This window comes from Hyperoodon ampullatus (genome assembly GCF_949752795.1).
Source record: "Hyperoodon ampullatus genome assembly, chromosome: 10".
NCBI classification, from domain to species: domain Eukaryota; kingdom Metazoa; phylum Chordata; class Mammalia; order Artiodactyla; family Ziphiidae; genus Hyperoodon; species Hyperoodon ampullatus.
The window spans coordinates 48,394,205-48,538,383 of NC_136923.1; the positions used below are offsets into that span (position 1 = coordinate 48,394,205).

At 42.3% G+C, this 144,179-nt stretch overlaps 3 protein-coding genes across 4 annotated transcripts; 1 reads left to right on the plus strand and 2 right to left on the minus strand.

Moving 5' to 3' along the window:
• Positions 1-36,702: 36,702 nt before the first annotated feature.
• KIAA1143 lies at positions 36,703-41,019 on the minus strand. 2 transcript variants are annotated; one of them, XM_079712344.1, is made up of 3 exons: positions 40,888-41,019; positions 37,839-37,983; positions 36,703-36,950 (listed from the first exon to the last, which is right to left on the minus strand). In XM_079712344.1, the coding sequence occupies exons 1-3, from the start codon at positions 40,993-40,995 to the stop codon at positions 36,733-36,735; spliced, it is 471 nt and encodes a 156-aa protein (XP_079568470.1). In that variant the 5' UTR covers positions 40,996-41,019; the 3' UTR covers positions 36,703-36,732. The 2 variants fall into 2 exon arrangements, with proteins under 2 accessions (XP_079568470.1, XP_079568469.1); XM_079712343.1 differs by lacking the exon at positions 40,888-41,019 and adding an exon at positions 40,649-40,879.
• A 236-nt stretch (positions 41,020-41,255) lies between these two features.
• KIF15 (kinesin family member 15) lies at positions 41,256-118,706 on the plus strand (the record flags this gene model as incomplete). The annotated part of the gene is made up of 35 exons (XM_079713478.1): positions 41,256-41,274; positions 47,422-47,464; positions 47,950-48,133; positions 51,127-51,203; positions 55,162-55,199; positions 65,053-65,150; positions 66,484-66,663; positions 78,605-78,814; positions 80,493-80,618; positions 80,785-80,907; positions 82,864-82,987; positions 83,528-83,604; positions 83,831-84,040; positions 84,938-85,115; positions 87,103-87,244; positions 88,056-88,197; positions 95,378-95,575; positions 96,773-96,880; positions 97,413-97,518; positions 98,655-98,820; positions 101,257-101,407; positions 101,569-101,654; positions 102,631-102,700; positions 103,088-103,174; positions 103,775-103,879; positions 104,697-104,819; positions 106,629-106,775; positions 107,658-107,759; positions 108,045-108,209; positions 109,742-109,851; positions 112,595-112,664; positions 113,703-113,740; positions 117,787-117,952; positions 118,191-118,322; positions 118,656-118,706. The coding sequence occupies 35 exons, from the start codon at positions 41,256-41,258 to the stop codon at positions 118,704-118,706; spliced, it is 4,152 nt and encodes a 1,383-aa protein (XP_079569604.1).
• Positions 93,419-94,322, minus strand: LOC307059823 (protein LTO1 homolog; the record flags this gene model as incomplete). Its single annotated transcript, XM_079714057.1, has 2 exons — positions 93,419-93,940; positions 94,302-94,322. The coding sequence occupies 2 exons, from the start codon at positions 94,320-94,322 to the stop codon at positions 93,419-93,421; spliced, it is 543 nt and encodes a 180-aa protein (XP_079570183.1).
• Positions 118,707-144,179: the final 25,473 nt, after the last annotated feature.

A 144,179-nucleotide genomic window follows, 5' to 3' on the forward strand; every position in this document is an offset into this window, starting at 1 on the left:
TCCCCCATCACTGCTGCTGGAAGTTACACCAAATCTACCTGAAGCTTGAGACTAAGAAACAGAGGCCTTGCAGAGGCCTTGGCTGTTGAGAGGACAGGAAACAGGTCAGGGAGGGGAGATGTAAAGTCATAACTCAGGTCCCAAAAGGTAGAATCTGTTTAGACGAGAGTCCAAGGAACCACTGTGCTGAGGAAGGAGCCAGGTGCTTCTATGACCCCTGAGGCCAGAAGAAGCCATGAGGGTATGTCTCAGGAAGTAAGAGTCTCTGGCAGGGTCTGGACTGAGGCAAGAGCAGGATGGATGAGCCCTGGTCCCAGAGAGCTATGGGTGCTGGAGTGGCTTCCAGTGCCCTGGGTGGTCTGGAGCACCTGTCCTTCCTTCCAGCCTGCTGGGCACCACTGGGCCTTTGGAGCAATGGGTGCCCACTGTCGTGAGCTGTGTTCACAGGAGACCTGGTCCCAAAGCTGGCCTTGCCTCCTTCAAGAGCCAGTGACCCTCCCAGGATGGACCAGCTCTGTGTTGAACAGTGTTTACTGCCCCTTCAGGTGACACTCCCTGAGCCCGAGGAAGTCACAGTCAGGAACACATCAGGGTTTCTTCTTTGCCATCAGGGAGTTGAGTGAGAATACGATGCACGCGAGTGAGGACAAGCCCCGTGAGCCTGACAGAGGAGGAGCCCCGGCAGTGGCTCTAGCCTTGGGAACACCACCGGCAGGGCTGAGCAGAGCTCCCATTTGGAGCCTGGTGGACCATCGCTGGCCGTGAGAGGTGGGGAGACAGGCTGGCCCTAGAAGAGTGTGAGAAAAGGACCAGGGGTTGCTGGGGCAGGGGTGGGGCTTACCTTCTGGCCTTCTCATAAGCCATTCTTGGTTCCCCCGTGGGTCCTGGACCTTTAGGTGTATTAGCCCAGATGCACTGGGCTCATTTCTTTCTTATTAACCCAGTGTCAAAGTGGCCAGCTCGTACTGAGTACTGAGTGCCAGGCAGCCCTGAGGGTCCTTTGAGGACCTGCTTTGCCTCTGACTTGTTGGGTCATCTCTGGGAAGCCACAGACTCCTCACCAGCCCAGCCAGCTTCCCAGTCAATTTCCTCACCTGCCCAGCCAGCGTCACAGGGTGGTGAGCTTCAAGGAGACGGGGCCAGGACGAGGCTGTGAACTGTCAGACATGTCGCATTGCTGTGATCATTAGTCAGGCTGAGCTCCCTGTCCAAGAAGAGAAGGTGTGCTCTTTGGGAGGGATGCTTTTGTGACTGTATGGGGCCCACATCCCCTCCTGGAGATGACTCTTCAGCATATGCCTCTTTTTTTTTTTTTTTTTTGGCTGTGCTGGGTCTTCATTGCTGCGTGCGGGCTTTCTCTAGTTGCGGCAAGTGGGGTCTACTCTTCGTTACGGTGAGCGAGCTTCTCATTGCGGTGGCTTCTCGTTGCGGAGCACGGGTTCTAGGCGCACGGGCTTCAGTAGTTGTGGCACTCAGGCTCAGTAGTTGTGGCTCGCGGGCTCTAGAGCGCAGGCTCAGTAGCAGTAGTTGTGGCACACGGGCTTAGTTGCTCTGCGGCATATGGGATCTTCCTGGACCAGGTCTCAAACCTGTGTCCCCTGCATTGGCAGGTGGATTCTTAACCACTGTGCCACCAGGGAAGTCCCTCCTCTTGGCAGGTTTGAGGGCAGGGATTATGCCTAGCCAGCACTGTGTCCTCACAGAGACCTGCACCAATGCACCAGGTTAGGAAGGCTGTAGGCATCGTTGGATTCAGCTGTGGCCCTGCAAAAACTCATAGCCTCGTTAGGAAGATAAAATGGACAGATGGGAAAGAGAAAGCTAATTCACAAAAAAATGTGAAGTCATTTGTCAAAGCAGTGGGGATGGATAGCCGAGGTGGTTGAGGAGACAGGAGGGAGGCAGTCACTGGGAGCTTGGGGAGGGGGCAGACCAAGACTCCCTGAGGCAGGTGCGACCTGAGCCAGTCCCAGATGATGGATGGCTGGGTGGCTGGGTGGCTGGGCAGTTGTGGTGAGTAGAAGGACAAGTATTGACTGCTCCAGGCCATGAGGAAGACGAGAGAAAAGAAACAGGCAAGAAATCTTTTTTAGGGAGCATGAATATGACCAGAAAGTTCAGGGAAGCCGAGAAGGGGGTTAGGGAATGGGAGATAAGACCACAGTGAGGACTCAGGCTGGACTGAGGTAGACCCTGGCCACCTCTACCCTCCAAACTGTTCTTTGCTCTTCGAGAATGTGTTCAAAAACAGTCTGACCAGGTATCACTCTTTCCCGGTGTTGGGCTTGAGTCTTCCCTCCCTGGCTCTCCCAGTCCCAAAGGGAGGAAACTGGACTGCTCCACTAAGGAGCTTCCTTGGCGTTATTTTTTGTTTTTTTTTAAATAAATTTATTTTATTTATTTATTTTTGGTTGCATTGGGTCTCCATTGCTGCGCAGGGGCTTTCTCTAGTTGTGGTGAGCGGGGGCTACTCTTCATTGCGGTGCACGGGCTTCTCATTGCGGTGGCTTCTCTTGTTGTGGAGCAGGGGCTCTAGGCGCGTGGGCTTCAGTAGTTGTGGCGCACGGGCTTAGTTGCTCCGCGGCATGTGGGATCTTCCCGGACCAGGGCTCAAACCCATGTTCCCTGCATTGGCAGGTGGATTCTTAACCACTGCGCCACCAGAGAAGCCCTTCCTTGGCGTTTTGACGCTCCCCTGCTTCTGCAGCCCTCCTGGAAGCAAAGGCCGAGTTCCCTCTCCTGGACCTCCTTGAGTGGGTCTTCTTTCCTTTTCTATTTCCTGTAGATGTGGGGTGAAAAGGGGCAGAGTGTGTCCATCCCCACCGATTTGGAGGGTCGGCCACTCTGTTCTCTCTTCCCACCTAGACTAAGCTTGTAGGCTGTGAGGCTGGGGATCCACACCTCTGTGCACCACCTCCCTGCCCCACTGCCAATCCCAGTGCCTGGCTTTGCCCACAGCAGGCCCTTGACCCTGCCTACCTCGTAGCTCCCTGCTCCCCTGCCCTACCTGATTGCATGGACCCCTCAGTTCCCTCTCAGGAGTTTTCGTCCTGCCTCTCTCTTGCTGGCAAGGGGGATGTGCTCAAGCTCCTTGACTCCTAGGACCCCACAGTCTACATCCAAGCCCTTCTCTGACCTTCACTTGCTGCTTTGGCCAGTTCCCAAGACATCCCGTGTGTCCCCTCCTGTTTTGGCAGTCTTTATTTTTATTTTTATTTTTTTTGCGGTACGCGGGCCTCTCACTGCTGTGGCCTCCCCCATTGCGGAGCGCAGGCTCAGCGGCCATGGCTCACGGACCCAGGTGCTCCGCGGCATGTGGGATCTTCCCGGACCGGGGCACGAACCCGCGTCCCCTGCATTGGCAGGCGGACTCTCAACCACTGCACCACCAGGGAAGCCCTGGCAGTCTTTACATCTGCAGGCATGGCCCGCCCTGGGCACAACATTTCTGGTGACAGAGCCATCTCTGCCTCTTCCCCAGAATGCAAGCTTTCCTTTACTGCCCTTTTTTTTTTTTTTCTTCCTCTGCCCATACTCTGAAACCATGGTGCGTGTATAGAAAAATTATGAATTTAAATACTCTACTCCCTCACTCCTGATGTTTCAGGAAGCTCACTGGTGTAACACTTGTATCCTCTCTCTGACCCCACACTCACTCTTGCCCTAGGACAAAAAGGGATTGGATTTGATTGATGACTTTGGAAAAGAAGTGGACTGTGTGAAAGCCAGCCCTCCTCCTTCCTCACCCTTAGGGTCCAGTTTTTCCACAGAGACCATGTGTCTGCCCTGTTCCTCTTTGCTGCAGGTGTTACAGGGGCAAACCCATGGTAGCCCAGCACTGTGTCCCTGGGTGCTTAATGCTGTCTAATCCTGGGATTCGGTGTTAGTAACCTCACTTGCCAGCAACTATAAGCCACATTCAACAATATCAGCTTTTCAGTAATAAAGATAATATATTGGTTTTTGCATATCTTATTTGTCAATTGAGCAGAGAATTTTACTAATAGCTAACACTTACCTAGCTAACACTTTATGGACATTAAATTTTTTAATTCTAAAAACATCATGAAATAGGTACTAGCATTAACCTATTCTACAGATAGGAAAACTGAGGCACAGAGAGGTCAAGTAACTGCTTGTGACAGAGGCAGGATTTCACCTCAGCAGTCAGGCCCCAGAGATCACACTTGGCCCCAGTGCTACGTTGATTCTTTACTTTTATTTATTTATTTATTTATTTAGGCCATGCCCCATGGCTTGCAGGATCTTAGTTCCCCAAATCCAGGCCCTCAACAATGAAAGCACGGACTCCTAACCACTGGACCACCAAGGAATTCCCCCATGTTACTTTAAAGAGAGAAGTCATTTATTGGATTTCCTCAAATCCCAATATAGTCTCTTTTACCTGTCTAGAATATAAAGCTGATTCTCTTTTTCTTTTTGCTATATATTATTTGTTTTTATCTTCTATGCCTTGCTCAGATAGTGAGACTAAAGTTGAAAAGGAGGATTTGACTCTAGAGCAAACTGAAAGGAGAATTCTTCGCTAAGACTCCAGAGCGAGATTCCAGAGGTTTGTGCATTGGGGAAGCCAGAGAAGAGGGGAGCAGGACAGCAGGGCATTCTGAACAGCCTGCCGACAAGTAAGTGAGGAGAGACTTGTTAATGAACTTTTTTCAATGGCAATTTTTAATTCAAAGGGAATTCAATTCAGGAATATATTGATTTAATGTATGTAGAATCTTTATATGACTGATGCTACAGATAGACTTGTGGTTAAATGGGTGCCTTTACTCTGTTCTTTTCACCTCTTTTCAAGTACCTCTCTTGTGAATGAGTGTGTGTTTTCGTTTTATTCTGAAAAAGTAGAAGGCCCATGAAAGGCCAGTTATTGATATATCTTTATCCCAGAGGGAGTGTTATTCTACTTCCTTGCATGGTGCATTTCCAATCTTGTTCCCTTTTTATCAGGGGGTATATGAAAGTTAAAAAAAAAACCAAAACACTTCTTGCCCCCAGCAAAAATCTCTCCACGTGTACTGAGTGTGGCAAACCCTTCAGCCAGAGCTCCACTCTCATGGTCCACCAGAGAATGCACACGGGAGAAGTCATGTGGGTGCGGGGAGTGTGGGAAGGCCTTCACGCACAGCTCCCACCTGAGCCTGAACCAGAGGGTGCACACTGGAGTGAAGCCCTGCGTGTGCCCTGAGTGCCGCAAGGCCTTCAGCTGAAGCCCTTGCCTCCTGGTGCACCCGCAGAGCCACACGGGCAAGAAGACCTATTGCCGCACCCAGTGCAGGAAGGCCTTCGGCCAGAGCTCCCATCTCGTCTGCCACCAGACTACTCACGCCCAGAAGAAACACCAGGCCGGCCTCCCTGGTCAGAGCCCAGTGTTGAGGTCAAGGTTCATAATCAGGAGCTATTTTTAGCAGATGGAATGTACTACTCCCTTGCTGAGATGGCCCATTCTTTTTTTTTTTTTTTTAAATAAATTTATTTATTTTATTGGCTGCCTCGGGTCTTTGTTGCTACGCACGGGCTTTTCTCTAGTTGCGGCGAGCGAGGGCTACTCTTCGTTGCGGTGCACGGGCTTCTCATTGGGTGGCTTCTTGTTGCAGAGCACCAGCTCTAGGCAAGTGGGCTTCAGTAGTTGTGGCACGTGGTCTCAGGAGTTGTGGGCTCGCGGGCTCTAGAGCACAGGCTCAGTAGTTTTAGCGCACGGGCTTAGTTGCTCCCTGGCATGTGGTATCTTCCCCGACCAGGGCTTGAACCCACATCCCCTGCATTGGCAGGCCGATTCTTAACCACTGCGCCACCACGGAAGCCCGAGATGGCCCATTCTGACTCCCACTTAGCACTCTTTCCAACCCTAACGCCCCCATCTACAGTTTTCCCCAGGCATCAGGTGGTCACTGTGTTCCGGGTGAAGGCAGTCTTTCATGCGACATCAGGCACGCCACTGGGCTTGGAGGGAAACCAGGCCGCGGCCGCCTTCTATGAAGCCCCTATAGAGAGGCTCCTTCCAATTCCTAGAGAGGCAAGCGAGGGCTGCGCTTCGGGGTCGCTGATGACGCACTACCGACCGCGCTGCTGTTCTTCCGGTCCGGGCGGGTGAGCCTGCGCCCTGGGTTTCCGTGTACCTCCGGGACCGTGGTCGCCGCCCCGCTGGGAGCCGCCGGACATCACGGTGAGCGGGCGGGGCCCAAGGGAGGGGAAGGCAGCGGCTCCGGGTGCGTCTCGGCTGTGGCGGCGGCCCAGGTTTATGTAGCAAGCCCTCCCGGGCCTCGTTCTCCCCGGATTGCTGCCTGCACGGCGGCTCCGAACTCCCGGCGGCCCGGCCCGGCTTGCAGCTTCAACACTGCACTCACCAGGGCCTGGCACAGAGGACGCGCCTAAGAAGATGGTGGAGTGAATAAATAAATGAATGAATGAATGATGATTGAGTGATGGATAAATGATCAAGACCTAGGACCCGTGTTCGTAAATGAAATCCTGGGGCCAGAGTTCTCGGTCTGGATACCAGCTACTTCCCCCAACCAGTCCTGCAGCTCAAATTTTTTAAGGGACCGACTTAACAGCAGAAGGCAAATAGTGTAAAGCGCACCAGCTAGGGAGTCTCAAGACCTGGGTTATAATTACCCATGATAGAGCCGATTTTTTGATCTTTATAAAGTTGGACTGTCACTGCCTTCTTTTCTCTCTAAAGCTCAGTTGATAGCATGTACGTGATAGCACGTATGGAAATGTTAACGTCTAACAACAAAAATATACTATCCATTACTTGCCAAATATTATACAGGGTTTAGAGGCGGGGCTACAGCGTGAGTGACCTCGGAGCCCGCCAAATGGGAAGACGCTGCCACTGTAGTGCTGGAAGATATATATGTGAACAGATTTTTGTGGTAATGTTTTAAAACACATTTATTTGGCACTTAACGTGTACCAGGCACTGTTTTAAGCAGTTGTGCTAATTTATTTAGCCTTCACAGCAACGTATTATCTAGTTTTTAGTGAGGAAATTGAGGTACGAGAGAATAGGTAACTTATCCGAGGACACATTGCTACTGAATGACCCAAGGCTGCAGAAGAGATAGATCCAGTGTGCTGCTGCAGGCCTAGAAGAATACGTTACTTGGAGCCAACAGGCAAATCAAGAAGGGCTTCAGAGAAGAGTACATTTAAGTGTGGTCTTATTGAAGGAATTGTAGTTTCAAATTCTTGGAAAACCCCACCTGGCTTCCCCAGAATCCTTCTAGAGGGATAGGGAAGTGGCAGCAGGGAGAAAGCTTACAAGGCATGAGGAGGAAGCCAGATCCCTCTTAGTTTAGCAAGATGAGGATGGAGATATATATGTCCGTTCACCATAATACCCGTTTCCCCCAAATCTGGATTCAGATAGATCCTTTCAGATCTTAAAATCACCAACAGATTATTCCACATTATGTATTTGTGGAAGCACCTATACATCCTATTCTGGGCAACTTAGAGGCCAGGGGGACAGCAGACTGTGGCTCATGGGCTAAATTTTGGTCAACCACCTGTTTTTGTTAAAAAAAACTTATTGAAACACAACCAAGATCACTTGTTTACATATTGTCTAGTTCTGTTTTCAAACTGCAAAGGCAAGGTTTGCTAACTTTTGGCGTAGACAAACAGCTCAGATGATCCACGACTGGAGGACAGTGGTTGTCACCAACCTGTCCTTCTCAAACATAATAATGCCTCACCCCTGTTGAGTGCCTGATACGTGGCAGATATCTTTATAAATGCTTTACGTGAATTAATTAACTCATTTAGGGAATTCTCTGGTGGTCCAGTGGTTAGGACTCTGAGCTTTCACTGCTGAGGGCCTGGGTTCAATCTCTGGGGTCGGGGAACTAAGATCTCACAAGCTGTGCGGCACAGCCAAAAAAAAAAAAAAAAATTTAGTCAGGGGTTTCACAGAACGTTGGAGCTGGAAGGACTCGTGGATATTATGTAATTTGTCACCTTTTTCAGATAAATAGCCTGCTCATGTGGGCTATGGCAGAGCAAAGTTTCCTGAGTCGCAGCCCAGTCCACTTTGCCACTTTGATCTTATTTTGAAAGGGAAACCAATACCATATCCATTAGGTGTGGCATTAAAAAGAAAGTTTTTTGGGGGGGAGGGTGCTTAAACCCCTGAGTGAGATCTCTCATTTTTAAATGTTTTACTGACTATAAAAGTAATTCATGTTTATTGCAGGAAAAATGAAATATGTAAAAGGATATAAAAGACAAAATAAAGTAACCCATTAAATGACCTAGAGATCAGTTGTTGACATTTTAGTGGGTTTTCCTCTGTCCTTTTTCTTTTTTTTTTTTTGCGGTATGCGGGCCTTTCACTGTTGTGGCCTCTCCCGTTGCGGAGCACAGGCTCCGGACGCGCAGGCTCAGCGGCCATGGCTCACAGGCCCAGCGGCCATGGCTCACAGGCCCAGCTGCTCCACGGCATGTGGGATCTTCCCGGACCAGGGCCCGAACCTGTGTCCCTTGCATCGGCAGAAAGACTCTCAACCACTGCACCACCAGGGAAGCCCTCCTCTGTCCTTTTTTGTGTGTGTGTTTTGTATATATCTGTGTAGTAATAATAGTTTCTGTTTATTGAATGCTTACTTTAGTACTGGTATATATGGGCATATGTTTTGTTTTAGTGTTTTGTAGTCTCCTGTTTTAACATATTGTATTTTCTCATGAATATTCTTTGAAAACATAACTCTTAATAGTTTCATAATCTATCATATTGATATGCCATCAATGTTTACTTGCCTGTATTTTTTACAGTTATAGTAACAATGGGATCTTTGTACATACATCTCTGTGCTTATCTCTGATTATATTTTTTTCACTTGTTTTCTCTGATTACAGAGTTATTTACTTATTTCTACAGGAAAACTTTCAAACATTGCAAAAAGAAAGGCCTTAAAATAAAAATTTACCATAATCTTATTCCTCAAGATGATCATGGCTAACAAATTGATAGATATTCTGAGAGATTTAAGTTTTTTTTAAAAAAGGCAAAATATAGATAATTGAGGAAATTTGGAAAATAGAAGAGAAAATCATTCATAATTTATATCACCATGGTGGTAATTACTTTTCCTTCTTGATCTTATTCATATGTATATTTTAACATACATATATAATGTTAGATTGTATTTGAAATTTTAATATCTTGTGTTTTTTTTTCACATTTGCCTGTAAGTATTTTTCCACATTGTCACATATTTTCATTTTCAATTATCTGATGTCTGTATAATTTCCACCAAGTGGAAGTACCATATTTTGCTAAATTGCTAAGCCTCAGTGTCCATCAACAGAAAAAGTGTGTTTTCCAACAACATTTCAGGGGATTTTTTTTTTTTTACAGGTAACAAAAGAATTCAGTTTGGTTTTTTTTCTCTCGCTCTGGGAGGTTCCTTCTCTATGAAAAAGTTCTAACAGTAGCATTACTAGGTTAATATAGGCATTTTTATTACATACTGATGACTGAGGATCTTCTGAGATCCATTGCAGGTGTTGTATGTAGTACAGATTGAGAATTTTGTTCTGACTTTCTGTACCTACAAAATGGTGATCGTGCTGTCCCAACTGCCACTCAGCCTACAACTTTAAGACCTAATATATTGGGTTGGCCAAAAAGTTCATTCGCGTTTTTCCGTACCATCTTACGAACGAACTTTTTGGCCACCCCAGTATATTGCCAGTTAGCTCTAGAAAGATGGTACCAGTTTACATTCCCACCAGTGGTGTGTGAGAAGCTCTCTTTCCCTGCACCTTTGCCAGTTTTGAGTTTTAGCGTTAAAGAGAGAGTTTCCAACTTGATATAAAAATTGATTTTTCATTCTTTCAGTTCCCATTTCTTTGATTACCAGTGAGGTGAAACTTTGTTTTGGTATGTCTATTGGCCTTTTGTAATTCTTGGTGTATTTGTTGTACTTTGCATTTTTCTATCAGTTCATCTTTTTTCTTTACTCGTTAATAGGAAGTCTTTTATCAGGTCTATCTACTCCTTGATGTATAAATCAAAAATACATTTTTTAACCCTTTACTGGGTTTTGGTTTACTTTGGTATGTGGTGTGAGGTAGGAATCTCACTAAGTGTTTTTTCCAGATACTTAAGCAACAATCCCAACATAAATTTTGAGTAATCAATTTTTTTATGATTAGAAATGCCAATTTTTATCATATATTAAATTAGTTTACTTATTTCTCTTAGGGATTAGGAATCTCTAAAATCAAAAGCCAGAGTTAAACCTCCTTATAAATGTGTAAACTCCCTGTTGAGGTTTCCTAGCTACACTCTTTTGATGATTTTATCTGTTACCCCCAGAATTTCAATTACCTTCTTTATGACAAAAACTCTAAATACAAGTTTTCAGCCCACACCTCTGTCCTCTGTTCCATATATGTATGCCTGATATTTCAAACTGAATGTATCTTTTTCCTCCTCAAACCAGTGTTACTGCTCTCACTAAAGGTCACTGTCATCTCTCAAGCCCCAAACCAGCAAATTGTCATTAACTTCTCCTTCTCCCTCACATCTCGCTCCAGTAGTCATCCTGTCCTGTTGCTTTTGTCTCTTAGTCATCCAAGTCCCCTTATTGGACTGCTGAAACAACCTCCCAAGGGGTCCTCCAGCCTTCACCTTGCCTCCTACCTTCCACCCCTTGTACACACTTTGCTCTGTGGGCAAAAGGATGAGTTGTGTTTGTGTGTGTGTGTTTAATATAAGATCTAATCATGTCACATATTTTTCAAACCTTTTCCAATACTTTTTATGGCTTTTTGCTCACTTTAGGGTAAATTCCTTAAAGTGGTTTGCAGGGTTGTATTTGCTTGCCTCGGGCTTCATGTCTTATTTCTAGTGCCTAATACTTTGGCCTTACTAGATCTCTTTCATTCTTCTGAAGTATGGGGCTTGATTCCTTTTGTATATTCTGTTTCATCTCTCTAGTATCTTCTTTTCCCTCTTCACCTGTCTAATTCTTATTTATCTCTTCTTCAGGGAGGCTTTCTTTCCCAGATTAGATTAGGTCCCCTCTGCTCTGCATTCTACAGGACCCAATATTTCTCCTTTTATAATTCCCTTATTTGTAACTACTGGTGTTAATGTCTTTGTTGAGCTGTGACATAAGCTCTGGGTAGGCAGGGGCATTTCTGACTTTTTCTCCACTGTCTAGCTCTGATGATAGCCAAACCCCACACTACTTCATGAGTCTCCGTAGGATTCTGCAGTGGGTCCACTTTATGTCCCTGCTATGGAAGAGGATCAGGAAATCCCAGATAGGATCCTCTTAAACCTCTAAAACTCAACACCGAGGCACAGACCTTGATGAGAAGTCCCCAGGGCCAGCCTTATTCTATACTTCACCAGACATCCTATTCTTCCATGCCTTCTGAGCTCTTGATTATGGTAAACCATCTCTCTGCCTTCTGTTTTTCTTGAAATAATGCTTCCAATTCTACTTCTCACTTCAGGGTTATACGGAGAGACATTTTTGGATGAATAGTTATGATTTTGACCTTCCAAAAACCAGAAACTCTCTCTACTATTTTTGCAACTCTTTGTAAGTCAAAAATTATTTCACAAAGTGTTTTTGTTTTTTCAACTGCAGCCTACACTCTTATACTGAGCTATGCCTGAAGAAAAGATTTTGAATTGATAAGACATCTTGAAGAAAGGACAATCAGCATATCTCTAGGTTGTATCAAATAGAAATCCCTAATTACTATCCAGCTCCTTGACATATAGGGGAGGTGGGTGGATCAGACTTAATGCATTAGCCTTGCTATGAAGCCGTTTCCCAACACAACGTTTGACCATATTAATTGACTTTTCATATAGATTATTGTATAGTGGAAAGAGTGCACTAATTGACATGGATATTCCTATTCACTTCATAGTTATTTTTATCTTTATAAATAACATTCTGATTTATTTCTCAAGTACTTGAGTGTTTGCTAATATGTCAGTCTGTCTGGCTGCCACTTCTTGGACAGCTGACAAATGGGGTTTGTTAACCTAGAAAGCTGGAAGCCACCCCTGACTCTTGGTGATGCAGGCACATTGCTGTCCTGACAGGTTTTGTGTGAGTTACCAGATAGTATCCTTAGGCAACAGCTCTATCTCATTTTTCTGTTTACTGGGACAGTGATATCCCCTCCTCCACCTTTTTTTCCTCTATGAGCAGGGCTCCCAGTTTTTCAACCTTGAAGTCTTTTACAATCAAAGCAAAGAGAAGATTTGTGGATGTTGAATATGCAAGGAGCTGAAGAGAGAGAGATTGAAAGAGAGATTTGTCCAGGTGAGTAAGCAAGGGATCACCAGTGGAAGAAACAGGAGGGCTTTGGAAATTTTACAAGAGAAACTGAATGAAGCTCAGGAGAGCAAATTACCCTCTCTTTTAAGAATGCTGGGGTGAATGTGAGTGAACATCTATTGAGTGAGCATCTCTTGAGGCCAGCTTTTCCCTGGTACTCACTTGATCTCATTTCCACTATTTTGCACTTTTACATTCTCCCACTCTCCACTCTTTGAATACAAACCATCCATGTTTCTTGTCTTGCCCTAATCTTAGTCTGTTATTGTTTGGTTTTTTCCCTTTATCTCCCTGGTCTCTGATTCTTTCACTTCCTTGGTGTCTGCAGCTACTCATTTTTCATTAATGGTGATCACCTTACCCTGATGCAGATCTCTTTCACCAGTTGTAACTCTGAATTACTTGCCCCACTTGCTCTTTTTTTTGGCTGCATTGGGTCTTTGTTGCTGCACGTGGGCTTTTTCTAGTTGCAGCAGGCAGGGGCTACTCTTCGTTGCAGTGCATGGACTCTAAACGTGCGGGCTTCAGTAGTTGTGGCTTGCAGGCTCAGTAGTTGTGGCACACGGGCTTAGTTGCTATGCGGCATGTGGGATCTTCCCAGACCAGGGTTTGAACTCGTGTCCCCTGCATTGGCAGGCAGATTCTTAACCACTGTGCCACCGGGGAAGTCCTACCCCCACTTGCTCTTATTGGCCATTACTGAGACCTGTCAAAGTTAGGTCCCTATAAGTTCAGGGGCTTGCACTCTGCCTTGCACAAGAGATACTCACTGTGGTGGTTTTTTTCAGGTTGGGTGAACAAGCCTGCTCCAGAGCAGGATGGCTCTGAAATTGATTTGCCAGGGATAGCAACAAAGAGATCCCAAGAGTATGAATACCAGGATTCTACATTTGAAGAAAAATATGTATGTGAGAGCATGAAGGAAAACCCTCCCAGAGAGGTTCCTGGACCATGCCTTTTCCAAGAAGGTTTTGGGGGAATAGCTTTCATCCACAAGGAAGCACCTCCAGAAATGATTAGACAAGAATATAATTTTGAGAGAAGCCTGCTTTTGACCTCAAGCCTTGTTACACATCTCAGGGTTTCTACAGAAGAGAGCCTACATCAGTGGGAGACAAGTAACATATACACCAATGAGATTTCAGACCAAAGTAAATGTCCGATCTTCTCTACACAGAAAAAATCTTGGAAATGTAGTGAATGTGGAAAAACTTTTAATCAGAGTTCATCCTTTACCCAGCATCAGAGAACTCATACAAGACCCTACACATGTGAGGAATGTGGGAAAACTTTTAGTCGTAGCTCATTCCTTGTTCGACATCAAAGAATTCACACCGGAGTGAAACCATATGGATGTGAGCAATGTGGGAAAACATTTCGATGTCGATCATTTCTTACTCAGCATCAGAGAATCCACACTGGAGAGAAACCATATAAATGTAATGACTGTGGGAATTCCTTCCGCAATCATTCACATCTCACTGAACACCAGAGAATTCACACTGGAGAGAAACCTTATAAATGTAGTAGATGTGGGAAGGCATTCAGTCAGAACACACACCTCATTCATCATCAGAGAATTCACACTGGTGAGAAACCTTATTTATGCAATGAATGTGGCTCTTCTTTTCGCAAACACTCAAATCTTACACAACATCAGAGAATTCACACTGGGGAAAAACCCTATAAATGTGATGAATGTGGGAAGACTTTCCATACAAAGGCAAACCTCTCTCAGCATCAGAGAATTCATACTGGAGAGAAACCCTATAAATGTAAGGAATGTGGGAAAGCGTTTTGTCAGAGCCCATCCCTTATTAAACACCAGCGAATTCATACTGGAGAAAAACCCTATAAGTGTAAGGAATGTGGCAAAGCTTTTGCTCAGAGCACCCCACTCACTAAACATCAGAGAATTCATACAGGGGAAAGACCCTACAAATGCAGTGAGTGTGGTAAAGCTTTCATTCAGAGCATTTGCCTTATTCGGCATCAGAGAAGCCACACCGGAGAAAAACCCTATAAATGCAATGAATGTGGGAAGGGCTTTAACCAGAATACCTGCCTCACTCAGCATATGAGAATTCACACTGGAGAGAAGCCCTATAAATGTCAAGAATGTGGGAAAGCCTTTGCTCACAACACGTCTCTTACTGAACATCATAGAACTCACACTGGTGAGAAGCTCTATAAGTGTAGTGAGTGTGAGAAAACCTTCCGCAAGTATGCACACCTTAGTGAACATTACAGGATTCACACTGGTGAGAAGCCTTATGAGTGCTTTGAATGTGGAAAATTCTTCAGACATAGTTCAGTCCTTTTCAGACATCAGAAACTTCACAGTGGTGAATAAACCTGGCATTAAGGTTATGATAGTTTCTCTAGAGACAGTGACTAGGAATCTGGCTAGGGAAGAGGGACAGGAAGAGTTCCTAGAGGAAAGGATAAAGGAGCCTTGGATACTGCACTCAGGAGGGTGTTTTGAGAAATGGAGGTGGGAGCTTGGAGAATGCAGAGCCTACTCCAGGTGGGCATCTGGGAATACAGGGTAGGAAAGAAGTTCCTACTTTTCAGAGAAATCCTTGCTCTTTGCCATTCCTTTGTCTCCATGGCATTCTCATACCTGGAGGTGCCATTTAAGTTAGCACTGTGTTTCCCTTATTACACCCCTGCTTCACCTTCCCAACTTGTCACCTGTGTTCACTGGTCATAGGCTGAGGCGCTTTTCCAAATTGATTGTCGGTGTGAAAGTGGCAGCAACTCTGAGGTAGTGCTGAGTAGCCTGCAGATGCCTGAGGCCACTCTGACCATGCCACCGTGGGGAGGCTGCCCATCTGTGGAAGTGTTCCCGTGAAGGGGAGATAGAAACAAGTGAAAATAGAATCCTTAGTCATTCATCTATTCAGCAAATAAGGGGATATGTGGCAAGAGCTGGGCTGATTGCTACAGAAAAGTTGGTGAAGAAGGCTTTTATCAGGGTGAGGGAGAGCTTCCTGATCCTTTCAAGCTGGAGGGTGACTTGGGGCTAAGAAGGAAGTAAGAGATCAAGAGAGACTTCTCTTGAATGATGTCACTTTGTGGGAAGGAAGTCAGATCTGCTCAGAGGATCACAGAGAGGAAGACCTAACCTCTTTCCCAGAGGAATATTCTCTTACCCAGAAAGAAAATGGTTTGTGCTAGGCTGCTAGTGCTAAGAAGCCTCAGAGCAGGAAGCCTGCCTGTGACTGAGCAAGCTACCCACATATCCCTGTCCTAGACTAGGGCGTACACCTGTCTCTTGTAAGTTTGGCTGGGGCACTAGTGCACAGGGACCAGGCGAGAGGGGCCCACTAGGATTAACAAAATGGGACTTGGTTTGTTAGCTTTTAGAGAGGAGAAAGCATTAGTGATGAAGTGGTCACTGTAGTGGGGATGGCTAGGTTTTGTGTAATGGCATTGGTGGCTCTAACCATGGATTCATTAGATCTCAGATATTTCTGTTTTTATTGGCCCTCTTTTTCCAGGATATTTATCATTCCCTGCGGATTAAGAGTATCTAGGGAAACACCTCTCGTGGGATGAATTTGGAAAGAATTCTAGAGAGAATTACCTCTTTTTCAAATCCCTGAAAATTGAGGTAACATGGTTTGCCATGACTGTGATGGTATTTTATTCTTTTGAGAGAAAGGAAGGGCATGTTTCCCCTTTATTTCCCCATTCTCTTTCATGTTCTTAACTGCTACCCAGAGATTCAGCTCTGGAAGATTAAGTGAGGATAGCCTTTGACTAGTATTTGAAATCGTTTCTATGCTCTGAAGCTTATATAGTTTTAAAAATATGACTATTAAAAAACTAAAGTAAGTTAATTCTGGAATGGTTATTTGGAACTCAGCATCGATTTTTTTTTTTTTCCAGAGCAAGTGTCTTACAAGCATTGGTTTGAGCAGTTAATTACCAATAATGGGAATGTGGCAGAAATAACATACTTTTCCCTCTCCAGCTATAAAGATTATGTTCTCAAACCTGCCATAGGACAATTCATAATTGAGTAAATTAATATGGGCAAAAGTAACCCTATGAAAACTTTACATTTTATGCTCATAGAAAAAAAATATAGTCTACTGAAAGCAAATGTCAATGTATTTTTTTTCTAAATGAAGAAAACCCACTAAACTCATTGCTAGCATGTAGTAAATGTTCAATAAATATTTATTTGTTGAATTAATACATTTTAGTCAAACTTTGCCCACCAAAAACTTTAGGAACTTCCTGATATTTAGAGTACTGTTTATTTGCTACCATCTTTGGAGTCTTGAGTGGAGATTAGAGAGGAAAGGGAGAATTTTCTTGAGGAAGAAATGGGAAAACCTTAGGGGTGAAAGATGCCTAAGTTGCTGTTAGAAAGATTTTCTAAAATGGAATGGAGAAAATGGATTAAATGGAGTTTTTAATCCTCAGGTTAAGAGCGTCCGGTACCATTTTTACTTCCTGGGGAAGCAGGAAGGAAAGGAACGTATCATCTTTACTCTCATCCTATATTCTCACCCTTGCAATATTTGCTCCTGATTTTCTCTCAGTTGCTGGCTCACCATATACCTAGCCACTCCAGCTTGGCCCCAAGTCTAGGAATTGTCCTCTTCCTCAGCCTTCCCTCGTCATATCCAATCAACCACTATATCCTGTTGACATTACCTCCTAAGTCTGGAAGCCATCTCTACTGCTGCTGCTTTATTCCAGCTCCCTGGTTTATTTCCTAGGCGATTTTTGTTTTCCCAACCAGTCTTGCAGTTTCTTGCCCCACTAGGCCATCTTTCACATTTCTTCTGGGTGGTCTTTGCAAGACACAACTGTGGCAGCTCTATTCTCTCTCTGAATAAAGTGCTAGCCTCAGCGGGCATCTGAGGCTCCTCATCTGGCCCAGGCCTCCTTTGCCATTCGCAGAGGACATTCCTTGCATGTTCTGTTCCATAGTGCAAGTTCCTGTGACTCCTCATCATCTCTGGACTCTACTTTGGCACCTTTGCACATACTGTTTCTATGGCCTATTCGCCTTCCTTGCTTCTGCTTGCCTGGGAGGCTCCCATTTGTCACTTATGAATGTGCTCAGGCAACATCTCTTCAAAGCTGTTTCTGACCTCACATTTTTGTATTATTTCTATGTTTTGTAACTTCATCATTTCATGTATCATGTTAGGTTGTAATGGCTAGTTTACAAATCTTTCTCTTTCCACTGAACTGTCAGCTCCATCGGCAGGAGCCATGTGAAATTTATTCGTCTTTGTATCCTCAGTCTCTGGCATTTCGTAGGTACTCAATATTTGTTGAGCTCAACTAAAATCAAGTCAGACATTTCTCCATGCCCACCTGCAGGTCATGACTTAGGTCCACAGTTAGCAGCAGAAAGGAGGTATACATGAGTATACCTGAGCAGAAAGGTGAACACATGAATGTGTCATGAAGCATTTGCCAGAAGCAAGAATTCTGCACCTTCCTCCAAGGTACAGAGTGTGTGGCCCACTCTGATACTTTTTCTTATGAGATCCTACAGAGAGGATCTCATAAGAAAAAGTAATATGTAGCAAAGAATTTGGTTTTGTTACAAATTAGGCATTTAAATGTCCCATCATAGTTTAACAAAGTGCTTTAGATATACTGATGTCAGGGTCAACAGGAAGAGGAAAATCCATGCAGCTGTAGAAGCACAGCTATGTCAACTGGAATATCCATGAAATAAGAGAGACAGGAGCTGAGCAGTGATGCTGGCCTGGCAGGAGAGCAGTTGAGCTGGAAACCCCAACATGGAAGCTTATGGCTTTCCTTGGGCTCTGGAATGATAAAGAATTAGAATGTGTTGCTTATGTTCAGTGTGCCGAAATGTAATTTGTGACTTCAGAAGGACATGGGATGAGGCCACATGAGATCCTCAAAACGACATAAGGGAGAACAGAAAGATGGTTGGACTTGCCCAAGGTCACACATCTAGCCTCAGGTAAAACTGAAACTCCAGTGTCCTTGCTTTCCCCTCAGATTTCTCTTTACTGGTTGTAACTCTGCTCCATGACGCCTCTTTACTTGTGTCTGTTAGGCCCTACTCCTGAGAATGGGAAAGCTCACTTTAGATCAAGAAGCTTTTTGGCCCGCAGAATAAGACCCGCATGTAAGTGGGGGTGAGAAATAAGTTGATTTTACATTTTGACCCCATCTTTCCACATAATGCAGAAGTCTAGTCTTAACCCGGGGTAGCTCTAGTTTCACTCTCTTGCAGCTGCTGTCTAGAGCCGGGCTAGGATCATTTTAGCTTTGTGGAATTTTTTTAATTTTTATTTTATTTTTTTGCGGTACGTGGGCCTCTCACTGTTGTGGCCTCTCCCGTTGCGGAGCACAGGCTTCCGGACGTGCAGGCTCAGTGGCCATGGCTCATGGGCCCAGCCGCCCTGCAGCATGTGGGATCTTTCCGGACCAGGGCATGAACCCCTGTCCCCTGCATCGGCAGGCGGACTCTCAACCACTGTGCCACCAGGGAAGCCCTGTGGAATATTTTTGGTGTCCATTCCTTCAATCCGTTTTCCACCTCTCATTGAAAAATCTCAACCCAAATTGCAGTTAAGCCCCAGATTCCTGTTTCTAACCTGCTCTGCCTAGGGTACCCCACTCCAGGGTTAGTGTCCACCCAGTGGAGCCTGCTGATTTAGAGATTCTTTGAAGCCTAAAAGTTAGGGGGGAAATGAGTAGGCCTAGGCTCTGTGGCATGTGGGATGTTAGGGCTATGGAGGAAGAACCTGCTATCTGATTCAAAAGAAGTGCTGCGACTGTGACATTGGGTAAAAGGAAAGGCAAGCCCAACATTGTTCCCTGGCATGTCAGCTAACAGTTCTACAAAGGGTCCCCTCTAGCTGAAGATAGTGATGGTTTCAGTCTGGCATCTCCACTCCTGTTTTCAGCATCCTAAATGGATTCCATTTTGGGAAAACAGTCCATCTGGAAATTTGAGCAGGTAACTTCTTTGCTGCATCTCATTCATTTATTAATTGTTTACTGAGAGCCTACTCACACTAGGGATATGATGGTAAGCAGAGAGCCCTATTTTCCTGAGCTTGCAGATCAGTGGGAATGCCTGGAAGTAGGTCAGGTGCCATATTGCCCATGCCTTCATCTATGGGATACATTTGTCAGGATAAGCCCTTATGCGCAAATATTCCTTAATGAGGATAAGCAGGATCTAAAGTTTCCCAAAAAAGGGGAAGGGGTGCTACCTGGAAGGCTTGAAACGTCCTGGAAGCCAATTCAGTCAATGAGGGACTGGAGCTGGGATTTGGGGAACATGATAGGACGTACATTTATTGAGCATTTTTCAAGTACCAGAAATTCTTGGTAATTTACACGAATTAGCCTCATTTAATCCTCACAACCCTATGAAATTTGGTATCATTAAGGAGTGCGCACGGAGGGGTAAAGTAACGCCAAAGTTCACACACTGAGAATCTAAGCTCTTGTCTTTTGGCTGATTGTTGAACAAAGATCCGGAAGGGTGTTTGCGGTTCCTCTGAGGAAGCCAATTATCCGGCAGGTGAGAATGTGTATAAGAGTGTTCTATACGCTTTGGGAAAACCTTTAGAAGACCTCCAAAGGACCGTGACCTGCAAAAGAGTTTTTAGGAAGATCAATGTGGTCGAATTGCTGGGTGAATTAACCTGGAGTAAGAACTCCCTGTGGCGTCCCGCAGTCTCACTTGCGGTCAGCCTCCTTATTCTGGGAAGAGGTATACTGATGGATTTGCCACTGTTTCTGAGCCGGGGAGGAAGCCCCCTGCCCTCCTAGGGAGGAGACAGCTGCAGTTACTGGCGTGGCGCGGACTGGTGACGTCGTGGCGGCCCAGAGCGCCCAGGAAGAGCTGCGCGGGCGGCCCAGGAGCGCGCAGTCGACAGAGGGTGGGGAGGTGTGGCCGGCGGCGTCGTGGGGAGCGCGTGGTGAGCGGAGTCGGCCGTATCCGGCTGCGGCTGGTTCCAGGAGAAACCCCGCCGGCCGCAGCGCCTCTTCCTTCCGGCCGAGCAGGGCCCTTTGGGGCGGAGGCCCGGGGACCGGGGCCGGCTCCCCTGAAGAGGGAGGGGCGAAGGCTGTTCAGAGCCCTGGTCTGGGAGTCGGGAGGCCGGGGTTGCATTTGCATGTACTTGAGCCAGCGAACCCCTAAGTTCCGTTTTCTGTGTTCCAGAAGCGAATACTATTCCTCGCTTTGCCACTTCACAGAGTTCTACGGGTTGAACAGGTTATCTCTTTCTTTTCATTAAGTTTATATTCCTCTCTAATAGCAACCGGATAGGTGCTGTACGAAGACATCAATAATAATTTAACAGCAAGTACTATTTATTGAATGCTTATCAGTCAGTATTCTTCTAAATACGTTCCATGTGTTAACTCATTTATGCATCATCACCCTATGAAGTAGTTATTATCAGCTCCATTTAACATTTGTTAAAAATGGAGTACAGAAAGATAGAGTAACTTACCCAATATCACTTAGTTAATAAAGGGTGGAACAGGGATTCAAACCCAGAGACCGCTAGCCCCGAGACCATGCTATATTTGTTTTCAAGTTTGGTAGAGGAAAACGGGATGTAATCAGAGTATGAAACACAGAGTGGAGGGAGCTATAGTAGACGTGTGAAATTTTTCCAGACTGTTGAGGAAGTGCCTTGGAAGCGTGAAGAAAACTTTTCCTCAAGGAAGAAATGTGGTGGTTCATACTTGACCTGAATATTAAAATTGTTTAGAAGAGTAACTTAATCTAATTAGAAGTTTGAAGATAATTAGTTGTTTAGCGTCAAGAGGTGCTAGTGGATTGGGATGGATTAGACTGGAAACCGGGTCACCGCCTTTTGATATGGTGGTCTTTCTATTCAGAGGGGTTCTTAAAACCTTTCCTTTAAGGAGGGGTTCTTAACATCTTCCAACAGACATCCCCTGTCTTTTTTTTTTTTTTTTGCGGTACGTGGGCCTCTCACTGTTGTGGCCTCTCCCGTTGCGGAGCACAGGCTCCAGACGCGCAGGCTCAGCGGCCATGGCTCACGGGCCTAGCCGCTCCACGGCATGTGGGGTCTTCCCGGACTGGGGCACGAACCCGTGTCCCCTGCATTGGCAGGCGGACTCGCAACCACTGCGCCACCAGGGAAGCCCCCCCCGTCTTTTGTTGGAGATTTTGCTTCACACCGAGGCAGTCTTATTTGCCTGAAATTCATAGGCCTCTGATTGTGGGAGACTAAGTGCTGGGGTGTTGCCCTGCTATTGACTCAGCCTATTCTTAACAAGAGGGCATCTCACTGCTGGACAAATAGTAGCTGCTCAGTTAGTACTTTTCACAGAAATTAATAACCAGCTTCAATCAAAGAGGGACTGGAAGGGCTTGATTTGAGGTTCTTGCTCTTTTCTATCTGTTTTTAGAGTCAAAGAATCACAAAATGTTGGTACTAGAGGAAGCTTTAGATATCTAGTTTTTCATTTCACAGATTTAAAAAGTCACAGTTGAAATTGAGTGACTTGCTTCAGGTCATTAAGCAAGTTAGGGGCAGAGCAGAGACTAGAACCCAGACCTCTTGACTGAGTCCACTGCTTGTCTCACTGCCTTCTGTAGCCCCATAGTCTTTGATTTCTGAAGTCAGTGACTTCTCCATTAGGTTTGGAGGGGGGTGCCTTTGGCCTCCAGTCTTATCTCTGGTGGAGGAATTTTTACCCCAGGATGCCTGGTCCTTAAGAGCACCTGCCCTCTTTCTTTGTGCATTGTCACATCTCACTGACTTTTTTTTTTTTTTTGAGGTACACGGGCCTCTCACTGTTGTGGCCTCTCCCATTGCGGAGCACAGGCTCCGGACGCGCAGGCTCAGCAGCCATGGCTCACGGGCCCAGCTGCTCCACGGCATGTGGGATCTTCCCGGACTGGGGCACGAACCCGTGTCCCCTGCATCGGCAGGCGGACTCTCAACCACTGCGCCACCAGGGAAGCCCTCACTGACTTTTTGTCATTGGTGATACATGCCTGCAGGAACAAGGACATTCATTCAGACTTAAAATAGTCATTTGGTTAGGGATGGGCTATTCCTGGATTCCCTTGAATCCAGAGTATGAAGGAAGTAGGCTGACAATTTATGGGTGCTCTTTCTCTTCCCTCTGTGCCTCAAATTCCTGCTCTTCCTCATGAGAAGAGTCCCCAGGAGACAAACCATAGTCACTTGTATTCCTAACAGCTTGTCCCTGGGTAAGTGAAATCTAACTAGAGAGCCCAGGATTGGGCTGCTCAGTAGGCACACCTAAGGTGGGACCCAGCAGTGACCACTATACCTAGACCCTGCAGACTGAAAACACAGAACCACCCAGAAATGGGACCATCTTACTCAAATCAGATTTAGAGTGGCTTATTGTGAAAGAACGCTATGTAGTAATTGGTTAAAGGATAGATCAGAGTGTGCAGTAATTTTTTTTATATAAATTTATTTATTTATTTATTTATGGCTGCGTTGGGTCTTTGTTGCTGCGCGCGGGCTTCTAGTCGCAGTGACTTCTCTTGTTGCAGAGCACCACCTCTAGGCATGTGGGCTCAGTAGTTGTGGCTCATGGTCTCTAGAGCACAGGCTCAGTAGTTGTGGCGCACGGGCTTAGTTGCAGCATGTGGGATCTTCCTGGACCAGGGCTCAACTCCGTGTCCCCTGCATTGGCAGGCGGATTCGTAACCACTGCGCACCAGGGAAGTCTCAGTAATTTCTTATCACATGAACTTAAATTGCAGTCATCTGGTGGAATACGCTAAAACCACTTGCTGAACTGCTAAGTATGATGCTCTAATGGTGTAGCGGTCAGAAACTGATAGTAAATTATTGGAAGACCCATTGCAAAGGTGATTAAGTGTTTCCTCAGAGGGTATGCAATGGGCTTCTGGCCTCGTTTGGAACAAGAGCTTAAGTAATCACAACTGCCATTGTTATTGGCCATCAGAAGGCAGTGTGGAGCCTGGGTATCTGTTAAACTAAGTAAGAATAGTACTGGGTGAACTGGATTTTTAGGTAATGGGAACTTTTTGAATAGATATAATAGACTATTTATGTCCTACAGAATTCAGTCTAGCCTAATATGTACACATAATACATGTACACATATGTGCCCATATGTGCATTGAGAGATCCTAGAAGAAAATTCATCAGAATACCAACTGTTTCTTTTGGGTGGTAGGATTTCAAGTAATTTCATTTTTGGACTAACTATTTTACGGAATGAGCTTTTTTTTTTCCTTGTGTGATTAAGAAAAGGAAACCTTTTTTATTTTGGACAATAAAAATAAAGGAAATAGGGCTTCCCTGGTGGCGCAGTGGTTGGGAGTCTGCCTGCCGATGCAGGGGACACGGGTTCGTGCCCCGGTCCGGGAGGATCCCGCATGCCGCGGGGCGACTGGGCCCGTGAGCCGTGGCCGCTGGGCCTGCGCGTCCGGAGCCTGTGCTCTGCAATGGGAGAGACCACAGCGGTGAGAGGCCCGTGTACGGCAAAAAAAAAATAAATAAATAAATAAAAAATAATAAAATAAAATAAAGGAAATAAAGGCGTGGTTAGAGTTTTGGTTTTATGTTTAGCTATTTAAACCACTTAGAGTTTATTTTTGTATATATATGTCCATACTGGATGTTTATACAGCAGATAAAGATAGATTTACACAAAATAGTCAATATATTAACAACCAGTGTGGTACAAGACTGCCCAATCAAATCAGGCTCTTGACTGTAAACCATTAAAAAATTTTTTATTGGATTACAGTTGATTTACAATGTTGTGTTAGTTTCAGGTGTACAGCAAAGTCATTCAATTATACATATATATGTATTCATTCTTTTTCAGATTCTTTTCTCATACAGGTTATCACAGAATATTGAGTAGAGTTCCCTGTGCTATACAGTTGGTCCTTGTTGGTTATGTATCTTATATATATATAGTAGTGTGTGTATGTAAATCCCAACATCCTGATTTATCCCTCCTCCCCATGTTACCCCTTCGGTAACCATAAGTTTGTTTTCGATATCTGTAAGTCTGTTTCTGTTTTTGTTTGTTTGTTTGTTTGTTTGTGGTACGCAGGCCTCTCACTGTTGTGGCCTCTCCTGTTGCGGAGCACAGGCTCCGGATGTGCAGGCTCAGCAGCCATGGCTCACAGGCCCAGCTGCTCTGCGGCATGTGGGATCTTCCCGGACCGGGGCACGAACCCATGTCCCCTGCATCGGCAGGCGGACCCTCAACCACTGCGCCACCGGGGAAGCCCCTGTTTCTGTTTTTTAAATAAGTTCATTTGTATCATTTTTAAAAATTATATCCACATATGAGTGATATTATAAGATATTTGTCTTTCTTTGTCTGACTTCACGTAGTATGATCATCTCTAGGTCCATTCATGTTGCTGCAAATGACATTATTTTGTCCTCTTTTATGGCTGAGTAATATTCCATTGTATATATGTACCATACCTTCTTTATCCATTCCTCTGTTGATGGACACTTAGGTTGCTTCTTAGCTATTGTAAATAGTGCTACAATGAACACTGGGGTGCATGTATCTCTTCAAATTATAGTTTTCTCCGGATATATGCTCAGGAGTGGGATTACTGGCTCATATAGTAGTTCTATTTTTAGTTTTTTAAGGAAGTCCATACTGTTCTCCATAGTGGTTTTACCAATTTACATTCCCACCAACAGTGTAGATGGTTCCCTTTTCTCCACACCCTCTCCAGCATTTATTGTTTGCAGACTTTTTGATGATGACCATTCTGACCTGTGTGACGTTATATCTCATTGTAGTTTTTTTTTTCTTTTAATTTTTATTTATTTATTTATTTTTGGCTGTGTTGGGTCTTCGTTTCTGTTCGAGGGCTTTCTCTAGTAGTGGCAAGCAGGGGCCACTCCTCATCGCGGTGCACGGGCCTCTCATTGTCGCGGCCTCTCTTGTTGCAGAGCACAAGCTCCAGACGCGCAGGCTCAGTAGTTGTGGCTCATGGGCCCAATTGCTCCGTGGCATGTGGGATCTTCCCAGACCAGGGCTCGAACCCGTGTCCCCTGTGTTGGCAGGGAGATTCTCAACCACTTCGCCACCAGGGAGGCCCCTCATTGTAGTTTTGATTTGCATTTCTCTGATAATTAGTGATGTTGAGCATCTTTTCATGTTCTTTTTGGCCATCTGTATTCCTTCTTTGAAGAAATGTCTGCCCGTTTTTTGATTGGGTTGTTTGTTTCTTTTGACATAGAACTGCATGAGCTGTTTGTATATTTGGAGATTCCAACTGTAAACCATTTGTGCAGGTACTCCAGTGTGTACCAGTTGACTCTCAGCCCCAGTAGATCTGTATGTACCAACATGAAATGATCTCAAAGACACATTCCTTGGTGAAAAAAAAATCACATTGAGTAGCAGCATCTATACAACAATTTTATTTACGTAAAAAGAATCAAATGCTATATGTGTGTTAAAAATATGGAGAAAAAAGACTGAAAGAATATACTCCAAATTATCTCTGGGAAGGGGGTGGTTTCATTTGGGTAGAGTGGGGTGGTGATGGTTATAAAAATTACTGTCTTATCCTGTATACTTTCATATTATCTAAATATTTTAAGGTGAGGATATATCCATGTGTAACTTGTATAATTAGAAAACTAAAATAGAAGGAGGCTCAGGGAATAAGAATGTGTTTGTGTCTCCAGACCATCCAGAGAAGAGGTTGCTCTGATGTGTGGTTCCTGAATATCCATTCTCTGATTCTGTTCACCTTTATTGAGGGCATCAGGTTCAAAGTTTGATGCCGTTAAGATTGTCTAAGTAGTCCACTCTTTCTCCAGTTCTGTGCTTCCTAAGGAGTGTCCTGATGACAACAGTTTGGTTCCCATACAGTTTTTCTATACTGGAGAGAATATATTAACCAGCTGGACATTAAGCATATAAAATTTTCATTGTAAACTAGTGAAGTGACTTTCTGTTTTCTACATCATTCTCCTTGTGAATTTGATTAGTACACATCAGATTTTGAAGCATTTTTTGGCTTCAAGGGTGAGGGCCAGATCCTGGATCATGATGCTATAGTGAAGTTACTGTCCAATGGGGGCTTTGTCCCTAAGGACCACCTCTGTCTTATTTTTATGTAAACAAAACAGTGATATCTTATTTTCTTTCGTTAAGCAGAACTCTAGTTTTCAAACCTAGATCCTTCCCAGTTGTACCTAGGGGCTGAATGTTTTGGAGAAAAAGAGAGGTCCAAAGAGACACCTATCAAGGTGAGAGAATAGGGAAGGATAGGTGAGATGGACCTAGCAAAAGTTACAGCCTGGATCACCTTTGAAATCTTGAAAGAGGAACTCTTCAATTATCACTGGTCTGCCAAGGTACTGATTATAGGCAACCTAAGGAAATATAATTAATTTTCACCCATTTTTGAGGACTAGAAACTGTAGGTGAGTGGTAATTTTCCCCAACACTTAACTTACCCAAGATTAATATACTTATCCCTTTCACACTCTTCTACCATTTATCACTTTGGATGATCCTAAATTACCTGGGTCAGTTTTTAGTATTTGAGCGTTTCAGAATCAATCACAATAGGGAAGTTTGTAGATTTACCAAAACCTGTCACTACTTAATTTCTTTCTCCCAATCACCTATTCTAATCTTTTCCCCAGGTCATTGTGATCTTCTTTCTCCATTATTGAGAAGAGGATAAAAATCAGGACTTCACAATGCAGGTCCTCTCTTCTGCACGGAGTACATTTTCCTTTGTGAATTTTTTTTTCAGGCAAGAAAACCAAGCCTGCTGGCACAGTGTTAAATGACTTGAAAAGACATGGAGGGTCAAAGAGCCTGGTCATCAGGGGTTCACATTAAGGAGAAGTTGAAGATGCATGCTGAATAAGGACTAGAAGGGGAAATCCTGCAGGAATGACTGAGAGGACACCATATGCACACAGACCTTTCACAGGAGAACAGTGTTACTCTAAGGATAATCATCTTTGAGAAAGTACCTTGTAAGTATTCTGAATCTGAGAGACAGTTTCTTTTAAACTGGACCTATTAGATGCCCCTTCATCGTGTTACAAAAAGCATGAGTTCCAGCCAGATTTCACTGCAAGTGAAACATCAGAGACTTAAAAGACAGAAGAAACCTTCCAAGTGTAGTGAATGTGGAAAGTTTTTTACTCAGAGATCATCTCTTACCCAGCATCAGAAGATTCACACGGGAGAGAAACCCTATGTATGTACTGAATGTGGAACTTGTTTCCGTAAACAGTCAAATCTTACTCAACATCTGAGGATTCATACGGGAGAGAAACCTTATAAATGTAATGAATGTGAGAAAGCCTTTCAAACAAAAGCAGTCCTTGTCCAGCATCTGAGAATTCATACTGGGGAGAAACCCTATAAATGCGATGAATGTGGCAAAGCCTTTTGTCAGAGTCCATCCCTTGTTAAGCACCTGAGAATTCATACTGGAGAGAAGCCCTATAGATGCAGCGAGTGTGGCAAAGCCTTCAGTCAGAGCATATGCCTTACTCGTCATCAGAGAAGTCATTCTGGAGATAGACCTTATAAGTGTAATGACTGTGGGAAAGCCTTTAATCAGAGTGCGTGCCTCAGGCAGCATCAGAGAATCCACTCAGGAGAGAAGCCCTACACATGTGCCAAATGTGGTAAAACCTTCACTCAGAACTCTTCCCTTGTTGAACATGAGAGAACTCACACTGGAGAGAAACTTTTTAAGTGTAGTGAGTGTGAAAAAACCTTCCGCAAGCAAGCACACCTTAGTGAACATTACAGAATTCACACTGGAGAGAAAGCTTATGATTGTGCTAACTGTGGGAAGTCCTTCAGGCACAGCTCAGCGCTTGCTCGACATCAGAGGCTTCATGCTGGGGAATAAAACTCGGGATATAAGTAGGGTGGAAAGATTTGTATCAATATGAAAACACTTCTTTTTTTTCTAAATTCTTAGGAGATTAGGACTCAAATCTTCACCTGGGATGAATGTTTTGTATGTTGAGCACAAGGCAATGTGTCCTAAAAATTAAGAAAATAGACTCAGAACTAGATAGTCTTAAGTTTGATGGCTTCTCTGCCACTTAACGGGTGTCTGACCTTACTGCTCTGAGCCTGTTTTTCCCATCCTCCCCAAAGAATAATGAGGATGCTTACTAGGGTTGTCTTGAGAATAAAATGAGTGGTATATAATAACTAACTGCCAGTAATTGGTTTTGAGTGATAGATGTTGCAAAAGTTTATAAATCTGGTTATTGAAAACAAAGGTCAACTTTTTGTTTCTCATAATGTATTTTTTCTTAAGAATATTCTTGTAATTGGGCTGTGATTTCATACTTAATCTACAGAAGGCTATTTAAACTATAACATACAGATTTAAATAGGAGGACACATTTAAGACCAGTTTCTCCTTGAAAAAATTCAGATTTAATCAGAGAAAAAAGAAATGATTGGGATTTGAGTGGACATTTTGGGTACTCTGAAGAGTTTTATGTAGATTTTGATACCTTCCATTGTTGGATCTAATTTCACTTCAAGCTCTGGACTTCTCGTTTCCATGAAAAGGGAAGCCTCACTAACACTAACTGAGTAAAAACTCGTGTTCAGGACTTTTGTGTGTGTTTTGAGGTGGAGTGGGATGAGGAAAAGACACAGGAGAATAGAGAGGGAGCATAAAATAGAGAATCTAAGCCTGTTGATGAGGACGTGGCTTTACTTGTTTTGAAATCTAGGAGCACAACACTAAAGGGGAGCCTCTTAAGGGAAAAGGAGGAGACGTTGGGTTCTTAGGCACCAGCAGGTGGGGCCAACGTGAGAATAGCGTCTTGGGGATAAGTGGGTGGGGGTGCCTCACAACAAAGAATGGCTTCTTAGAGCTCAAAAGAAGCAAAGAAATCAAAGGATACTTTTAAAAAACAATTTATTTATTTTTGGCTGTGTTGGGTGTTTGTGGCAGTGCGTAGGCTTCTCATTGCGGTGGCTTCTTTTGTTGCAGAGCACGGGCTCTAGGCTTGTGGGCTTCAGTAGTTGTGGCACATGGGCTCAGTAGTTGTGGCTCACGGGCTCTAGAGCGCAGGCTCAGTAGTTGTGGCGCATGGGCTTAGTTGCTTCGCAGCATGTGGGATCTTCCCAGACCAGGGCTTGAACCCGTGTCCCCTGCATTGGCAGGTGGATTCTTTTTTTTTTTTTTTTTTGGCTGCATTGGGTCTTTGTTGCTGCATGCAAGCTTTCTCTAGTTGTGGAGAGTGGGGGCTGCTCTTCATTGCAGTGTGCGGACTTCTCATTGCGGTGGCTTCGCTTATTGTGGAGCACGGGCTCTAGGTGCTCAAGCTTCAGTAGTTGCAGCACGCAGGGTCAGTAGTTGTGAAGCTACTGAAGTAGCTACTGAAGCCCGTGCGCCTAGAGCCCGTGCTCCGCAACGAGAATCCTGTGCACTGCACGAAGAGTAGCCCCTGCTCGCTGCAACTAGAGAAAGCCCGCACACAGCAACAGAGATCCAACTGCAGGCAAAAATAAATAAATTTTTTTAAAAAACAAACAAAACCCCCCCCAGTTTTAGGTTCACAGCAAAATTGAATGGAAAGTACATGGAGTTTCCACATATGTACAATCTCCCCATTATCAATGTCCTGCACCAGGGTGATACATTTGTTACAGTCCATGAACCTACACACTATGAACTGAAAATTCATAGTTCAAGTTAGGGTTAACTGTTTTTTTTTTAATTGAAGTATAGTTGATTTACAATGTTGTGTTAGTTTCTGGTGTACAGCAAGGTAATTCAGATATGTATGTATATATATGTATGTATATATATATATGTATGTATATATATCTATATATATATTCTTTTCCATTATGGCTTATCACAGGATATTGAATATAGTTCCCTGTGCTATACAGTAGGACCTTGTCGTTTATGCATTCTATATATAATAGTTTGCATCTGCTAGTCCCAAACTCCCAATCCATCCCTCCCCTGCACACCCCCCTGGCAACCACAAGTCTGTTCTCTATGTCTATGAGTGTTTCTGTTTCATAGATAAGTTCATTTGTGTCATATTTTAGATATCATATATAAGTGATATCATATGGTATTTGTCTTTCTCTTTCTAACTTACTTCACTTACTGTGATAATCTCTAGGTCCATCCATGTAACTGCAAATGGCATTATTTCTTTTTTAATGGCTGAGTAATATTCCACTGTGTGTAAATACCACATCTTTTAAAAATATTTTATTTATTTTTTATACAGCAGGTTCTTATTAGTGTTTTATACATATTAGTGTATATATATCAATCCCAATCTCCCAATTCATCCCATCAACACCACCTCCTCCAGCCACTTTCCCCACTTGGTGTCCACATGTTTGTTCTCTACATCTGTGTTAAATACCACATCTTCTTTATTCATTCATCTGTCATTGGACATTTAGGTTGTTTCCATGTCTTGGCTATTATAAATAGTTTTTCTATGAACACAGGGGTGCATGTATCTTTTTGAATTATAGTTTTCTCTGGAATGGGATTGCTGGATCACACGACAACTCTATTTTTAGTTTTTTGAGAAACCGCCATACTGTTCTCCATCGTGGCTGCGCTAATTTACATTCCCACCAACAGTGTAGGAGGGTTCCCTTTTCTCCAACACATTAGGGTTCTCTTAAGAGTCATGCATCCTATGGGTTTGGATAAATGTATAATGACATGTATCCACCATTATAGTATCATGCAGAATAGTTTCACTGCCCTAAAAATCCTCTGTGCTCCACCTATTCATCTCTACCTCTTCCCAACCCCTGACAACTACTTATCTCTTTATTGTCTCCATAGTTTTGCTTTTTCCAGAATGTCATGTAGTTGGAATTGTACAGTATGCAACATTTTTTAAATTTTTATTTTATTTCTTTATTTTTTGGCTGTGTTGGGTCTTCGTTGCTGCACGCAGGCTTTCTCTAGTTGCGGCGAGCGGGGGCTACTCTTCGTTGCAGTGCGTGGGCTTCTCATTGCAGTGGCTTCTCTTGTTGTGCAGCATGGGCTCTAAGCACGTGGGCTTCAGTGATTGTGGCTTATGGGCTCTAGAGCACAGGCTCAGTAATTGTGGCGCATGGGCTTAGTTGCTCCGCGGCATGTGGGGTCTTCCCGGACCAGGGATCAAACCCGTGTCCCCTGCATTGGCAGGCGGATTCTTATCCACTGTGCCACCAGGGAAGCCCCTATGCAGCCTTTTTGAATTGGTTTTTTTCACTTAGTAATATGCATTTAATTTTCTCCATGGCTTTTCATGGCTTGATAGCTCTTTTTCTTTTTTTTGCTGTACACGGGCCTGTCACTGTTATGGCCTCTCCGTTGCGGAGCACAGGCTCCGGACGTGCAGGCTCAGCGGCCATGGCTCACGGGCCCAGCCGCTCCGCGGCATGTGGGATCTTCCCGGACCAGGGCACGAACCTGTGTCCCCTGCATCGGCAGGCAGACTCTCAACCACTGCGCCACCAGGGAAGCCCTCTTTTTTTTTTCTTAATATGTTTAATTAATTTATGGCTGTGTTGGGTTTTCGTTGCTGCACGCGGGCTTTCATTGCGGTGGCTTTCTTTCTTCGCAGAGCACGGGCTTCGCAGTGCATGGGCTTCAGTAGTTGTGGCTCGCAGGCTTGGTAGTTGTGGCTTGTGGGCTCTAGAGCGCAGGCTCGGTAGTTGTGGTACACGGGCTCAGCTGCTCCGCGGCATGTGGGATCTTCCCCGATCAGGGCTTGAACCTGTGTCCTCTGCATTGGCAGGCGGATTCTTTACCACTTCGCCACCAGGGAAGCCCAATAGCTCATTTCTTTTTAGCGCTAAATAACATTCCATCGTCTTGTTGTACCGCAGTTTATTTATCCATTCACCTACTGAAGGATACCTTGGTTGTTTCCAGACTTTGGCAATTATGGATATAGCTGCAGTAAACATCTGTTTTCAGGTTTTTGTGTGGACCTAAGTTTACAAGTTCTTTGGGTACATACCAGGGGGCGCAATTGCTGGATCACGTTTAGTTTTTTAAGAAAGCGCCAAACTGCCTTCCAAAGTGGTGACCATTTTGCACTCCCACCAGCAATGAATGAGAGTTCCTGTTGCTCCACATTCTTGTTAACATTTGCTGTTGTCAGTGCTCTGGATTTTAGCCATTTTAATACGTGTGTAGTCGTAGCTTATTGTTGTTTTAATTTGTGTTTCCCTGATGACATATGAGGTGGGGCATCTTTTCTATGCATATTTGCCATTTGTATATTTCTTTGGTGAGGTATCTGTTCAGGATGTTTCCCCATCTTTAATTGGGTGTCCAGCTTCCATTGCCCACAGGTTTACAGAGAACCTTCTCTGGGAGGTAGACAGTACTGCCGCAGTTGTACCAGAGACCCAGCTTGACTCGTTGGCTCAGGGAGAGGCAAGGGCAATGGGAAAACTGACTCTGTGCTACCATCTCCTCAGGTGCCCAGGGTAGGATGGGAAAAGTGTAGTGGTGCACAGCTGGATTGGTGTAGGGAGGAGAAGGCTGGGGAGGACTGCGAGTGTCAAGGCAGGACAGATGGTTTGTGTTCTAGGACCCCACACTGCAGATTCAGAGGATCCAGACTTTGGAGAGAATGGAGGCTGTGATGGGATGAGGAGCAAGAGAAGTTATGGCTAGACTTGGGAGAATTTGGGGAAATAGCTACACAAATACAAAGTTCGGGGTCCCATCCTGCAGCTGAGGAACTTGGTCAGCTCTCCCCCAGCAGCTCCTGGGACCAGGACTGTGCTAGCTGTTGCCAGTCTCTAAGGAAACGTTCAAATCAATGATGATATCTCAATGGTCCCTTCTGTCCCAGCTTCTGGGACCACGTATGCCTAAATCACGTTAAACTTGGGGCTGCCATTAGCCTAGAATGATTGTGGGGCAATGGAGGATTCCTAACCTCAGGCCTGGACAGACGCCTTCCGTCTAGCCTTTCTCCTGTCTGAAAGACTTCATGCATAACTTGGGAGAAGCAGTAGGTTGGTGAGAGTAGATGTCAGTCCAAACTGTTTCCATAGCACTGTGACGCTCAGAAAGCAAGAACCTCTGGAGAGACAGGGCCCAGGACTGGGGAAAGGGCCACAGAAGTGGGAGCTTGAAAACTCAGAAGACATGTGTCTTGCTTCCTGACTTGACTGCATTGCCCTGGTTATCTTGAGCCATGCAGTCAGATATGATTGCATCTTGCACTGTTTTGTGTCAAATGTGAAAATACCTTTGACCCTTACAAAGTGGCAGAGACTTCCTCAGGAGTTGCAGGACTCCTAATGAGTGAAAGAAAAAATCCCCTTTACTCCAATAATACCTAAAACTACACTGTCCAATGGAGTGGCCACTAATTACATGTGGCTATTTTGTTCTCTTTTTTCTTTTGGCTTCACCGTGTGGCTTGTGGGATCTTAGTTCCCCGACCAGGGATTGAACCTGGGCCCTCAGCAGTGAAAGCGCTGAGTCCTAACCACTGGACCGCCAGGGAATTTCCTACATGTGGCTATTTAAGCTAGTTAAAATTAACAGAAGGAAAAGTTCAGTTTCTCACTCACTCTAGCCACATTTCCAGTGCTCAATGACCACATGTGGCTAGGGGCAGCAAAGCTGTAAAACATTTCCATTATTGTGGAATATTTTTTTTTAACATCCTTATTGGAGTATAATTGCTTTACATTGTTGTGTTAGTTTCTGCTGTATAACAAAGTGAGTCATATTGTGGAATATTCTATCAGACAGTGCTGGCCTTGATGTTTGGCTTTCCTAGGCAATAAACTTCAAAATATTTTTTGGACACTGATATAGATTTGATGACCTTTTATTTTGACGAGTAAGCACATTAGATTAACCAGCTATTTGTTATAACCATTATTTCATAAAATAAAAACCAGAGATAAGAAACCTATAATCTCAGAATAAAGGACTTCTTCAGAAGAAAGCATAAATGGGCATCTTTGCACTGACACTGACAGATAAGCCCTGGAGCCTGTATTGACATTCCTGTGCCATTGTCAGCTTGTAGGATTTGGGCCTCTTTAGTACTGCACTTGAGCCCTATCCTTGAAAAGGGCATCAGGAAGGCCCTAGGGGATCTTCTCGGCCTTTGGAAAGTGACGTGCCCATCTCAGTGCATCATGTAAGGAGGTCATGATGTCAGTATGACTTATTAGTGGTAATGTTACTTTGATCATTTAGATAAGGTGGCATCTGCCTGGTTTTCCACTGTAAATGACTTGTTTTCCTTTTGTAATCTCTGGTGGAGATATACTTTGAGACTATGCAAATAGTGATTTTTTCAGCCTATTTCTGGCCACTAATTTTGACATCTTTTGATGAACCTTTCCAACACCACTTAGGTATTTGTTTACTATGGCCTCTGTAACAAACTATCACAAACTTGGTGCCTTAAAAGAACAGAAATGTATGCTCTGAGTTCTAGAAGCCAGAAGTTTGAAATCAGTTTCATTAGGCTGAAGTCAGGGTGTTGGCAGGTCTGCACTCCCTCTGAAGACTTTTGGGGAGAATCTTTTTATTCCAGCTTCTGGTGGCTGTGAGCATTCTCTGCCTCTCTTCACATTGTCTTGTCTGTGTCTAATCTCTGTCTGCCTTTCTCTTACAAGGAAATGTGTGATGGCTTTTAGAGCCTCCCCTGATTATCCAGGATTCTCTGAGTGCCTTAATTTAATCACACCTGCAAAAACTTTACCACATAAGGTAACATTCACAGGTTCCAGGGATTAGGACCTATCTCTTAGGAGGCTGCCATTCAGACCACTGCAACTTATTGTGGAATTTTCCAAATGGTGATTTTTTCTTTTCTTAAAAAATTTATTTATTTTTATTTTTGGCTGCATTGGGTCTTTGTTCCTGCGCATGGGCTTCTTTTTGCAGTGGCTTCTCTTGTTGCGGAGCACGGGCTCTAGGCGTGCGGGCTTCAGTAGTTGTGGCTCATAGGCTCTAGAGCACAGGCTTAGTAGTTGTGGCACACTGGCTTAGTTGCTCGGCGGCATGTGGGATCTCCTGGACCAGGGCTCGAACCCGTGTCCCCTGAATTGGCAGGCGGATTCTTAACCACTGTGCCACCAGGGAAGTCCCCCAAATGGTGATTTTTCTATTTCCATCATTCCTCCTACATTTATTAATTGGGACTCTACTGCAAGGAAGACCTATCCCTTATCCTCCACGTGTGTTCTTTTGACATGCCCCCATTATTCTTTGAGGACCGCCTTACTTTTGGGCACAAGATGTTCCAGGCTTGTCCTTTTACTATTCCTGCCTCCGCCCTGGGATCACATTACTGGCCTATTTGTCTAGCCCTGCTCCTATGGTCCATTTCTGAGAAGCAAGGGGATAGTTCGTGAGGGAAAAGGACTAGCCTCTCTTCTCTGGCCCCAAACTCACTCACCTTTCTCTGCAATTAACAGGACCCACTGTTCCTAGAAAGCAGTTTACAGAGGTGAAGCAGTTTTCTTAAGGCTGCTTAGCAGATGTCACCTGCCACCCTACCTTGGTCTTGGGCTTTCATCATGAGATATGCTTCCTGGCTGGTAACACTTACATTTACATTGTTAGAAATATCACCTACAGTAAAGACTTCGTCAGTATGATAAGTTTCAAGATTTAAGATCTTTTAAACAGTCTTTCATGTTACTTGTTTAAATTTTTTGTTTTATCTCCCTTATAATAGGCTTTATCAGTATTTCTCAAATTCGAGTGAGCATCAGAACCACCTGGCAGACTTGTTACAGAGAATGCTGGGCCCTACACCCGAAATTTCTGATTCTCAGGCAAGGCCTTGCAAATTTACATCTTTAGGTTTCCAGGGGTGCTGATGCTGCTTGTCCAGGATCCACACTTTGAGAACCACCGGCCTGTTAAAAAAAAAAAAAATTAAACACTCTTTTATTCTAACTATATTTATTCTGCTCTTAATATGTTAGGTACTGTTATTTACATACACACACATCCCACACACAGGAAATAACAAAATGTTAGTGGCAGTTAATGTCTATAGAGAGTTAGCAGTTCAGGTCAAAAGGGTATTGATGGATAGATATGTTTTATCTTACTGAATGTTTTCTGTATTTTCTAAATTTTCTCTAGTGAACATGTATTATCTTTTTTTTTCTTTTATTGTTTTATTTTTATTTTTTGGCCACACCGTGCAGCCTATGGAATCTTAGTTCCCCAACCAGGGATCGAACCTGTGCCCCCTGCAGTGGAAGCATGAGGTCTTAACCACTGGACAACCAGGGAAGTCCCTGAACTTGTATTATAATAGGAAAAAAAGATGTTATTTAAAAAAATACTCCGTATGTTCTTAAAGAAGACTAAGTCCAAAATATTTATTTACACTTATTCATTTTCATCTTCATTGTCAAAAGAAAGGAGGCTACTATTTTTGATTTGCTTTCGTGAGTTGTTTTTAACTGAATCCTGCTTATTTATTTCATCTTCTTCATTTGTCTTCTTCTTTTTTGAGCTTGCTCTTAAACCGGAATATTTTTCATCTGAGGAACGCTTGACTGGTTTTCGATACATAATTCTTCCATCAGCTGAAGCTGGTTCTTCATCTGCAGCAAAAAACAAAGTTAAAAAACTTTCTTTCTCTTGTTATTTTGACTTTATCAGAGAGTCAAATGGCAAGAAAATCTCATACGGTATTTATGGATGTCCTTGAGTCAATTCAGTCTGGTCTTCTCCACTGCCTCTAGCTATATAGCCACAAGACATGCAGTCACTTAATAAAAACTCATGTACAGGGCTTCCCTGGTGGCGCAGTGGTTGAGAGTCTGCCTGCCGATGCAGGGGACGCGGGTTCGTGCCCTGGTCCGGGAAGATCCCACATGCCGCGGAGCGGCTGGGCCCGTGAGCCATGGCCGCTGAGCCTGCGCATCTGGAGCCTGTGCTCCGCAACGGGAGAGGCCACAACAGTGAGAGGCCCGCGTACCGTAAAAAAAAAAACTCATGTACCAAACAAAGTATAGTGTAATATTGCCAGTCCCCAATTCATTACAATCAGGCTATATTTTTTAAGTATTTCAAAAAGCAATTGTTTGGAACTCCAGCATTTCCTCCTAAAGCAATGTAATAAATACTACAAATAATGAAAAAAATACTATATAGCATACCACACTTCAGGCACTAATTAAATACACCTCTGTTGACTAGTTTGTAAACCTAACCAGATATTTTTTTAAAAAACAGGATGTTTTTACTTAAGTTTGCACTTAATCCTTATAACAGCCCAATAAAGTGGGCACAACTTGTCCCCATTTTACTGATGAGGTAACTGAGGCTGAGAGGTGAAATAACATGTTCAAGGTAACACATCTGGTAAGTGTTAAAGCCAAAGTTTGAACCTAGGACTGTCTCCTTCAAACATACCATACCACTGTATAAAATGATTTCATACCTAACTCGTTAAGTTGGTAGAAAAACCAGCTTACTTTCAGACATACCTGCTCTGGCAGCCTTTATTTCTGTTTTAATTTTCATGACTTCTTCAACTGATAGGTCTCCCTTTTTTAAAACCACCACTTGGGGCTGTTCATCTTCTTTGTCACTGTGATCATCATCTTCACCTGGGAGCTGAAGCTGGATTCTCTAGGAAAAAACACAAACATAACATTTAAGTTGCTGACCTTGAACTAAATACAACCACTGTCTCTGTGAGAAACTGTAATTACTAGAGTGAGAAGGGTAACTTTATTGACTAAATGTGTTTGGCAATGAATTTTCAAGTAACTCTTAAGAATCTAACCTCACCAGAGTAGGGAAGAGGTCCTGCCAGCTATCCTGGGGTACCTGTCCAAGGAAATTGGTTTCCATTTCAGCAGGACCCCAGCTTGCAGTTCCTGATGTCAGGGGCCCTCTGCTTCATGTTGTGCCAGCATTCAGCCTACTCAGGGTAGTGCTGACTACAGGAGTTCTCTCTGCTCTTCATCAACCCTTTTCATTTACATCTCTTCACAAAATGTGACAAAAAATAAACACCACCAAAGTACAGAAAACGGCAAGTAAAAGGTCCTCCTTCACCTACTTCTGCTCATCTTTACCCCCTTCCAGTAGCTTGTTTGGTGGGTATCCTAAGTGTTATTCTAAGTGTATAAAAATACGGAGGTACAGAAAACATTTTGTATACAAACAAGACACAGAACATACTACTATATGACTCGCTTTCGTTTTCCTTTTTCAATTATGAAATTTACCAAACATAAAAAAGTACAGAAAATAACAGAAACCATGCACTGTGCAACAAATGGTAATATTTGGCTAGTTGACTGAGATTTTTAAAAAATGTCAGATATCATATAAGCCCCACTCACCCAAGTTTTATACTCAAAAAAACCTTTGCACAATGCCTAGAGATACATATGGCATCATCTATTTTTAAAAATCACTGCCCAGTATTTAATTATACATATGGTTATCTCATGGTTTATTTGACCAGTTCTTTGTAAGTAAAAATTTTGGTTGTTTCTAGTTTTTTTCTACTATAATAAAATTTTTGCACATTTTTGTTCACTTTTGCAAACTTATACATAGATAAATTCCTCGAATGGAAATGCTAGGTTGAAAGGCATGCACACCCACCAGACATTATGCAAATAGCTTGTCAGTCCACCTCTCACAGAGCCTTCCTTGTCTCCCAAACAGGGCAACAAAGCCCTGCAGGATCTGGCCTCAGTCAATAACCACAGATATAATCTTAAACTATAAACTATAATTATATAGTGATTTCCCATGCAACTCTTTTCTTTTTGTTAACAGATTCCTAGAATGATTATACTGCCAAAATGATTAAGAATGAAGTTGGTTTTGCAAACACAGGAACCTGGGACATCTGTCTATGGAAAAGTCTGTTGATCAAATGTCTTAGCCCGAATGACTGATATTAATTGGAAAGTTCCCCCCCAACCCCCCGAATTCTCCTAAGATAGCATTCTAAGCTGCAATCTTCAAGGTATTAACTAGGCACACACATGATCATCACTAGGACCTGAAGCAAACTATAAAATTAGGTCCATATTCTCCTCATTGCTGAAACCATGTCCCTTTTCTCAAACCTCCTCCTCTTTGCCATAGTCACTGTTTTTGGTCCTGGGCACCAGTCACTCCCTGATCATCTTATCTCTATCCAAACATGCTCCTTGTTGCCTACTGCATAGTCCATATGGCCTCACCTCTATCAGTCCCTCAATCACTTCTAAACACAGTCAGTCCGTGACTCACTATCTCTACACCTTTACCCATGCTGTTCCTTCCATCTCTACCTGCTGACTTACCTATGCTCAAGATTCAATCTAAATGTCCCTTCCTCCATGAAGCCTTGCCTGATGATAACCACAGTCATCTAACCAATGTAACTTGTCACCCACTACTTGGTGCCACAGGCACTGTACTAGGAAAATATAGAGGGATTAAGATACTTAGAGTGTTCGATTTAGTGGTGGAGATACCCAAGAGAGCAAGTAGTTGCCATGCATAATGATGAGTATTGCAGATAAGATGCGGATAGAGTGAAGAGAAGAACAGAGGAGGAGTTACTGTCTGGGGGAGGTTCAAAGGGCTTCACTGAGGTGGTGACCTGTGAAGGCTGAGATGAGGCAGGCAGGAAGGTGTTAAAGAACAGGGCATTTTGGAGATCCATCTCTTTGTCCTTACAGAGCCTGGCCCAGTGCCTGGATTTAGCACATACTCACTGGATTAACTGCACTTAAGCCAATCTTGTGTCCTTCTACTAAGTGACTTGAGGGGTGGGTCTTTTTGCAAGTGCTAAAAACAAAGTGCTAAATAAATTCTCTATTTCTCCACACATGCCCTAAGCATAATAGTCTCTTTCTATTAAAAAAGGTAGGGCAGATTTTGATGTGAATCAGTTCGGGTAGGAGCCTGGGGGGGCTTAGAAGTTGGCTCCCACCGATCCCCGTTTCTAACTATCCAGGTGTGGCTCCTTCCTGAAGCTCCTCTTCTTCTATTGAGATCCAAGATATAAAAGGTTTTTGCTTTCCGTTTTTTTTTTGTTTGTTTGTTTTTTGTTTTTGGTGACAACAAGCACAGAAGTAGATCTAGGGCATTCATTAAGGATGTTCCAGGCTCAAGGCTTAGGATATCAGGTCATTTGATCGAGTGGCCTCAGTTTCTTTACCTGGAAAATGGGACGACGCTACCACCCACACTGCTAACTACAGGTTATGGGATAAGCAAGTGAAAACGAAGAGAGGAAAATGATCTTTCTTAACCGTCTACCAAGGACGAGGCGCTTTACCTGCGTGAAGTCATTTTCAAGAACACAGCAGCACTGTGAAAACGACAAATAGCTTCCTGGGCGAAAGAGGCAGTAGTTTGTTTGAAGATGACCAGCCTGGGGTCCGAGGACACTCGGACTACGGGCCGGGAGCGGGCGCGAGGAGGGACCCATCAGTATCTGGCCTCCAAGTCAAGCCAGAAGCTGGAACTGGCGGAGCGGGCCGCATTTCTGCGGTAACAGGACTGGCCCGGGCTCACCTTGGTTTCTACCGTGGGCCCTTCCTCGTAGCCGATCCGTTCCTTGAAGCGGGCCAGGAACGCCGGCTCGGCTGGCCGCACGTACGACACCTGGTTCCGCTTGCTCATAGCTGCGCTAGGGAAAAACAGGATGCCCCAGCCGCCTGGAGACTGTACAGAGGCGACGGCGCTTACTCGTGACGTCACGTCGGCCCCGCCCCTGACACAGGGCCTGGCAACATGGCAGCCTCCGTGCTGGCGTCAACGTTCGACCTGAGCGCCAAATTTAAATTCGCGGCCATCTTGAGTGGGCGGAATCTCCACGCGCGGCTGGGCTGAGAGTGAGTGCAGTCGCTCCGTCGGTCTCGGGGTCGAGGGGTGAGGGCACCATGGCGTCCGGCTGCAAAAGTAAGTGAGAAGCCCAGGCTTCGTGACCCCGTCTCCGCCCCCAAATACGAGCTTTCCTGCTGGGCGGGAAGGGCAGGAGCGGACTGAGCGGCGGGGGATGTTTGAAATCTCCCTCTGTCTCTCCAAGATAATACACTAATGGAACAGCTCTCTTCCCTTTCGTCTATGTGTTGGGCGCAAGCTACGAGCCTGGCGCAATTCTAAGCTCTGGGGCTGAGCAGAGAACCGGAACCGAGCCCTCATCCAGGCGCTTGGCTCCTAAGCGACCTTCTGGTTCTTCCCTCCCGTTCTCGGTCCTGCCGTTTCGTCGCTGGCCTCTTCCCGAGTCCGGACCCGGTCTGCCTCTCTAGGTATCTTCGCCTGAGGGTCGGCTCCAGCTCTCACTACCTTCTGCGTATTTCCACAATACTGACTTTCCTGAAGGGAAGAACTTATTCTTGTTCCAAGCATGTCTTTCTCTTTTGGAGGGTCCGCTGTGGACTCTCCTTAGGTAAGGGACTTTTAAAGCACAGAATTCAGTAGTGTCTTTATATTCTCACAGTCCTCTTTTTCTTCTCCAGGAGACCCCTTCAATTTCTTCCTTTTTCTCATAGAAGGGAGCCTGTCATTTTTGCTTTTGATAAACCGTTCAATTTTACTAATTTCTTGGTCCTTTGCTGTTCCTGTATACGTGCCTCTTACATCGCCTAACCCTTTAAGGAGTCTTGGTTTTTCAAAGCTGATTTTGAGCTGATTAGATGGATTTGTGTGAATGGTATGAATGGTAACGAGGCGATGCCTATGTTAGAAGATTGAAGAAATGGTGAATTTTTGGTGTTTGAACCTTTCAATAACGTTAATGCTTTTAGCTGTCAGTTGCAATTCTTTCCTGATACGTTTGTTGTTTTACTTACCTTTTAGGTCCATCATACCATTAACACCTCATTATGCTCTCTTTTTCCATCTAAAATGTTCCTTTTCCTCCCCCATTTTCAGTATTCAGGGAATATTAGCACACAAATTGGTACGTTATTGGAGCAAAATGTTGATCGCGCTTTCTGCACAATCACAGTGTTCAGTAAATCTGGACTCAAGCAAGAGAACTGATGTTTGTGATATTAGAACATCTGTTTATTTAATGGAAAGTGACGTATGTATGTGAGTGTGTTAAAGGACTCTGTCCTGTCTGTACACATCAGGAAGTGATGGGAGAGCTTCCCTGGTGACACAGTGGTTAAGAATCCACCTGCCAATACAGGGGACACGGGTTCGATCCCTGGTCCGGAAAGATCCCACATGCTGCAGAGCAGCTAAGCCCGTGCGCCACAACTACTGAGCCTGTTCTCTGGAGCCGGCGAACCACAACTACTGAGCCATGTGCCACAACTACTGAAGCCTGCATGCCTAGAGCCCATGCTCCGCAATAAGAGAAGCCACCGCAATGAGACACAGCTCCCCTTTATGATGGTGGTGATTTCCATGGGGAACTCTCCTGCTCCTTTAAGTTTGTTAGCAAAGTTGAGGTTGATGACACCCCAGGTAAGTGCATTCCCAGCAGGCTAGAGACCAGGAACATGGAGTGGGAACACAGGGAAGGAGAGAGCCCATGCAGTGCTCCCTGCAGCTCTTTTGTGCTCACGAAGGTTATTTCTTGTGACAACACTGGCACCATGGGTTGCTGACTGAAATCAGAGAAATGAGAATGTGAAATAACCCTCATGAAATTGACTGAGTTTAAGAGTCCTTTTCTGAACTTAATCATATTTGGTTAGATGATCCATAGCTATCTGGACTGCAGAGTAAGCAACTAAGTTTGGTTGGTTGGTTGGTTTTTATTGAAGTATAGTCGACTTACAGTGTTTCAGGTGTACAGCAAAGTGATTCAGTTACATATTTTTTTTTATTTATTTTATTTTATTTTCTGATTGTGTCGTCTGCCCACTCTAAATTCTTCTTTTTTTTTTTAACTTTTAATTTTATATTGGAGTATAGCCAATTAACAATGTTGTGATAGTTTCAGGTGCAGAGCAAAGCGACTCAGCCATATATATACATGTATCCATTCTCCCCCAAACTCCCCTCCCATCCAGGCTGCCACATAACATTGAACAGGGTTCCCTGTTCAGGGTTCCCTGTTCCCTACTGCTATACAGTAGGTCCTTGTTGGTTATCCATTTTAAATATAGTAGTGTGTACATGTCAATCCCAAACTCCCTAACTATCCCTTTGCCCCACCCTTCCCTCCTGGTAACCATAAATTCATTCTCTAAGTTTGTGAGTCTGTTTCTGTTTTGTAAATGAGTTCATTTGTATCATTTCTTTTTAGATTCTGCATATAAGTGATATCATTCTCCTTCTCTGTCTGACTTAACTTCACTCAGTATGACAATCTCTAGGTCCATCCATGTTGCTGCAAATGGCATTATTTCATTCTTTTTAATGGCTAATATTCCATTGTATATATGTACCACATCTTCTTTATCCATCTAGTTGCTTCCATGTCTTTGCTATTGTAAGCAGTACTGCAATGAACACTGGGGTGCATGTATCCTTTCGGATCATGTTTTTCTCTGGATATGTGCCCAGGAGTGGGATTGCAGGGTCATATGGTAGCTCTTATTGTTGAATTGTCTATTTCTCCCTTCATTTCTTGTCATGTATTTTGGTGCTTTGTTACTAGGTGAATATATGTTTGTTATTTTTTTTAAGTAATTAATTTTATTTTTGGCTGCGTTGGGTCTTCATCGCTGCACGTGGGCTTTCCCTAGTTACGGCGATCGGGGCCTACTCTTCGTTGCAGTGTGCAGGCTTCTCATTGCGGTGGCTTCTCTTGTTGTGGACAGTGGACTCTAGGTGCGTGGGCTTCAGTAGTTGTGGCTCGCGGGCTCTAGAGCTCAGGCTCAGTAGTTGTGGCGCACGGGCTTAGTTGCTCTGCAGTATGTGGGATCTTCCTGGACCAGGGCTCGAACCCGTGTCCCCTGCGTTGGCAGGTGGATTCTTAACACTGCACCACCAGGGAAGTCCCTGAGTATATGTTTATATCTGTGTTATCTTCCTGGTAGTTTGACCTTTTTATCATTATAAAAAATGTTCTTCTTTATCTCTAGCAACTTTGTGTTTTTTTTTTTGTTTTTTTTTTTTTATGTTTGGCTGTGTTGGGTCTTCATTTCTGCGTGAGGGCTTTCTCCAGTTGTGGCAAGTGGGGGCCACTCTTCATCGCGGTGCGTGGGCCTCTCACTGTCGCGGCCTCTTGTTGCAGAGCACAGGCTCCAGACGCGCAGGCTCAGTAGTTGCGGCTCACGGGCCCAGCCGCTCCGCGGCACGCGGGATCCTCCCGGGCCGGGGCACGAACCCGTGCCCCCTGCATTGGCAGGCGGACTCCCAACCACTGCGCCACCAGGGAAGCCCCTAGTAACTTTGTTTTAAAGTCTGTCTGAAACCTGTATAGCCACTCCTGCTTTCTTATGATTGCTGTTTGCATGAGATAATCTTTTTTCATCCTTTTACTTTCCATATGTTTATATCTTTGAATCTAAAGTGTGTTTCCTTTAGATAGTATATAGTTGGAGCATGTTTTTTCATCTTAGTCTGACAATCTCTGCCTTTTGATTGGGTTGTTTAATCCATTCACATGTTGTTATTGATTTGGTTGTATTCACATCTGCCATTTTACTTTTCATTTTCTATATGTCACATGCTTTTTATGTTTCTCTGTTCCACCTTTACTGCTTTTTTAAAAAATTTTTATTGGATTATAGTTGATTTACAATGTTGTGTTAGTTTCAGGTGTACAGCAAAGTGAATCAGTTATACATATATATAATACATATATCCACTCTTTTTAAAATTCTTTTCCCATGTAGGCCATTACAGAGTATTGAGTAGAGTTCCCTGTGCTATATAATAGGTCCTTATTAGTTATTTATTTTATATATAGTACTGTGTATATGTCAATCCTAATCTCCCAATTTATCCCTCCCCACCTGTTACGCCCTGGTAACCATAAATAATTTGTTTTCTACATCTGTGACTCTATTTCCATTTTGTTACTGCTCTTTTTTTTTTGGAGGGGGGCCATGCGACATGCAGGATCTTAGTTTCCCGACCAGGGATCGAACTCATGCTCCCAGCAGTGGAAGTGTGGAGTCCTAACCACTGGACCACCAGGGAACTCCCTGCTTTCTTTTTTTGAAGTTTTTTTTTTTAATGGTTGCTCTAAGGTTTAACATATACATCTTAACAGTGTCAGCTTCTATTTTTGGCTGCGTTGGGTCTTCGCTGCTGTGGGCTGGCTTTCTCTAGTTGCAGTGAGCAGGGGCTATGTAGCTTTATTCCCTTTCACCCCTTCTTTGGTATTATTGTTAAATAAGTACGTCTATTGTTAAAAACCCAACAATACATTACCATCTTTAGTCATTTCCTTAGGCTGTTACAGCTTTGTTCCTACCCACCTTCTTTGTGCTATTATTGGCAAATATACATATGTTTCTATATGTTGTAGGCCCAACAATACATTATATACATATTATTTTATACAATTGTTTTTTAAGTCAAGTAAGGGGAGGAGAAAATAGGCATTTCTTTTGTTTTTTATAATTACATAATCACTGTTACCTGGTGCTCTTTGATTTTTTTCATGTAGATTTGAATTTTACTGTCTGTGGTCACTACTTTCAGGCTGAAGAACTTCCTTTACTATTTCTTGTAAGGTGGGCCTTCTAACAACAAACTCCCTCTCTAATTCCTCTGGCCTCTGTTGTTCCTGCTGAGAGTCAGCTGTTAATCTGATTGGGGTTCTCTCATAAGTAATGACTCTCAGCATTTTTACTATGATGTATCTGTGGATCTGTTTGTGTTTATCCTTTTTGGAATTTGTTGAACTTCCTGGATGTGTAGATTGCTTTTTAATGAATTTGGGAAGTTTTTGGCCATTATTTCTTTGAATTTTTTCTGTTCTTTCTCTTCTGTTCTTTCTCCTGCTACTCCCCATTTATGTATGTTGGCATGCTTAATGACGTCCCGCATTTCTCTGAGGCTCACTTCGCTTTTCTTCATCCTTTTTTCTCTCTGTTCTTTGACTTTTATAATCTCTATTGATCTATCTCAGAGCTTGCTTGTTCTTTTTTCTGCCAGTTCAAATCTACTTTGAGCCATTCAAGCGAATTTTTATTTCACTTGATACACTTTTCAACTCCAGAGTTTCCATTTGTTTCTTTTTTATAACTTTTCTTTACTGATATTCTCTATTTGATGTGGACATTGTCCTCATACCTTCCTTTAATTCTTAATTTTGATTTCCTTTAGTTCTGTACATGTTTATAATGGCTACTTTGAAGTTTTTTCCTGACAAACCCAGCATGTAGGCACTCTCACAGGCAGTTTCTGATGCCTGCTTTTTTTCTGGTTTATGGATCATACTTCCTTGTTTCTTTGAATTCCTTATAATTTTTTTGTTAGAAACTTGACATCTTAGATAATATGTTACAGCAACTCTGGGTACTGGTCTCCCCATTCTCTAGGATTTATTACTTACAGCAAGAGGAGAATACCGGGATCTTTCCCAAAGCAGACTCTCCCTGAACAGCAAAATTGGGGAAGTTTTAAGCTAAGCGTACATACATATTCATGAAGGGACTTGATTGAACTGAGGAAATTTAGCATAGAGTTGGAGCAAAGGTCGACAAGAGTCCAAGCCTTAGTCGATTGAAGTCTGGAGGGTCACCATCGTAATTCCATCCTCCACCTGACTATGGGCCTTAGTTCCTGCAGAACTCAAAGGTATGTTATTATGTATATCCCTTGAGGAACCTGGACGCTGCCCCAAGGCTGTACTGTGGTTTCTTGACTGCTCCTCCTTGTTTCTGCATTTCCTCCCTCAAGGTCATTAATTATTGAGACCTGTTTGAGGGCAAGCATTGCACCAGGCTTAGACCAAAATGGGTTCTCTTATGTCAAGAAAGCCATTCCTGGTTCTCTTTCTCCGGGGACCCCCTAACCTATCTGCTTACAGTTAGAATGGAGTGGAAGATCTAGGCTTGTCCCCTGTCACGCCCAGGCCAGGGAGCCGGGAGACTGAGGAGTGTCAGCAACTGAAGAATAGGCTAGAAGAATGGGGTTTTCATGTTGTACTTTTAAAAACCTTTAATGACTTCTTATCTTTTTTTCTAGCTGAGTTACGCAGTGTGACAAATTGTCAGTCTAACCAACCAAGGTAAGGAAAAAATCTTGTTGATGAGACCAAAAGAATTAGGGATGTAGTATTCCTAAAACAACCGTTTAGCATAGTAAGTAAGGGTTTCTTGTTTCAGCATTAAGCTTTGTCCTCGGCTACCTGGAAATATGGAAAAATCACATCTCCTCCCCAGCCTCTGTCCCCTCACCTTCCAGGCTAAAAGATAGAATCCGTAACATCCCTTGGGATGACTTATTTTATTATTGCTATTAAAAAGGAAGTCAGAGACAAGCAGAGCTTAGAGCTGCCTTTCAGATGATTTCAAGTAAAGGCTTTTGAAGTTGGCTGATGTGAAGCAAATCAATAAAGGCTGTGGGTTATGGGAGACTCTTGAAAAAAGGTAAACGTAAATGGGTAGATCTCGGACTTTGTTGGGGAAACTCAGAATAGAAACACTAGAGGTAATATGAGGCTTAGATCCTTTTTCTCCAGTAAACTTAGCTGCTATATTTTTTTGTCTTTAGTAATGAAGGTGATGCTATCAAAGTTTTTGTGCGAATTCGCCCACCTACAGAGGGTTCTGGATCAGCTGATGGAGAGCAAAACTTATGCCTATCTGTGCTGTCCTCTACGACTGTCCGGCTGCACTCCAACCCTGAGCCCAAAACCTTCGTATTTGATCATGTGGCAGAAATGGACACCACTCAGGTAATGATGATTTTGGGAACTCAACTTTTCATTTGGAACATATAAGATTCTGTTATTTGGGAGGATTTCACTTCTGGTCTCTTTAGTTTGACAGATCTCAGATAAGGAAGCTCAAACATTCCATAAATATTTAAAATTTAATATTATTAAATATTTTTCTTCCTTCATCAGACTTTGTACTAGAATGACAAGCCTGCTTTATTTTCCCTCTCCAACCTGTGATGGAGGTTGGTGAAGGTGTACTTTTCAGAGCCACTTGGATGATTGATAAGTAAAGTTGAACTACCTAGTTTAAGAAGTGTCTTTTTTTTTTTTTTTTTTTTTTGCGGTACGCGGGCCTGTCACTGTTGTGGCCTCTCCCGTTGCGGAGCACAGGCTCCGGACGCGCAGGCTCAGCAGCCATGGCTCACGGGCCCAGCCGCTCCGCGGCATGTGGGATCTTCCCGGACCGGGGCACGAACCCGCATCCCCTGCATCGGCAGGCGGACTCCCAACCACTGCACCACCAGGGAAGCCCAAGAAGAGTGTCTTGGTTCTGGCTGCCATTACACAAATATCATAGAGTGGGTGGTTTAAACAACAAACATTTATTTCTCACAGTTCTGGAGGTTGGGAATCCAAGATCAAGTGCAAGAGATCCAGCGTCTGGTGAGGACTCACTTCCTGGCTTGTAGACAGCTGTCTTCCACTGTGTCCTCACATGGTGGAGAGAGAGAATTCTCTGTGTCTCTTCTTATAAGGGCACTACAGGCATACCTCACTTTATTGCACTTTGCAGATACTGTGTTTATTTACAATTGAAGGTGTGTGGCAGCTCTGCATTGAACACCTCCATTACCATCATTTTTCCAACAGCACTGCTCACTTCATGTCTCTGTGTCACATTTTGGTCAATATTTCTTGAAATACTTTGTTCTTTTTTGTTATTATTATGGTGATCTGTGATCAGTAATCTTTGATGTTACTATTGTAGTTGTTTTGGCATTTTTTAGCAATAAAGTATTTTTAAATTAAGACATGTACATTGTTTTCTTAGAAATAATGCTATTGCACACTTAATAGACTACAGTATAGTACAAATATAACTTTTATATGCACTGAGAAACCAAAAAATTCATTTGACTTGCTTTATTGCTATATTCACTTTATTGAGCTCATCTGGAAACGAACCCACAATATCTCTGAGGTGTGCCTGTACTGCTATCCTGAGGGCTCCACTCTCACGACTGATTACCTCCCAAAGGCCCCATCTCCAAATACCATTACGTTGGGGATTAGTGTTTCAACATATGAATTTCGGGGAGACCTTCAATCCATAGCAGAGAGTGATTGCTTTAAGATTACTATGGTGTTGGGACTCCCCTGGTGGTCCAGTGGTTAAGACTCCACACTTCCAATGCAGGGGCCACGGGTTCGATCCCTGGTTGGGGAACTAAGATTCCACATGCCACAAGGCGTGGCCAAAAAAAAAAAAATTGCTATGGTGTCAATAACTTTTTCTAATTAAGGACAATTTAGTTAAAATCTAGCTAGCACTATTAAATAGAACTTTCTGCAGTGATGGAAATGTTCTGTAAATGTGCTGTCCATTACATGAGCCTCTAGATACACATGGCTATTTAAGTTTAAATTAATTAAGATTAATTAAAATTTCAAATTCACCTTTTCAAATTATTAATTTCTCAGATGCCCTAACCACATGTGGCTGTTGAGCACTTGAAATATGACTAGTGCATCTGAGGACCTGACTTTTAATTTTTATTTAATTTTAATTAATTTAAGTAATAGCCACACATGGCTAATGGCTATTGCATTGGACATCACACATCTTGATTATTCCCTCATACACATGGATGTTTTTGATGTTTTTGGTGAGACATGTAGATCTTTAGATCTTTTTTCATCTAGGGCATGGCTGGACAATGGAAATAGAAAGTGAGGCATATATATAATTTAGCATTTTCTAGTAGCCACATTTTTGGTCGTGCCGTGCGGCTTGCAGGATCTTAGTTCCCCAACCAGGGATTGACCCTGGGCCCTCAGCAGTGAGAGCGCAGAGTCCTAACCACTGGACCACTAGGGATTTCCCTAGTAGCCACATTTTTTTTTTTTTTTTTTTTGCGGTACGCGGGCCTCTCACTGTTGTGGCCTCTCCAGTTGCGGAGCACAGGCTCCGGACGCGCAGGCTCAGCAGCCATGGCTCATGGGCCTAGCCGCTCCGCGGCATGTGGGATCTTCCTGCACCGGGGCACGAACCCGTGTCCCCTGCATCGACAGGCGGACTCTCAACCACTGCGCCACCAGGCAAGCCTGCCACATTTTTAAGAAGTAAAAAAGAAACAGGTAAAATTAGTTTTAATTCTGTATCTTATTTAACCCAGTATATCTAAAATACCATTTCAACATGTAAGGAACATAAAGCAAGTTATTAATGAGATATTTTTCCATTCTTTTTTTTTTTCATGTTCAATCTTCCAAAACTGGTGTATGTTTTATACTTACAACACATCTCAAGTTGGACTAGCCACCTTTCAGGTGCTCTGTAGCCATATGTGGCTCATGGCTACTATACTAGACGATGCAGATCTACAAATTCTTGCATTGTTGATAAGGCTGCATCTATTTATATATAAAAATGAAAATAATCAGATGTTGATTATTTAGTATAAGCTTGTGGGAAAAGTACTGAAGAACATATAGGGCTATGTATTTTATGGTGATACCAGTATAATATTGCATGCAGTATGCTAAATTCTATATAAACTCTAGATGTGAGGTTTAAATCTATAATTGCATAGGAGATTAATGGACATAATTATGTTTACAGTTTTACCATCTTAGCTATTTTAGCCTTTTTCCTATAGTAGATGTAATTTTCATGTTATTGCAAATGAAAATTTGCACACACATTTTATTATATTTTAGAATGTAGTTTAGGAAAAATGTTTTCATTTTTGTGAAATGTTAACATATTTGGTGCTTAACATTTATAGGAGTCTGTGTTCTCAACTGTGGCCAAAGGCATTGTGGAGTCTTGCATGAGTGGCTATAATGGTACCATCTTTGCATAGTAAGTTGTTCACTGTTTCCTTATACAAGGGTACAATAGTAAGTGCTTCTATTTGTTTCCTATGGCTTCTGTAACAAATGACCACATACTTAGTGGCTTGAAACAACGCAAATTTATTGTCTTACAGTTCTGTAAGTCAGGAGCTTGATGCCGGTCTCTGAGCTAAAATAAAGGTGTCAGCAGGGCTGTGTTCCTTTCTGAAAGCTCTAGAGGAGAATCTAGAATCTAGTTTTCTGACTTCTAGAGACCATGTACATTATTTGGCTTACAGCCCCCTTTCTCCATCTTCCAAGCCAGTGACATGCAACTCTTGCTCTTCCTTAGTCATGTTGCTCTCTGACTGAGGTGGGCATGTTCTTTAATTTTAAGAACTCATGTGATCTGATTGGCCCCACCTGTGTAAGCAAACTCTACCTCCTGGAGAGGATCTACATGTTATCCGGGATTCTTCTGTAAGGAAGATTTGTCTTTTTGGCCCATTAATTAATTCATTCATTTATATGGTATGGACTTACATATATTTATTTCATACTTTGGGTTATAATCTAATGCTACCTTATGTTTATCTTGTTGCTTACATTGTTCTAGCTTGGCCATTGGGAGCTTTTTGAGGTTGGTTTCTGTGTCCCTTTGACATGTCACATGCTTTTGTTTTTTGAGCACTTCCTTTACGATGCTACAGTATGCTCCTGGCTCATCTTATATTTTCCCTGTCTGAGACCTAGAATCAGCCATTTTGGCAAGGAGCCCTGGTTCCTTTTGTTGGAGAATGGTGTTTAAAAACTAAGGGCACTCGGTATGTTTGTTGCTACTGGAGTGTCATTGCTTCTAGGCCTTTTCAGCAGATAGAGCTAGGTAATATATATATGTATACTAAGTCATGTATACAGACATATCTATAATTGTTTCTGTTTCTATCCATTTCTATATACAATAAGGTAAACTTGAGTTCATACTGATGTCTCTGACTCTAATCCAAGGATTTAGAATCCACGTGGGTTCATTCTAGCCTTCCTTTCTTGTTTATCTGTAACTTCCCTTGCTGACAGTGAGAAACCCGGGCTCCCACTGCTACCATCCATTTATTTATTTGTTCATCCCCAGTACACATGTAAAGCAGTTTCAGAATTGTTAGCCTGTATCCCTGTGAAGAACAAATTTACTGTGTACAGTGTTTATGTACAGATCCTTTTTTTTTTCCTTAAGTCCTACAATTTCTAGTCAAAACCTTATTTTGTAAACTTACTTAGGCCAGCCCCTTTTCCACCTATACCTTTCAGTGCAGTATGTCATGAACTTGTAATTCAATTAGATGCATTCCATCCTGGGGTCTCTGACATCGTAGTTGATGTGTTTTGTTTGTTTATTTAGTTTGCGTACTTTAAAGTTCACCCTTTGTGATGTTCAGTTGCATAGTGTTTTGACAAATGCAGAGACCCAAGCATTTAGCACCCCTATTGAAGAGAACAGTTCCTCCACCTTCAAAGTTCCTCCTGTTTGTCCCATTCATAGTCAGCCACTCCTATCCGCCCCCCCACAACCTCTGGATATACTAATAAATTTTCCATTCCTATAGCTTTGCCTTTCCCAGAGTGTCATATGATTGGAATCATACAATATTTAGCCTTTTGGTTCTGGCTTTTTTCATTTAGGATTTGTCTATGTTGTTGCATGCATCAGTAGCTTTTGCTTTTTCTTTCTTTCCTTTTTTTTTTTTTTTTTTTTTTTTGCTGAGTAGTATTTTACTGTGTGGATTTACCACCGTTTTTTTAATTCACTCCCCTGTTAAAGGATATCTTTGTTGCTTCCAGTTTTTAGCAATTATGAATAAAGTTGCTACAAACATTCAAATATTGCGTTTTGTGTGAACATAAGTTTTCAAATCACTTGAGTAAATACGTAGGAATACATTGCTGGGTCATATAGTATAAGAAACTGTCAATCTGTCTTCCAAATATATATTGAAAGTGCATGATGATGGGAATTCCCTGGTGGTCCAGTGGTTAGGACTTGGTGCTTTCACTGCCAAGGGCCTGGGTTCAGTCCCTGGTCGGGGAACTGAGATTCTGCAAGGCTCACAGCGCAGCCAAAAAAAAAAAAAAAAGTGCATGATGATTCTGAGTTTCTAAATGCTGGCAGCCTTAAAATACTGCTCTAGGTTTAATGTTGGAATGTAAGCTGACAACCTTGGCAGTTCTACAAGGTCAGTTTTTTTTACAAGGTGAATCATCTCAGATTTATTTCATAAATAGGAATATAATTTGTAGTACAATTATTTTTTCCTTTTCTTCTAGCAATAGACTTCCTAATTTTATTTAGAACCAGAGGTTTTTAATAGGATGTAGTGAATTATGTAATTAATTTTGAGCAGCTGATGCTTTTTTTGTGTGTGTGCCCTTGGTTCATCTGTAATTGGCTCAAAGTACAAGAAAATAAAAAATAAGAAGTTTAAAGCTTGGATTCATCTTGTGCACAAATTCTTCCTTGAAAATTTGCCTTTGCCTTTCATGCTTACTTTTCAGTTGTGTTCAGCAGGACTAAATATTCTCTCTTGACCTGTGAAGCAGATAACCATTTTCTCATGTCTTCTCAAGAAAAAAAAAAGATTTTTTTTTCCACAGAATATTTTGAGTGGTAAAGTTCAAAAATCAATTTGAAATAAGAGCCATAATTACCAGAGATTATATGTCTTCAGAACTGTTTTCTTTGAAGATCCTTAGGCATACTAATTATAATATTTAATTTGAAAATTGCTTTTGGTAGTCGAGGGCAGAAATGAGAAACATACGGAGAGAAGTGAGCATTGATTTATTGGTTGGGTGAGCATGCTTTCTGGTTTACTTTAGACAGTCTCAATTCGAGTTATTGTTAATAGTGTCCCCTTCACTTTCAAGTAGGACGCTCAACGATATCCATTTCTTATTCTGAGTTAACTGAAGAACTTTTTTTCCCCTACTTCCGAAAGAAAGAGGTAAACAACTAGATTATACTGTTTTCTAGCTCTTGGGAGCATTGAACCAAAAAGTAAACTCAAAATTTTATATTTGTGCCATGAATCCAATGTAAACACATTTAACATCCTAATTGACATCTATATTCAACATAAATTTTTATTTTGTTTTTATTTTTTAAATATTTATTTATATTTATTTTGGCTGCACCAGGTCTTAGTTGTGGCACGTGGGATCTTTAGTTGCGGCATGTGGACTCTTAGTTGTGGAATGCATGCAGGATCTAGTTCCCTGACCTGGGATCAAACCTGGGCCCCCTGCATTGGGAGCATGGAGTCTTACCCACTGGACCACCAGGGAAATCCCTAAATTTAAATTTTTTTAGCTGTTTCTTGGTGTACCTGAGGAGCTATGACACTATACAAAAAAAAAAAAAAAAAAAAATCAAGCCTATAGCATAAGGATGTTTTTAATTGCTTTATTTTTAAATGAAGACATCTTAGTATCTTTTAAAGGCAGAATTTAGGAAGATAATTGCTGCATTATTTAGAATAGCAAAAATTGGGGAAAAAAAGTCTAGTTGGTTCTGATTAAATAAATTATGATACATTCATGGAATACTATGTAGCCATTAAAAATAAAGAGGCAGATCTCTATTTACCAACATAGAAAGATGTGTGAGATAAAAATTTAGGGGAAAAAACAGGTTGCAGAGAAGTATGAATAGCATCATTCCAATTTTGTAAATAAAAATTAAATGAAAACTCTGATGGCCATGTCTGTATAATCCAGAAGCATTTATTAGACAGTTAAGAGTGGTTAAGTTTTAGTGGTAGAATAGGAGAGAAAGAAAATGTATCATTCACTTTTTACCTGATATAATTTTTAAAAAGAAAGACAATTAGTTCTTTGTGGGGAAAATTTATATACTAGTAGACCATATTAAAATAGGGTAGTCTTCTAAATTTCATGTGTGAAAATAATATATGAAACATTCTTTTTTACAGTGGACAGACTGGTTCAGGGAAAACATTTACTATGATGGGTAAGTAAATTAGAGATTAACATTTACTGGCTTAGTCTACTCTTTTTGTGATGACAGAACTTAGTATATTTTTTGGAAAGGAATACTTTCTGGTATATGATGTTGACCTCTTAAAATTAGGGTTATTTCCCAAGCTTCTGTCAGATTGCGACCTCCATTATAGCAAAGTCTGTGTTTTTAGCTATGTTCCCAGCTCAATGCTTAGCACAGAGTATGTGCTCAATGAACAAGTTTTGAAGTGGGTTTAATGAACTTTTATATATTATGTACTGTATAACCACTACCCAGACCAAGATTCCTAGTCCGTAACTACTCCCACTGCTGTCCCCTGACATATGTATTACTCTGACTTCTAATAATTAATGATGTTGAGCATCTTTTCATGTGCCTCTTGACCATCTTTATGTCTTCCTTGGTGAAATGTCTATTTAGGTCTTCTGCCCATTTTTTAACTGGATTGTTTGTTTTTTTCATATTGAGTTCCATGAGCTGTTTGTGTATTTTGGAGATTAATCCTTTGTCTGTTATTTCATTTGCAAATATTATCTCCCATTCTGAGGGTTGTCTTTTTGTCTTGTTGATGGTTTCCTTTGCTGTGCAAAAGCTTTTAAGTTTAATTAAGTCCCATTTGTTTATTTTTGTTTTTATTTCTGTTACTCTAGGAGGTGGGTCAAAAAAGATCTTGCTGTGGTTTATGTCAAAGTGTGTTTTTCCTATGTTTTCCTCTAAAAGTTTTATAGTCTCTGGTCTTACATTTAAGTTTTTAATCCATTTGGAATATATTTTTGTATATGATGTTAGGTAGTGTTCTAATTTCATTCTTTTACATGTAGCTGTCCAGTTTTCCCAGCACCACTTATTGAAGAGGCCGTCTTTTCTCCATTGTATGTTCTTGCCTCCTTTGTCGTAAATTAGGTGCGAATATGTGCGTGAGTTTATCTCTGGGCATTCTGTCCTGTACCGTTGATCTGTATTTCTGTTTTTGTGCCAGTACCATACTGTCTTGATTACTGTAGCTTTGTGGTATAGTTTGAAGTCGGGGAGCCTGATTCCTCCAACTCCATTTTTCTTTCTCAAGATTGCTTTGGCTATTCGGTGTCTTTTGTGTTTCCATACGAATTGTAAGATTTTTTTGTTCTAATTCTGTGAAAAACGCCATTGGTAATTTGATAGGGATTGCATTGAATCTGTAGATTGCTTTGGGCAGTATAGTCATTTTCACAATCTTGATTCTTCCAATCCAAGAACATGGTATGTTTCTCCATCTGTTTATGTCATCTTTGATTTCTTTCATCAGTGTTTTATAGCTTTCTGAGTACAAGTCTTTTGCCTCCTTAGGCAGGTTTATTCCTAGGTATTTTATTCTTTTTGTTGCAATGGTAAATGGGAGTGTTTCCTTAATTTCTCTTTCAGATTTTTCACCATTAGTGTGTAGGAATGCAAGAGATTTCTGTGCATTAATTTTGTATCTTGCAACCTTACCAAATTCATTGATTAGTTCTAGTAGTTTTCTGGTGGCATCTTTAGGATTCTCTATGTATAGTATCATGTCATCTGCAAACAGTGACAGTTTTACTTCTTCTTTTCCAATTTCTATTCCTTTTATTTCTTTTTCTTCTCTCATTGCTGTGGCTAGGACTTCCAAAACTATGTTGAATACGAGTGGTGAGAGTGGACATCCCTGTCTTGTTCCTGATCTTAGTGCACATGCTTCCAGTTTTTCACCACTGAGCATGATGCTTGCTGTGGGTTTGTCATATATGACCTTTATTATGATGAGGTGGGTTCCCTCTATGCCCATTTTCTGGAGAATTTTTATCATAAATGGGTGTTGAATTTTGTCAAAAGCTTTTTCTGCATCTATTGAGATGATTATATGGCTTTTTTTTTTTTTTTTTTTTTGGTGGTACGCGGGCCTCTCACTGCTGTGGCCTCTCCCGTTGCGGAGCACAGGCTCCGGATGCGCAGGCCCAGCGGCCACGGCCCACGGGCCCAGCCACTCCGTGGCATGTGGGATCCTCCCAGAGCGGGGCACGAACCTGCATCCCCTGCATCGGCAGGCGGACTCTCAACCACTTCGCCACCAGGGAAGCCCGATCATATGGTTTTTATTCTTCAGTTTGTTAATATGGTGTATCACATTGTTTTATTTGCGTATATTGAAGAATCCTTGCATCCCTGGGATAAACCCCACTTGATCATGGTGTATGATCCTTTTAATGTGCTATTGGATTCTGTTTGCTAGTATTTTGTTGAGGATTTTTGCATCTATGTTCATCAGTGATATTGGTCTATAATTTTCTTTTTTTGTGATATCTTTTTCTGGTTTTGGTATCAGGGTGATGGTGGCTTTGTAGAATGAATTTGGGAGTGTTTCTCCCTCTGCAATTTTTGGAAGAGTTTGAGAAGGATTGGTGTTAGCTCTTCTCTAAATGTTTGATAGAATTTGCTTGTGAAGCCATCTGGTCCTGGACTTTTGTTTGTTGGAAGGTTTTTAATTCTGGTTTCAATTTCATTACTTGTGATAGGACTGCTTATATTTTCTAATTCTTCCTGGTTCAGTCTTAGAAAATTGTACCTTTCCAAGAATTTGTGCATTTCTTCGTGGTTGTCCATTTTTTTGGCATATGGTTGTTGCAGTAGTCTCTTATCATCCTTTGTATTTCTGCAGTGTCAGTTGTGATTTCTCCCTTTCATTTCTAATTTTATTGATTTGCATCCTCTCCCTTTTTTTCTTGATGAGTCTAAGGATTTATCAATTTTGTTTATCTTCTCAAAGAACCAGCTTTTAGTTTTATTGATTTTTGCTATTGTTTGCTTCATTTCTATTTCATTTATTTCTGCTCTGATCTTTATGTTTTCTTTGTTCTTCTTTCTCTAGTTGTTTTAAGTGTAGTGTTATATTGTTTATTTGAGATTTTTCTTGTTTCTTGAGGTGAGGTTGAATTGCTATAAGCTTTACCCTTAGAACTGCTTTTGCTGCATCCCATAGGTTTGGGGTCATTGTGTTTTCATTGTCATTTGTTTCTATGTATTTTTAAATTTCTTCTCTGATTTCTTCAGTGATCTCTTGGTTATTTAGTGGCACACTGTTTAGCCTCCAGTGTTTTTTTACACTTTTTTTCCTATAATTGATTTCCAGTCTCAGAGCATTGTGGTCAGAAAAGGTGCTTGATATGATTTCAATTTTCTTAAATTTTTCAAGGCTTGGTTTGTGAACCAATATGTGATCTATCCTGGAGAATGTTCCATGTACACCTGAGAAGAAAGTGTATTCTGCCACTTTTGGGTGGAATGTTCTATAAATATCAATTAGATCTATCTAGTCTATTGTGTCATTTAAAGCTTGTGTTTCCTTATTTATTTTCTCCTTATTATTTATTTATTTATTTTTTTTGGGGGGGGTACACGGGCCTCTCACTGTTGCGGCCTCTCCCGTTGTGGAGCACAGGCTCCGGACGCGCAGGCTCAGCGGCCATGGCTCACGGGCCCAGCCGCTCCGCGGCATGTGGGATCTTCCCGGACCGGGTCACGAACCCATGTCCCCTGCATCGGCAGGCGGACTCTCAACCACTGTGCCACCAGGGAAGCCCTCCTTATTTATTTTCTGTTTGGATGATCTGTCCATTGGTGTAAGTGAGGTGTTAAAGTCTCTTACTATTATTGTGTTACTGTCAATTTCTCCTTTCATGGTTGTTAGCATTTGCCTTATGCATTGAGGTGCTCCTCTGCTGGGTGCATAAACATTTTTAATTGTTATATCTTCTTCTTGGATTGATCCTTTGATCATTATGTAGTGTCCCTCCTTATCTCTTGTAACAGTCTTTTTTTTTTTTTTTTTTTTTTTTGCATTACGTGGGCTTCTCACTGCTGTGGCCTCTCCCGCCGCGGAGCACAGGCTGTGGACGCGCAGGCCCAGCAGCCATGGCTCACGGGCCTAGCCGCTCCGCGGCATGTGGGATCCTCCCAGACCGGGGCACGAACCCGTGTCCCCTGCATCGGCAGGCGGACCCCCAACCACTGCGCCACCAGGGAAGCCCAACAGTCTTTATTTTAAACTCTATTTTATCTGATACGAGTATTGCTACTCCAGCTTTCTTTTGATTTCCATTTGCATGGAATATCTTTTTCCATCCCTTCACTTCCAGTCTGAATGTGTTCCTAGGTCTGAAGTGGTTCTCTTGTAGACAGCATATATATGGGTCTTGTTTTGTATCCATTCAGCCAGTCTGTGTCTTTTGGTTGGGGCATTTAATCCATTTACATTCAAGGTTATTATCGATATGGATGTTCCTATTACCAGTTTCTTAATTGTTTTGGGTTTGTTTGTTTGTTTTTAACATCTTTATTGGAGTATAATTGCTTTACAATGGTGTGTTAGTTGGGTTTGGTTTTTTTCTCTTTTTTTTGTGGTACGCGGGCCTCTCACTGTTGTGGCCTCTCCCGTTGCGGGGCACAGGCTCTGGACGTGCAGGCTCAGCGGCCATGGCTCACAGGCCCAGCCGCTCCGCGGCATGTGGGATCTTCCCAGACCGGGGCACGAACCTGTGTCGCCTGCATTGGCAGGCGGACTCTCAACCACTGCGCCACCAGGGAAGCCCCAGTTGGGTTTGTTTTTGTGTGTCTTTTTCTTCTCTTGTGTTTCCCACTTAGAGAAGTTTCTTTAGCATTTGTTGTGAAGCTGGTTTGGTGGTGCTGAATTCTCTTAGTTTTTGTTTGTCTGAAAAGCTTTTGACTTCTCTATCGAATCTGAATGAGATCCTTGCTGGATAGAGTAATCTTGGTTGTAGGTTCTTCCCTTTCATCACTTTAAGTATATCCTGCCACTCCCTTCTGGCCTGCAGAGTCTGCTGAAAAATCAGCTGACAACCTTATGGGGATTCCTTTGCGTGTTATTTTTTTGTTTTTCCCTTGCTGCTTTTAATATTTTTTCTTTGAACTTAATTTTTGTTAGTTTGATTAATATGTGTTTTGGTGTGTTTTTCCTAGGGTTTATCCTGTATGGGACTCTCTGTGCTTCCTGGACTTGGGTGACTATTTCCTTTCCCATGTTCGGGAAGTTTTCCATTATAATCTCTTCAAATATTTTCTCAGACACTTTCTTTTTCTCTTCTTTTTCTGGGACCCCTATAATTCGAATGTTGGTGCGTTTAGTGTTATCCCAGAGGCCTCTGAGATTGTCTTCAATTCTTTTCATTCTTTTTTCTTTATTCTGCTCCTCGGCAGTTATTTCCACCATTTTGTCTTCCAGCTCACTTATTCCTTCTTTTGCCTCTGTTATTCTGTTATTGATTCCTTCTAGTGTATTTTTCATTTCAGTTATTGTGTTGTTCATCTCTGTTTGTTTGTTCTTTAGTTCTAGATCTTTGTTAAACATTTATTTTCTCAATCTGTGCTTCCATTCTATATCTGAGATTCTAGATCATCTTTACTATCATTACTCTGAATTCTTTTTCAGGTAGATTGCCTATTTCATCTTCATTTATTTGGTCTTGTAGGTTTTTTTTACCTTGTTTCTTCATCTGTGACATATTTTTTTGCTGTCTCTTTTTTTTTTTAATGAGTGGGATTGTGTTCCTGTTTTACTGGTTGTTTGGCCTGAGGCTTCCAACACTGGAGTTTGTAGGCTCTTGGGTAGAGCTGGGTCTTGGTGCTGAGATGAGGAACTCTGTGAGACCTCACTCCGATGAATATTCCCTAGGGTCTGAGGTTCTCTGTTAGTCCAGTGGTTCAGATTCGGAGCTCCCACTGCAGGAACTTCAGCCCAACCCTGTGCTCACAAATCAAGATCTCGCAAGCCACATGGGGTGGCAAAAAAAAGAGAACAACAAAGTAAAAAATAAAATTAGACTAGGAAACTAATAGATATATTAGAAAGAATCTAACAATAAAAATATAGATGAGTCAACAACCGGAAGGTACGTCAGTACCACAATAGTAAAAAAAGAGGAGGAGGGAGAAGAAAAAAAAGGAAAGGAGCGGGGGAAGGCCTTGGCTGTGGAGAGCAGGGCCTAAGCAAGGGTGAGGTTTGGGCAGTGGGTGGGGCCGATGCTCAGCACCCACAGGGCTGGAAAAGGCCCTGGGGGCTGTGTGGGGGTGGGGCTTAGGCTCAAGGAACAGAAGGGGCTCAGGCATAGGCCTGGTCTCAGAGGGCGGGGGACCTCACCTGGGAGCCCAGCAGGCTACCTGGGCTTGAGTGGGTGGGGCAAACGCCCTCCTCTCCTCTCCTGCTCCTCCCGTCTGGGGTCTGGGAGGGCCCCTCCCACCTGCCAATCCTGATCTCCCTGTCCTCCCTCCTATACTCCCAGGACCAATTGAGGGTGGGCCTTGGAGGGCAGGGAAGTGGTCTGGGAGCTCAGTAGGCTCCCTGGGCCTGAGTGGGCGGGGAAAACACCCTCTGCTCCTCTCCCGCTCCTCCTCGATGGCCCCTCCCACCTGCCACTCCTGATCTCCCTGGCCTCCCTCCTGTGCCCCCAGGACCCATGCAGCCTGGATGGGGCTTTGTGGGGGGGGGGACTGGCTTGGGAGCTCAGCAGCCTCCCCGACACCAGTGGGCCAGGCAATTGCCCTACGCTCCTCTCCCACTCTTCCCGGAGAGTCCCTCCCACCTCCCTCTCCTGATCTCCGCAGCCTCAGGGGAGCCGATCCTGTCTGGCCTCCACTTCTCCTCCTCCCTTGGTCCCCCTGTGTCCTACCGGTTCACTCTGGGGTTCCTCCCATCTCTTTGGGGTCAGAGTCCCCCACCAGTGGCCGACAGGCGCCCTAGTTGTGGGGAGACACTAACTCTGCGTCTTCCCACATTGCCATCTTAAAGGAGCTCCACATTTTCTATTCTGCTGTTGCTAGAGAGTTTTAGAGCACATGAATAGTACTGTTATGGACATTTTTTTCTTGTGTGTGTCTTTTATAGTGCATATCTATTGAACTTCTGGGCGTGGACTTGCTGGGTTATAGTATATGTATGTTCAGCTTTAGTAAAAATGTCATGATGGAGATGCGTAGACATAGAATTTCCCAGTGCTCCACATCCATGTCCACACTTGGTATTGTCCGTTTTAAAATTTTTAGTTGTTCTGGAGTATGTATAGTACTATCTCGTGTTTTTATTTGCACTTGTTTGATGTCCATTGACTACTAAGCACCTTTTATACGTTTATTGGACATTTGAATAGCCTCTCTGTAAAATGCCCATTCAAGCTTTTTTCTCTTTTTTTAAAATAAATTTATTTATTTATATTTGGCTGCATTGGGTCTTCTTTGCTGTGTGCAGGCTTCCTCTAGTTGCAGTGAGTGGGGGCTGCTCTTCGTTGTGGTGCGTGGGCCTCTCATTGCTGTGGCTTTTCTTGCTGTGGAGCATGGGCTCTAGGTGTACGGACTTCAGTAGTTGTGGCATGTGGGCTCAGTAGTTGTGGCTCGAGGGCTCTAGAGCACAGGCTCAGTAGTTGTGGTGCATGGGCTTAGTTACTCTGCTGCATATGGGATCCTCCCAGACCAGGGCTTGAACCCATGTTCCCTGCATTGGCAGGTGGATTCTTAACCACCGCGACACCAGGGAAGTCCCTCAAGCTTTTTTCTTATTTAAGAATTATCTTGTCTTTTTCTTACTCAGTTGTGGGGATTCTTCATATAATAGATTATCTCTTTGTCTATGATATAGATTACAGATTTTTCTGTAGGTTTTTTCTTTTGGCTTATTTAATTTTTTCTGATGCCAAAGTTTTTTATTTTTATGTGGTTGAATTTCAGGTTTTCTTTGTTTTGTTTTGTTTTTTAATGGTTTCTGAATTGTGAGTTTTAGTAAGAAAGGTTTTCCCTTCTCTGAGGTTATGACAACATATAAGTGAGTGCTTAAAATATGCCAGGCACTCTTCAAGGCTCTGGTGGTCTGTTCAAATACAAGGCAATGTCCAGGCTCTCATGGAGTTTATATTCTCATGGGGGATGTACAAGTAAAAGCAAATAAATGTCTAGTAATTATGCCAGAGGTAGTAAGTACTATGAAGAAAAATAAGAGGATGGAAAAGAGCAGCAGGTGCTGTTTTAGTTAGGTGGGTCAGAGAGGCCTCTCAGCATGACATTTGAAGAGAATTACTGAGTGAAATGAGAAGGAACCATAAGACTCTGGGAGAAGAATCTTCCAGGCAGAGGGACCATCCCTGCAAATGCACAGGCCCTGAGTTGGGAGCATGCTCAAGAGCATTCAAGAAACAGCAAGAAGACACATGGGGCTAGAGTGGAATTTTACAGAATAAGGGGCAGGTTGAAATTGTAGCCTGAAGCCAGGTCATGGATTTTGGAATTTTTCATGAGTGTATGTGAAGTCATGGGAAGGGGTTTTTTTGTTTGTTTTTTTGTTTTTTTAAAGAAGAATTACATGGTCTGATGTATAATTAAAAGGACTACTCAGGCAGCTGAATGGAATAGAGACTCTAGGAGGGGCTAGAACCGAAGCAAGATAGGGAGCCAAGGCAGGAGACTAGGCAAGAGATGATAAGGTAACTATAATGAATATTTTGAGTATCTTTATATAGTATTTAGCAGGAAAATGTTATAAAATGATCTGCACGTATTCTAATATTATCTGTCCTCTGTGTTCATTTACTTGCATTTCTCTGCCCTGTTTTTATTTTTTTCTTTTATCTTTTTAAGGTACAGTTTACAAGGGCCATTTAAAATATTTTAGGTGTAGCACACCGAGATGACAATAATATTTTTAAATTTATTTTCTGTAACTTTCTTGCATACACCAGCATTTTGTTAGTTCCTTTGGCCTCTAAGGCATATATATATATTTTAAATAAATTTACTTATTGATTGATTAATTTTTGGCTGTGTTGGGTCTTCATTGCTGTGTGTGGGCTTTCTCTAGTTGTGGCAAGTGGGGTGCAACTCTTCATTGCAGTGCACTGGCTTCTCATTTCGGTGGCTTCTCTTGTTGTGGAGCATGGGCTGTATACACATGGGCTTCAGTAGTTGTGGCGCATGGGCTTAGTTGCTTCTTGGCATGTGGGATCTTCCCAGACCAGGGCTTGAGCCTGTGTCCCCTACATTGGCTGGTGGATTCTTAACTGCTGCACCACCAGGGAAGTCCCTCTAAGGCATGTTTAACTAATACATATAGTAACTTCTGGATCTTTTCTAGCTTTATAGTTTTTTTTCTGGCAAATATAGCTATAGCTTGAATTAGTATCCAAAAAATCCTGCTGTTTACATATCCACTCACATCTCCCCTTTTCCCCAATGTTAACAAAATAGAGATTGGATTGCTCTTCAATTTTCTGTCTGTACAGAAATCCTGTGAAGAATTCCTATAGTATCTTTCTTACCAGCTTGGCTTTTACTGCCCAATTAAGAAAATACTAGCTAATGCTAATTTTTATACCCTGTGAGATAGTTATTACCATTACTATTTCCATTTTATAGTTGAAAACTCCAAGAGGTTAAGTAATTAGCCTGTGGCCACACAGCCAGTGTATAAAGATCAGCCTAGGAGACAGAATGTCTTATGCAACAGTAAAGTACAGTTATTTGTTATTTCTGCTACTTTTGGTACCTGCAGAAGGAAAATTTTCAAGCTTGGGACTGAAATGGATTTTTTAATTTATCAAACAACAACTACTTTTTAAAATTGCTTAGTGGCTATTGTGGGCCCTTCCCTTCAGTCCCATTGATAGGCAGGTTCTATTATGCCATCTGTTACCACGATTTATCTTGTTTGGGGGCCTGAAAGAAACTGATTATACAATTTGTCTTTTCTATATGAATTGCCTTTCAGTTTTGCTGTTTTGAAAGACTCCTGTTAACAGAATAAAAATGAACAGCTATATATATATTTTTTTACATTTTTCTTTAGGACCATCTGAATCTGATCATTTTTCTCATAACCTGAGAGGAGTAATTCCACGAAGTTTTGAATATTTGTTTTCCTTAATTGAACGTGAAAAAGAGAAGGTAAAACTTATTGTAAAAATAAAGCGATTCTATGAAATACCTAGTTTTGAGTAGCTAACTACTAATAATTAGCTCATGGTACATGGAAGGGCATCATTGGTAGTCTACAGTGTGGATAGGCTAGAGTCATAAAAAAAAATCTTTCAATTCTTAAGATAAAATTAAGGATTCTGAGTTTTTTATTTTCTACACGTTTTTAGTCTATAAAACATGCATCATCCATGAACCCACATTGAAAGAAAGAAGAATGTAGTGCTTCTTAGGCGCTCAGATTTTACAAGAGAGAAAGTGTAAAGAAAATCTTAACTGAGGAAAACAAATTCATTAAGCTCCATCACCTACCTGCACCTAGGCTCACAGTTGACTGCAGCTGTCCCTACATCTTCATGACAGCCACTAGTAATGGGCCCATCTGTACTTCCTTTGCAGCACCTGCTACCACCTGACTATGCTCTCCTTGCTTCACACATGGTGTTCCATCGTCCTAGCGATGTGGCCTTCCATTTTCCATTGACTCCCAGATTGGGTCATTGTGTTGGTTGTGTGCCTTTAGCTTAGGGAATTCCAGGCTTAAGAGCCATTAGTGTTTTATGTTCTATTACGTTTGTGCCAAGGAGTCTGATATATAGCATTGGTTTACCACTTACTCCTTTGCAGAAACTATGCCTGACCATTGCAGTTAGACACACATATTATGTGCCAGTGAAGTAAGTTTAGTGATGTGCATTTCTGTGGTTAAAAATCCTATAGCAAGGCTTTTTAAAGAAAACTTTTATTTGTTTATTTTTTTAAAGAGAGACTTTTAAAATACATTGTTTTCAGTCGCTTGAGGAATATAACACTTGATTCATATATAAGACAGATGAAAATGGAATTGCTATTTTCATCACAAGGGAAAAAAATTATGTAACTATGTATGGCGATGGATGTTAACTAGGCTTATTGTGATCATTTTGCAGTATATACAAATATCAAATCATTATGTTACACGCCTGAAACTAGTATAATGCTGTATATCAATTATACCTCAATTAAACAAAAAATGGAATTGCCTATTTGGAATGCTCAAGTCCCACCTCCCTGTCTTTGTTCTGAGGCACTGTTGGGAACTTTAGGGCTCCTGGAACCACAGTTTGATGCTGCTTTAAAGTGTACTGATGTGCTGAAACTAGTAACCTACATTTTAATACTGACTTTTAAGTGTCCTGTATTGTGTAAAGGATAATGTTGTAGGAAATTTATATGTTGTGAAGTGAGTGAAAGATGAATGCTCATGAAAGGTAAGGATGAACTCATGAAAAGAATATAGCTAAACCAGGCTTCTCTTTTACAGGCTGGAGCTGGAAAGAGTTTTCTTTGTAAGTGTTCCTTTATTGAAATCTACAACGAGCAGATCTATGACCTCCTGGACTCTGCTTCGGCTGGGCTGTACTTAAGGGAGCATATTAAGAAGGGAGTCTTCGTTGTTGGTGCTGTGGAGCAGGTGGTGACCTCAGCTGCTGAATCCTATCAGGTACCCTGCCTTGAGCAATTTGATTCGTAGGCAACATAGCATGCTGTGACGAGCACCTTGATCTTAAAAAAAAGAAAGAGTTGAGTTACTAAAAATGTTTTATAAAGCCATAACCAGAATGTTCATGAGAAGAAATGAAAGAAGGATATGACACTGTTTTATAAATTTCCCCTTAGTTAAAATAGAAGTTTGACCCCTTGATTATTTGTTATTTTGGTGTTGTTCATTCCGGTCATAGACTCTTAAAAACCACCTTATATGTCACTGGGGGACAGTTTGTTAGTGACCATATCCCTTTAGTTGTTCCTCCTGGGAGCTGCCCTTTTGTTTTTTGGGGTTTTTTTAAAGGATAGAGTTACAGTTTTGTTTTATTATTTATTTATTTAATAAATTTATTTATTTATTTAATTTTGGCTGTATTGGGTCTTTGTTGCTGCGCGGGGGCTTTCTCTAGTTGTGGCGAGTGGGGCTACTCTTTGTTGCGGTGCACGGGCTTCTTATTGCAGTGGCTTCTCTTGTTGCAGAGCATGGGCTCTAGGCGAATGGACTTCAATAGTTGTGGCACATGGGCTCAGTAGCTGTGGCGCATGGGCTTAGCTGCTCCGCGGCATTGGGATCTTCCCGGACCAGGGCTCGAAACTGTATCCCCTGCAGTGGCAGGCAGATTCTTTTTTGTTTGTTTGTTTGTTTTTTTGCTGTACGCGGACCTCTCACTGTTGTGGCCTCTCCCGTTGCGGAGCACAGGCTCCGGACGCGCAGGCTCAGCAACCATGGCTCACGGGCCCAGCTGCTCCACGGCATGTGGGATCTTCCCGGAACAGGGCACGAACTCGTGTCCCCTGCATCGGCAGGCGGACTCTCAACCACTGCGCCACCAGGGAAGCCCGGCAGGCAGATTCTTAACCACTGTGCAACCAGGGAAGCCCGGAGCTGCCCTTTTGAAGAGCTCCTAGGATCTCTGCCCTTCAAACCAGCTGGCTCTTCTCTCTATTTTCTACCCTTGTTTATTACTTGTTAGGTGTCAGAAGGCAACCTCTTTTGGCCATTCAGCTCAGGACAAAGAAACCTTTTGACAGGAATTTGCAAAATATTCTATTCACATTTTTTTTTAATTTTTTTAAATTAATTTTTTTATACTGCAGGTTCTTATTAGTTATCCATTTTATGCATATTAGTGTATACATGTCAATCCCAATCTCCCAATTCATCACACCACCACACACACACACACACCCCACCACTTCCCCCACCTTGGTGTGCATACGTTTGTTCTCTACATTTGTGTCTCTATTTCTGCCCTGCAAACTGGTTCATCTGTACCATTTTTCTAGGTTCCACATATATACATTAATATATAATATTTGTATTTCTCTTTCTGACTTACTTCACTCTGTATGACAGTCTCTAGATCGATCCACGTCTCTACAAATGATCCAATTTCATTCCTTTTTATGACTGAGTAATATTCCATTGTATACATGTGCCACATCTTTTTTATCTATTTGTCTGTTGATGGGCATTTAGGTTGCTTCCATGACCTGGCTATTGTAAACAGTGCTGCAGTGAACATTGGGGTGCATGTGTCTTTTTTTTTTTTTTTTTTTTTTTTGCGGTAGGCGGGCCTCTCACTGTTGTGGCCTCTCCCCTTGCGGAGCACAGGCTCCGGAGCACAGGCTCAGTGGCCATGGCTCACGGGCCCAGCCGCTCCTGCGGCACGCGGGATCCTCCCAGACCGGGGCACGAACCCGCGTCCCCTGCACCGGCAGGCGGACTCTCAACCACTGCGCCACCAGGGAAGCCCCATGTGTCTTTTTGAATTATGGTTTTCTCTGGGTATATGCCCAGTAGTGGGATTGCTGGCTCATATGGTAATTCTATTTTTAGTTTTTTAAGGAACCTCCATACTGTTCTCCATAGTGGCTGTATCAATTTACATTCCCACCAACAGTGCAAGAGGCTTCCCTTTTCTCCACCCCCCTCTCCAGCATTTGTTGTTTGTAGATTTTCTGATGATGCCCATTCTAACTGGTGTGAGGTGATAGCTCATTGTAGTTTTGATTTTCATTTCTCTAATAATTAGTGATGTTGAGCAGGTTTTCATGTACTTCTTGGCCATCTATATGTCTTCTTTGGAGAAAATGTCTATTTAGGTCTTCTGCCCATTTTTGGATTGAGTTGTTTGTTTTTTCAATATTGAGCTGCATGAACTGTTTATATATTTTGGAGATTAACCCTTTGTCCATTGATTCGTTTGCAAATATTTTCTCCCATTCTGAGGGTTGTCTTTTCGTCTTACTTGTAGTTTCCTTTGCTTTGCAAAAGCTTTTAAGTTTCATTAGGTCCCATTTGTTTATTTTTGTTTTTATTTCCATTACTCCAGGAGGTGGATCAGCAAAGATCTCGCTGTGATTTATGTCAAAGAGCGTTCTTCCTATATTTTCCTCTAAGAGTTTTATAGTGTCCAGTCTTACATTTAGGTCTCTAATCCATTTTGAGTTTATTTTTATGTATGGTGTTAGGGAGTGTTCTAATTTCATTCTTTTACATGTAGCTGTCCAGTTTTCCCAGCACCACTTATTGAAGAGACTGTCTTTTTCTCCATGGTATATCCTTGCCTCCTTTGTCATAGATTAGTTGACCATAGGTGTTTGGGTTTATCTCTGGGCTTTCTATCTTGTTCCATTGATCTGTATTTGTTTTTGTGCCAGTACCATATTGTCTTGATAAGCTTTGTAGTATAATCTGAAGTCAGGGAGTCTGATTTCTCCAGCTCCATTTTTTTCCCTCAGGACTGCTTTGGCTATTCAGGGTCTTTTGTGTCTCCATACAAATTTTAAGATTTTTTGTTCTAGTTCTGTGAAAAATACCATTGGTAATTTGGTAGGGGACTTCATTCAATCTGTAGATTGCTTTGGGCAGTATAGTCATTTTCACAGTATTGATTCTTCCAATCCAAAAACATGGTATATCTCTCCATCTGTTTGTATCATCTTTAATTTCTTTCATCAGTGTCTTACAGTTTTCTGCATACAGGTCTTTTGTCTCCCTAGGTAGGTTTATTCCTAGGTATTTTATTCTTTTTGTTGTAATGGTAAATGGGAGTGTTTCCTTAATTTCTCTTTCAGATTTTTCACCATTAGTGTATAGGAATGCAAGAGATTTCTGTGCATTAATTTTGTATCTTGCAACCTTACCAAATTCATTGATTAGTTCTAGTAGTTTTCTGGTGGCATCTTTAGGATTCTCTATGTATAGTATCATGTCATCTGCAAGCAGTGACAGTTTTACTTCTTTTCCAATTTGTATTCCTTTTATTTCTTTTTCTTCTCTGATTGCCGTGGCTAGGACTTCCAGAACTATGTTGAGTAATAGTGGTGAGAGTGGACATCCTTGTCTTGTTCCTGATCTTAGAGGAAATGCTTTCAGTTTTTCACCATTGAGAATGATGTTTGCTGTGGGTTTGTCATATATGGCCTTTATTATGTTGAGGTAAGTTCCCTCTGTGCCTACTTTCTGGAGAGTTTTTATCATAAATGGGTGTTGAATTTTGTTGAAAGCTTTTTCTGCATCTATTGAGATGACCATATGGTTTTTATTCTTCAATTTGTTAATATGGTGTATCACATTGATTGATTTGTGCATATTGAAGAATCCTTGCATCCCTGGGATGAATCCCACTTGATCATGGTGTATGATTCTTTTAATGTGTTGTTGGATTCTGTTTGCTAGTATTTTGTTGAGGATTTTTGCATCTATATTCATCAGTGATATTGGTCTGTAATTTTCTTTTTTTGTAGTATCCTTGTCGGGTTTTGGTATCAGGGTGATGGTGGCCTCATAGAATGAGTTTGGGAGTGTTCCTTCCTGTGCAATTTTTTGGAAGAGTTTGAGAAGGATGGGTGTTAGCTCTTCTCTAAATGTTTGATAGAATTCACCTGTGAAGCCATCTGGTCCTGGACTTTTGTTTGTTGGAAGATTTTTTTTTTTTTTTGTGGTACGCGGGCCTCTCACTGTTGTGGCCTCTCCTGTTGTGGAGCACAGTCTCCTGAAGCGCAGGCTCAGCGGCCATGGCTCACAGGCCCAGCCACTCCACAGCATGTGGGATCTTCCTGGACCGGGGCACGAACCCGTGTTCTCTGCATCAGCAGACAGACTCTCAACCACTGCACCACCAGGGAAGCCCTGTTGGAAGATTTTTAATCACAGTTTTAACTTCATTGCTTGTGATTGGGTCTGTTCATATTTTCTATTTCTTCCTCTATTCACATTTTATGGATTCTAACCTGGCCAGTTGAATTTAAACAATTTTTTATATGTAATATTTGATGCATATACAATATTGCCATATGCATATAACTTACTAAGCATAATGTTAAAATGAACTTGCAGGACCCCATTAGACAATTCAGACTTAAATATCACCAATATTATCATTCTACCTGTGTGCTTCTTTCTATCTCATATCCCTGGTTCCTCCCTAAACATAAGCACTGTGCTGAATGTCATTATCGTTTTCTTCTACTTTTATTTTTATTTTCATTTTTATTATTTTTTTTTTACGGTACGCGGGCCTCTCACTGTTGTGGCCTCTCCTGTTGCGGAGCACAGTCTCCAGACGCGCACGCTCAGCAGCCATGGCTCACGGGCCCAGCCGCTCCACAGCATGTGGGATCTTCCTGGACCGGGGCACGAACCTGTGTCCCCTGCATCGGCAGGCAGACTCTCAACCACTGCACCACCAGGGAAGCCCGACTTTTAAATCATATATGTATGTATTTCTTAAAATGTTAGTATTGCCTGTTTTTGAGTTTTAAAAAGAGGTATGTATTTTGCCTTCTATAACTTTTTTTTTTTTTTTTTTTTTTGTGGTACGCGGGCCTCTCACTGTTGTGGCCTCTCCCGTTGCGGAGCACAGCCTCCGGACGCACAGGCTCAGTGGCCATGGCTCACGGGCCCAGCCGCTCCACGGCATGTGGGATCTTCCCGGGCCAGGGCACGAACCCATGTCCCCTGCATCGGCAGGCGGACTCTCAACCACCGCGCCACCAGGGAAGCCCCTTCTATAACTTTTTAAAAGTCAACACAGTGTATGAAATTCATCTATGTTGCCTTTTTTTCACTGCTGTATAATCCATTATATGAATTTTTATAAATAAATAAATATACATATATCAGAGTTCATTAATTTATTCTTCTATCTTCAGCAAATCTTTTTCAAACTTCTTAAACTGTGACTCTCATAGTAAGAGATAGGTTTTACTTGTGATCCGGTGTATATATATATGCATATTCAAAAAATAATGTTGAGATTTTGATTGGAATTGCATTGTAGTTAGAGACCAGTTTGGAGGGATAGACATCTTTACAATAGAGTTCATACATGAACATGGTATGTCTCTTCATTTAATTGGGTCTTTAATGTCTTACATTACAATAATTTTCACCATAAAAGTCTTACCTTTTTTTGTTACCTTTATTCTAATATACCTTATATTTTTTATTGCTCTGGTGGGGGATAACTTCTTTTTAAAATTACATGTTGTCTGTTATGTATAGAAATGCAGGTTTTTTAATAGAATGCTTTTATAATCAGCCACCCCGTTAGCTGTCTTATAAAATCAAGGATGTGTGTTAAATTTTGTCAGATGCTCTTTCTACCTGTACTGAGATGATCATATGGTTTTTCTCATTTAACATGTTAACATGATAAAATATTGGATTAGCTTTGTCAGTATTTTGTTTATCATTTTTCATCAGGGCTTAAGAGTGAGATAAACTTGTAATTTTCCTTTTTCCTACTTTCCTTGTCTTGCTTTATTACCACCTTTATGTGTTTTCTGGAAATACGTGTGATTAGAATGACCTGTTCTTAAAAATCATGTAGCACTCATCCCCCAAAACATCTGGGCCTTGTGTTTAGTTAGATTGATTATTTGTTTATTTATTTATTTGGTAAGAAGATTTTTAACAACAAATAAAAATTCTTTAATAGACCTATGCAGGCGTTTTGGGTCAGATGTCTTGATAGGTTGCATATTCCTAGAAAAATTTTAGTTTCCTCTAAGTTTTCAAATATATTGGCATAAAGCTGTTCCTAGTATTCTCATTTTTAAAATCTTTGCTGTAACTACAGTTTTGTTCTCTTTTTGAATAGTTGTGATGGTTTATATGGCCTTACTCTTTAATGTTTTATTTTTACTTTCTTTGGGTTTATCCTACTGTCCTTCCTACTTCTTAAGCTCGATGCTTATTAGCTCATTTTGGCCTTTCTTTTGTATTTAATGCTATAAATTTACTTAATATTACTTAAAGTTCACACAAGTTTTAATATCTTAACTGTCATATAGATCTAAGTATTATGCCATTATAATTTCTTTTTTGACCCATGAATTACTTAGAAATGTGATTTAAATTCCCCAATTTATGGGAAATTTAAATTTATTTTTCATGTTGATTATTAATTGCATTGGGATCAGAGAATGCGGTCTTGTTTGATTCCTAGTCTTTGAGATTTATTGAGAAATAATTTATGGATTAATACAATGGCCAACTTTTATAAGTGTGTGCTTGAGAAGAAGTGTGTACATCCTTGGATATAGGGTTTTATATTTTTACTAATTTTTTTTGTCTGTATAATCTATCAATACTTGAGATATATTAATCTCCAACTAAAGTGTTGGTTTTGTCTTGGCTTTTGTCTATTTACGTAAATATATATGTATACATATAGAGATAGACTTTTATTAGGGGCATATGCAAGTAGTAGAATTAATATATCTTCCTTTGATTTGAATTCATAGTTTTGTATTTATATTAACACAGTTTTCTGTTTTGTTTTTTTTTTTTTTTTTTCCGCTGCGTTGGGTCTTCATTGCTTTGTGCGGGCTTTCTCTAGTTGTGGAGAACGGGGGCTACTCTTCGTTGCAGTGGCTTCGCTTGTTGTGGAGCATGGGCTCAAGGCGCACGGGCTCAGTAGTTGTGGCATGGAGGCTCTAGAGCACAGGCTCAGTAGTTGTGGCACATGGGCTTAGTTGTTCCATGGCATGTGGGATCTTCCCGGACCAGGGCTTGAACCCGTGTCCCCTGCATTGGCAGGCGGATTCTTTTTTTTTTTTTTTTTTTTTTTTTGCGGTACTCGGGCCTCTCACTGCTGTGGCCTCTCCCGCTGCGGAGCACAGGCTCCGGACGCGCAGGTCCAGCGGCCATGTCTCACGGGCCCAGCCGCTCCATGGCACGCGGGACCCTCCCGGACCGGGGCACGAACCCGCGCCCCCTGCATTGGCAGGAGGACCCCCAACCACTGCGCCACCAGGGAAGCCGGCAGGTGGATTTTTATCCACTGCGCCACCAGGGAAGTCCTTAGTTTTCTATTATTAACACAGTTTTCTATTAACATATTTTGCCTTAAAAATTTATTTTGTCTGATATTGACCTACCATTCAGCATTCTTTTGATCAGTTATTTGCCCGGCATGTTTTCCCATCAGTCCTCTGTGTTTTAATGTTTTAAGTTTTTCTACAAGAAAAACCATGTAGTTATATCTTGCTTTAAAAAAAATTTTTTTTTGACAGCATCTTACCTAACTTTACATAAGTATGATTGTTGATATTGTTGGACTGGTTTCTACCATCTTTCTACCATCTTTCTTAGTGTTTTGTGTTCTGTTTTACTCAATGCTCTTTCCCCTTTCTTCCTTTCTTTTTTAAAAATATTTATTTATTTATTTGGCTGCGTCGGGTCTTAGTTGCAGTATGCAGGATCTTTAGTTGCAGCATGTGAACCCTTAGTTGCAGCATGTGGGATCTAATTCCCCAACCAGGGATCGAACCTGGGCCCCCTGCATTGGGAGCATGGAGTCTTCACCACTGGACCACCAGGGAAGTCCCTCTTGCTTCTTTTTAAGATGAGCAATTTTAGGTTCACAGCAAAAGTGAGAGGAATGTACAGTGATTTCTCATATATCCTGTGCTCCCCCAAATGGGTAGCCTTCCCCATTTTAAACATTCCCCGCTAAAGTGGTTCAATTGATGAACTTACATTGACATATCATAATCACCCAAAGCCCATAGTTGACATCAGAAGTTCACTCTTGGGTTGCCTTTTTGGTTTTGATCCCGTATGCAGCACCATTTTTTAAAAAAAATTTTCTCATTTGGTTGCCTTTGCACCTTTAAAGAAAATCAATTGACCGTACATATATGAGTTTATATCTGACTGTATTCTGTTTCATTGATCTCTGTGTCTGAATCAGTTACCAATACACAGCTGTCTTGATATTGATATTGTTGATCGATATTAAGCAAACCTGAGGATATCATAGGTTTGGTCCCCCACCACCACAATAAAGCAAATATTGCAATAAAGTGAGTCACATGAATGTTTTGGTTTCTCAGTGCATATAAAAGCGTTCTTCTGTAGTTTATTAAGTGTGCAATAGCATTATGTCTAAAAAAACAATGTATATACCTTAATTTAAAAATATTTTATTGTTAAAAAATGCTAACCATTCTCTGAGCCTTCAGTGAATCATAATCTTTTTGCTGCTGGAAGGTCTTTCCTCAATGGTGATGGCTGCTGACTGATAGGGATGGTTGTTGCTGAAGGTTGGAGTGGATGTTGCAATTTCTTAAAATAAGACAACAGTGAAGCTTGCTGCATCAGGGGACTCTTACTGTCATGAATGATTTCTCTGCAGCTGTTTGGTACCATTTTACCCATAGTGGAACTTCTTTCAAAATTGGAGTCAGTCCTCTCAAACCTTGCCCCGCTTTATCAACTACGTTTATATAATATTCTAAATCCTCTGTTGTCTTTTCAACGATCTTCACAGCATCTTCGCCAGGAGTAGATTCCATTTCAAGAAACCACTCTCTGTGCTCATCCATAAGAAGCAACCTCTCATCTGTTTTATCAGGAGATTGCAGCAGTTCAGTCACATCTTCAGGCTCCACTTCTAATTCTACTTCTCTTGCTCTTCCTACCACATCTGTGTTATTTCCTCCACTGAAGTCTTGGACCCCTCAAAATTACCCATGAGGGTTGGAATCAGCTTCTTCCAGAGTCCTGTTAATGTTGATATTTTGACCTCTTGCCACGAGTTGTGAATGTTCTTTATGGCATCTAGAGTGGTGAATCCTTTCTAGGAAGTTTTAGTTGACTTTCCCCAGATCCATGAGAGGAATCACTATCCATGGCAGCTTTAGTCTTATGAAGTATATTTCTTCGATAATAAGATTTGAAAGTCAAATTGACTCCTTGATCCATGGTCTGCAGAATGGATGTTGTATTAGCAGCCGTGAAAACAACATTAACCTTGTTGTACATCTCCACCAGAGCTCTTGGGTGACCAGGTGTATTGTCAATGAGCAATACTATTTTCAAAGGAATTTTTTTTTCTGAGCAATAGATCTCAACAGTGACCTTAAAATATTCAGTAAACCATGTTGTAAACAGATGTGCTGTCATCCAGGCTTTGTTGTTCCAGTTATAGAGCATAAGCAGAGTAGATTTAGCATAATTCTTAAGGCCCTAGGAATTTTAGAATGGTAAATGAGCATTGGCTTCAACTTAGTCACCAGCTACATTAGCCCCTAACGGGAGTCAGCCTTGCTTGACACAGTGTTGCCACAAACCTTCAATTTGTAAAACACATAATATCTGCAAAGTACAATAAAATGAGTTAGGCCTGTATTGTTTTTTTTTTTTTTTTTTTTTTTTTTTTTTTTTTTTTTTTTTTTTTTTTTTTTGCGGTACGCGGGCCTCTCACTGTTGTGGCCTCTCCCGTTGCGGAGCACAGGCTCTGGATGCGCAGGCTCAGCGGCCATGGCTCACGGGCCCAGCCGCTCCGCGGCATATGGGATCCTCCCAGACCGGGGCACGAACCCGTATCCCCTGCATCAGCAGGCGGACTCTCAACCACTGCGCCACCAGGGAGGCCCAGGCCTGTATTGTTATTGCTGAGAAGTACGTCTTGAGATCACGTAGAGTAAGTTCTCTAATTTCTTAAAAATTAGTTTGGTTATTCTTTTGTCCTTTGCATTTTCATATACTCAGATTTAGTTTGTTAGTTTCTACAGAAAAGACTGCTGGGATTTTTGAGTGGGATTGGGTTGAATCTGTCAATCAATTTGGGGGGAATTAATATCTTAACAATATTGAATCTTCCAATCCATGAGTATTCACCAAATAGTTTTGTGTTTTGTTTTTGATTTTTGTTTGTATTTAGCCTTTGCATAAGTATTTAAGCATACTTGTGTTTGCTTTTTCACCTTATGTTGCACAAATGATAGCATATTGTGCTACTTTTACACTTGCTTTTTAAAAACTTTTATTTATTTTTATTTTTATAAATTTATTTATTTATTTTTGGCTGTGTTGGGTCTTCGTTGCTGTGCGTGGGCTTTCTCTAGTTGAGGCGAGTAGGGGCTACTCTTTGTTGAGGTGCACAGCCTCCTCATTGCAGTGCCTTCTCTTGTTGCGGAGCACGGGCTCTAGGTGCATGGGTTTCAGTAGTTGTGGCTCGCAGGCTCTAGAGCGCAGGCTCAGTAGTTGTGGCTCACATGCTTAGTTGCTCCGCGGCATGTGGAATCTTCCCGGACCAGGGTTCAAACCCATGTCCCCGTCATTGGCAGGTGGATTCTTAACCACAGCACCACCAGGGAAGCCCTGCACTTGCTTTTTTAAGCTAATAGTATTTTGAAATTTGTCCCATGTTTGAGGATCTCTCTCTCTTTCTCTTTGCAGCTGTATGAATGTATCATTATCTAATATTTAATATACAGTATTTAGTGTTACGAAAAGGAAGCATGAACTACTAACCAAAAAAATAGAGATATAAACAATTTCATTTTTGTGCTATGGCTGGTTAATAGAGAGGGTTATAACAGCTCCATTTATTGAGTGTATGTGCTAAGCCCTGTGCTAACTTCTTTTGTATACGTTATTTCATTTAATTTTTTATCTACTTTTTGAGGTAAGCTACTAATTTCTTCATTTTATCCAATGCATATTATAACCATGCCACTCAAGAATGTAGTTCTTGGGCTTCCCTGGTGGCGCAGTGGTTGAGAGTCTGCCTGCCGATGCAGGGGACACGGGTTCGTGACCTGGTCCGGGAAGATCCCACATGCTGCGGAGCAGCTAGGCCCGTGAGCCATGGCCGCTGAGCCTACGCGTCTGGAGCCTGTGCTCCGAAACGGGAGAGGCCACAACAGTGAGACGCCCGTGAACCACCAGAAAAAAAAAGAATGTAGTTCTCAGACTATGGGTGTCACATAGGAGGTTGTTAGAAATGCAGGATCTCAGTCTCTACCTCACGTCTGCTGAGTCAGAATCTGAATTTTAACCAGATCCTAGCTGATTAGCATTTATATTACAGTTTAAGATGTTCTGCCCTGTGAGGTAGGTACCCATATTCCCATTTTACAAATATGGGACTGAGCCTTGAAAAGGTCAACTGGCCCCCAGACCACACAACTGGTAGATAGTGGAGCCAAGAGTTGAACTCATGTTCATCCTATTCTAGAGTCTGCAGTCTGAACCTTCATGTATCTGCTTGCCACAGGGAATAGGGAGGGAAAACAAATACTTTGTAGACCAAAAGAGCTAATAAAACTTTGGGCTTGAAGGTAATTTTAAGATTTATTTTATCTAACTTTCTCTTAGTCTCGGTAAAGAAGAGGGTTCAGAGAGATTTTGCGACTTGCATTGAGTTAATACAAATAGAGAAATGGCAAAACCCATTCTAGATCCTATGCCTTCTGATTTCCTGCTTGTTTTCTTTCATGACATGGAGAAGAATCAAAAAAGAAAGAGAAAGGAAAATAACTTGAGTGTATTCCTCATTAGATAGTCTCTTACCACTCTTTGCAAATTTCCTACTGATGTTCGTGGCTGTCGTGACCACTTGGAAGTCGTGATAACGTATTTTCCTTTTGCCTAGGTGTTGTCTGGAGGGTGGAGAAACAGACGTGTAGCATCAACATCAATGAATAGAGAATCCTCTAGGTCTCATGCAGTCTTTACAATTACAATAGAGTCGATGGAGAAGAGCCATGAAACTGTGAACATACGGACCTCCCTTCTCAATCTGGTGGATTTAGCAGGATCTGAAAGGCAAAAAGATACCCATGCAGAAGGGATGAGATTGAAGGTAAGAATAGAATTATGGTCTTCAATTCTTGACTGACTTATTACTAGAAGTCAATACCAAGCTAAGTGTTTTGAGGGCTACAAAGGATTAAGAAATTGCTTTCATCCAAAAGGTATAGAAATTTTTGTTGTGGGGTAGGGACAGTAAACATACATGGGATATGACAAGTGTCAGTAGCAAGAGTATTTGAATTCATGCCAAAAGGGGTGATAATATGAGTGGTAGCAGGGGTCAGAGGAAGAAGGGTATGACATGGTCTGCTTGGGGGAAACATGGCAAAGTAGTTCTTGAGTTAAGGGTTAAGGACCTCGTTCTAGGCTAAGGTATTACCAGAAGTTCTTGGTAATATGTAATTGCTAATGTGTATATGTATATGTATTGTAATATGTATTGTCAATAAAATGTGTGTGGGGACTTCCCTGGCGGTCCAGTGGTTAGGATTCCACGCTTCCAATGCAAGGGACACGGGTTCAATCCTTGGTCAGGGAACTAAGATCCCACATGCCCTGTGGACCAAAAAAAAAAAAAGGTTCTTACATTATAAAACAACTATACTCCAATAAAAATTAATTAAAAAAATAAAATGTGTGTGGATTCTACAGTTTAGGATATATAAGGGCAGAGGGGAAAAGAGTCAGAAATGGTAGAGGAGAGGGTCTTGTTTGCCTTAAAAGTGAGGGTTTGAGCCACTTGAACTCTCAGGCAGTTTCAGTCTGTCTCACATTTGTGTTTCTATGGGGACATGAAGCAAAGAAAAATAGCATAAGTTCAAAATAGGACATATGCTGGGCCCATTCTAAATACTTTATATATATTAGCTATTTAACTGTCCCAACAGCTCTGGGAAGTGATCCTATTATCCTTTCTATTTTGAAGAAACTGGAGGAAATTTTCCAGGGGCACATGGCTAAGAGTCGCTGAGATTCAAATGGTAATCCAGCTCCACAGACAGGGCTCTCAACTGTGACCCTAAACCACCTTTCTGAATGGTAACAGATAGTGGCAACTCCGAACTCATCACATCTTGCTTAATAATTTCTATTCCTCCTCTCTTTTTTTCTATTCTCCCACTTCTGCAGACCCAGTTATCGAAATATGCTCCCTATGGTAAAAATCCAGTGTAACATGTTTAACCCAAACATTTTTCTTTTCTCCTGAAACCACTCTTTTAAAGGGGTTTTATTATACATTACATTACAGAATTAGACTGAATGTTCTCTTGTAATATGTTCATTGGTGGCTTTGTGGGACATGAGAGTGGGTTATTAGTTACCATACCCTTATAATGTAGCAAACATTTTAACATAAAAGGATTGAAAAATATGCCTATTAATGCACTCCAAATTTTTTTCCTGTGTTCTCTTCTAGATTTTATCCCTACCTATAGGTCAGTTTAAAACTATTACAATTATGAGGTGACATTGATATTTTTTTCCTTCACATGATTTTTGTGTTTGTATTTGAATAGTACTAAAATTGCAGTGTGTGCCTTGAATAGGAAAAGGTTAGTGGACAGTTGAGGACATCTTTTTGCTGAGAAGTTAGTTACCTTAACTAATATTGTCCCTGTCTTGCCTTTCCATTCAAAATTGCCACCCTGCTAAGTATATTTTAATTCAAAATACTAAAAAGACATCAGTTCACCTCAATTTTTTGTTCTTTTTCCCCAACGCCCTAGGAAGCAGGTAACATAAACCGATCGTTGAGCTGCCTGGGCCAGGTGATTACTGCGCTTGTCGATGTGGGTAATGGAAAACAGAGACACGTTTGCTACAGAGACTCCAAACTTACCTTCTTACTCCGGGTAAAGTAGATCATTGGGTTCCTGGGCCCCTGTTTTGGTTATGCTCACTATGGTTGGTAATCGGATAATCTCTCAGCCTTGGTGCTAATAGTATACATTTTCTTTGCTTAAAAAACATCTTGTGGTTTCTCCCCTGAAAATGTGTACCATTCATATCATTAAACAGGATTCCCTTGGAGGTAATGCCAAAACAGCCATAATTGCAAATGTTCATCCTGGATCTAGGTGTTTTGGGGAAACCCTATCAACGCTTAATTTTGCCCAAAGAGCCAAGCTGATTAAAAATAAGGTAAAATACTGAGTATACTTAAGTAAATTAGAAAAATATTTAAGCTTGCAGTATCTCACTTTTGTGATTGCCCTCATATTAACATTAGCTTTTAGTTATTGTATTTCTCTGTTGTGAAAGCCTAACTCTAAGCAGGGTTTCTATTTTATCTTTCCGAGCCTTCTATATCACTCATGTAATTTGACACTAGAATAGGTCTTGTGGTCATTATTGTTTGGCTAGTTTTTTCTCAAGGGAAGGCAAAGTTTTTCTTTTGTAATTGGGCTGGAGACTAAATTTATTTACCTAAACCACGCTATCGGAGCTGGGTATTGGGAGCAGGAGGATCTGCTATGAACGTAATTTGATGCTATTGACCAACTTTGTCTTTCAAGTTGTCTGTAACTCTAAGGATTCCTCATTTTTCTTTATATACAAGAAGTTTCCTTGATACTTGTGTACACCAGTGGTCAGAAAACTTCCTGTAAAGGGCCCAAGAGGTAAATAATTTCGGCTTCTTGGACCATATGGTCTCTGTCCCAACTACTCAGCTCTGCCTTTGTAGTGAGAAAGCAGCTGTAGATGATATGTAAACATACGGGCATGGCTATGTTCAAGCAGCACTTCTCCAACCCCTGGTGCAGACTGTCAAAAGACCAAGGAGTTCCCCACTTGCTTTGGAGAGGTTGGAGGGCTCTTTGGTTCTAGACAAAAGAATCAAAGGGCATAAACTGGCAAATTAATTTCCTCTCTCTTTCAACAGAGAAAGTGGTCATTGTTACCTCCCAAAATAGACTCCCTGGTGATCTTATCATGGTAAAAGCAAAGAGGTCCATGTTGCCTCTTCCCTTGGGTAAGGCAGAAGAGTATAGGTCTGGTTATTCATTCATTTTATTGGATTATGAACCCCCTGTGGGATATTTGTAATATGAGGAGGAAAATCATTAGAGCTTCCTGACCCTATCTCTTGGGACTTACTAGAAAATTTTGGAGAGTGGAGAACTGCAGGGATAATTAGAATTAATGTGACAGTGATGTCACAGTGTATAGGAGTGCCTTTTAATGAGGCTGTCCATAAGAATCAGAAACAACTAGAACTGGCTTCTTAACACATGAAATAACCAAACCAGGAGCCTTATACTAGTCACTGCCAATGGTGAGTCCTCTGCTGCAGCCTACCAAGGGAAAGTGGCTCGGATGTCTGGAATTTGTTTAGGGGTGAACAGTCCTTCCCAGTGGGCAGACCCAGCTACAGACAGGAACATGGGGACCTTGGGGCTGTCAGAGGTTTCTCCCTCACTCTGGAGTATTGGGTATTTGATTTGGTTGGTTCTCAGCTCTTGACTCTTGTTATCACCCTCTAGGTTTTGTGGGACTTTCTGAACTTCTTAGAAGTCGTCTCAAATAAGACATTTCTTTAAAACAGCATTTAGTGTGATAATAAAACAGAAATGGAGTTGTCAAACCAACTCTCCCTTCCAGGAGACTGTTAGGAAATACAGGGTTGGATTTTTCTGGAGAGGGTGGTTTCTTCCAAGCCAGTGGAGCTCAGGTCAGCTCTGCAGTTCCTTACACCTCTTTAGTGAGCGAAGACAGGGGGAGGTGACACTCATGGAGGTGTTTGCTCTTCTTCATGGGGTGGGGTTATCTCAGGAAGAAGGCAGTGTTAGATGAATATACGTTGATCCCAGAGGTGACCCAGCCCAGCAGGGCCCAGGGCTAGTCAACAGAGCAGAGACCTAAGTGGGGGCTTGGGGAGGGGAGGGGAAAGAGTCTCTGGCTCTTGGTGTGAAGGCAGAGGGGAAGGAAGCTCCCTCCGCACTCCAGGGCACTGATTTTGGAGGCCTTTGGACTGTTTGTGAGATGCAAGTGCAGTTTTGTTTGGTCTTTGTCACTCCAAATCATACAAACAAATATAAACATGAGACTGTATGACTTAGCATTCTTTTAATGCTTTTTAAAAAAATTCTTGAACAGGCAGTGGTAAATGAAGACACGCAAGGAAATGTGACCCAGCTCCAAGCTGAAGTAAAGAGGCTCAAAGAGCAGCTGGCCCAGCTTACTGCAGGGCAGATACCACCAGAAAGCTTTCGGACCGGAGGTACGATGAGCGCAGTGTCCTCTAACCTGAGGAAATCCAGGTGTGGGTATTAGTATGAGAGCCCTCCAGTGACAGGCACAACACAGTAAGGCTACTCAGATTTCCCACAAGTGTCTGTTCCTGTTTATTTCACCTACATAGGAACATGGTACTTTGTAACCAGACACAGTTACCACAGGTACTGATTTCTGTGAGATGTGGTGGGAAGGGGGAGTAGAAATAATTTTGAATAATTCATCCCTAATAAGTGCTAAAAAGAGATACTAGTAAATTTCATTTAGATCCACTTCCAAGATTCTGTCATATGTAATCTTTATATGTTTACTAAATTGGATATGAGAGACTTACTTTTCTTCAAAGAATAGGTAATTTGTAGACTGGGTTAATTTGAAATTCATGAACTGGTGATGAGAGTCTGATTCTTTAAGACGAATTGAGAGCAGTCAATCGAAGGCTATTTTAGCTCATTTCTTGTTCTTAAAATTTGGGAGATAAAACATTTTTCCTCTTTCCTTTTCTTTCTTACTGGACCCATTACAGACAAAGACGAGACTGACTACATGAAGTATTTCCGAGAGGCAATGTTATTCTTTAAGAAATCTGAACAGGAAAAGAAGGTAGGAAACTGAATTAGTAAAAGGGAGTTCAAGATATTTTAGGCTTTCACCATGAGGAGCTTTTCCGAGTGAAATAAATGGCACAGGTAAATAAAACAAAGGAAGACTGAAAAACCTAATTTTGCCTTTGAGATTAAATGTGAAGTTAGTGTTTATTGCTTGTTTTGTGAAAATTTAGGGAAGCCCAATTATTTTTTATGTTTAACCAAATTATGAATTTCTTAAGTCTTTGGTAGAAAAAGTTAGCCAATTGGAAGACCTCACCCTCAAAAAAGAAAAATTTATTCAATCTAATAAAATGATCGTGAAATTCCGAGAGGATCAAATAATGCGCCTGGAGAAGCTCCACAAGGAATCCCGGGGAAGTTTTCTGCCCGAGGAGCAGGATCGTTTGCTGTCGGAATTGAGGGATGAGATTCAAACTCTGCGAGAACAAGTGAGTACATGACATTCGCAGTAATTGTAAAACTAAAAGAAGTTCAAGGCAAGTATGAATCAGTCACCAAATTGGTCAGCAAATTCTTGGAATTTAATGCAAGAGAAAGTGTTTTAAATGAATTCAACTGACAGTATGATTGCATAATGTGCCCCTCTCCCCGCCCAATTTTCTAAAGTAGTAAAACCTGAAGGGAGAAGGGAGGATGTGGTGGTGGTGTCGCTGCCATGGCATTTAGCCCCAGCAGGCCAAGCCCACTTCCTCCCAGTGGGCACCTGGGGTTATCGGAGCCAGGAGCCAGTAGTCTCTTCGCAGCTGAGCCCTTTGAAGTGTTGTTGTTTTTCCTTTTCCCTGAGAGGATGGATAGTTGACACAGGCACGTAGTTAAAAAACAAGGATAATCTCTTACCAGAAGGGATATCTTTTGAGAGGTTTTTCTGCATTTTCCAACTAATATTGATAGATGTTTTTACTTTTATCCCTTTTGTGCACAGAAGACAGCATACACATTTTTCTGTACCTTGCCCTTTTCATTTAATGTGTCTTTGGGGGGCATTCCTCCCTGGTCAGTAGAGAGTTTCCTAATTCTTTTCAGTGTGTTAATTCAAGCCGTCTCCTTTGCAGGAAGAGCATGCCACAATGTGCACCCTGTGCTTATCACTGCAGGTGCCTGGGTGAACATTTCAGGGGTAGACGGGGAAGTTTCGAGTTTCCAGACCTGAATGTAGAGTTCAGAGTTGTAGAATATGCACATATTCAGTCTGATGGTAAAAGCTGAGGTGCTCCCCACCCCCACAGTGCCTGTGTGTCCACAGTGTTTGCTGTTGGCTTTCAGAAAGACTGTTCACTAAGGTCATGTTTGTAAATACGTACGTCTCTAATTCTTCCATGTGACAGGTAGAGCATCACCCCAGAGTTGCAAAATATGCTATGGAAAATCATTCCCTCAGGGAGGAGAACAGAAGACTGAGATTGTCACAGCCTGTGAAAAGAGCCCACGAAATGGATGCCCAGACCATCACAATCCTGGAAAAAGCTTTCTTTGAAGTATCTGGCACAGAGAAAAATGACAAAAGTAAGATGTGATAGTTGTAAACATGCCTTCTAGGGGTGAGGGGACTGTTTAAAAGGGCATCGATATTGCCTTGCATTGAGGTTTTTCATTTTAGCCTCTAGACCTGGTGTACAAATTTCTTATATACATACTTATTCTTTATGAAGGCTAATAGATACCCATTAGCAAAGGAATACTCAAAGAATATCTCTGTCTTACAGATAAAAGATTGATTCAGATATTACTTTACACTTTTATTAAATGGAATTTTCCTATTTTAAGTATTTGAAATGAAACGTGCTTAACTAATGGCAACATGAATGAGTGTAGAGTTGAGATATTTATTCACCTGACGAACATCTGTACAGTGTGAGAGATGTCAGAGTGATCAGACTCACAGTCCAGCCAGCACAGTGATGGGTCCTGATGTCATGGCTGCGGGCCATGCTTGCCAGTGTACATTCTGCTCTACATTAGTTCTGTAAGTTTACTGTTACTCTCTGAAAAGTGGTTTAGTTACTGATCTGATTTACACGCTTGGCAGCTATTGGTGTTAATGCCCTGGGATTTGGTAACAAAGTCTATGTTTGCTCCATTCTTAGAGTGAATATCTTCATGGTCTTTTATCACACTCTGTTTCAGCCTTTGTTTCTCTTTAGGTTGAAATTGAGATAGTTCTAATCTTTTTATACTGCAATGATAAAAGAAAAAAATATTTTTTAAATTTCCTTTTCCAAGCCTTCTTCCATTCTGTTATGAATTAACAAACGAATAAAATTCACAGAATATGGGTTGTAGAGAGACCACAATTTTAGATGCAAAGTTAAAATCAGGTTTTCTGTATTAGCTATTTTTTCCTACAGCGCTCTGTATTTTGTTGGCCATTTTGCCCTCAATAGTACCTTAACTTACTACCTTTGAAAGATACTAATGGTAATTTCTGGACTCACCATCTTCTAAACGTACATCATTCTCTAAACAATTTCTTTTTTAATAAGCAGTTTGGGGTATTTACTTCAACCTTTCTTCTTTTTTTTAAACATATTTTTTTTTTTCCTTGTTTTTTTTTGGCTGTGTCAGGTCTTACTTGGGGCACATGGGTTCTTTGTTGAGGCATCTCTGTTGAAGCATGCAGGATCCTTTCGTTACAGTGCACCGTCTGCTTGGGTTTCTGTCTAGCTGTGGCACGTGGTCTTCTCTCTAGTTGTGGCATGCAGGTTTTCTCTCTCTAGTTGTGGTGCACAGACTCCAGGGCTCGTGGGCCCTGTAGTTGTGGCACGTGGGCTCCAGAGCTCATGGGCTCCTCTGTAGTTTGCAGCAGGCAGGCTCTCATTGAGGTGCACGAGCTCAATAGTTGTGGTGCACGGGCTTAGTTGCTCCACGGCATGTGAGATCTTAGTTGCCTGGACAGGGATCGAACCCACGTCCCCTGCATTGGAAAGCTGATTCTTTACCACTGGACCACCAGCGAAGTCCCTCTCTAAACAGTTTTACATGTTACTTCCCATACTGAAACTCAGTGGCACTCTTTTCAACAAATTCAGCCTTCTAAGCTATCCCTGAAAATTAATATATTCTACCTGGTAGATGATACCAAGTTCTTTCAGTTGGCTGCCATTGCTATTTGTTTCTTTTGCTAAAAATTCATCGACCGTTGGCACTAATTCCTGCAAGATTCAGTTGGTGATGTTTCTCTGTCCAGCAGTGTGGGTGTTATACTTCAGTCATTGTTTGCTCTTTTCTCTTAATGGAAAAGGTGTTGGCTTAAATGTGCCCCTTCATCCTGTGGCTTCACAGCTTCTCAAAAACAACTTCTGATACTCTTTGATGCACTGGGTTGTGTCTTATGTCTCCTCTTGAGTTACAGGCTCTTGTATTTTAGGGTCCACTTTCCAATGATTTCTCTTTTTTCCTCCTTGTGCTTCAAAATTGATACCTGGCAGAGAACTTAGAATATGTATTCTGTTGTTTTTCTCTTTCAAAGACCAGGTTGTTTCCTTATTATCAGGTCAGCAAAGACTCTCTCCCAAAGCTCCGAAAGAGCCATGTTCGTTAGCAAACACTGAGAAGTTAAAAGCACAACTCCTGCAAGTTCAGACAGAGCTGAATAATTCAAAGCAAGAATATGAAGAATTCAAAGAATTAACTAGGTAAAGTATAAATACACATTCATGCTGACTATTTCTGATCTTTTAGCGTTGGTTTGTTTTGGTGTTTAGCATTGATGATTTAATTGAGCATTTACCTTAAATATTCTAATATAGCAGCTAACTTGTTTTGACATGAAGGAAAAGAGCTTGCATCTAGCTCTTTTTCTTTACTCATTTTTAAAAATTGAAGTACAGTTGACATAAACTTCTAGTCTTTAATAATATATTCAATGAACTAGATGATACAGATGTTTTAAGGGATATACCTGTTAAGATGAGTATCTGTTAAAGTTACTTGTAAATTCTTTATCTGGCCAGCAAATTTAAATCACCACTGTTATGAATTAGATCAGGATTTTTAGAAATTACAGGTTTGTTAATATTCTTTTTTTTTTGAGATTCAAGTTCTATGCAGTTATTTATTTTTTATTAAATTTTTCCTGTTAATATTCTCACTTGATATCTTTGTAAAAGAAAACAGATAAACCACATTCATATTATAACTAAGATTAATCCTATTCTAAAATATATAGAAATGTTTGTTTTAAAAATAACATATTACATATGGAATCATTGTGGATTGTTTGGGCTTTTGAATTGGAGCTCTACCATTTGCTAGTTGAATACCTTAAACAGTCATCGATCTCTGAGTTGTATTTTACCCAATTGGAAAATCCCAGTAATAATCTGAAAATATCTCTGATTTAAAGAGATAACTATAAAGTTTTGTGAGAATATAAACTGTAAAGTACTCTACAAATGTATGACATTACTTATTACCTGAAACACTCAATATTATAATATGTATTAGGAAAAGGCAGCTGGAATTAGAATCAGAGCTTCAGTCTTTGCAAAAAGCGAACCTTAATCTTGAAAACCTTTTGGAAGCAACAAAAGCCTGCAAGCGGCAAGAAGTTTCTCAGCTGAATAAAATTCATGCTGAAACACTTAAGGTAGGTAATCTGAAGCAATACTTCAACCTTAAATCAGTGGTGTCTCATTTTGTTAATAATGGAGAGTCTGCACAGATTATCTCCAGATACAGATAGAATCCCTTGCCAACAGTTAACCCCAGGGTAATACTAGTCCTAGGGTTCTGATGTATACTCCCAGTGGCAGGGTCATGTAGGGAAGAATACAGCATTTGGAATCAGACCTGGGTTCAAATTCTAATCTGTCAGTAACCTTAGGCAGGGTTTCCTAACTTCTGAGCCTCACTATTGCCTCTGAATTGGAGACGAGGCCAACTTAATAACGGGGTTTTTAGAGCATTAAATGAGATAATAAAGTGCCTGGCACCTGATGGCTCTCAGTATATGGCAATTGTTGCTATAATGTGTTGTGTGCTCAAAGCTTGCAGTGGAAGAATAGAAATCCTAAAGATAAAGACCACTAAAGGATCAAGGGTAACATAGGGGATAATAGAAGGGATTGTTGCCCTAAATAACCGTAGCCCTCATGAAGGAAGAAAACTGTGAACATCTGAGAATGAGGAGAGGGAAGGGGAATGCATAAGGAAGGCAAAGGTTAAGAAGCTGATGCTGCTCATCCTGGTTATTTTAACTTTTGGACCAAATTCTCTGAAGGCTAAAAAAAACCCTTTCCTTATACATCTTAAAAAAAATAGGTGTTTATCTCTAATGGCTATCTTTATCAGTGATGCCTTTTGTATCACTTAATAGGATACTGCTTTTCAAAGTAATTTTATTTGTTTGAATAGGTAATCACATGACTGGATTTTTAAAAAATATTATTTAGGGCTTCCCTGGTGGCGCAGTGGTTGAGAGTCCGCCTGCCGATGCAGGGGACACGAGTTCGTGCCCCGGTCCGGGAAGATCCCACATGCCACGGAGCGGCTGGGCCCGTGAGCCATGGCCGCTGAGCCTGTGCGTCCGGAGCCTGTGCTCCGCAAGGGGAGAGGCCACAACAGTGAGAGGCCCGCGTAACAAAAACAAACAAACAAAAAAAAAATATTATTTATTTGGTTGCACTGGGTCTTAGTTGCAGCAGGCAAGCTCCTTAGTTGCAGCTCGCAGGTTCCTTAGTTGCGGCTTGCCAGCTCCTTAGTTGCAGTACATGGACTCCTTAGTTGTGGCATGCAAACTTTTAGTTGCGGCATGGATGTGGGATCTAATTCCCTGGCCAGGGATTGAACCTGGGCCCCCTGCATTGGGAGCATAGAGTCTTAACCGCTGCACCACCAGGGAAGTCCCATGACTGGAATTTTTAAAGGTACAAAGTGACAAGTCTCATTCTGTCTGCTGTCCTTTCAGCCAACCAAGACCCTCCTTGGAGGCAGACAATGTCACGAAGTTTTTTTGTTTTTTCTTTCTTTTTCATATTTTTTTTTATTTTTCACAAACAGTAGCATACACATACACATCATTCTACACCTCAATTTTTTGTTTAAACATAATGATATTTTAGAGTTTGTCCCATGTCTAAAGGGAGAAAAACAAACTTTCTTCTCCTTATTTATTTATTTTTTTTTTTTTGGGCTGCGTTGGGTTTTTGTTGCTGCTCATGGGCCTTCTCTAGTTGTGGTGAGCGGGGGCTACTCTTTGTTGCAGTGCACGGGCTTCTCATTGTGGTGGCTTCTCTTGTTGTGGAGCACGGGCTCTAGGTGCGTGGGCTTCAGTAGTTGCAGCACGCGGGCTCAATAGTTCTGGCACACAGACTTAGTTTCTCTGCAGCATGTGGAATCTCCCTGGACCAGGGCTTGAACCCGTGTCCCCTGCATTGGCAGCCAGATTCTTAACCACTGCACCACCAGGGAAGTCCCTCTCTCCTTTTTGCTTTTGTTTGTTTTTTGTTTTGTTTTGGCAGCTGCACAGGAATACACTGTATGAATATATCATGATTTAACTTGATATATATCAAGTTAAATACTATTATTTAACTTGAAAATACTATTTTCAAGTAAATACAAGAAAAATACTATTTTTTCTTATAAAGGTAGAATTTTTAAGATTGCTTTTTTAAAAAGGTGGCCTTTAAAATCTGTGCAGGAAATTATTTTAAAATACTTGCAGAATATCACTAAATGTTTCATAATTTGAGTTTGTAGCCCCTTAGCAATAGAATTATAGAGCTTGAAGCACTGTGGCATTCTAGTCTACTTCTTTTTTTTTTTTTTTTTTTTTATGCGGTATGCGGGCCTCTCACTGTTGTGGCCTCTCCTGTTGCGGAGCACAGGCTCTGGACCGGCTATGGCTCACGGGCCCAGCCGCTCCGCGGCATGTGGGATCTTCCCGGACCAGGGCACGAACCCGTGTCCCCTGCATAGGCAGGTGGACTCTCAACCACTGCGCCACCAGAGAAGCCCTCTAGTCTACTTCTTTTTATAGCTGAGCAAACAGGATGAAGGGGATTAAAAGGTTTGCCAAGAGTAGCATAGCAATTCAGGTCTTGTTGTTGTTCATTTTTAATTATGTGAGAACTTTATGGATACATTACCCTTGTTTAAAGAAAGTATACATATGTATACAAGTTTTGGTTAAAGTTCCTTTTGAGTACCACTGCCAGTCTGGGTCTAATCTGGTCCTTCATCCCCCATCCCCATCCCCAGGGGTAATTTATTATCAATTTGGGAATCCTTTTTCTTAGCAATTTTGTACAGTAAATATACATAGTCTGAGAAGATATGTGGAGTTATTTCATAGAGTTGTTTTTTTTGTTGTTGTACTTTGTTTTTAAAAATAAATGGAATCATCCTACATATGTTATTCTGCAGTGGGCTTTTGTTAACTCAGGAATATGCCTTGGGTCTTTCCACATGAACTAGTACTTAGAACTCTACCTCATTTTAAACCCAGCCTTCTGTGCTTTGGAATAATTCCGTGGCTTATTTAGGTGGTTTCCAGTGCAAGCATTTTCCGGGGCGGGTTTTTTGAAGGAGAAATGGTAGTTTTAGGACGTTTCAGCATCCTGCTGAAGTGCCCTCCCAGTGGCTGCACCACATTCCTTCCCAGGAAACTTGGGAGCACTCCTTCCATAGCACTGGCCCCAGAACTGGCATTGTTCGACAGTCTGATGGGTGAAAATGGTTTTAATTCTACTTCCCCTCATTTCTAGTGAGGTCAGACCACACCTTTTCCTATGTTCATTGCCATTGGTTGGAACACAGGAAAAGATGTTTGACCTATGAAAAAGTGCCTATTTTCCTACTAGTTATTTATCTTTTTCTTGTGATTTGTAGGCGTTTTATGTGTTAATCTTTTGTTTGTTATGTATACTGCCAGTATATTCTGTCATCATGTTCCTTGTCTTTCATCTTTGTATGCGATACTTTTGTTATACAGAAGTTAAAAATTTTTGATATAGCCAAGTTTATTGATCTTTTATCTTTGCGGCTTTCTTTTTTTGGCCGTGCTGAGTGGCTTGCTGGATCTTACTTCCCTGACCAGAGATGGAACCCGGGCCCCAGCAGTGAAGGTGCCAAGTCCTGGCCACTGGCCTGCCAGGGAATTCCCTCTTTGTGACTTTTTAAAGACATTTTTAAAGGCCTAGACAATCTCAAGAGCATCAGTATATTCTACTTTCTTTTACTACTTTTATTTTACTTATTTATTTATTTATTTTTTGCTTTAAAATATGCTGTTTATTTTTTTCTCCAATTATAAAAATAATACATTATCCAAACAGATAGTTTAGGAAACACAAAAATCCACCCAGGGAAACGACAACAAAAGCCCCTCCATTCCACCAGCCAGAGATAAGCACTGCTGGTGTCTGTGACGCAGGCACATCTGAGGCCGTGCGCCCAGCCCTGGCCTCTGCAGATCTGAGGTGGGGCTGCAGGCCAGGAACAAAGAGCGAGACACACATAAGACAGCCGAGCAGGATAAAGCCAGAGTCTTGTCTTCCAACAACTAGAAGCTGTTTCTCCCTCCTTGGCACACGGTGAGGGCCAGCGTCCCAGGCCCCGCAGGGACCCCCCCCCCAGCATCTGCCAGGGGAGCACGGTTTACCCAGATGCTCTGGAATGATTTTAAAATCTGGAGCGTATTCACAGCTACCCCTGTGCTAATCTCACTCACGGCTTCCAGATCTGCTCCCTGGGCCAGAAGCGGGTGGGGAGAGGCCTCGGGCCAGGGTGCCCGAGGGGCCTGGACACGGGCCGTCATGTGCAGAGAAATGCCCGGGAGCCACGCATCTCAGGGGGGACTGGCCTGCCTGGACCTCACCGCATACAGACGATGCCTTTTAAGTCTGGGCAGAAGACAGAAGAACTCACAATAAAAGGAAGGCTGCAGTAAGGCTCCAAAGTTTCTGCACATAGAACGGTGACCATTTTTGATGCTGCAGAGCCCCACCCACCAGGGGACACAGGAAGAGCATGTCCCGGCTTCCTGAGGACAGGGCTGGCCTCCCCTCATCTCAGCCAGACACCCACGTCCATGGCCACAGGGGATGCCCCAGGGCTCCCCGGGGCACAGCGGGAACCTGCGGGCAGGGACCCTGAGCCTGTGGGTGCGACCGCACGGTCCAGAGCAGGCACCAGGAGACGGGAGAGAGAGCCGGGTGCCGGGGCTGGAGTCCCAGCTTTACCGCCCGCTGCCCTTGGACCAGGCCGTCTGTTGGGCCTTGGTTTCCTTATCTATAAAATGGGAATAATGCCCACCTCGTGGGCTCCTGAAGGGACTAAATAAAACATGAGAAGCAGGTCACAGCACTGGCGCATCTCAAGGGTCAATAAATGTCACAGTACCCATCACTCCTTCCCATTAACCTGCTTTGTGTCAACCCTGTGGCTCTCATTTTTTTAAAAACTGTCCCTCTGAGCGCTGACCAAAGCCTGGGGGGTAAAGGGGAGGTTTATCCTATCCAGAGCCAACCCAAATCTAGATCCAGCCAGGCCTGCCAGGTGACGAGAACCCGTGAGCCAGCGGCCTGGACCCTGGACCAGAGAAGAGCATCCCCGTCAGGGCTCTGCCAGGGCTGCATTCAGACTGCAGAGCAGACAGGGCCCAACAAAGGATGGGCTTCTGTGGAGGGGCCCCATGGGGGGCACTGAGGCGATGCAGGCAGACCTCAGGGGAAGGCACTGGCCAAGCTGGAACTCTCCCTGCAAAACTGAATCCCTCCTCATTGTTTTGCCTTTAATCACATTTTTAAACACTTAACATACAAACATCTGTTTCTTGATGTTTCCTCTTTGTTCCTCTGTCATCCTCAAAATGAAAGTCCAGAACCTTCTGCACTAATTTTAAAGTCAGGCTGAACATTTAGTAATGAACAAGGCTGCTTAAATTTCCCTCTAATTTTGTCTAAGTCTTTGTGAAGTTTATCATAAGTAGGGTCATCATAAGGGAGTTTCTGAATCATTCCAATCAACGATTCTAAGACCTTCATCTTTTTGCTGTCTTTCTCAGTGGCAGAACCGTGCAGGAGACATCTCCAAGCAAAAGCAAAACCTTGGTAGTATCTGATCTCAGATCTGATTTTAGCTCCATGTAACGTGTTATACTGTCTTCCTTCAATCATACCCAAACTACTTCCGTATTCATAGCCTTCCTGATACCCTTCCCCGTGAAACCTCTCATCCGCCATCACGATGGCATCGAACATGTCCTGACTCCCGGCCGTGGCGGCAGCGGCCCCGCCCCCACCCCTCGGGCTCGGCCGCCCCACTCCGTGGCCACAGACCCGCAGAGCCTCGGGCACGGATGCCTCTTTTACTACTTTTATAATTTTCTTTTTACATTGAGATTTTTTTAAATAGTTACTCTCTTTTTATTTATTTATTGGCTGCCTTGGGTCTTCATTACTGCGCGTGGGCCCTCTCTAGTTGCGGAGAGCGGAGGCCGCCTTTCGCTGTGGTGCGTGGGCTTCTCTTGTTGCGGAGCATGGCCTCCAGGTGCACGGGCACAGTAGTTGTGGTGCGCGGGCTTCGTTGCTCCGCGGCATGTGGGATCTTCCCGGACCAGGGCTCGAACCCGTGTCCCCTGCATTGGCAGGTGGATTCTTAACCACTGCGCCACCAGGGAAGTCCCTACATTGAGATTTTTAATGCGTCTGCTATTTTATTTTTAAATGGCATGACATACAGGTTTACCTTTTTTAAAAAATAGACCATGTTTTATATATGGAATCTAAAAAAAAAAAAGTTCTGAAGAACCTAGGGAGGGGCAGGACAGGAATAAAGATGCAGACGTAGAGAATGGACTTGAGGACACAGAGGGGAAGGGTAAGCTGGGACAAAATGAGAGAGTGGCACGGACTTACATATACTACCAAATGTAAAATAGATAGCTAGTGGGAAGCAGCCGCATAGCACAAGGAGATCAGCTCGGTGCTTTGTGACCACCTAGAGGGGTGGGATAGGGTGGGAGGGAGGGAGATGCAAGAGGGAGGAGATATGGGGACATATGTATATGTACAGCTGATTCACTTTGTTATAAAGCAGAAACTAACACACCATTGTAAAGCAATTATACTCCAAAAAGATGTTTAAAAAAATAATAAAAATAGACCATGTTTTTCTCAATTTGAACTTTCCATATATAAATTATTCTAATTCTGGACTTTTTATTTTCTTCCAGTGTTCTATTTGATTATACATATGCTAATAATGTATTATTTTAGTGACCATACACTTATATTTTTATATTGACCAGGGAAGTCTTCCTAATTTGTTGTCTTTTTAATTGTCTCTTCTTGTGCTTTTTTTTTTTTTTTTTTGTATACAGTTTGGAGTCGACTTATCAAGTTTCGTTTTAAAAAATCTTACAATTTTTGCTGGAGACTGCTTTGAACTGATAGGTTTGTTTCCACAAGGGCATTTCTATGCAGCCTCTCAAGGATACCTTTTCTTTTCTTTTTTTTCTTAAATATTTGTTTATTTGGCTGCTCCAGGTCTTAGTTGCAGCATGTGGGATCTTTAGTTGCAGCATGTGAACTCTTAGTTGTGGAATGTGGGATCTAGTTCTCTGACCAGGGATTGAACCTGGGCCCCCTGCATTGGGAGCATGGAGTCTTAGCCACTGGACCACCAGGGAAGTCCCAAGGATACCTTTTCTTTTCTCTTGATGAATAGAATTATAATTTTTATCCTCTCTGTTCACATAATTATAAATATGCTATTGTTTTCATGTGTGCTAATGTTGTTTTCCTAATAATTTTTTGCTGCAGATCATAACGACACCAACCAAGGCTTATCAACTTTGGTCTCGACCACTACCAAAATTAAGCCCTGAACTGGAGAGCTTTAGCTCTGCACACACTCAGAATTCTAGCAGATTGGATAAGGTTATCTTAAATGAACCATTGCCACCTGAGATTAATGAACAAGCTTTTGAAGCCATTTCTGAAGAGCACAGAATGGTGCAGGTACCTGTTTAGTATTAAAATCGTATCTTTTTAAGGATGAGTGTGTAAAAATCCCTGGGTTAGAAATCAGCCTGCTCTTGTTCTTTTAATCTGTTTTGCAGTATTTAGCAAGCCAGTTTCCACTCTCCTTGAGCTTTGATTCGCTCGTGTGTAAAAAGACCAGTTTGCCACTAGCTTCTAGTTCCAGAACTGGTTTACATGGCACAGTGTTGTATCTGCTAAAGAAGATTAAATAGTTGAAAGAATCTTGTGATCAAATTTTAGACAGCTTTTGGTATATTTGAAATAACATGTGAAGTTTGTTTATCTCAGAATTCAGTGATTTGTTTTTTCTTTTAAGAAGTTCATCTACTGTCTAGTAAAACTTATAGGGAGCCACATCACCCCAAATTCCAAAATTTTGCCCTTCCACAGGTATGGAGGCCTTTCTGGTGAAGTCACTTCATACAGGCCTGAGAAAGCTTCTTAGAAGTCTCAAGATGGCTCTACGATTTAATCTATGATTTTAATTTTAATCACTTCTTTCCTTTGTGTTTGAAATTATCCACTTTGATGGGCCACAAGTATAATTCTGAAACATGAGAAATCATTAGTGTAGTCTTTTGAAATGGTTTTCTGGCTCCAGACTGGCCTTTGATACCTTTGTCCATATGAGGTTTTTTTTTTTTTTTTTTTTTTTTGGCGGTACACGGGCCTCTCACTGTTGTGGCCTCTCCCGTTGTGGAGCACAGTCTCCGGACGCGCAGACTCAGTGGCCATGGCTCACGGGCCCAGCCGCTCCGCGGCATGTGGGATCCTCCCGGACTGGGGCATGAACCCGTGTCCCCTGCATCGGCAGGCGGACTCTCAACCACTGCGCCACCAGGGAAGCCCCATATGAGGTTTTGAGTTTTTTGGGTTTTTTTGTTTTTTTTTGCGGTACGCGGGCCTCTCACTGCCGTGGTCTCTCCCCCTGCGGAGCACAGGCTCCGGACGCGCAGGCTCAGCCGCCATGGCTCACGGGCCCAGCCGCTCCGCGGCACGCGGGATCCTCCCGAACCAGGGCACGAACCCGCGTCCCCTGCATCGGCAGGCGGACCCTCAACCACTGCGCCACCAGGGAAGCCCGAGTTTTGTATTTTTAATGCAGAAGAAATAATGGAATGTTTAAGATGTCCATTAAAAGAATCTTTGACAACTGAAGTTCTTGTATTGCAGGAACAAATGTGTGCCCTTCAAGTCAAGTTGGATGAAGAAGAGCATAAAAACCTAAAGCTTCAGCAGCACATTGACAAACTGGAACATCATTCTACTCAAATGCAGGAGGTGAGACCATGAGCGTTGCCTCAGAAAATATATGAAACAGATCCTCAAAAGGGTAAGCTGTGACAAAGCGAAAGAGAGGCATGGACATATATACACTATCAAACGTAAGGTAGATAGATAGTGGGAAGCAGCCGCAGAGCACAGGGAGATCAGCTCGGTGCTTTGTGACTGCCTGGAGGGGTGGGATGGGGAGGGTGGGAGGGAGGGAGATGCATGAGGGAAGGGATGTGGGAACAGATGTATATGTATGACTGATTCACTTTGTTATAAAGCAGAAACTAATAAAAAAAAAAAAAAAAAGAGCATCCCAGGAAGGAAGTGACTTAATGAAGCCTTGATCAAGGTTTATTTGAGTTGTATTCTCTATTTTGTTACTTCACCTATTATTTTGTTACTTCACCTACTATAATGAGACACACATCCCTAGTCTGAATTTAAGACTAGATTTTAAAAACAGAAACAAGGTGATGATTTGGAGTGTGTCTTAGCATGCCAGTATTTTTTTTCCAGTAAATTTATCTCTTTCCCAAAGCTTTTCTCATCAGAAAGAACTGATTGGACCAAACAGCAGCAAGGGTATCTCTCTCAGTTGAATGTCCTTGAAAAGCAGCTTCAAGACACTCAAACCAAGAATGACTGTGAGTCTGAACACTGGAAGCTTCCTAATCTGAATACTGTAACTCAGTATCTTTTTACTCATATGGATAAAATGTTGTCCCTGTGTTTTTGGTTGGTTGTTTCTGTTTGTTTGTTTTAAATTAAACCAGATGAGTAATAGCAATATATTATAAAAGGTAATTTTTTCCAGGACTGCTCTCAAACAAATGATACAAATGTTTGCTTAAAGTTTTAATACTGCTTTGAAAACAGTGTCTTGAATTCATAAGATGAACGTTTTACTAGTGACAAAAAAGCATAAAATATATTTGTATATATTCATAGATGTGGGAATATCATTTAATTCCCAGTTTTTTCAGTTTCTTCTTTCATCAGAATATTTGCAATAGCTTATGATAAAGCTAAGGCAAAAAAAGACAGCTGTTTCCTTTTCTTTGATCTAAAATTTACCTAATTTTGTTTGTTTGTTTGTTTGTTTTGTTTTGTGTTTTGCGATATGCGGGCCTCTCACTGTTGCGGCCTCTCCCGTTGCGGAGCACAGGCTCCGGACGCGCAGGCTCAGCGGCCATGGCTCACAGGCCCAGCCGCTCCACGGCATGTGGGATCTTCCCAGACCGGGGCACGAACCCGCGTCCCCTGCATCGGCAGGTGGACTCTCAACCACTGCACCACCAGGGAAGCCCCAAAGTTACCTAATTTTAATTCCAGTTGGAGTTTCCATAGAAGACCAGAATGTTTAACCTATTTTGGAAAGTTCTGGTGCATCTCCAAGGGTTTTCAATAAGTAAGATTAGGTCACTTAAAATACATTAAATCTCTTGGCTTTTTTTCTTATTTGAAGAGTTTTGATGCACATTCTGCAGGAGAAATGTAGAAAAATCAAATGACCTACATGTGAGGGACAGGTGTTAGCTTTTTTTTTTGGTAGAAATATACCAAAAACCGTGAGCAAGGGAGAGGAAGGAAATAGAAATTTCAGTGCTCCTAGATACCTCCCATTTAGTTGTTCAAGATTTTTACTCTTAAAATGGTCTCTTCAACTTGTTTTTGCTGATTGTGTGAAGGGTACCTATCAAATTTATTTGCCTCCTTTGTAAAAAATACATGTAAAGAAAAGTCTGTTAAGAGTTATTATGTGTTTGTTTGTTTGTTTTAGTTTTGGAAAGTGAGGTACATGACCTGCGAGTAGTTCTTCATTCTGCAGACAAGGAGCTGTCTTCGGTGAAACTGGAGTATATTTCATTCAGAGAGAGTCAGGAGAAAGAACTCAACAGCCTTTCTGAAAGACACATGCATGTACAGCTTCAACTGGATAATGTCAGGTAGAGTTGTTCTGTTATTGTTTCAAGTTGCCTGATTAGCCTGTAACCCAGGACTACTTGAAGTACAAGTGCTATAAACCCAACTCAAACTAGTTTAAAAAAACTAAAAGGTAATTTATTGGGAATTCCCTGGCTGTCCAGTGGTTAGGACTCTGTGCTTTCACTGCCAAGGGCCTGGGTTTGATCCCTGGTCAGGGAATTTAAATCCTGCAAGCCGCACTGTGCCCCCATTAAAAAAAAAAAAAAAAAAGGTAGTTTATTGGCTCACGACATTGGGAAGCCCCAGAGGTGATTTTGGTTTCACGGACAAACTAGATTGAATCTCAAACAATATTGTCAGTGTGCATCCCCATACACCCATCCCCCCCAGCTTCTCTCCCTCACTTCCTCTTTCTCTCCCTCCCTCCCTTTCTCTCTGCTCTTCTTCCCTCTGTGTATTGCCCTTATTCTCTTCTACTGTTGAAGACCTTCTTCTATGTGACAGGGAACAGATTGCCTCAGACAGCTCCATCTTCTGTCTCCTGGCATAACAATCCCTGCGAAGAAATTCTCTCTCCCCATCGCCATATCTCAATCCCAGAGAAAATTGGTATTGTTCTTGCTTGAGTCATCTGCTTACTTTTGGATCAATCACTTACCAGGGGTTAGCCCAACAGAGGTGATGTGTCTGTTCCCTCTCCAGCGGGAAAGGTGTGCTCTTACTAGAAGGGACAGTACAAGGTAGACCAAATCAGTAGTTGCCACCATTGTCCACAGTAACTCCAGAGGCTGGCTAGTTAGTCAAGTGCTGGTAATCTTGAAACAAAGTAATCTAAGATGTAAATTGTTTGTTTTTACTGTTTTTTTTTCTCACTAATTTCAACCTTTTGTAAAACGTAACTTATAACCATCTTGTGGTTTTGATGCTATTTCCCAAGTCTATGGCAATAATTTAATAATGGACATTTTGATTGTGATACTGTGAGTGTGATATGAGTGTGACTGCTTACTCTAGAAAAGCTGCTAATAGACAACCTTGAATTTAGTTTTTATAGACATTGCAAAGACTAAAACCTGTAATGCTGGAGTGTTTTTTGAATATGCAACAAGGAATTAAAAATAGAGGAAGAAAATTTGAGGTCTGCATGTCTCCATAGACATGTTTTTGTTGGGCCTGCCTGCCCAGTATGGTTTTTGAAAAAAATTTAGCATAGCATTTTTAAAATTGAGAACTTTCTTATAAAGATCCATATTTCAGCATCCTCTTAAAAATCCGACAAGTTGGTGGCACTGGGCCCACATTCTTGTCTGGCAGCCATCCTTTAGAGAGGGGCCTGTGCTAAGTCAGCACATCCTCCACTCCCCGGCACCATTTCCCCAGCACCAAGACTGCTGGTCAATGGCTATTTATCATCACAGGTGCACTGTTGTTTTTTCTTACACCTGGTATTAGTTTTTAACATCTGAATCACTAAATCTTATCTTGGTTCTGTCATAAACTAATTTTGTGTGATTTTTTTTGCACTCAATGTGACATACATTGAGTATATCACTTACTGGGCTGCTTAAACTGTCATGGCTCTCAAAGGTTGTTAAGACCTCTAAGTGAAACCACCCAACCACCTTGTATTTCTTGAATTATTTTACCTGCTTTATATATACAGCTTGTATCATAAATCATATGTTCTCCCTCCCTACCATGTATTGTCTGTATATCTATCTTTAGCAACTGATTTATCCTACTGCGTAATTTGCCACTTCTGCTCTGCATGGAGTTAGTGAAGCCAGATAGATCCAGGTCTCATAGCCCTCTGTGTACAAGCTGGGACATCTGTTTTGGGTGGTCCAGAGGTCATGTTTACTAGTTTTTGGATGAACTCTGTTTGGGCATGTCACAGTATGTTGCGAAGTAGAATAAGAGGGTGAAAACCTAAAAAGCAATAAGTAATAATCATGTGATTTAAAAGATAGTTCTATCCTAAAGGAGTTTATTCTCTTGCTCAGATCAAAGCCATATTTGCTGTCTTGAAAAACCTTCCTAGAGTCGGGAGAATAGGTGTTGAGTCTATAGAGTTCAGCTATCAACAAAATTAAATCAATGGGCAGTCTTTAGTTTACATGAGGGTTAGGTCTGGAACCCCCTAAATGAGTCTCATCACCCGAAATTGCCAGTCAATTAAACATGTCTGGTTGAAATCACGGGAGAAAGAATGAAGAAGTAAATGGCTGCAGGCTAACATGCCCAACCTGTCTTTTCCATCCCCATCACACTAATATTCGTGCATCACATCATAATGACCATTTCACAGAAGTCCGTAAGGAGCTTTACATCAGTCAAGCCTTTTGTAAGTTGGGAATGGTCTGTAGATGGGATAAAGTGAACTGCAGATAAATCTGACTAGCAGAACTACATTTAATGTCTATATTTACATTTGTAAAAATGTTTTCCTGTTAAAGATTAGAAAATGAAAAGCTTCTTGAGAGCAAAACCTGCCTACAGGATTCCTATGACAACTTACAAGAAGTAATGAAGTTTGAAATTGACCAACTTTCAAAAAACCTCCAAAACTGCAAAAAAGAAAATGAAACTCTGAAATCTGATCTGAATGTAAGTTAAGAAGGATATTGGTTATTGATGAACTTGTTCTGGATGTGTGACTGTTTGACCTCTTCCTAACTTCTGTACTGGCTCATTGTGCCTGCCACGTAGAAGGCACTCCATGTGTTTGTTGACTACACCTTAAAATCTAATATAACATTGTCTTTTAGAATTTGATGGAGCTTTTTGAGGCAGAGAAAGAACGCAATAACAAATTATTATTACAATTTGAAGAAGATAAAGAAAACAGTTCTAAGTGAGTGCTATTTATCTTTTCCATAGTTGACTAGAATATCATTTACTACCACATTCTTTATCTTGCGGGTTTTCTTTTTTTAATTGCTAATAGCCTGTTAAGTTTTTTTTTTAAAGCATTCCAAAACGAATATCAGATTTTTTTGTATAAATGGCTATGTAGAGAAACTTAATTTTTCAAAACATTTAATAACTAGCTACAGTACTTTTTAAATGAATAGCAGTTGGTGGTGATCAGAACTCAGGACCTTCTGTAAATAAATCACAGTATTTATTATTGAAAGGTAGGGACTGATTTATTTCTGTCTCTACTATTTGATTTCTCTCTGCTCTTTTTTTCTTCTGGTCCCTTATATGAACACCATTGTCTTTCTTTCCTCTCTCCAAATTCTTTTCCTTGGTGATCTATCTCAGTCTCTTCGTTCCAGCCAACAGGAGGATTATTACTCTAATAAGAAGAATTTGTATTAGTGTATTCAGCAGATACTTGTAGAGTTCTTACTATGAGACAGATTCTCTTCTAGTCCCTGCTATATACTGGTGATTCCATCTAATTGGGAAAGACAGTTAACATTTAGTCGTTCATTCAAACGCTTAGTGATATCCAGCAAGCCAGGCACGGTTCTGGTAAATGCCAGGACATTTAGAGGTAAGACAGTGAACAAAATAGCCCCGCCCTTTTGAGGTTCACATTGTAGCACAGAGAGATGGGTAATAAGTAAATACTATATATTATGTTAGAGAGTCCTAAGTACTCTGGAGAAAAATAAACTGTCCTGGCACAAAACTGGGTTCTTGTTAAATAACTGTTGAAGAAACTGGTTCAAATTTCTCATCCTACTGGAATACAATTCCTAACACCAAGTACGTGTCTAATAAAGTTCAGTTGCATTGCATTGAGTCTCTTCTGTACGAATGGACTCAGTTCCTGTTTCCATTGAATGAGTCATGAGTAAAAGATAGTTCTTCTTTTCCAGAGAAATCTTAGAAGTTCTTGAAGCTGTACGTCAGGAGAAACAGAAGGAGATGGCCAAGTGTGAGCAGCAGGTATATGTCCTATACTCTAACTCTGAAATTTGAGGTTTATAACTTTTATTCCTGATGTCCAAAGAGATTTGTTATAAAAACTGTTTCAGCTTTCAGATGTTGAAAATTTATAATAAAAAGATGGAATTTTTGGTTGGTTGTATTATTTTCCACTCTTGTTTTTCTAACTTCCAGATGGCTGTAATCATAATTTGTTGGTGTTTCCTGATAGAGACCACAAAATCATTATCTTTTAACCCAACTTTTTATTTTCATATATTACTCCATAGTATACACTGTTTAATATGAAAAGCAGATTTCAACTCCTTTTATGCTTTTTAAAACACATGTGTGTGGTTAACCTTGTGATTTAATTCTCTTTCTAAAAATATTAATTTTCCCCCATAGATGGCAAAAGTACAAAAACTAGAAGAGAGTTTGTGTGCTACCGAAAAAGTAATCAGTTCTCTGGAGAAGTCTAGAGATGCTGACAAGGTAGGTAGAGGTTGAGGCTATAGCCCCCTGCATTTTCCTTATAAACGCTGCCTTCACATTCCAGTCTCCTGCTCCCAGGGTTAGCTAGCATTTCTGTATGCACTTAGGCCTTGCTCATCTTCCAAGGTTGCTAGAGAATGAAGTCTTTAAGTTAATTTTCCTCATAACTTCAACCCAAACTGTTCTATCACTCTTGATGGCAGTGTTTCTAAAACACATCCCTGTCCCCTTTAACTAGGATGCTGTCAGTGCGACCTTTTCTCATTGATTGTGAGTGCCATGATACAAATTCTCAAATCCCTGGTGTTGGCTTTAACTAGAATAATAAACATTAATATGTATGTCTGAACATAAAATTAGGTGTACATTCCTTATATGTCTAGCTCTTATTCATTCATAAAACCAAAGCAAATGATTAACTAAAATATTAGAAAACCAATAAAATATAAATTGGTAATATTAATAATGTAATGTGACACATGATATTTTGCTAAAATAAAATTGACTTCTATTGTCATTTGGAAAGATAAATGATTTATTATTAAAAAAAGATCTCCTTGCTGTCGTTGAGTATGAAGATATTGTTTCTGTCCTTGTCAGGAAGTTGTAGCTGACCTCATGAGCCAGATCCAGGAGCTAAGAACCTCAGTCTCTGAGAAAACAGAAACCATAGACACCCTGAGGCAAGAACTAAAGGACATCAATGTAAGTTCTGTTGCCAATAAGATATTAAATTTGAGCATGAGACATAGTTCACAGACTCAAGTGGTTAACCAATGCCCCACAGAAAAAAGGGTTCTGTGGTCACCCAGGTTTGAAAATATGTACTAGTGAAAGCTCAGCAGGCTTGGGTATCTGCAGAACCCGCAGGGCCTTTAACATGCTGACGTGTGTGCTGTGTGCATCTTGGGAAAGCAAAGTTGGCTGCAGCATTTCTCAGATCTCACTGACCTGAGAACAGTGCTCTCTGTGCACATTTGGGAATTGCTGATCCAAGTCAGATCAGAAACAGACTGGCTGTTGCCTCTGATGGTTAAGGGTATGTGGTATTCCTTAATTGCTTCAAGAAAAAAAATAGCGCATTTTAGTTAAGTTCAGAGACATCAGTGATTTAGAAAGTGAGTTTGTTTCCCCATTATTGGACTTTATCATTTCCTAAAGTAACTACTTACTCTTCCTGCATATAAATGGTGAATGCTTCCTCCGTCCCTTGGGTCAAGGTAGTTTTTTGTTAATGTTCCTCACTCCTGTGCTCCAAAGGGAGCTTGCTGCACTCCACTGATTTCTGATAAAGATGACAAAACCAGATGTTTTTTCACTGATACCTGTGGGACTTTTCCACTTCTTCTTGCCATTCATCCATTAACTCTTCCACTCCTTCATTCAACAAGTGGTTATTGAGTTTATTTGTGTTAATCTGGTCATCACCTTGGAACTCAGACTCATTCTTCAGTTATTTTAATCTAAAAATAAACTGATAATAAAGCAGACAGATCTTGTATCATCATTTTCTTTTCTGCAGGGCAAATATAATTCTGCTTTGGTTGACAAAGAAGAGAGCAAAGCATTGATTAAGAGACAGGAAGTGGACATTCTGGATCTGAAAGAATCCCTTAGACTGAGAATACTCTCTGAGGACATAGAGGTAGATGTTAACACATCATCACCCTTTTTGGTTTATTACTTGTCAGTATGTTTCTGTGTGTTATTAATGAATAAATAGAAGACTTTTAAAAAGGAGTAAGTCATAATTTGAGCCACTTTCCCTAAGGTAGTTAGACAATTGATAGATAATACTAAGATTGTTATATTTTGTTTAGTTGATTTATTTTCATTCATTTGTGCTAACACCATGCTAGGTTCCTGTAACTCACCCTCTTCTGAAAAGGAAGAAGAGTGGAAACTGCATTTACTTGGAAGTAGTGGTAGCATCAGGGAGCAAAGAAAGGGCTGGTTAACCAAAAATTGCTTCTTGTGTTTTAGCTAAAATAAGTTTTAATTATCTTGTTGATGTAAATGTATCTTTTTAAAAATTAAGCAGTACTGTCGTGTGGTTCAAAATTCAAAATATATAAAGCAATATACATTCCCTCTTGTATATCCTTCCAGAGATATTTTTGGCTAGTCCTATATACCTTGAGTTTTCCTTTTTTCACACAGATGGTAACCCACTATGTATACTTCTCTGAACCTGCTTTAGAAATAGTTTTCTTGCTATCCATGAAACAAATTCAACAAATATTTATTGAACCCACCTGCCATACAACCTGTACCTGTTTGTCATTTGGGATTGGAAGAATGAAACACAGTTACTTACCTTGAGGCATGCAATCTAGCTTAAGAGGTAGATGTATTATGATGTAATAAATGACTTGGGAGCACAGAAAAGGGAGGGAGAGGAGTAGTTATGCCTGGAGAATTCCAAAGAGCTTCCCGGAGAAGATAGTATTAGAATAAGACTTTGCTAGGGAGGGAAGCCTGGCACCTGTGAATGTTTGTGGAGCATCCTCATAAAGGGGAACAGTTGGGTGTGACTGACTTGAGGTGGTTGGCTTTTAGGACAACCCAATAATAATCTAGATATGAGAATTAGATGCATATAATAGTGAAAAATTCAAATCAACTGAAATATTTAGTGAAGGGTTAAATGGTGGTACATCCATAAGATGAAATAGAGCCCACTCAATGAAAATTATATAATAAAAGAGTAAGTATATGTGGAGATGTTTGTGATCTATCAGATATGTGTGTGCAATACACGTATCTATGACATATATAATATTGTATGTTTAATGTATATGTAATATACACTATTATATATATCTGTGCACATATACATGCACATTTGGAAAGTTAGGGGGAATAGATTCTGCTCTAATTTGGTAGAGATTAAATACACTGTGTACATAGGAATTATGTATGCAACCTATAGGACTTCTAATTCTCTCTGCCACTTTCCATCAAGCTACTCCCCTGAAAATTTGATGGCCTATGACACTGTATCACAGTCTGGTGAACTGGCCAGCCCCTCCCCAATTAGCTGAGGGGTACTCATCTTTACAACTGTTTACCTTCCCGTGTATAATGGACTGGAGTCTATTGGTGAGACAACAGGTAAACTAGAGACCCATGCCTGGAGTCCTCCCAAGGAAGGAGAGATCAGCTTTAAGAGATTACCTGGGGTTGAGGGGAGAGGGGAGCAGAGGGCGGTTAGACCTCAGCTGGGATACGTCTATGAATTTACTGTAGTATTTATCTCTGGACCTCATGGCTTAAGTATTAACTGCTTGGTTTGTCTTGGAATGGATTAGCATACAAGCAAAAAAAAAAAAAAACATTCTCACTTAAAACTTTCTTAACGTTTTAAAAATCATGCATAGTAATGATTTGCAAATTGATATTGGAGCACCACAATTAAAGAGAGTCTTCCCCTGTGGGGATTGTCCCCTAACAGAGGGACATGCTCTGTGAGGACCTGGCTCACGCCACTGAGCAGCTGAACATGCTCACCGAGGCCTCGAAAAAGCACTCGGGGCTTCTGCAGTCGGCCCAGGAGGAGCTGACCAGGAAGGACACCCTCATCCAGGAGCTTCAGCATGAGGTGAGATGCAGGGTGAGCGTTGCTCAGGATAGGCTTTGGGGGTTGGGGGAACAGGACTGTGTGGCGGTTGAGCTCATGAGGTCCCTGCCTCAGCTAATTCTCTACATTCAGAAAGGTGGGCTAGCAGGGCAAGTAGGTAGTGGGGCAGCAGCGCTGTGGGCTCTTAACAACGTGGTTGCTTCTATGTGTTCAGACTTGGTGGCTGTCCTCATGCCAGCAAGTTCTAACCACTGTGGCAAAGGTTATGCCTGACTTTGTTTTTTTTTTTATTTTAATTTTTATCTTTGGCTGCGTTGGGTCTTCATTGCTGCTCATGGGCTTCTCTAGTTGCAGCGAGTGGGGGCTACTCTTCGTTGTGGAGCACAGGCTCTAAGCGCTTGGGCTTCAGTAGTTGCAGCACATGGGCTCAGTAGTTGTGGCACGTGGGCTCTAGGGCGTGCGGGCTCAGTAGTTGTGGCTTGCAGGCTCTAGAGTTCAGGCTCAGCAGTTGTGGTGCACAGGCTTAGTTGCTCCGTGGCACGTGGGATCTTCCTGGACCAGGGCTCGAACCCGTGTCCCCTGCATGGGCAGGCGGATTCTTAACCACTGTGCCATGAGGGAAGTCCCATGGCTGACTTTTGTCCTCTTTTTTGGCTAGTGTAGTTTTATAATATATTTTGTAACTTTCCTCAAATGACCCTTTGATTACTTGTGAAACTTTAAAAAGTTTCTTTTAAAGTGTAAATAAATTTGTGAGAGAAATGTCAAATTATCAATCAAGCCCTGAAAAAATAATGTAAGAAGTCTATTTCTGCATGCCTTGGGAGGATTGTCTGTTCTAATTGGACCATGTACCTGTATTATTTTCTAACTTGTAATCTTATATCTGTTCAATTTTCCCAGCTAAACCAAAAGAAAGAGGAAGTAGAACAGAAGAAGAATGAATATAACTTCAAAATGAGGCAACTAGAACATGTGATGGATTCTGCTGCCAAGTATCCCCAGGTACTTTTCATAAGAAAGAGTGCATTTCAGGAGGAATAAGCAATTTTGTGAGCGATGCAAGTTGGAAATTGCTAAGACTAGCTTTGTCTTTACAGAAAAAGATTTTCACTAACAGCTTTCTGCTTTTTTTGATAAAAAGGTACCAGTGTTTTACTTGGACAAGAATTAGAATAGTAAGCTATATACGTAGCCTGTGTATTTTCTATGTGCTTGGCATGTATATTTACAATGAAATCTTTATAACCACTTAATCAGGTATTTGGATGAAATTTGATTTTATTTTAGAGCCCTAAAACACCACCACACTTTCAAACACATTTGGCGAAACTCCTGGAAACGCAAGAACAAGAGATAGAAGATGGGAGAGCCTCCAAAATTTCTTTGCAACACCTTATAACAAAGCTAAATGAAGACAGAGAAGTGAAAAATGCTGAAATCCTCAGAATAAAGGTAACTGGGTAATTTTTTTCAATGAATTTAATGTTTCAAAATAAGCAGTATCTTTCATGGTGACTGAGGGTCCAAAATTCAAAAGGGACAGAACTCCAGGGTAGATGGAGAAAAGTCTTCCTCTCACCCCTTACTCCAAGCTGCCTAGTTTGCTGGCCCTGTAGGCTCCAGGTGTAGCTAGTGTCTTATTTATCTTCTGAGAACTTTTCAGCACATCTATAACCAGGCGCATAAGCATTGTCTCCCTGCCCCATTTGTTTTTCATGCTATGGTGTCATATCATACAGGCTGCACTAACTACTCTCATGACAGTGCTGTCCAACTTTTAGATTTTTGCCAATTTAATAGCTGAAGCACGTTATCTCATTGTATTTTTTAATTTGTATTTTTCTTATTAGGAGTCAGATTGAGCATCTTTTGGTTTTTTTGTTTCTATGAACTATATCCTTCACCCATTTTTCTGTTGTTGGACTTTTTCTTAATGAGGTACAATCATTCTTTATATGTTAGAGAGATTTGCTTTTGTCTGTTTCTCTTGTTTGCCACTTCTTTAAACTTCCTTCTAGTGTTTTTCACCCCGGTATTTGGGGGGTATGGTTTTTGTGTGTGGGAGAGTATATTTAGGGTGGTGCTAGGGGTGGGAAGTGCGTGGAGAAGTGCCTGGGTAGGTGTAGTGTGGGTGCAGAAGGGTGTGTAAGGAGGATGCGATGCCCCATAGAAGATAGTCTGTGACCTCAAGGCTCTGCAGTGAGTCTTTGTTTAGGAACAAAATTAGCCTACTGTGTAGGAAGACAGTATCACTGTTAAGCTTTGTTTCTCATAGAGGGGATCATTCCTGGCTTTTTTATTCAGGGCGGCTCTCAGTATGCTGCTATCTCAGGAATGTGGCATGATCTTGGTACTTAGAAGAAATTGGATCAGGTTAAAAGAAATCAAACAATAGATAAACAGAAGTAAATCAAAAAGGACACTCCTTGCAGACGAATATTTATTTCTCCTGGGTGGTTATGCTCACGATTTTCAAGTCAGAATCCAATTAAGTATTTTGAGGCTGTGGCACATCAATTTTTAAAAATTAGAATCTAATAAATAGAATCAAATAGAACATTTACCAAAGTAGTAGATGCTTTTGTTCATCTTTTCTCATAGAGGAATTTTAATGAATTAAGGTTTGTTTGGGGGTTTTTTTGGCCATGCCGCCTGGCATATGGGATCCTAGTTCCCCAACCAGGGATCGAACCTGTGCCCCCTGCAGTGGAGGCGCAGACTCTTAACCACTGGACTGCCAGGGAAGTCCAAATTATGTGATATTGATAAGAGACTATGTTTAAGACAATGGGGATATGAAAATTAATCACATTCGGAGCCCCTGAGAGCTTCTCATAGTCTACTTTTTCTCCAGTGATACCCAGAGCAGTGTTCAGTGTGTGGAGGGAGCTTAAAAGAGGAATACCTGTCTCATCATGGCCTGGGGAGCAAAATAATGCCTACTATAAGGTGTTTTCTGAAAAGACCTGATTTGATGTTATTAGGAGCAGTTGTGTGAAATGGAAAACCTACGCCTGGAAGCCAAGCAGTTGAGAGAGAAAAACTGGCTCCTGCAAGGTCAGCTGGATGATATTAAAAGACAAAAGGACAACAGGTGAGAAAGAGCCACGAGCAGTCTGTGAGCTAAATCTTGGCCTGCCTGGGTATAGTTGAGTGAATGAGGTCAGAATAGGTTTCACAGCGTGTGTGATGTTTCTTAATGATCCAGGAGCTGCTCCAGGGGTTGCTTCTCAATCAGGTCTGATGAGGGGGTTGTTTTACCAGAGAGGGAAAATAAGGTCATCACCATCTTGCCCACTCTGTTAACTTTTGTATTGCTATAGAGCTATTGAAGTGAATTTCAAACACGTGAAATACTTGAACCAAACTGTCTACTTGTATTTGAAAGGGGTGAGGCGGGAGCAAATATGTCAACAAGACAAGGCTCAAGGTTCTGCCTGCAGAAAAAGGGAGAATTTCCTTGGTTTTGCTTCTTGGCTTCTGGGGAAGGGCACGTTCCTAGGAGAAGCTGTACAGGGGGGCGTTCTGTTAGGTCTGTGTGTGTGTGTGTGTGTGTGGTGTGTTTTGGCCTCAACTCAGACAGTCTTCTAGTTGTATCTGATAATGGCACAGTGTCTTGTCAAGGGCAACTGCACCCAGGTTATATCCTGTCTCTGACACTTGAAAGTTGTGTGACTTTGGACACATCTTTAAACCTCTTAGTGCCTCAGTTTCCTTAGCAATAAAGTGAGGGAGATGATAGCTCTTATACAAGGTGTTTTAAAGACCAAAGATAATGTGTGTAAAGTGCTGGTTACAGTGCTTAGGAGAGGGAAGCCACTCGATAAATGGTAGCTATTAAGTAGACACGGTAGATTTATGATCCCACCCCTGAGTGAGGGATGGAGATGAGGGTGGGCTGTGAGACTATGCAGGAAGTTGAGGTTTGTCAAAGGGAGTCTGTATTTGGGATGGACGCCCTTTGTGAATTCAGCATCCCAGATTAGGGGTGTCTGCTTCTGCTGCTGTTGTCAGAAGATCTTAACAGGCACTTTCCCACTCCCGCTGCTCCCCATCCCTGTCCAGAAGCAGCCCTGACGTGCACTGTCCAAACCTAAGTGAGACACTGGATATTTGAGGTTGGTGATGGTGGCTGTGCTAACAAGCTCTTCCTAAATGGTTCTTTGCTGGGTGGCGGGGTGCAGGGGGATTTTAGTTCCCTGACCGAGGACTGAACTCAAGCGCTCGGCAGTGAAAGCTCAGAGTCCTAACAACTGGACTGCCAGGGAATTCCCCTAAATGGTTCTTTTCAAGTTTTAGTGAGCATAGGAGGTGCTCATTTTATTAAGCATCCTCTTGTAGGGATTTCACTCCTCTTCTGGGTGATTTTGATGCAGGTAGTCCACAGTCTGCTCACCTAGTTTCCATATGCTCCACCCCCATGTCCAGGCATATTAAAGAAAAGCATTGTACCTTTTATCAAGAGTTAGTTTGAGCATGGACCTTAGAACGTTACCAGATCATTTATAAAACCACAATTTAAAATACTTTATTTCATAGCCTTGCATCCCATTTGTGAGGAGCCATACAGAACCTTCTTCATGAAAGATTAGAATAGAAGAAAATTATAGCCCAGGGGTCAGCCTGTTTGGTAACTGAAGTTTCATTGGAGCAGTCCAGTTCTTTCATATAAATATCACAGTGGCTGCCTTTGCATTACAGCAGCCCAGTTGCGTAGCTGTGCCGGAGACCTTATGGCTCCCAAAACCTATGTCTGGTTCTTGACAGAAAAAGTTACCCGCCCCCCCGCCCCCCGGATTAGACAACAGAAGACACATCTGCCCTAATGATTTGGGGTGTTTTCCTCACTACCATTTTTATCTAGACTGTCAGATTCATTAAGTGGAAGAAACTAATGTAGCTTCTGTTTTCCTTCAAGGAATGATCCTTTACTCACCAGTGAGAGAGAGATTTCTAGAGAAGCCAGAGGCATTCAGGCAGATTCTCCTAGTAGGGGTGTCTCCTGATTCAGGGGCTGCCCACAGAAACTCAGTTTATTATCCAACCTGGTCAGGCTCACAGAGATGGCCTCACATTAATGAAATTCACATGATACCGATGTATAGTCCAGAATGTAATTTTCTTTGTACAGAGGAGTGTTTCTTTTCCATGACGGGATTTATGTGTGGTGCTCAGAGAATCCCCTTCTTGGTGTCAGCATGTATGGGAAGCCCGAGTGGCATCAGAGAATCGCCAGCTGACTATGATATCCAATGCAGGGAATTCCCTGGTGGCCAGGGGCACGGGTTTGATCCCTGGTTGGGGAACTAAGATTCTGCATGCCGCGTATCGCAGCCAAAAATAATAAATAAAAAGGGCTACAGCAGTCCCAGACCTGAAATCCAAAGCAAAGAGGGGGCATCAGAGGCTCCACGGGACAGGCCAGTGTGAGGGGCCCTCCCCGCCCCCATGTGTGTCCTGTGTTTCCCCCACCATCCTGACCCAGCCAATCACATTCATGCCAGGCACCTGGACTGTCCTTTCAGCCCCATTTTGTTCACATATGATCTTCAGATGGTACCGCTCTAAGTTAATACTTTATTCTCAACCAAACCCTGTAATTATATTTCCCAGCTTTGCTCATCTCACTTTTGTATGGAAGGAATCCCAAGTGCTGGGGAGGTACCTTATTTCATCCTCATTTGTTGATCACGCTTATTGATTGTGCTAACTTGACCTAATCACCATAGAATTAGCTCTTCTTTGCACATCTTGGCATTGCTGCATGTAATAGATACGAAATCAATACTTGAATATATTTGACACTTTTCCTATCCTCCCTTCCTAATCTAACGCAGTGAACAGAATCATTCAGACATGCAGCAGCTGAAGAATGAACAAGAAGAAATCAAAGAAAGACTTGCTAAAGTATGATTTTGTTTGTACATAATAGTTGTTTTTTTCTTGTGTGAAAAATGCTTTTATAGTTAGCATTTATGGTTATATATTTTAGAAACCATTTTATTATTGAAATGTTGTCTTTTTTGTATTCCTGTTAAGTTTGATATTTACCATCAGTATTTAGCTATAGCTGAGAATTGAGTGAATTAGTCTTCATGCCTGACGGTAAGCCTACTGCTCACACAGAATTCTCCATTTAGAAGCAAGTATCTAGTGCCTATTTGAGGCCTTAAAGGGCACAATACATGAATGATTGTAAATAGGTACCCCCTTTATGTGTGTGTAGCTGGGATTGTGGAAAAGGATGTCCCTTTTTTTTTAATTGAGGTATAATTGATTTACAATATTGTGTTAGTTTCTGACGTACAGCAAAATGATTGTTATACCTATATGTGTATTCTTTTTCATATTCTTGTCCATTATGTTTTATTATAGGATATTGAATATAGTTCCCTGTGCTCTACAGTAGGACCTTGTTGTTTATCTGCTTTACATACAGTAGCTTGTACCTGCTGATCCCAAACTCCAAATTTATCCCTCTCCCCCTTTCCCCTTTGGTAACTGTAAGTTTGTTTTCTATGTCTGTGAGTCTGTTTCTGTTTCGTAAATAAGCTCATTTGTATCTATTTCTAGATTCTACCTATAAATGATACCATGTGATATTTCTCTGACTTACTGCACTTAACATGATAATCTCTAGATCCATCCATGTTGCTGCAAATGGCATTATTTCATTCTTTTTTATGGCTGAGTAATACTCCATTGTCCATATGTACCACATCTTCTTTATCCATTCATCTGTTCATAGACATTTAGGTTGCTTCCATGTCTTGGCTGTTGTAAATAGTGCCATTGTGAACATTGAGATGCATGTATTGTAAAGGAATTTGCTTTAATTGGTTTTATTACCATTAGGGAGAGCAGACTGATTACTTTCAGTCTTTTGTTTAGCAATGTTAAGAACTTAAGTCATTTTTTCTTTCTCTTTCTTTAATCTTCTTATAGAATAAATTGGTTGAAGAAATGCTAAAAATGAAAGCAGAGTAAGTACACTCTTCTGTAACTCAAGTTCTTGTTGATCGTTTCTTTATTAATACCAACCAGTATTCCTCTAAAGGAAGAAATGCTTATAATATCCACAAGGTAAGTAAATTCTTTCCTTTCTGCAGTAGTATGTGAACATAATAGATATTTACAAAATTCTTTTCTTAAATACCACTTGCTAAAGGGGTTCCTCATATGAAGCCATTCCAAAAAAAGAACTTAAAGAAATAAGTGACAGGAAAACCTTAGCTTCCCTGGGGGAATTGATGGGTTTTCTCCTCATGGACAATGAGAACTATATAACTGACCAGGTTTCCTTCTCGCTTCTGGTTTCTTCTGATTTAAAACCTTGAGGCCCTCTCAGACCCATAGATCATCAATACTATGGATTCTTCTGGTCTTGACCTTGTGTCTCTTTATATGTTTTCTATGGACATGATTTTATTTTATTCATATAGTTCTTATATTTTAATTTATGTAATCTTATAAACTGCCTCATTCTTTGATAAACAAGATACACTGTATTTTCTATCAAGTTCAAAATAAGTAAACTGGTTGGTATTAACAAAGTGATAAAACGTTAGAAAGATATTTTACTCTCTGAATAGAATAGATCTCATCAGGAACAGCGATTCTCAAACATTTTCACTTGTTTTACCTCCTAAAAGAATTTTGAAACACCATATACCCTCTTGCACATTTTTGGAGTTGACTATGTCTAAAATTTTTCATTGTAAGTTTAAATTATTGCAAAGGATAAAAGTTTTGACATACTGAAAATAGTGACATTTAGAAATAAAGCTTTTGTGGTGGGCTTTTAAAAGTTATCCAACTGATTTGGTACTTTCTACCCATTTAAAAAATACTTGAAGAAATTCGTAAGTCTAAAATTTTACATTGTTCCTTTTTCCTTTAAAATTAAGTTTCCATTCTATACTCATGCAGAATTATATCTTAATTTAATATATTGTTTGGAAAATTTTTTGTTGACTGCCCTATCATAACTCAGCAATGAAAATATGTATGCAAATTACAAGTAATTTGTAAAAATTTATTATATTCATATGGCTCTAAGTGTTATATTTTTTCTGGATTGAGTTTTCATTACAATTATTAAAGTATCCTGAATTTATTGTAGATTTTTATGAATAATTATTATACAAGTAAAATTTTATTGGAAATGCATCTCTCAATGCATTTTATCTTAATGCTTTTTCTTTAATTAACTCATTCTGTTGCACTTAATTCTGGAATCAGACAGTATTCACTATCAATTCTGTTCCTACTTTTTTGTTTTTATAGATAAAAAGGCTGAGAAATCTTATTCACATACTAAGTAAATAACAATGGAAGGAGTTTTGTTAGAATGTTGTCCTTCAATTATTTGAACTCTATCCAAGTTAATATGCCAGAAGTTACATAGTGATATGTCATCAAAAATTCTTTTTAGGGACTTCCTGGTGGTCCAGTGGTTAAGACTCTGTGCTTCCACTGCAGGAGACATGGGTTCGATCCCTGGTCAGGGAACTAAGATCCCACATGCCGCATGGTGTGGCAAAAAAAATCTTTTTAATGATCAGCTGACAAAGACCACCCAACTTGTGAAAGATTTGTTACTCAGTTATTGAGTCATTTGCGTCATAGAATCATACACTTAATAGAGTATAGGTGTGGAACAGAACTTTGTTCAGCACTTTCATCTGCATTTGAGCAGTTTGGGGACTGGTTCCTTGCCAGTTAGCTGTAGGGCTAGGACAGAATCTGGATCACTTACAGGATCTATGAGAATCCACCTGTATAGTTTGTAGAAGTATAGGTAATACCCATTTGAGACCTTCTAGCAAAAAGAATAAAAGCTATCTAAGCTGATACGTAATTTATTTCATGATCTAGTAACCAGTGCTACAGTGTCCCTGGGACTACAGGAGCCCACACTGTGGCAAGTGAAGCAACCTCCAGAAAATGGCACACACGGTTTTATCAGTCCCAGCCTACAGCAGCAATTTTAAACATTGCGTTATCCACATGTGTATGTGACAATGCTTTTAAAAAGCTACAAAGAACTGAATACGAAGCCAACAGTGGTGTAGGCAGATGTTTAATTTCACATAACAAGAGGTCTGGAGGTGCGTTGACTCAGTGATGCCATCACTGACCCAGACCCTTCCCATTCTTCTGCTTTTGGTACTCTTGCTTGTGACCTATTGACTACAAGATGGCTGCTGCAGCTCCAAACAACATAAACAGGAGGATCACAGCTTGCAGTGTTGTGGGTTCAAAAGGACTTTCTTTTTTCAGGGAAAAAAAACTCCCAGAAACCCTCAAGATTCATTGTGTCTCCTTATCCAGAATTAGCATGCCTGCAGGGCAACCTGAGAAAACCAGTATCTGGCAGTGGGGTAGAGATAACCATGGTTTTAGCTCAGACCAGTTATTATTTACTAATCTTTGGGAACTGCATGTGCTTCTCCTCTCCTTTTCTTGTCCTCTGAATAAACTGAGGTTTTTTTGGTTTTTTGGTTTTTTTGTTTTTTGCGGTACACGGGCCTCTCACTGTTGTGGCCTCTCCCGTTGCGGAGCACAGGCTCTGGACGCGCAGGCTCAGTGGCCATGGCTCACGGGCCCAGCCGCTCCGCGGCATGTGGGATCCTCCCGGACCGGAGCACGAACCCGCGTCCCCTGCATCGGCAGGCGGACTCTCAACCACTGCACCACCAGGGAAGCCCTAAACTGAGTTTTTATAAAAAGCAAGGGATTGGCTGTTGGGTAGGCAGCTGCAGTGTCTGCCATGCCACAAAGCCTTTTCATGAAACGAAAGCAAAACACATAAGACAAATGCAGAACAGCTCCAGATGAATTGGGAGAACATCAGTGCCCTCATTCCCACACTGTCCTCCTGAGGTTCCACAGAATGTAGTCTGAAAACACCACCCTAGAAATTGTTGGCCTTAAGTGGTATTTTTAATTCTGTGTATTACATCACTTAAATCATCAGCTTTCTATTCCATATGCATTGTAAAATAAATAAAAAGCATTTGTTTCTTTGGGAAGCTTATAGGATTCAGTTAGTTTTGTGAAATTCTATATAATTGCTTGGTAACCCTTCTTTTTTTTTCCCCTTTTGAATACTATTTTATTCTTTTTTTAACATTTTATATTGGAGTATAGCTGATTAACAATGTTGTCTTAGTTTCAGGTGTACAGCAAAGTGATTAAGTTATACATATACATGTATCTATTCTTTTTCAAATTCTTTTCCCATTTAGGTTGTTACATAGTATTGAGCAGAGTTCCCTGTGCTATACAGCAGGTCCTTGTTGGTTATCCAACACTGTTTTAAATATAGCAGTGTATACATGTCAATCTCAAACTCCCTAACTATCCCTCCCCGCCTCCCTTTCCCCCTGGTAGCCATAAATTCATAATCTAAGTCTATGAGTCTGTTTCTGTTTTGTAAATAAGTTCATTTGTATCATTTTTTTTAGATTCTGCATATAAGTGATACCATATGATATTTGTCTTTCTCTGTCTGACTTAACTTTACTCAGTATGACAATCTCTAGGTCCATCCATGGGTAACCCTTCTTTTTAATGTTTATTTTCAATTGATAGTTGTATAAAGTGTATAAATTCTAAATAGTACATCCTTGAAGAAATGACTAGTGTCCCACCATCTGAGAACCAGTTTTTGAAACCAGAAAAGATTACTCTAAGATATGGGGCACTGAATAAACCATGCAGACTGTAATAATGCTTAAGTAACAGTTTGCTCTGAGGGCTAGATCTAAAAGTTTCCATTCTAAATTTTTGTTGTGTAAAAAACGGTTTGTGGAGCTTTCCAGAATGAAAGTTTTGGGTAAAATAACCATAAAAAAAGTGTATCTGCAGCTCCTGCTATCTTCCTGTGCTGTCAGAAAGGGGAGGGCTGAATATTAGTGATACTTTCAAATAAAAATTCTGGGCTTGGATGACAAGTGTCTGATTTGAGTACTGTTTTATAATTACGTGCCTTTGGGAGACCATAACGTGATAGTTACTGTTACAGCCTAGAACAGCTCCAGAGTGCCCTTCAGAACAAAGAGACCGACTACCTTACAATGACTGAGGAAGTTGAACGAGTTAGAATGTTGGAGTCTAAAGCATTCCAAGAAAAGGAACAACTAAGATCAAAGCTGGAAGAATTGTATGAAGAAAAGGAGAGAACATGCCAGGTGCATTTGTGTGTTGGTTTTTATTAACAGAGCTGATCAGCATAAGTCTCCTGGCTGTGATTGGGCATCCCGTGGTTTACAGTTGCTCCGGTGCACGCAAAGATGTGTGGTCATGAAGGCTGGGAACCTGGGCTCTGTCTCTCCCTCCCTGTGCTCTTGGAAGGCATGAAATAACGTTATTTTAAAAGAAAAAGTAAAAACAGCTCATTTTCCCTTCCGTGGATTGATTTACCTGCAGGAGATGGAAATGTTAAGGAAGCAGGTGGAGTGTCTCGCCGAGGAAAATGGGAAGTTGGTAGGTCACCAAAACCTACATCAGAAGATCCAGTACGTAGTGCGGCTGAAGAAGGAAAACATCAGGCTTGCTGAGGTAAACTCCTGAAAATTGTGCCTAATAAACTCATTCTGGTTTTTAAATGATGATTTAGTTAAAATTTAATTTAACTATTGAATCACTTAACTGCTTTCTTCAGGGAACCTCCTGTTTAAAAATATATATATATTCAGCCATTGCTATTGTAAGCATAATTCAGTCAGTTATCATATACATGAGATTCTTGTTTACTGTTAAAGTAGTTTACAAATGGAAAATTATAGTCGTAGTTTGAAACTTAAACTTAATGAATGCCAAGAATAACTCTTCCTGCAAGAATTAGAGCCTTAATTTTTTTTTCTTTTCCTTTTCTTAAAAATTACTAACCAGGAGTCAGAAAAGTTGCGTGCTGAAAATCTATTTTTAAAAGAAAAGAAATGAATGAATCATAAGGATCCCAATCAACTACCTACCTTGTTTGGAGACTTTTTTCCCTCTTATAGAAGTAAGACCTGCCCTTGCGCACTTAGTAGAGCTGAATTAAGAGCCACGACTATTACCTGTGTATGTGGGGGTTGGGGGGCTGACCCTCAAGTTTCTTATGAACTCTCTGCAGCTGTGCACACCTGTGGCAGCCCGCAGCCTGCAGTTAGAGGTTACTGTTTCAAAGCTGTAAATATTGGGAAAACCTTTTGTCTTTTAAAATAAAAGCCCGTAGCTGCAGTTTTATAGTGGATGTCGGCCAGATTATTTTTTTCCTTCAGTACTGCCATAATCTCCTTTGAGTTTTGCATCAGAAGCTCCAACAATATACAGGTTTCAAAACTTACAGTGAGGTTAGTGACGGTGCAGTGTGCATGAATAGCAAACTTGTTAATATAGATTATTTTTGTGTTCCTACTTGAAGTGTTTTCATGGGCCTTTTTTATGACTGTTAATATGGCCATTTTTCAAAATGTAATAAAATCTTTTAAAAATAAATTGTTTAATAAGGTGATTTATATTGTTCATTCACCATATGCTTATTGAGCAACTATTATATGCCAGGCACTGGTCATCAGTGAACAAGGCAAACAGAAACCCCGTCCTCAAGGAACTTCTGTGTATCAGCACTTCGTTCCTTCTCATTGAAAGTAATATTCCGTTGTATGGACATGCCACATTTTATTTACTTACCATTCGATGGGCATTGTGTTACCAAACCAAACTTGGGTCCGTTCACCCTCGTGCAGCCAATCTACTGACACCGCGTTTGTGGTTTTTTGTTTTTTGTTGTTTTTTTTGGCCGTGCCATGTGTCTTCTGGGATCTTAGTTCCCCAACCCAGGCCACTGCAGTGAAAGAGCCAAGTCCTAACTACTGTACCACCAGGGAAGTCCCTCAGCAAAGCATTTTTAAAAATTAATTAATTTATTTATATATTTATTTATTTTTGGCTGTGTTGGGTCTTCGTTGCTGCGTGCAAGCTTTCTCTAGTTGTGGCGAGCGGGGGCTACTCTTCATTGTGGTGCACGGGCTTCTCATCACGGTGGCTTCTCTTGTTGTGGAGCATAGGCTCTAGGTGCGCGGGCTTCAGTAGTTGTAGCACATGGGCTCAGTAGTTGTGGCTCGCGGGCTATAGAGCGCAGACTCAGTAGTTGTGGCATACGGGCTTAGTTGCTCTGCAGCATGTGGGATCTTCCCAGACCAGGGCTCGAACCCATGTCCCCTGCATTTGCAGGCAGATTCTTAACCACTGCACCACCAGAGAAGTCCAGCAAAGCATTTTTAAAGGCAAGTTGGTACTTCCCTGGTGGTCCAGTGGTAAAGAATCTGCCTTACAATACAGGGGACCTGGGTTCGATCCCTGGTCAGGGAACTAAGATCCCACATGCCGTGGGGCAACTAAGCCCGTGCACCACAACTACTGAGCTCCCGCACCTCAACTAGAGCCTGCGTGCTGCAAACTACAGAGCCCATGTGCTCTGCAGCCTGCATGCCACAAGTAGAGAGAGAAAAACCGGCACGCCACAACTAGAGAGAAGTGCACATGCTGCAACAAAAGATCCCGCATGCTACAACTAGGACCCGGTGCAGCCAAAAATAAATAATAAATACTTAAAAAAAAAAAAAAAAAAAAAGCAAGATGAGGGAGAGGCATCTCAGGGTTTGTGATAAGTTCGTGCCCAGTTCTCTGACTGGTTGACGGTGAGGTAACAGGGCAGTATCACAGGGGTTAACACTATCATTCCTTAGGTGCCAGTAGGTCTGGGGGCTATGCACTCAGGGTCATCAAGTAATTAATTTCTTCCATTCAGTGAGGGTTTTAGCATCTATAAAACAACTCAGGGATTGTGCCATCAGATACTATTATCTAGGTGCTTAGAGAGGAGCTAAAGCAGAGGAAGTGGAGGAAGGGTCTGTCCCAGGAAGGCCCTGTAGGGTCCTGCTCGGTTACAATTTGAACTGTTGGCAATTTTGGGCTACTATGGATAACAGTGCTCTAAATAGTCCCGTGTAAGTTTTGCTATGAAAATGTTTCATATCTCTTGAGTAGATACCTAGGGGTGAAATTGATCTCAGGTGGCCTCGGCCTGCAGCAGCTTGAAGCAGGATTTCAGTTCCCCAGCCAGAGATTGAAGTCAGTCTGCAGCAGTGAGAGCACTGAATTCTAGCCACTAGACCACCAGGGACCAGTGACCAGTCACAAGGCCCAGTCCTGTCAGCAGTGTAGAAATGAATTTGTACATAGAGTCAGAAAGTAGTGAAACAAGTAAAGCATTTATTAGGAGGAAAAAGAGTACATGTGGATAGACACATGGGCGGGCTCAGAGAGTGAGTCGTGCCCTCATGGTAGTTTGAATCACTTTTATGGGGCATTTCTTCTGGTTTTCCTTGGCCAGTCATCTTGCTTTGCCTGGTTCTGAGTCCATATTTGGTATATCTCAGTGTCTTCGCCATCTTGGAGAGGCAGCAGTGGGCAGTGGCTTGAAGCAAGATCTTAGTTCTCTGCCCAGGAATTGGACCTGGGTAGCCTGGATGAAAACCAGGAATCCTAGCCGTTAGTCCACCAGGGGCTAGAGGCTGGAAGCTAAATTCCCCTGGCCCTTGCCTCCACTGAAAAATGCATTTCTCAAGGAGGCAAAAACTGCAAAAACAGGTACAAAGTTTATTAATAGAGACACAGCACAACAAGTGGGAGAGCACACAGAGAAACAGTTTGTTTAGTTAAGACAAGCAAGGCAGAGATGCACACCCGGAGAGAAAGGGTATGGGCGTCCCCCCTAATGAGGAGCACAGTAAAGAGGCGGTTAAGTCATTTATATAGGGCAGTTCTTCCGGCTCTTTGTTTACCTTTGGCCAATTATGTGGTTTCTTTTTCCACACCTGACCTGCCCTAGGACCCTCCCTGACATGCATGCACAACTTTTTTCCAAGATGGATTCCAGCCCAGAGGCCTTGGCATCACCTATTATGGGGTAGCGCCCCCTCCTTTTTAACCCCTAAGGAGCCTTTCTGCGCATGTGCAGTGTCTCCCTTGCCCCAAGGATAGGGAACATGTGACCTCTCGATCCTTTACTCAGACAGGGTTTAGCCTCTTTCTTTCTCCGCTGTGACTGTTATCTTAAAGTGTCCTCAGGAGACAAAGTCCCGCTATTTACCCTGTTGCTGTTGTTATTTCTATCTCGTGCAAACAGGAGGCTGGTTGTAAATACCTAGCCTAGAGCCCACCTGCCTCCTTCCTCAGGAAATGAGAAACAGGAGGCCAGTTGTAAATGCCCAGCCTGGAGCCCATCTATCTCCTGCCTCACTTCCATGGCCTCACTTCCTTGGCATCTCTTAGCCAAGGTGGATTCTAGTGAAGAGGCCTATGGGTAGCTTGACATCACCTGCTATACGGTGGTGCCCTCACCCTTTTTGACCTTCAAGGAGCCTTTCTCTGCACGTGCATGCGTGTGTGTGTGTGTGTGTGTGTGTGTGTGTGTGTGTGTGTGTGTGTAGTTGGGATGGTCTCCTTGACTTCAAGAATGTGGTCTTTTATCTGGGCAGGGCTTAGCTTCTCCTCCCTCCTGCTGTTTTGGAGTATCTGTCCACAGGGGACAAACTCCAGCTGCTCACCCTGGGGCCCATGTATCTCCTGCCTCAAAATTGCTGGGTCCTTTCAGCCTCTCCCAAGTTCTCCCCATTACTTTTCGGCAGCAGCACCATGTTCCTTATCAGGGAGGGACCTCGTGTTGTGAGACAACTCATGCAAGCGGTTTGCATCATGCCTAGCCAAGGACGGCAGTTTCGGTCAACAGTTCCCTTACACAACCATTCTTTCTCCTGAGAAATGGACTCAGCTTCAGAGAATGCACATCAGAGATGAACCTAAAACCAAGATCCCCAGCTATCTGCATAGAATGAGGCCTGGGCTTCATGGATATATATTTTTTTTCCTTTTTCTCTTTTTGTGAGTGTGTATGTGTATACTTCCTTGTGTGATTTTGTCTGTGTAGCTTTGCTTTTACCATTTGTCCTAGGGTTCTGTCTATCTGGTGTTTTTTTTTAGTACAATTTTTAGCGCTTGTTATCACTGGTGGATTTGTTTTTTGGTTTGGTTGCTCTCTTCTTTCTTCCTTTCCTTTTTTTTAATTTTTAATTTTAATAAATTTATTTTATTTTATCTTATTTTATTTTTCTTTCTTTTTTTCTCCCTTTTCTTCTGAGCCATGTAGCTGACAGGGTCTTGGTGCTCTGGCCGGGTGTCAGGCCTATGCTTCTGAGGTGGGAGAGCTGAGTTCAGGACATTAGTCCAGCAGAGACCTCCCGGCTCCACATGATATCAAACGGCAAAAGCTCTCCCAGAGATCTCCATGTCAACGCTAAGACCCAGCTCCACTCAATGACCAGCAAGCTACAGTGCTGGACACCATGTGCCCAACAACTAGCAAGACAGGAACACAACCCCACCCATTAGCAGAGAGGCTGCCTAAAATCATAATAAGGTCACAGACACCCCGAAGCACACCACCAGAGGTGGTCCTGCCCACCAGAAAGACAAGATCCAGCCTTATCCACCAGAACACAAGCACCAGTCCCCTCCACCAGAAGCCTACACAAGCCACTGAACCAACCGTAGCCACTGGGGGCAGACACCAAAAACAACGGGAACTGCGAACCTGCAGCCTGTGAAAAGGAGACCCCAAACACAGTAAGTTAGGGAGAATGAGAAGACATAGAAACAGCAGATGAAGGAGCAAGGCAAAAACCCTCCAGACCAAACAAATGAAGAGGAAATAAGCACTCTACCTGAAAAAGAATTCAGAGTAATGATAGTAAAGATGATCCAAAATCTTGGAAATAGAATGGAGAAAATACAAGAAATGTTTAACAAGGACGAAGAAGAACTAAAGAGCAAACAAACAATGATGAACAACACAATAAATGAAATTAAAAATTCTCTGGAAGGAATCAATAGCAGAATAACTGAGGCAGAAGAACGAATGAGTGACCTGGAAGATAAAATAGTGGAAATAACTACTGCAGAGCAGAATAAAGAAAAAAGAATGAAAAGAATTGAGACCAGTCTCAGAGACCTCTGGGACAACATTAAACACACCAACATTCGAATTATAGGGGTCCCAGAAGAAGAAGAGAAAAAGAAAGGGATTGAGAAAATATTTGAAGAGATTACAGTTGAAAACTTCCCTAATATGGGAAAGGAAATAGTCAATCAAGTACAAGAAGGGCAGAGAGTCCCATACAGGATAAATCCAAGGAGAGACACACCAAGACACATATTAATCAAACTATCAAAAATTAAAAACAAAAAATATGAAAAGCAACAAGGGAAAAACAACAAATAACATACAAGGGAATCCCCATAAGGTTAACAGCTGATCTTTCAGCAGAAACTCTGCAGGCCAGAAGGGAGTGGCAGGACATATTTAAAGTGATGAAACGGAAAAACCTACAACCAAGATTAGTCTACCCAGCAAGGATCTCATTCTGATTCGACAGAGAAATTAAAAGCTTTACAGACAAGCAAAAGCTAAAGAATTCAGCACCAGCAAACCAGCTTTTAAACAAATGCTAAAGGAACTTCTCTAGGCAGGAAACACAAGAGAAGGAAAAGACCTACAATAACACCCAAAACAATTAAAAATGGTAATAGGAGCATCCGTATCGATAACTACCTTAAATGCAAATGGATTAAATGATCTAACCAAAAGATATACACTGGCTGAATGGATACAAAAACAAGACCTGTATATATGCTGTCTACAAGAGACCCACTTCAGACCTAGGGACACATACAAATTGAAAGTGAGGGGATGATAAAAGATATTCCATGCAAGCGGAAATCAAAAGAAAGCTGGAGTAGCAATTCTTATATCAGACAAAATAGACTTTAAAATAAAGGCTATTACAAGAGACAAAGAGGGACACTACATAATGATCAAGGGATCAATCCAAGAAGAAGATATAACAATTATAAAAATTTATTCACCCAACATAGGAGCACCTCAATACATAAGGCAAATGCTAACAGCCATAAAAGAAGAAATCGACAGTAACACAATCATAGTAGGGAACTTTAACACCCCACTTTCACCAATGGACAGATCATCCAAACTGAAAATAAATAAGGAAACACAAGCTTTAAATGATACATTAAACAAGATGGACTTAAGATTTATAGGACATTCCATCCAAAAATATAGAATACACTTTCTTCTCAAGTGCTCGTGGAACATTCTCCAGGATAGATCATGTCTTGGGTCACAAAACAAGCCTTGGTAAATTTAACAAAATTGAAATCATATCAAGTATTTTTTCCGACCACAGTGCTATGAGACTAGATATCAATTACAGGAAAAAATCTGTAAAAAATACAAACACATGGAGGCTAAACAATACACTACTAAATAACCAGGAGATCACTGAAGAAATCAAAAAGGAAATCAAAAAATACCTAGAAACAAATGACAATGAAAACACAACGACCCAAAATCTATGCAGTGCAGCAAAAGCAGTTCTAAGAGGGAAGTTTATAGCACTACAATCCTACCTCAAGAAAGAAGAAACATCTCAAACAATCTAACCTTGCACCTAAAGCAATTAGAGAAAGAAGAACAAAAAAACCCCAAAGTTAGCAGAAGGAAAGAAATCATAAAGATCAGATCAGAAATAAGTGAAAAAGAAATGAAGGAAACAACAGCAAAGATCAATAAAACTAAAAGCTAGTTCTTTGAGAAGATAAACAAAATTGATAAACCATTAGCCAGACTTATCAAGAAAAAGGGGAGGAGACTCAAGTCTAGAATTAGAAATGAAAAAGGACCGGTAACAACTGACACTGCAGAAATACAAAGGATCATGAGAGATTACTACAAGCAACTATATGCCAATAAAATGGACAACCTGGAAGAAATGGACAAATTCTTAGAAAAGCACAAACTTCTGAGCCTGAACCAGGAAGAAATAGAAAATATAAACAGACCAATCACAAGCACTGAAATTGAGACTGTGATTAAAAATCTTCCAACAAACAAAAGCTCACGACTAAATGGCTTCACAGGCGAATTCTGTCAAACATTCAGAGAAGAGATAACACCTATCCTTCTCGAACTGTTCCAAAATATAGCAGAGGGAGGAACACTCCCAAACTCATTCTACGAGGCCACCATCACCCTGTTACCAAAACCAGACAAAGATGTCACAAAGAAAGAAAACTACAGGCCAATATCACTGATGAACATAGATGCAAAAATCCTCAACAAAATACTAGCAAACAGAATCCAACAGCACATTAAAAGGATCATACACCATGAGCAAGTGGGTTTTATCCCAGGAACGCAAGGATTCTTCAACATAGCAAATCAATCAATGTGATAAACCATATTAACAAATTGAAAGAGAAAAAACATGATCATCTCAATAGATGCAGAAAAAGCTTTCAACAAAATTCAACACCCGTTTATGATAAAAACCCTGCAGAAAGTAGGCATAGAGGGAACTTTCCTCAACATAATAAAGGCCATATATGAAAAACCCACAGCCAACATCATTCTCAATGGTGAAAAACTGAAAGCATTTCCTCTAAGATCAGGAACAAGACAAGGATGTCCACTCTCACCACTATTCTTCAACACAGTTTTGGAAGTTTTAGCCACAGCAATCAGACAAGAAAAAGGAATTCAAAGAATCCAAATCGGAAAAGAAGTAAAGCGGTCACTGTTTGCAGATGACATGATACTATACATAGAGAATCCTAAAGATGCTACCAGAAAACTACTAGAACTAATCAATGAATTTGGTAAAGTAGCAAGATACAAAATTAATGCACAGAAATCTCTGGCATTCCTATACACTAATGATGAAAAATCTGCAAGTGAAATCAAAAGAACACTCCCATTTACCACTGCAACAAAAAGAATAAAATACCTAGGAATAAACCTACCTAAGGAGACAAAAGACCTGTATGCAGAAAATTATATGACACTGAAGAAAGAAATTAAAGATGATACAAACAGATGGAGAGATATACCATGTTCTTGGATTGGAAGAATCAACATTGTGAAAATGACTATAATACCCAAAGCAATCTACAGATTCATTGAAATCCCTATCAAACTACCAATGGCATTTTTCACAGAACTAGAACAAAAAATTTCACAATTTGTATGGAAACACAAAAGACCCCAAATAGCCAAAGCAATCTTGAGGGAAAAAAATGGAGCTGGAGGAATCAGGCTCCCAGACTTCGGACTATACTACAAAGCTACAGTAATCAAGACAGTATGGTACTGGCACAGAAACAGAAATATAGATCAATGGAACAGGATAGAAAGCCCAGAGGTAAGCCCACGCACATATGGTCACCTCATTTTTGATTAAGAAGGCAAGAATATACAATGGATAAAAGACAGTTTCTTCAGTAAGTGGTGCTGGGGAAACTGGACAGCTACATGCAAAAGAATGAAATTAGAACACTCCCTAACACCATACACAAAAATAAACTGAAAATGTATTAAAGACCTAAATGTAAGGCCAGACACTGTAAAACTCTTAGAGGAAAACATAGGTAGAACACTATATGAAATACATCACAGCATGGCCCTTTTTGACCCACCTCCTAGAGAAATGGAAATAAAAACAAAAATAAACAAATGGGACCTAATGAATCGTAAAAGCTTTCGCACAGCAAAGGAAACCATAAACAAGACAAAAAGACAACCCTCAGAATGGGAGAATATATTTGCAAATGAAGCAACTGACAAAGGATTAATCTCCAAAATTTACAAGCAGCTCATGCAGCTCAATATCAAAAAAACAAACAACCCAATCCAAAAATGGGCAGAAGACCTAAACAGACATTTCTCCAAAGAAGATATACAGATTGCCAACAAACACATGAAAGGATGCTCAACATCACTAACCATTAGAGAAATGCAAATCAAAACTACAATGAGGTATCACCTCACAACAGTCAGAATGGCTGTCATCAAAAAAAAAAAAAATGGCCATCACAAAATCTACAAACAATAAATGCTGTACAGGGTGTGGAGAAAAGGGAACCCTCTTGCACTACTGGTGGGAATGTAAATTGATACAGCCACTATGGAGAACAGTATGGAGGTTCCTTAAAAAACTAAAAATAGAACTACCATATGACTCAGCAATCCCACTACTGGGCATATACCCTCCCACTACTGGGCATATACCCTGAGAAAACCATAATTCAAAAAGAGTCATGTACCAAAATGTTCATTGCAGCTCTATTTACAATAGCCAGGACATGAAAGCAACCTAAGTGTCCATCAACAGATGAATGGATAAAGAAGATGTGGCACATATATACAATGGAATATTAGCCATAAAAAGAAACGAAATTGAGTTATTTGTAGTGAGGTGGATGGGCCTAGGGTCTGTCATACAGAGTGAAGTAAGTCAGAAAGAGAGAAACAAATACCGTATGCTAATACATATATATGGAATCTAAAAAAAAAAAAAAAAAAAAAAAAAGGTTCTGAAGCACCTAGGCCAGGACAGGAATAAAAACACAGACGAGTAGAATGGACTTGAGGACACGGGGAGGGGGCAGGGTAAGCTGGAACAAAGTGAGGGAGTGGCACGGACATATATACACTACCAAATGTAAAATAGATAGCTAGTAGGAAGCAGCTGCATAGCACAGGGAGATCATCTGGGTGCTTTGTGACCACCTAGATGGGTGAGGATGGGTGGGAGGGAGACACAAGAGGGAGGAGATATGGGGATATATGTATATGTATAGCTGATTCATTTTGTTATACAGCGGAAACTAACACACCATTGTAAAGCAATTATAGTCCAATAAAGATGTTAAAAAGAATTGCTGGGTCATCTGGTGAATATGTGTTCATCTTCTTTTTAACATATTGTCTAACTTTTCCAAACATACCATTTGGCTGCACTATTTTATGTTCGCAACTACAGTGTGTTCCAGTTTTTCCATATCTTCACCAACACTTGTTACCGTCAGGTTTTCCTGTAGTCATCTTGGAGGGTATGAAGTGGCATATCACTTATATTTTCCTAAGGACTAATGACGTCAAACACTTTTTACATATAGTAGTCAGCAATAAAAAAAGAGACAAACTGATACATGTTCCTACAACATGCAGGAACCATGGGGGGGAGGGAGAAAAAAGCATACTAAGTGAAAGAAGCCAGACCCAAAAGACCATATATTGTTTGATTCCATTTATGTGAAATGTTCAGAAAAGGCCAGGTGATAGAAAGCAAATCACTGGTTGCTTGGGGTTGGGCACAAGGGAAACTTTTCTTTTTTTGCTGTGCTGCACGGCTTGTGGGATCTTAGTTCCCTGATCAGGGATTGAACCCGGGCCCTCAGCAGTGAAAGCGTGGAGTCCTAACCACTGGACCACCAGGGAATTCCCACAAGAGAACTTTTTGATGTTGCAGAAATGTTTTAAAAGTGTTTTGTGGTGATGGTTGCACAACTCTATAAATTTAATAAAAATTAAACTACATTGAAAATGGGTTAATTTTGGGACTTCCCTGGTGGTCCAGTGGTTAAGAATCTACCTTCCAGTGCAGGGGACGTGGGTTCGATCCCTGGTCGGGGAACTACAGATCCCACATGGCGAGGGGCAACTAAGCCAACGTGCTGCAACTACTGAGCCCACATGCTCTGGACCCCAAGAGCCACAACTGGAGAGAAGCCTGCATGCCACAACGTAGAACCCAAGCACCACAATGAGATCCCACGTGCCGCAACGCAGGTCCCGTGTGCCGCAACTAAGACCCAACACAGCCAAACTAAAAAAAAAAAAAAAAAAAAAAAAAAGGCAAATTCTTAATGTGCTGATTCAGGAAATGAAAAAAAAAAACATTTTTAAAGTTACTTTTATGGTTTGTAAATTATACCTCAATAATGCTGAAGAAAAACTATTTTAGAAAATTAATGCATAGTTGAACTTTCAAGGAATAGTAATAGTAAATCCCTAAGAGCCAGAAATGAAGAACAAACTGAAATTCAGTGTAAGGTAAAGAATAGACACTGACTGCCTTGGAGGTAGGAGAAGGTGGTGCAGTGAAGCTGGTAATAAAGAGGCTTGGATCTTATCACCTCGTGAAATAAAATTCATATTTTATGGCAAGACAAGAAAAAATATAGCACTTCCTGGTGGCGCAGTGATTAAGAATCCACCTGCCAATGCAGGGGACACAAGCTTGATCCCTGGTCTGGGAAGATCCCACATGCCACGGAGCAACTAAGCCCGTGTGCCACAACTACTGAGCCTGCATTCTAGAGTCCACGAGCCACAACTATGAGCCCGTGTGCCACAACTACTGAAGCCTGTGTACCTAGAGCCTGTGCTCTGCAACAAAGAGAAGCCACCACAACGAAGAGTAGCCACTGCTCGCCACAACTAGAGAAAGCCCATGTGCAGCAGTGAAGACCCAACACAGCCAAAAATAAATAATAAATTAAAATATATATATATATATAAACAAAAAAATCTTCTGTGCCCTTTGGTCTCCTCTCTCCCCTGACTCTGCATCTTGTATCTGCATTATGCATCGAACAAAGCTTCCCCATTGGCAGAACTGCTCAACCATAAAGAGCAATATTCTCCTAGCATCAGTAGCACAACTCCTTAAAGATAATATTCTGTCTTGATCTCGTAAGGGGTCACATGGTGCTTAGGTCTGGATTATGTAAACTGTCAATAATACGTCATTTGATGTACAGCCCTCTTTCTCCAAAAACTTGTATAACTGTGCCTTGACTTCTAACAGGCAGAACAGTTCTCAGAGCTTTCTGAGTTGCTCTTCCTGGGTTATAATCCTCAAATTTGGCTTGAATAAAATTTTCCATTTTGGGGACTTCCCTGATGGTCCAGTGGTTAGGACTCCGAGCTTCCACTGCAGGGGACATGGGTTCAATCCCTAGTTGGGGAACTAAGATCCCACATGCCACAAGGCACAGCCAAAAAAAAAAATTTTCCATTTTTCTTAGGTTGACTGATTAATTTTTCAACAACCTGTATGAGTTCCCCAGGGCTGCTGCAAAAAATTACCACAAACTGGATGGCTTAAGACGACAAATTTATTCTCACACAGTTCTGGAGGCTATAAGTTCAAAATCAAGGTGTTGGCAAAGCTGAGGGCTCCAGAGGAGAATCTATTTCATGCCTCTCTTAGCTTATGGTGTTGCCAGCAGCCCTTGGCATTCCTTGATTTTTAGATGCATCACTCCAATCTCTGTTTCCATGGTCACATGGCATTCTCCCATCTGTCTTTTCTAAGAACACTAGTCAGATTAGGGCCCACCCTAATGATCTCATCTTAATTTGACTACATTTGCAATGACTCCATTTCCATATAAGGTCACATTCACAAGTGCTGGGGATTAGGACTTCAACATCTTTTTAGGGGACACAATTCAACCCATAACGTCACTCACAGCAAGGAAAAGGAGATAAAGCTTTAGGCCAGCTAAGGACAGGGAGCTAGAACTGAAAGTTTTGCAAAAAGCCAGAACCCAAGGAGTGCAGGGATCTTAGTCATCCTGGCAATTCTGCCTGGAACAGTCCTGATCCTGAGTATGTATGTATGTGCTCATTTGTTTACCTGGGCAAAGAATGGACACAAGTTGGAAGCATAAAGAAGCCCCTGTGTCCTTGTCTTGTTGAAATGAGGTTTTTCTTTTCTGACAAACAAGGAAAATAAAGGAACAATGAACAGGCTAGAGAAGCAGCATAAACTGGCCTGAAAGAGTTAACCAATCCTAGTTTTATTTTAACTGTTACTGATCTGTAGTGTCTGTAATTAGATTTGTCCTTCACAAAGCTAACCTCTAAGACTCTCTGACTCTGAATTACATCCTGCCCCTGGTATATACACCCCCTACACTCCCTTGTAACAAATAACCCCCTGGAGTGTCCTGCATTTCAGAAAGAAGGTCCTGGGCTGATAACCCAGAGATGAACAGACCCAATTATGCAGCTGCCTGACGCCAGCTGTGACCATTTTGAAATAAAGCAGAAAGAAGAAGAATGCAAGACCTTCACTACTTTGATCCTTATCACCTACCCCAGACTGCAAGCCCCACCTATAAGACATTTCCTGATTCCCCAGGGAGGAGGGCACAGTTCTTGAGGCGCCAGCCTGCTATGTTCTCTCTTTGCTTGGCAAAGAACAAAGCTACTCTTTCTTTTTCCTCCAAAACTCTGCCTCTGTATTTCTGTTGGGTGTCTGTGCAGAGAGCTAATATTTTGCCATCAAAGTGAAGGGAGGAAGAGACTGAGGTAAGGTTGGAGAGAGGGCATAAAAGAGACAAGACAGACATTCACTCCCTAGGTCATCACAGGCCACACCCATCCCTCCTGTCTCATGGGTAAGGGGGTGGGGAACTTCACACATTTAAATTCCCTCCTTGGCCCCTAAGGCCTCTTAAATTTGTGACTTTAGGCCCTAAATTTGAGGCAGAGTTTGAATGGGTCTCCCAGAACTTGATAGGTCATCTTTTGTCCATAAGCCATCTTTTTTTTTTTTTTTTTTTTTTAAGGGAAAGTGGTGGCTATTTATTAATTAATTTATTTTTGCTGTGTTGGGTCTTCATCTCTGTGCAAGGGCTTTCTCCAGTTGTGGCAAGTGGGGGCCACTCTTCATCGCGGTGCGCGGGCCTCTCACTGTCACGGCCTCTCTTGTTGCCGAGCACAGGCTCCAGACGCGCAGGCTCAGTAGCTGTGGCTCACGGGCCCAGTTGCTCCGCGGCATGTGGGATCTTCCCAGACCAGGGCTCGAACCCGTGTCCCCTGCATCAGCAGGCGGACTCTCAACCACTGCGCCACCAGGGAAGCCCCATAAGCCATCTTTGATGTCTGTTTTCATTGCTTTTTAAATAAATGTGGGGACTTCCCTGGTGGCGCAGTGGTTAAGAATCTGCCTGCCAATGCAGGGGACACGGGTTCGATCCCTGGTCCAGGAAGATCCCACATAGTGCAGAGCAACCAAGCCCGTGCGCCACAACTACTGAGCCTGTGCTCTAGAGCCTGCGAGCCGCAACTACTGAAGCCGGGGCGCCTAGAGCCCGTGCTCCGCAACAAGAGAAGCCACCACAACGAGAAGCCCGCGCACCACAACGAAGAGTAGCCCCCGCTCGCCGCAACTAGAGAAAGCCTGCATGCAGCAACGAAGACCCAACGCAGCCAAAAATAAAATTAATTAATTTTTTTTAAATACCATTAAATAAATGTGGGATGAGGTATTCCGTCCCCTTCACACTCCCAGTTAAGGGTGCTCTAGTTAACACCATGGTGCTGTTCGTAATTTTGTGTTTGTTCGTTAGTAATTTTTTAAATTTTATCTTTTATAATCAAATCATAGTCTGTTCACTCAAACTTCTGTAGCAAGAACAGGAGCCGGTCACAATATTGGGCACTGTGGCAGAACAAAGAGAAAACATGCATAACATCTGCCTGATGGAGCCCAGTTAGGGAGGCAAGTATGTTGCAAGGCGTGTGAGTGCGCTGAGGGCAACGATTAATCACAGACTTGCTACTCAGTGTTGTGTGTCCCCCGTCCCCCGTCCACCACCACCCCTCCCCCCACCCCCCCGCCCCCTGCAGCATTAGCACCATCTGGGAGCCTGTTAGAAATGCAGAATCTTAATCCAGCTCCAGACCTGAGTCAGGATCTTCATTTTAACAAGATTGCTAGCAGGTGATACGTGTGCACATGGGAGCTCTTGTCCAGGAGGCAGAAATAACTTCCTAGCTGGGTGTCCAAGGATGGAATCAATTCAGCCATCATCACCAGGACAAGGCCCTGTGCTGGGCGCTGGGGACCTAGAGAAGAAAGAAACATGTCCCTGCCCTCAAGGAGCTCGCAGGCTAGCAGGGAGGCAGACAGACAACCACAGGAGTGGTGCAAAGGTAGGGGAGTAGCCGAGTCTGCTTTACAGAGGAGGTGGCTCTGAGATGCTCAACCTCTAATGCTAGTAGAGGCATCATTTGTTCTAAGAAAACTTATAAAGCAGGCACAGTTGATCCAGCACAGCACCACTCCATTTCCTGTAGGTTCCAAGTAAGGTAAGAGCTTTCTGATGGGATCATCTTTGCGCTGGGGTTCACACAGCTCTTTGCAAAGTGGCACAGTGCCTCTCAGAGCCTCGCTTTTCTCAACTACAAAATTGGCCAATTTGAAATTTTAATAGGAGTTATCAGGGTTATCCATGCTTTTATTGGAGCCACAAAGCCACGTTGTGAGAGGATGGCACGTAAGGACTAACATGAAAACTTACTGAATGGAAAAAAACAATGCTGCTGGACAGTATGTGCACTGCGAAATCATGTTTAGAAAAATAGTCCCATACATGGTATATGCACTATTTTTTAACGTGTGCTATATATATAACTATATATATAGAAAAAGTACTGTAATAACTGACTTTCCTGGATAGTGTAATTGGCCTTTATACACTTGAACAGCACTTCATTTTCAAAGAAACGTACTACTTAAACAAAAACATTTTAAAAGTAAGTACATTGGAAATTGGAAGTAATGTTAATCCCAATTATCTGAGTGGAGTGATTATGGATGAAATTTTCTAATATACTTTCTAAATTTCTTACAATGAGCATATATCCACCAGGGCCTTTGGAATTGTCAGAAGCCCTTAACCCTAGCCCACTTTCTTGCTGAGTCTGCAGGTCTTTGGCGCCCTCTGCCAACGTATCTCTAAGGTGCATGTCGATCTCCTGGGGGTCTTGTTAAAAAGTAGATTCTGATTCAACGGATGTGGGGCGGGACCTGGGAGTTAAACAGATTCCCAGGGGAAGCCGATGTTGGACCACACCTAATGACAAGGATTGAAACTGCTAGGCCACGAAGAGTTAGTCTACATCAGCAACCACAGTACCACCGCCACTGTCAGCCTTGGACATTGGTCCAGGAGTGCGCCAGGGAAAGCCTAAACCTAACGCGGAGAAGAGCCAACCCCGGGAGAAGGAGGCCTGGGGCTCTACCGGCGGCCCCGCCCCTCTAGGCCCTCGGGGAGCCTCTATTGACCACCGCACCCACGTGAGCGTCGCGTCACGTGAGGCCGCAGTCGAACGCGGAGTGTGCTGCTCCGGGGTTCCGTGCCTGGCGCAGCGGGCTCCAAGGGCGGATGTCACAGGCCGAGAGGGGCAGTGTGTGCGCAGCCGCCTGCACCGACGCCTCCGCCGGATTCCCTCCGCCTCCCCAGGCCAACGCGTTGCGGCGCCGCGTTTGGGGGCACCTAAAATCTGTTCTCCGATTGGGTTAGTTCGCTTTTGGGGAAGACGCACACCTCCTACATCCACTCTCTACCTTTTTAAAAATATATATTTATTTATTTATTTGGCCATGCCGGGTCTTAGTTGGGGCCCGTGAGATCTTTTTGGTTGGGGCACGTGGGAGCTAGTTCCCGGGGCCAGGGATTGAACCCAGGCCCCCTGCATTGGGAGAGTTTTAGCCACTGGACCACCAGGGAAGTCTTCTCTACCTCTCATTTTGACTGAGAGAAATGTTCTGGACATTCCCCCCAATGCTGAGAACTCCTGAACCACCTCCCCATGTCTGCTAAGGTGTACCTCTTTGCCGCTTCCATCCCGAGTCATAGGCCAGCTTCTGCTTGTTAAAGAGGTTTCATTGCATCTGCAACCCAGGATTAGGCCCTGACCTAAGAATCAGTAGACAGGCTGATTCTTTAGGTGTAAGCCTATTTAGGGCTAACCCAGCGGGAGCTGCCATGCTCGCGGTTGGTATCCTGCTGGCTGTAATTCTTGGAGTAAGTGGTCCAAAGTAAGATGAGTGACTATGAGCCATGAGGTTTTTCTAGTCTTCTCAGTTGTGCAGCGGACCTTCATAAGCCTTTACGTAAGCAGGCTGGCACTGGCATATACAGTGCTTCTGTGTAAAGCATGCAGAGACACTCCTTCCTCAAGGCACTATATATTCAGTTGCTGGGAAACTGTTAACGAGAAATGAGAGTATTAGGTTTAGATGGACACCATCCCCAGAGGAAGCAGCTCTGTCTGCAGGCAGGTTTAAAACTCAAAACCAAGCAAGGGGTCTGCATATCCTTTGTGTAGGAGGCTTCTGAAGGTCCTCTCTTCTCTCAAGGCTCTCCTTTAAAAAAGAAAGAAATCTGCAAGTTCTCCAAGTGATGCTTGTGATTGCCATTCAAATAGTCCCAGGTGTGGTTTCCCCAGGAATGGCTGTGTCCTGGTTCAGAGCAAGGAGCCACACTGCCTGGGCTTGAATCCTGGCGGCTCCCCCCAGCTGTGGCACTTTAGGTAAGTTACTTAATGCCTCAGGATTTTTATCTGTAAAATGAAGTTAAGGAATAAATGCAAATGTACTTAAAACAATTAGCAGAGGGCCTGGCACAGAGTAAAAGCTCAAGAATGCCCAATGGGACCGGCCCAAGTGGGATGTAGCCTTCACAGGATGGCGGGGAGACAGGACTTATTCATGCTTTACCCACTCCCGGGAAGTTAGGACTCTGCCCCTGATTTATTCATCCCTCATATCGAGTAATAACTACTTGGCCCTCTGGGATTGAACTTCAAGCCTTGGTCACTGTGGGAGCAGTAAGAGACTGGTGTTCAATAGAAAATAACTGGATATGGATTCGCATTTGATTTTGGCCCAAGGTCATATGGCCAGCAAGATGGCCAAATATGGGTCTTCTCTGAAGTTGTTTCAGGTGTAAAGTGGGTGTGCTGCCCGCTGAGGGTTAAGTGAAGTCCTGTGCAGGAAAGCTCTGAGGACCCCCAGGCTGTGGTGGCCCTGCTGCCAGCAGTAACCATGACCCTGGGTGCTGTGAGGGGGTCTGCCGGTCATGCTGCCCAGGGCTGGCCGTGGCTGCAGTGACACTTTCTCCTGCAGGTGAACATGGGCTTCTGCGTCTTAGGCATTATTGTGATGGCTACCACCAATTCTCTGATGTGCACGTTCTTTAGCCGGGGCCTCAGTTTCTCCATGTCTTCAGCCATTGCATCTGTCACAGTGACTTTTTCAAATATCCTCAGCTTGGTGAGTAGCCTGAGCATACAGTTCCTCTGTCCCAAACCTGGGTTCTGGGAGGGTTCTGGGTGGGTTGTCCTTGGGCAACCCCTGCTTTCCACATAGGAGAAGGGTCAGGAACTGAAGCAGAGGTTGGGCTGTGTCTTGACTCCCAGTGGCTGCTCCTCTAATCTCTAACTTGGAGGAATTCTCAAGTTAGACGGGGATGAAGTCCAACTGTCAAAAGCCTACTTGCTTGCTGCTCCTCAGGGGTCTGTGAACTCAGGCAGGAGATGTGGAGGGTCGAGGTTCTTCTCTCCCAGGTGGGGATGAGCCAGTCAGCCCTGCAGTCCAGGCAGGGAGGACTTGGTGGACCAGCTGTGTGCTGGGCCTGGCTGCCGGCCTCTGCTGGGCTTTCTTGTGCACTTTGCTGGGTCCGATGCTGTGAGGAGGTACCCTCCCCACTTCTCCAGGTGAGATATGCTGAAGGTAACAGATGGGTTTCAGGCCCAAGACTTCCAGCTCCAGACCTTTCCTCCCACCCTAGGAGGGCACTCAGCCACAGGGGCGTCAAGTGGTGCCCACCCACCGTGGTCGCATCCTGCGGGCACGTGCCTGCCCAGCCTCACAGCTGTCTCTGTCCTGCAGGCCTTCCTGGGTTTTGTGTTGTATGGAGAGTGCCAGGAGGTTTTGTGGTGGGGAGGAGTCTTCCTCATCCTCTGAGGACTCACCCTGATCCACAGGGAGCTCCCGCCACGCAGGAAGCCTCTTCCACACAAGCAGCAGTAGCACCAGCGGGCTGGGCGGTCCCGCTGGAAAGACAGTGATGGCGGCTCAGGCTCGGGTTGGCGTGTGGGGACTGCTTCTCAGGGCGATCTGGGTGTGCAGCCTTCTGACCCTCAGCCAAAGAGAGATGCTTCCCAGGGAACCAGGCCTGTGACCGAGCAGCCTTGCGGGTGGACAGCTCCGGCTTCTGTCAGGGGAAGTACACCACAGCAGTGTTCTGCCCGAAGCCTTCTCCATCCATCTGCTCTGTTGGTTGCTCCATCCGTCTGGTGCTGTTGATTCTCACGCTCCACAACCCACCCAGTGAGCCATGGCAGGTGTGGGAGACCCCGGGGTTGGTGGGCTTCCTGTATGGACTTGAAACCATGCTGTAACTGCAGTCCTGTTGCCTAACAAAGGCCAGTCATGGAATTTTGGAATCAGTGACTGGTGGGGCTTTTGACAACTTCACACTGATATGTCAGGCCGTCAGCTTCATGCTTCTGGATTATGGCAAGAGAAGGAAAATTAGATTAATAAATACTTTTTTGTAAGTTAAAACTGCCAGGTGTGGAATCTTAATTCTTTCCTACTTTTTTTCCTTTCCTAATTTTTTGGAGTAAGAGCAACCAGGGTGAGCTGCAATTCCCGGAGGGGGAGTTGAAACTCCTCCCCCCGCTTCCAGGCCTGGGGCTTGACTGCTCTCTGCCTGCCTGCGTGGTTCCTTCCTGACTTCACCCAGGCTGGCGCTCTTCAAATTCAGGAGCATCTGTCCATTCTCTTGGTCCCAAGGAGAAAAGCTTGACCTTACTTTGGGGGCCTAGTTTTATTTTACTTATTAGGAAAGGAAACTGGCCCAGAGGTTGCTCCCACCCCCTCATGTTACCTCTTCTGCCTTTTGGTCCCGTGACTTTTTTGTATCTTACGCCACGTGAATCTAATTCCTAGTTCAAAACATTCTGTTTGCTGCCTGCACCCTGTCCCCGTGCATAGCTTCAAGTGTGATGCTCACCTGCCCCAGTTCCCCAGGGCTCCCCTGGCTGGCTGAGAGCCCTCTCAGCTCTCCTGAGCCTGACTGCCGGCCCCAGGAGGTCTCCTTCCACATCCCCTGCAGGAGAGAAGGCCTTCTTAGCCACGAGGCTGGGGGAGAGAAGGGTCGTGTCCAGCTGGCCCCTCCTCCCCACGCACACAGCACCTTCATTGCTCTCCTCCATTACTCGTGGCAGGGGCCGGATGCTCTCCAGAGCTGTTCTGTGGCTCCCAGTGACTTTGCTGTGACCCAGCCCCCTCTCCAGCTGCTCCCTTGCTGCCTCCTTCCCTCCCCTACTCACTGCCTGAGTCACCCACACGTCTGCGTCTCAGCAGTTCTTGAGGCCACCACAGCCAGTCGTGCCTCCATGCTTTTGTGCCTGCTTTTCCCTTTGCCTTGGATTCCCTCCTCCTTCCCCTGTCCCTGGAAAACGCCTCCTTCATATCCAACAGGGCACAATTTGCTGTGCTTTCTGAGCTCCCACAGGGGCCAAGGCCAAGCTGTGATTCACAGAATGGTAATTGACTAGCCCCACTTTGACACACTGAAGCCTCCCAGCCTCACTGGGAAGGGAGGTACTCTTGTTACTCTCATTTTAGAGGTGAGGAAACTAAGGCTCAGAGAGGTTGGGTCATTTGCCCAAGGTCACACAGCTAATGAATGCCAAATCGCTGTGTGACTCCAGGGTTCAGCTCTTAATCCATATAAGCATCCTGCCTCACCCTTCAGCACGTTAAAGCCCCGGAGAGGTCCTGTGGACGAGGAGACTGTTTTCCAATGTCTAATAGCACTCCCCAAGTCTCACCTCCTAGCCCTCTGAAGGTGATGCTCCCTGGAGCACTCTTCACATCTCCATGATCAAATCTGACCCCATTATTCTACCTGTGAGGAAGATGAAGACCATTCAAGGCTCTCTGCAGGGTGTGTTCACATATGTGAGTCAGGCACCCTGCCAAGGCCAGACGTGAAGGCTGCTGAGAGCTGGTGGCCGGGCCTCCCTGAGCAGTTCACGAATAGGGCAAGAAGAAGTCCATCTCGGAGCAGACGTTGTCCTGAGGGGACCCAGCCTCCCATCCAGATGCCTGCCGGATACATAAAGATGCTTGGTGCTGACCCAGACCCTCTCACTCTCAACTCAACAGATGTGCCTGCAGGAGACCACGGGACACAATGAGATGTTTGTCTAAGAGGAAGGTTTGTCATTTTTCAAAAAGCAGAGAGAGACGTGTCTCCATCTAAGAAGATGAGGAAGTGTTCTCTGTGTCTCTTTACTCATTTCAGAGGTATCGTATCTTGATAAGAGAATGAACTGTGTATCTGTATTTGTCTTTCTGGTGTGCACCCTGGATGATGGGTTGGAGTTTGTTTGCTCTGGAGCTGGCAATTTGACATCCAGGTTCCACAGCCAATGGCCTGATAGGTCAGTGTTACTTTTTTTTTTTTCTGGTTTTAAAATTTTACTTATTTCTTTTTTAATGTGTATAATTCAGTATTTTGTTACTATATTCATAAAGTTTTCAACCATCACCACTAATTCCAGAACATCTTACCACCACAAAAAGAAACTCCCACACTCATTAGCAGTCACTCTCCATGCCATGGTACCCCCAGCCCCCTGGCAATCAAATCTACTTTCTGTCTTTGTGGATTTGCCTATTCTGGATATTTCATAGGCATAGAATCATACAGTATATGGCCTTTTGTGTCTGGCTTCTTTCATTTAGCATAATATTTTAAAGGTGCATCCATGTTGTAACATGTATCAGTACTTTATTTCTTTTTATGACTGAATACTATTCCATTGTGTGCATGTACCACATTTTGTTTATCCATTCACCTTGTGATGGATATATGGGTTGCGTCCACTTTGTGGCTATTATGAGTAATGCTGTTAAGAATATTTGTGTATAAGTTTTTGTGTGGACTTGTCAGGTTAGAAATGAGCTTATAGCTTCTGACACAAGAAGACAAGATTTTGCTCCTGCAGATCTGTGGATGTGGATTTACTAACTCCTCCTTGTCTCCACAAGAAAGGGAGGAAAATGTATCAGGATGCAACGTCTTTGTGATTTAGACAGGGCCTCGCCTCCCTTCTTCCTCAGAACCGGGAGATGCTCACAGAGCTTGGTCGGGTGGCAGGTTTGAATCCCCAAAGCAATGCTGCTGAGGCTCTCCTTCCAAAATAGACTACCAGCTTCCTCTGGAAGAAGAGGACATAGTTTTCCCCCACCTCTGGGAGGCACGCCCGTGCCATAAGCACACAGCGACTTAGGCCCTACCGTGTGCCAGGCGCTGGCGGCACTGAGAGATTCGTGGTGCAGAGCCTTTCCTCACACATTATCCCAGTTAAACAACAGTGCTCTGAGCTGCTCACCCGTTCGTTGATGCGTGCATTCATTCATCTGTTGAGCGCTGACCGTGTGCCAGGCCATGGGCTGGGGACACAGAAATGAGAAGATTCCATTCCTGGCTATAAAATCAGTCCCCTGTGAGTTTCATTTTGAAACGTATACCTGTCTCTCACCCCTCCTGTTGTTTTCAGGCCCTTCTTCCCCGCCTTTCTCTCTTCTCCCTTCTCCTCATCCCATGATCTCTGGGTTAATGTGAAATTCGGCCCATGCCTATTTTTCTAGGAGAGTTTGCATTTTGAACTTCCTGTCCCATGGTAGGGCCTGAAACCTGTCCCCTCTGTGAGTAGAGAGCAGAGGGTCTTAAGTGGGATGTCCCTGACCCCAATATCCCAGGAGTTGGCTGGGATCCATCACTTGGGAAGGCCAGACCCTGGCGTGGTTTGGGGGCTGCAATACTGGGGCCTCAGAGTCCCAGTGGCCTGTGACCAGACCCTGATGTCACCTGTGCCAGGCAGGGAACGTGAGAATAGATGACTCTTTAGGACCAGCTGATGGATAAAATGCCATCACACAAGGAACTGAGTTAGAGCCACATCTCCTGAGGCCCAGAAGTTCTGGGCAGGAAGAGAGAAGGAAGGCGCCCTGGGTTCCTCAGCTGACACCCAATATATCCCACCCTCTCTGCACTGCCACTTTCCATCTGTAAACTGAGGGTGTCAGAATGGACACTGTCTCTAAGCTTCCCCGTAGAGCTCACTTTTTGTGGAGTATTTGGAATTGCCCTCACCTGATTACAGCACCCTTTACTGAGCCTGGCACCATAGAACCTGCTTTAGACACATGACCTCCTACTCCGCCAACAGACCTGTGACATGGGTGTTCTTATCTCCATCTTCCAGATGAGGCAGTGGAGGCACAGAGAGGTTGAGTAACTTGCCCAGGGTCACACAGCAGGTCTGTTGAGGGAACCAGGACTCAGGCCCAGTTCTGTCTGACCTCAAAGTCTGTTCCCCTTGGATGCTTTTACACTCACTCTGGCTTGGAAGTCACCGGAAAAAGTTCATCTTGTTCAAGCCCCTCACTGGTCAAAGGAGATGAAGGAGGCCCAGAGAAGTGAAGCAGCTAAAACCCAGACCTCCTCCCTCCCAGGCCAGGATGCTTTCCAGAAGGCTTCTCTTTGTTTCTGTTCTAAATAGTGAATTTAACCTTTGAATAGGTAATTCATGCACATGGTGCTAAATTCTGATGATGGAAAAGGAGATACAGAGAAAAGTAAGCATCCCACTTCCATCCCTGAGCCCCCAGAGCAGGACCAGAGCTTCCCTGCAGACAGAGCCCAGCCCCAGGTTTTTGTAGGTGCTGTGTGCACTTAGGACTTGGTTTCTTTTATCCGGAGGATGGCAGAAAGCTGCTGACCCGGTTCTCATTATTCCAAGTGACCGGGGTACCTCTGCCTCTCCTTATGGCAGCAAAGGTGACTGTCGAGTCCTGGGCACCTTACTCGTTTTTTGTTCAGCTGCCCCACAGGGCATGTGGGATCTTAGTTCCCCAACCAGGGATCGAACCCGCGCCCCCTGCATTGGAAGCGCAGAGTCTTAACCACTGGACCGCCAGGGAAGTCCCTGGGCACCTTACTCAGTCCCTTCACTTCTCAGGCGAGGAATCAAATAAAGCCGACTTTCCCAGGGACGTGCAACGCGTTACTGCAGGGTTGGGGCTCCGTCTCAGATCCCCTCTCCCCTGGTCTGGGACTTCTGCTGCCACACCAGGCTGGCTCCCTTCAGTAGAATTAACATCACTTAAGAAAATGACAAGTGCCCCTGTGGAGAGCAGAGCATTAATGTCTATCAGTGTTACAGACGTTTAAGCTCTTTGGCCCAACATTTCCACTTCAAGGCATTAAATCCTTCCTATAGATAATACACACATACAGGTAAAAGGATCTCTGTACAATCTTATTCTTTGCAGTACTGATTGTACTAGTGAGATGTTGAAAACAACCTAAATGCCTATGGATAGGGTGCTAGTTAAATAAATGATGGGCCAGCCATACAATGGAACACTATGCAGCTGTGAAAAAGAATGGGCCACGTCTCCACATGCTGATGGAAAGATCTCCAGTGTTTCCAAGATACATTTTCCATGGAAAGACTCAAAGCGCAGAACACATTGCTCCCCTTTGTATGAATTAGAAGGGAAATTATGCATAAACATATTTGCTTCTCAGTGCATATAACATCTCTGGAAAGATCTAAAAGAAACTAGCAGCTAGGATGCATTAAAGTGGCTAGGGGTACTTTTAAAATTTTGAACCATGTGGAGGCATTATTTGTTCAAAATATAGAACAAAATTTTAAAAAATCACAAGCATCTCTAACTTTTTCAACTTGAAATGAAAAAACAAAGAAAACTAGAAAGTTAGTCAAGGTTAGTCCGGCTCTTCTAGAGTTGATCTTGACGGTAGCTGGAATGGCTAGCCACACGCAGGTGAGGTCACGGGGCCTGGCCCTATTTTGGGGTCACATATGAGACAAACGGGTGTCATTCTCCATTTTCTTTCCCTTTTAAATTGGCTCATCTTGGCTCCTGGTTCCTAGGTCTGACATGTAAGGTTCCAAGGTTTTATTATTCGTCATCAATGCCCCTTTCCCAAACCCCACCCGTGGCAGCCAGGGCAGGATCACGACTAACCCAGGACCGCATATTTAGGGCTCGTTTCCTCCCCTGAGGACGGACTCCGAGGAAGCCCCGGACATTAGGGCTGGAGTCTCCCCCGGAGAATGCAGGAAAGAAGCTGAAGGGCTTGTGGGCACATCCAGCAGTGAGTGGGTGAAATCTTGCCTTGGCCAACCACCTCCAAACCCTTGTCTTTCATCTGGAGGGTATGTGGGGCCTCCACCCTCGCACCCCAACTTGTGAGTGTGGCCCTGCGCTGCTCCCTGTTTTATCCCTTTAAAAAATCTTTCTATTTCAGCATAATTTCAGATGCACAGAAATCTAGTCAGCATAGTAAGAAGATTTCCCATATAACCGTCACCCAGATTCCCCAAATGATTCCACGCTTGTGACTCCCTCGACTCCAAGCCCCTGTGACCTCCTGGCAGGCTGTGTTCTGCAGACTCCACTCTTGTTTGAGAAGCATCTCCAAAGGCAAGGAAGGCTGCTCTGAAAAGCTGCAGAGGGACAAACTCAGACCCTCCGGGCTTCCAGCTGCTTCTTTCTTAGAGTGACATTAAAGAAGGAAGCGAAGGCAATATGA

Coding starts and splice junctions, on each gene's coding strand:
- KIAA1143 (XM_079712343.1), bottom strand. CDS start 40,801: ATGGGTCCCTCCTCGCGCCCGCTCCCGGCCCGTAGTCCGAGTGTCCTC. Junction 37,984..40,648: donor TTGAAAATGACTTCACGCAG/GTAAAGCGCCTC, acceptor GTTTTTTCCTAG/AGAATCCAGCTTCAGCTCCC. Junction 36,951..37,838: donor AATAAAGGCTGCCAGAGCAG/GTATGTCTGAAA, acceptor TTTTTGCTGCAG/ATGAAGAACCAGCTTCAGCT.